Genomic DNA, 144,179 nt, shown 5'->3' on the forward strand with positions numbered 1-144,179 from the left:
GAAGGAAGCCTTTCCTGACACTGGCCTTTTTTGGTCCCTGTTCAAAGATGCTTAACCAAAACAAACCATTTGGTATACCTTAACATTTCCCCCTGCTGAAACTTGCTTATTTATCTGTTTTAGGTGGTAATGGCATATGGTCTTTCCTCTGACCCCGTGAAACAGATAAATAGGCAGAAGTGGGGTTAAATTTGGCTTCTTCAGAAAAGCATTCTGACTTTTTGACACAAATAGTCCTTTCAGTGGCTGGGAATCTCCTTCAGATGTTATGACAGATAACAGATAACAGACTCAAGGAGGTTAATATAGCCTTTGCCATACACTCAGATGGCATACACTCCCTCCAAAACTGTGAGTTCAGCTGCTCTCAAAATATATTTAGCAGATTCGATCATATACTTGTGCCTGATAACATGTATTTATCTTCTATTCTAAGCCTCATACTCCCCTGTGCATTTTTTGTGTCATTTTAGTGGCCATTTTAGTGATGTGTTAGCACCTTCCCTTTTAATTTGGAATTCATAGACATAGGAACACAGAGTGAATGTAGAATACAGGAATATAATTCTGCTTTCTATATCCTTGAAAAGAAAGAGGCTAAGGTGGAAAACAACAGAGCAGGTTGTTTGAAAGCTTAACTTCCTCTGAGTCAAAACTCAAGTAATTTTCCACTTCGTTTTAGTATTTTTTCTGTATGACACTACACACATGCTGATGATTTTCACATTTGGTGTCAGAGGGTACCATATGTTTGAGAGATTATAGCTAGCTCATTCTGCCTGGCCCTGTGCTTCTTAACTCTTGAGTCATATATCAGCTTTGAGGTGTCAGCTATCACAAATCAAGTGTCAAAAGAGTATGTTCAGGAATAAAAATGAAGATAGAAAGCAACTTTTCAGCCTGATCATATTGATGGCAAAAACTATGTCATTCCCAAAGATCCATGAGGTGGACTTGAGATAAGATCTTAAATCAATGTGCTACTGTAATATATGAATAGGGCTTCCACAAGCATACCTAGATTTCCAACAGACGTTTCTGAAATCTCTGCTGCACTTGCACATTAGCTTCAGTTATTCTCTGGAAAGGAAAGTTTTCTAATCCGGTGGCATATGTATGTTTACAAAATGCTGTCACCACCTCTGAGAAGGTGCTAAAAAGCAAAGCTATAAACTGTGGACGTACAGACAACTGTTCCATGCAGACAACTGCTTCCTGCAGTTGCCAACACCCTCCTCATCTTATGTTTGTGCTCGGTACAGACATGGTGTAGATACACTGTGGGCTACAAAGCAAATGTGAGGGAAAGGAGGTTGAGATGGCTTTTAAGGTAAGCTGAAGGTAAGCACAGCCTGGTGGGCTGCAAACCCCCAGGGGTTTTTCCTGCTGCTGTGCACGCTGCTGTTCCCACTCCCAGTCCAACCAGCAGCCAGGCAGTCCAGAGATGCAGACAGGCACCTCTGGCAACACAGACTGACGTGAAGAGGGCAGTGCCTTCACCGGCACCCACACACCCACTGCTTTGCACCAAGAGCACTCACACTGACGTGAGCACTTCAGGAGGCTGATCGTGTTCTTACTTGCCGGCTAATGAGGCTCAGAGCTTGCTAGCACATCTCACGCGTGCATGTGGGTCTCTGGCAGCTGACTCCAGTCTCCCTGCTCGATGGTCCCTAGACCTGTGAGTCCTTTTGATGCACGGCCTCTGCATGCAGGAGCACGCACTCTGACCTCTAATTTCAGTCACCAGCTAGCCTGACATGATGCTCACTGTTGGTCAGCACATTCACATGGGAAAATAGGTGGGGAGAATAGAGCTGAATAACAAGACCGACTGAGGCAATCAAGCGCAGGGCTTGGCCAGACATGCACACTGGCCAGCAGCTTGCTCACACATGACTGACCCTTTTTACCTCCCCTCCTCTCCGTTTTCCCACTCACTCCTCCCTGATCCGTCTCCATCTCTTCCTTTCTGTGTATTTGGCCTTCCTTAAACATGCCATAATAATTTTTGTTCATTCCCACAATCCCCAAAACATGCCACAATAAGTTGAACAGAACCTCATGAGTCCTCTCAAATACCCCATTAAAAGTTTTCTCTTTCCCATGATATCTATGATAATCTTGTTTCCCTCTCTCTTATCAGAGATGCAGTTCTGGCTGAACCTCCTCAAGGCTGTGCTTCAGCATCTCCTTCAGTGGCCCATCAATCTGCGACCTCAGAGTTCCTGCATTTGTAATTGTCTTATTATCTCCCCCTTCTTAGGATCTGCAGTATCAGAATGATTAATTTATTTCTTTTCTTGTCTCTTGTTCTTGCCTTTTATGCTGAGTAGCTGTTAGCCAGATATCCTCACATTCCAGATAGCCTCGTGCTGGCTGCGTGCCCTCCCTGGAGAACAATGGTCTTTTCTCAGAACACGAAATCAAATGAAATGAAATCAAATTGGCAGTCTGGGAAAAAAGAAACCCAGTCTCCATATGTTTAATTCCAATCAAGAGATAAAATGTTCTTGTTCTTCACAGACGCTCACAGAAATGTCCAAACACTCTGCTTTGAGCATAAACATTCCCAGAAACACAGATTTCAATGACTGTGTTTCAGCAGAGGAATGTTCACGTTTTCAAAACAAGCTGTGAACTCCTCAGTTAAAAAAATTGTCCTTCAAGCATTTCTTTTCTCTGTTATTCCAGCAACCTCCATGGTTTTTAAATGTGTTCATCTGCAAATTTTATTTTCTCGGGGTCTAACTTAGGGCAACAGATGTCATCCATTCAAGTGTTTGCTTTATGCATGAGCATAAATGTGGTTGTACATTTCCCTTTGAATGTTAATAGGGTACCTGTGTTACAAATCTGTTTTAAAATTCAAACAAGTTAGCTACTGATTTAATTACTTATGATCTCATAATTAGTCAAAGGGGCATTTTAACCTCTGCTAAACAGTTTTTCAGACACTACACGAATGTTACAGGAATGTGGTTTTATTTCTGGTCATTTTAGATCATTTCTCAGTTTCAGTGGCTCTACTTGGGATATGCATACACACGAGAAAATGAGCATTCAAGGATTACAGGAATAAATATAACACACTAAACCACCAGAAAGAGAAGTGCATTGTTAGATTTACTTATTAAAAAGATTATTTCAAAATTCATTGCTTTATCCAAGATACGGATCCTTTAGCTGCAAATCTATAATCCTGTTGCTGGACTGTGTACTGAGGAAAAAGGTAAGGTCAACCAAATCTTTGTGAGGCTAACATCTGCAGATGCAAGACAAAAGAGGAATTCTGTAGATTGATCTATTTAGCAATAAATGCATATAATTTTTGGTATCCACCATTCTAAGAAGGGAAGAAAAATCTAGAGGCTAATTTTGAAATCTAATGCTGTAACAGCAGAGAAGCAATATATTATTAATGAAAAAGTTTCTATCAGGAATCAGAGACCATAGAATCATAGAATCAATCCTAGAATCCTAAAATCACAGAATCACAGAATGGTTTTGGTTGGAAGGGACCTTAACGCTCATCTAATTCCAGGGATGGGGCATCCACACCTTCTCTGGGCAACCTATGCCAGTGCCTCACCACCCTCATCGTGGAGAATTTCTTCCTTCTGTCTAATCTAAATCTCCCCTATTTTAGTTTAGCCCACACCCTGACACAGAGTCCCTCCCCAGCTTTCCTACAGGCCCCCTTTAGGTACTGGAAGGCCGCTGTAAGGTCTCCCTGGAGCCTTCTCTTCTCCAGGCTGAAAAACCTCAGCTCTCTCAGCCTGTCTTCATAGGAGAGGTGCTCCAGCCCTCTGATCATCTTTGTGGCCCAGCTCTTGATTCATTCTAACACTTCCATGTCCTTCTTGTGCTGGGGGCCCCAGAGCTGAATGCAGCACTCCAGGTGGGGTCTCACAAGAGCAGAGCAGAGGGGGAGAATCACCTCTCCAGTCCTGCTGGCCACGCTGCTTTTGATGCAGCCCAGGATACAGTTGGCTTTCTGGGCTGCAAGCGCACATTGACAGCTCACGTTGAGCATCTCATCAACCAACACCCCCAGGTACTTCTCCTCAGGGCTACTTTCAATCCATTCTCTGCCCAGCTTTTATTTGTGCTTTATCTGTGAGCATGATGTAATAATGAAATAAGGATGGCTCTTTTGGAAAAAAAAAAAAAAAAGAGTTTAATCTTTAAGCAGATATGCCTGTATTCTTTATATATCTACAGTAATACCCAGCAAGAACAGAAATTACATCCTGTGTTATAGAACAAAGAATGAATGGATAACTTCTTATGACATTATCCTGTTTAAAAAAGGCATTGTTCTTTGTTGCAATGGAATCCTCTATTCCGTTTAAAAAGAATAAAACTATGTTGTGTATTAGAGGAATTAATACATTTTCACTGTGTACTGACCAGAAACATTATTCTGTAGGAACATATTCTGTAAAAAGGCCATTCAGGTCAAACTACTTTTGCGGTAAGAGATTACACAGTAATAGTTTTATTAAATTTTCAATACAATATTTTGGCATAATTGTCATGGTAATAATGAAAAACATGTTAATAGGATCCTATTTCAAAGAAATGCAAAAGTAGACAAAAAATCAGACATAACAGATTATACTCATTAAGATAACTGCAGTGCAATTAAACGACAATCTATTCCATGACAAATTATTTTCCTGATTATGATAAGCTGAAATATTAATGCCTAATTCCGTCTCTTCTGTATGTATCCACTGAAGTTCTGCAGAACATATTACTCTGTTGTGAATAGAAGCTTAAACACTGTCTCTGGAAGCACTTTTGTACAACAACAATCCCAACTAAAAGGATTATTAAAGTATTTTTCTTGAGAAAGAAAATGGACTTCCAAAGTACCAATCTTTGAATAGTTCTTTAAAACAGATTTATGTATTTTTATTTTTATTTGCCTTCACAAATTATGATACTGTTTTTATAATACAAGTTTTAAGATAAGATCTACAAAAGATGAACAGAAAAAAATTTGAAAACTTTTGTTTACTAAAAAAAACTATTAAATCTAGAGTCAGCTGAACAGGCAAAAAAAAAAAAAAAAAAAGCATAACCATACCATTACATGGAAGACCCTGTTGAAAGGCGAGAGAATTCAGGGCAATCTATTTCTAGGACATTCATGAATTTTTATGTCTCTTACGAAGCTTCTGAATCTGGCCTAGTCAGTGATAAGTAAACATTGCTATCACTCGAAAGCTAAACCTCTCAAAATGTACGTAACCTCTGTGAATTGGTTGCCTCTGTCCATTTTCCCAGAAATAAAAAATCATATCTTCTGGCACCTTTACCTGGCAGATTTTCAGAAGAGGCTAAGGCTGAGTGTGACTAGATGTGACTGGAAAGATGAGATCATTACACCGTTAATGTTTGGAATATATATTCATATATATTTGCAGGTAGGCTTTCTGGCAGGCTAACACACTCCATGCTGTTTTAAATGCTGGCCAAACCATCTATCATTTTGCTATAGTAGGTAGGTTACTGAAGATGTTTTGACATATACTACTGATGAATATGATATTTATTGTTGCAATATACAGAATAAAAAGCATTTAAGTTAAAAAGCCAGGGGCAAGCTGGCTTTGGTGAAATAATTTCCTCAGCGTTATCTGTTCACACTACTGCTCCTGATGTTGCACATTCTGTTATCTCTTATTTATCTGCTATGGGTACAATTTCTCATATTTCAATAGTGGCTCAAAAAAGTACCTTTTGCATTTGTTAGGCTTATGTTATAAATCAATTTATTTGTATAAATGATGGAATAAACTGTGCAGAAGGTTGTATAAAGCTCTCAAGTCTTCAAACCAAGTGGGAGATGGAGGAATTAATACCAGACTTCTCCCAAGATACTTTATTAAAGAATTGTAGGAACTTTTTCAGGTACAAGTGGATTTTATATTTGTGTGTGTGTGTGCTGATTAACAAAGTTGCATAAAAATAAAACAATAGCACAAAAAAAAATTAATTATTGTATTGTGAAATACTAATTCTCATGTGTTGACAAAGTCAGTGAGAAACTGGTTATCATCACTCACACATCTTACCAAAGCAGGAAGTTAGAGCTCCTCAAAGGTTTATGCAACTTCTACACAAGTCATTACTTTCCCCAAACATATGTAAAAAGTATTCCTTTTTGAAGTTAAATAAAATTTGAATGTTAAAATACACATGTTCCATTACTTGTTCACGGTCTCCCACTGGAGAGCTATACGAGTGAAAAAGCCCCCAGTAACTGTTTTAACTCTGCATATAGCCCATTTGGTTAAAGCCAGTCAAGCCACAAATTAGAAATAATAAAGCTAGAATCCCCTTGCTTCTATTTTCCTCTATCAGAAATCACAACACAGATCATATGTAAATCAGATGAGTCTAAAATCAATGGGGCTGCTCAATAGGTATTATTCTACGTCAGTATGCATGGCTGAGCGCAGCCCCAGCTGCTGCCACCGCCACTCCTCTAAGGTAATGACAAATGCTTCAGGATGTGATTTGTAAAAACCTTGTTCTGAAAGAAGCTATTCAAAAGCATTAAACTATAATCACTAGGTCATTCACCCAATCGATCAGAAGATTTATTATTCTTTGTCTAGATTTGTGGATTGTTGTCAGTTTTGTTTCTCCTCATCAATATTCAGCTTTATGATTTTTTTATTTTATTTTATTTTTTTTAAAGTGAGAATATGCAAACAGGAGAAATAGGGGCTATTTTTCTCAAAGTATTTGAAGCATGTCTTGCAGCAAGCGAGCCACAGTTCATACACAGCATCAGAATTGTGGAGGAGCGGGCACAAATGATATTCCCTCTTTGTCTATCTACGGAATACAATCATCTCATTTATTCATCAACTAACGCACAATTTAAGGTTTGTGCATGTGTAATGAACAAAGAGAAACTATGAAGTATACTCTGCAGAAGACCATGGAGTCTTTGCAATAATGACAGTCATCGGTAACTGTGCAATATATCAGAAACATGCCAGTTATAAAAGGCTGTTTATGTTTTATTCATGCAGAATAACTCAGTGCACAGGCCCTACTATCAGAAAACACATAGCGATAAAAGTACCTGTGACACACTGTGTTCAGGTATTACATGTATCTAAACATGTATCTAAAAATATTTACCATAGAATGCCATTAAAATCAGTAATTCCAAAATACAGAGGATACTTCAGAAAGGGAAAAAAAAAATGTTTCAAAAACTGAACTCTTTTAAAAATCCAAACAAATCAAATTAATACACTGGATCTTCAATATACGTATTTTTAATTCTTTACATTTAGTGCATCCACAGCCCAAAGGAGCAGTAGAGCACAGGATACAACATCAAAGGTGACTGGTATGTTGCTGATCAAATACACTGGGTGGATTTGGGTCTCAAGTCTTTCCTATTGTCCTATTATCCTGTGCCTGGAGTAAGGTCACTTCAGATTACATACAGCTAAATTTGGAATGACTGGCAGAATTCTCTCTTTTTCTGTCTGTATTTTTTTTTTTTTTTTGGCCTGGGTGTGACTTCAGCTACCCTTCAATGATGAAACCTGGCACAAGTAACCACTGCAAACACTGTATAGCTCAGTCTAGTGAATGGGACTGGGATGACTTGTGAATAAAATAGGACTGTTTCCATTTTACTGAATCAAGGGTAAAATCACTAAAAATTAGGATTGCTTTTAATTTTTACCAGGATAGCTTATACCTCTTTCCCGAGTTTCTCAAAATGAAAATCACATTATAGAGAATCACCATTTTCTCTTGGCTGTCGTTATGAGCAAGTGATAGAGAGAAGTTTAAAAAAAACATGGTCTTTACAACATGCCAGTGTAAGCATTCCTGGGGCTATTTAAGGTGGAGGAAGAAAATAATCCACATAGGCAACTGTAGCAGTTCTGCAAATGATTCTTTTCTTTATATAAACCAGTGATAATGACCAACCTGAAGTAGTTACAGGTTTTCTCAAATGCCTTCTCTTCCATCCGCAACAGGTCAGTGGCCACGATCCCCCATATTGCTACTTTATATTCTAGATTAGACAGAAATAATCATTTTTACAATCTTGTTGTTGGGTTTGGGATGTTTTGTTTGTTTGGTTGGTTAGTTGGTTTTGGTTCGGTTGATTTTTTTTTTGCTGAGGAGAAGTTTCTGGACTTGGAGATGGGTTGATGATACAAATGGGTTCCATATCTAGCTCCGCATTCAGATAGCATGCCACTCATTTTCAGCCTGGTAGGCTACATGAAAACAAGGGCTATGCAATCACTCCATAACTTTGAAGGTGATAGCCAGTTTCAGATGAGTTTGAGGGATAATAAAGTTTATACAAATTTCATAAAGATAGATAACCAGGCAGAAGAGATGAGGGATTGAACATTTACAAGTTAATACTTAATAACTTTCTATCCAGTCAGCAAATTTCTACAACTTCTGTATGTGGCCTGCATGTTACTGCCAGAACGCTCTGCAGGAGAAGATGTTAGGTCCATGTGGTCATAACAGAAATTCTTGTTATAATTCAGGTAAATAGTCTACCAAGGGGTAAAACCATAGGAGACCAGACTTCATTAGCTTCAGCGCTCACCAAACTAGTAGCTTATATTTCTGAAGGGTGAAATAAATGTGGCCAATCTGAAGTTTCTTCAGATAAATAATGCTACTGGGTTGATATTCATCACTGGGGGGAAAGAAGAACTAAATTTAATTCATCTCTGGTGTTTCTGAGGTCATGCAGGTGCACAGTGGTGCAACTGACTGCTGTTGAGATTGCTAATTCCAGCTCTTTCAAGGACCTGACTCACTTGTCATATCCCAGCCACAAAACTCAACTTGAAGCCAGATTCATCACTTTATTTCTTTACTGATGTACTATCAGAAGTATAAAATGCACCTGGTTAGTGATCTATGAGAACTAAGAGTTCTTATTACTCGCAGCTGTCCCATAACTCAGTCCAAAGGTGATGATCTCAACTTCCCTGTTTCTGCCATTTGACTGTTTCCATTTCATACCTCTCACAGTATCATTCATACCGTACGCCTATCACACATTTTTTAACTGATTAATTTCTGTGTCTGTGTTTAAGCATACAGTCCCAATCAAGTCATGGTTAGCATAATCTAATCAGTTTTATGAACTGGCAATGTTGGATGTTGTGCAGCCTGTACTTCCTTACTGTGAAATACCCTTTCCATAACCAAAGGCACACTGTCTTGATCAGTCCAAGCTCAGTGGCCCACTTCAGTACCACTTCCAAGCACCTCATCACATATCTAAGCACTTCTGGTGTACTTCTAATGCATACATCTTGTTATCAGTATACCACATACTTTGCATGTTTTTCAAGCCTGCATAGTGGGTGTGACACTTCACAGGACCTTCATATTATTGCTTATTCTCAGTTTTTATTGCATTACTTCAGCCTACAACTAGCATATGATACTTAAGATAATTATGAAGGAGCTGAAGGCACTTAATGGGTGAGCAAGATCCTTCCAGTGTTTCCGTTTCTCCTTCTTAAATTACATTTAACGCATATTCACATATTTCTAAATGAAAATAGCACAAAGCAAAGAAATATCCAGAGGTACGTTCCCTTCTATCATGAAAGCTTTAGAAGAGAGAGAAGGAAAAAATAAATAAAAGAAAAACACTTTCTGCATGTATTAAAGCTACAGAAGGAAAGGTGATGGCAAGTTGGAGATGTCTTTAATAAGAAACAGTCTCTATTGATTACAGTAACAGAGAACTATCTCAAAAGCCATGCAGATTTCAACTGTTGCAATCTATCATGGCAAGGGAAACAGTTTCCCAGGCAATGATACAACACCCTGACCTGCACTCATTTGGCTTTATGGATTAGTTTAAGTGTTGGATAAAAACTGCGACAGTCAGAGGTGCAAAAATCTGATTTGATCGAAGTCTGCATGCTACTTCAAATTCACCAGGAGTATTCCTCTTGAATAAATTTTTACTGAGAGAACTTATCAGACTGAATAATTTGAGTAGCCAGAACTTGGTGTGACCATTCCAAAAACCTTTTTGTTAGACTTTTTCTTCATGTCCCTTGTAGGATAATGATTCAGGTCAATGTGCCTGACTGCCATTATTATTTAAAACTATTCAAAAGGCAAAGACTAAGTGTTCTCACTTTCTGTTTGAACAGCTGGCAACTATGACAGTGTTTGTGCTCCTTGGGACAATATAAAGCTGAGACAGAACCAAAAGCCAAGAGCCCGTGAAGACAACAGCCAGGCCTACAAATTCACATCATTTGGCACTTGCTGCTGAACATGCTATGTTCATATATCAGCCCCGAACATGCCAAGGCTCTGTTCAAAGTTTCTTACACATTATTTTAAAGTTAGGAACCCACAAAATACCATGGTCAACCATGCTGCACTGGCAGCTTTGTGTGGGCACCTCAGAAATCTTGAACAGTGATGGGCCAAAGTCTTGGATGAAGGTCTAACAGGAGGGACAAGAACTGTGCCAGCTCTTGCCCCCTGCTTTCAGAATCTCAACCATGCCTGGCTATAGAAGTAGAGTCACCACTAAGCAGCATGCGGGCCTCTCCTTTACTTGAACTGGCAAACCAGGGGTAAGGACAATTGCTGGATGTGACCTCTTAAACTCCCAGAAGACACCAGAAAGTTCCAAGGATAAAAGGAATAAATGGAACGGCATTGGCCCAGGTCAAGAAACATGCAGACCATTTTTCTTCTGAGTCCATATTTGTGCAGGTGAGGGTTATCTTTTTGCTTATCATTTCCTGGACACAGAGCGAGGTGTGAGCTCTGCCAGAAGGGCTCACACCTGCAGCAGCTCTGGGTTGATGCTGGAGGCCATGTGTCACCTCGCTGCATCTGAAGCAGCCTGTCCTGGCTTCGTGCCCACCCCATGCTGTCATAATGACCTTGCTTCCTTATCACATCCCTTGAAACCTGCCCCATGCTTGCCCTTGGACTTTGTTATGTGGTTTCCTCCAGGCGCTCTGCTCCTCAGTGGCCTGATTCATTTCAGCAGTAGGACCACGGCTCCTGAGCTGGGCCAAGCTCCTCTGGCCCTCCATCTCCTTCGTTCCCAGCTGCGTCCCCTCTGTGCAGCCTCTTGTCCCTTGGCTGCCCTGCATCCCCCCGAGTGGTCTCCTTATGTCACCACAGACACTCGGTAACCACATCATGGACCAGATACCGACACACAAAGGACAGCAACAACCTCGCGTTCATTCAGTTTCAATATACTTTATTTATTTAGCTCTGGCAAAATGCTCAGAGCACATGTCACCGCTCATGCCCTGAATAAACACTGGTTGTGCAAGAACTTGCAAAATGTGACGTGAGCTATAAAACCAAATTGCAGCCCCTGACAGTGGCGTTGTGCCTCATTTCCTACCACCTTATTTTTTTTTTATTTTTATTTTTTTTGCTGACCTGTCGGAGCTTTCCTTGCTCAAGCTTCTAATTTCCCCAGGAGCACAGTGCGGTAACTTACTTCCACTAGAGCTGATCAAACAAGGAACAAAAAATAATGATGCTGGCTATTAAGATACCACCATGATCAGCTGGGGAAAGAAAAATAACCGTTTTTTTTTTTTTTTTTCCTGAGATGAAAGCAACGCAGAGCTTATGTGGAGGAGGGGAGATGTTCTACCGCAGGCAGGGCAGGGAACTGCTGTTGGAAGTTAGGAAACCCGTTCTGCTCTCCGCTTGGAGGAGGGACCGGGCCAGTTCCTTTTATCCTTGTCATTTATCCTCGCTTCCACTTCCAACGCTTTTCCCCCATCTTGGGTTGCTCTGGGAACAGCCCGGCCCCGCGGCGCGCCCCATTTTGTGGTGCGGCAGCAGCAGCAGGCCCGGGCGCTGCTTCGAGCAGCCCCGAGCCCCGTGAAGAAGCGATCCAGACACCCCGCCGACGAGCGGGGAGGACGAGACCCCGCAGCGCGGCCACCCCCAGACGGCAGCGGCCCCCCGCCAGCCCGGGCTCCCCCCGAGCAGGCCCGGCCCTTGCGAACAACGGCGGCGCCGCCCCCTGCGCCTGCGCTTCGGGCTCAGCGCCGGGGCCGTTGCTGCGTCGTGCCCGGAGCCCACGGCCCGGCCCGGCCCGGCCGCAGGTGGGGCCGGGGGGAGCCGCGGGGGGAGCCGGGCCGAGGGCGGCGGCGGGGCCCTGGGGGGTCGGGCCGGGGTGGGGGGGGGGGCGCGTTTGGCGGCGGGGCCGGGCTGGCCCAGCTCGGGCGGGGGTCGCCGTGGTCCTCGCCCGCTGGGGACCTCGGTGTGTTTGTGCAAACAGCTCTGTGTGTGCGTGTGGGGGTCCCTGGGGGGGAATGCGGGGGCGTCGGCAGCGTCCTGAGTTGTTTGTTGATTTGGGGAGCGCCAGCCTTCCCGGGCAGGTGGGGGGAGGTGCGTTTGTGAAGAGCAGGTTCGGGTCGCACATCGCGGGATCTTTCTGCCCCAGCGGGGCAGGTTTGGGACTGCCAGGTCATGGCTGTGCCTGCCTCCTGCCGCTGTTTTGGAGCAGCCTGCCGTGCCGGCGATCAGCCACAGCTGGCAGCCGGCAGGAGGTTGCCGGGCCTAAAAGCCATGTGTTATTTTCAGAAATGAAGTAGGTCTCTAATCTCAAGTTTATATACGTGCAAAGAAGTAAGGATGGCACCCCAGCTGTTTATTTGGAAAAGTACGGCGGTTTAGTTAAAGTCTACAAATTTTTCCCCAAGTTCATAAACAAAAAGTGGTTTTCATAAGTTTCGCGTGTGACTCAGGATGTGGTTGTTTTCTATTCTTAGCACGTTATTTGGGTTTTGTTTCATTGTGTTCTGTTGTACCGGAGTGTCAGAGCACTCTGAAGGGAGCAGCCTTAAGCAAAACTGCCTTATCACAACGTTTTCTTACAACATTTTCTTTCTCTCTAACAAACTGAATTCAAGGAAACTCTAGACGAGTTCAGGGAGACTGGAGCATGAATATCAGTTAAAAGTGAGAGGCTGGGGCAAAGCATAGCTGTTAAGAAAGTTGGGCTTGAGGTTGTGGTGTTGAGATGGAGGCTCTCAGGTACAAAGACGTTCTCAGAACTACTGCTGTTCAGCATGGAAGCACTGGGTGAAAGACCAAGGTGTTTTTAAGCATTGGTCAGCTGTAGTAGTGGTGAAGGAACATGCTGGAGGAACACATTTCTTTGGGAGGTTATCGTCTGTTTTCTCATTTGTAAACTGGGGCACATGTCTTCTAAGTTTATGAGGGTAGGAAAACACTATGAAATTCTAATTATTGAAACTCAGGTACGCTTGACATTGGGGGATACATCTGCGCTACTCTTTTAATTCAAATCAAGGGTGTGAAATGAATTTGCAGTTATCCTCACTTGCTGCACTTTGGTTCACATCACAGGGTGATCAGAAAGTGTCTGAACACTTCATTTTGGAAGAAGCTAAAACTAGAAGATGTGCCTCAGTTGCACGTGGGTGTTCAGTCTCAGCTAGAGGTGGTATGAAATAAAACCCACAAAATCAAGCATAGTGTGGATGTTGGCTCCTCAATAACTGTTTATTTCTAGAGTTGCTTTTATTGCTCTGTATTTACTTTTAATGTTGACGTAGCCTGAGTCTACCAGCAGTAGAGCAGGTAAATTGAATGTGGTTGTAATGCAACAGGGCTAGGGACTGATCCCAAAGCTTTCAGACCTGTCAATGTGATGGCTGTAGCCTAAGCTGCAAGACTTGAGTTCTGTAGCTTAAAGGCTGTAGGTAAGCTACAGGGACAACACTAAGCAAAAACCATGCGTGGAATAAATTTCAACTGCTTTTTCAGGAAACTTTTCTTCAATAGCTTCAATTTTCAATTCAGTAATTTCCATTATTGAATGACACCCAAACTGGAATGTTTTTCAAAATTGCTGTAGCAACATGAGTAGAAGTAGTTTTCCTTCCCATAAGGGTTTTATTACTTAAATGAATAAAATAACACTGTGTGTTTGCCGAAACAGTAACTGGGACTTGCCAGCAATAGTTGAATTATGTTTTCCCTCCTACATTTGCTTTGCCTTTGTGGCATTAAGATGAATAAATGTTGTGCTTGTGTTACCATCAGCATATTTCAGATCTTCCTGTTTTCTCTGGAGTGGTTGGTTTAAAATATTCTGGCTTGCATTGGTTCCTTAATCTTCCTCCTCATGCTTCCTTTCTTGGTGGCCGAGTGTGATCATTACTAGCAACCACACTTAAAAATTCCATTTACAGTAGGAAAACTGAATGAGTTTTTCATACTCATTCTCAAATCTCCCTGTTCCCTGAGAAGCTAGTGAATTGCGTGGTTAGGGCCTCTGTGGTGGGTAACTAGGACGTGTTATGGGGTTAAGCTGAACAACTGATTGCCAAGGCTCAACAGATCTTTTTTTTTCTTTTTAACTTTGAATTGTTGTTGCAATGCAGGTTTGCACCTGTTGCAAACTAGAAAGGCTGCCACTTGTATCACTTCCTTGTGGCTTTTGGTTTCCAGTGTTTCATGGTTGTTTTGGTGGCTTTGCTGAAAAGCTACGCTCATGAGAAAAATATAACATTTGCAGAGGTAACAAAAACGGTTTTGCGACTAATATTTTTAACAAGTTTTTATAACCGCTACGTGTTGCCTGCATTTACATTTAAGTAGCTCTCATTTTTTCCTAGCTTTTACTGTGAAACAATCCTCTTTTGGGTTAAAAAGAATCGTCACTTTAAACACCTCAAGTTCCGTATTTCTAGCTTGGAAATTACTAGCTGATCCTGTGTTCTCAAAACAAGTTCAGTCCAAAAAACTTAGTAGAATTGGGTCCGTAGTGTGTGCAGAATCCACTGAACATCGTGAACTTGGTTTCTAGAGCACGTTAAGTCCTGAATATTTTATGCAGAGGTCAATGTATTCTGTGCCAGTTTGTCCAGCGCTACTCGAGTGTTGCAACCTGTTGGCAGCAGCTGTGTTGTTCTGCCTTGGAAGCCTCTCGTCAGTCCTCCTTTAACCTGTGTATGTCAGAGGGCCTGAAGAGGTCTCTCTTCCAGTTAAGATTCGTAGTTGGGGACTGACTCCAGCTTGATTGGGCCTTTATGCTTTGCAAATCTTAAGGTACCTGACTAGTGACCATAGACTTACAGCTGCTTGATGTGGAGGAATAAACTGAAAGCCATATTTGTTCTCTGTGGAAAAACTTTCTTCTGCCTTTTTATTTTAGACATGGGAAAATCTCTTTCTCATCTACCGATGCATACGTGTAAGGAGGATGGCTACGATGGAGGTACAGTGTCGGATAATATGAGGAACGGGTTAGTTCACTCAGAGCTGCACAACGAGGATGGCAGATGTGGGGACGTGTCGCAATTTCCCTATGTGGAATTCACAGGAAGGGACAGTGTCACTTGTCCTACCTGCCAGGGAACAGGAAGGATTCCACGAGGTAAGCTTTCTTTGTGCTTTTTTTTTTTTTTTTAAAATCCCTAAATTTACCTCAGAAATATGTGCAGTGGTAACTGTTATAAGCCCTAGCACGTAATTCTCCTAGTGAAGATATTTTAAAATTGTTTTTAGATTTTAGCACTAAGCATTTGATTGTTATTGCACTGTATGAATGAAATGGATATTTAATCAACATTGACTGTTACCTGATAGCTCTTCTCTGTCTTTGCAATCCAGCGTGCCTTGCTTCTCAGTTTTAAAGTCACGTGTAAGCCTAGTTCTTGCAGGTGGAAGTTGCAAACCTTTTACTTTCGAGACATTTTAATACATCCTTTTTAACTACCAGTTTTTGAACCATTTGAAGCAATATGCAACTTCACAAAAATAGCAGCAAAAGTAGGCAATGTTTAATTATCCGTAGTCATGGGGAGTGAAAGAGTACAGGCCTGTGTAAATGAAAGTTGTTCGCATATTTTGACTTAGAGCTTTTTTTTAAAAGAAAAATAAAAACCACAGAATTTGTAAGGAGCACTGCCCCCTTACCCCTCCCTTGCTTCCTGGTTGTATTGGCATTAGGGAGGCAGGCCGATGGAAGTAAGAGCTTCATAACTCTTAGAGTTTTAAAGTAACAAGCACCGCTTCTGAAAACAGGTGGGTGAGTGCATAGGGAGGTGCAGATAATAGTACTCAGCTCTCCTTATTGGATCATGCTGTGGACATTGATTGTGGTTGGACGAGAATCACTTGTTTACATAAAGCTATATATTGAATACCAAATTCCAGAAATGTTTGTTTGAAAAATACAATTCTGAAACATCACGTGCTTCTGCAGAATGGCAGTATGTCTGGGATGTCCCTTGTCTTTCTGTTGCTGAAAAAGAATACTTTGAAAGTATCACACATGGATTAAAGTATACACATGGATTTTAAACAAAAATGCTGAGATGTCAGGGTTTTCAGCATTTCAGCATTTAAGCAAATGGTTTGACAGATAAACCCTGTACATGCCAAATGTCATCCAGAGCTGTAACTTACATTAAGCCACTTTTTCAGGTTATTTGGAAAAGCCATGTCTGTAGGGGGGTGGTATGCAAAGTACTGATTTTTTCTTTTTTTCTAAGGGTATGGGGAAAATTGAGAACTTGGTGTGTACCAGTGAGAATGTGTGTGTACAATTTTTTAATTATTCCTAAGTAGTTAATAATAAAAATAATGTTTGGGGTTTTTGAGGGGAGAGGGGGAAATTAAGGGTTGACTGGATGGCTGCATGACTAGTAGGGAAGACCACAACACGTGCTATGGTGTCTGAACTGTATAATAATCATAGGAAATTGCATTTTGGTGCTTGGACAGCTTTAGGTTTTCAGTATAATGGAGTTGAGATGAAACTATGTTTTAAATTGGTAGGGCTTTTTCTGAGGTTGATGTTACATACTAGTACATGCTCAGCATGCTTTGCCCAGCTTAGCAATTCAGCTTGGATTCACTTCAACATGATCGATTGGCTAAGCAATAGCACTGACCAAATTCGGCATTTGACTTAAAATGCAAACCAGACTTGCTCTTGAGGCTTCTGTGTTGTCGTGTGGGTGAATCTCAATTCCAACTGCTTGTATAGCAAATCGAAAAAGATACAAAGACAGGTGTAGTCCGTGTATTTTCAGTAGCTCCTCAGTGTTTACACTCTTCGTTTCTGCCATTAAGATATCCGCCTCCTAAAAACGCTGGCTGGTGGGGTGTCTTGTTGCTTGGAGAAATTCCAGTGGGCGCTTCTTCGGCTTCCAGGTTACTGCAGTTCAGTCCCGTGAGAAACAGTTGCATGTACCAGTGATTCCCAGAATGCAGCCCGGGTACAGCTCGTGTTGCAAAAGTCACCGAAATCCATATGTGCATGTGTTTTTAAACAAACCTGACTCCCTGACTTCCTGAGGAGGAGATGCACAACGCCTTCTGGATCAGTTCTGACTGCCTGAGCTTCTTTCTGAATGTCGAATATTACTGGAATTTGAATGTTCATCTTTATTATTTGATGCTGTAAAGTTGTGAAGGCCACTCTTTATTTGAAGTAACTTCAAAAGTAATTATTCTTTGTGTTTAAGTTCTGAAAGGGTGTTTTTATTTCTAGGACAGGAAAACCAGCTGGTAGCATTAATTCCATACAGTGATCAGAGACTGAGGCCAAGAAGAACGTAAGTTGATATTTGTGATATGTGAATCTACAGTTCTTTCTTCTCTTCTAGTTAAAATTGCTCAATTTAAATGAGATAGTGTTAAGAGGATTCAAGCAAAATCACTGGAATGTTTTCTTGCATTCAGTATTGAAGGAACCCTGCTTATGAGTAATATGAACCTTTACCTCTAACTCTTGGAGAGTTATTTATTAAGGTGTGCACGCTCCCATCATGCTGTGTCTTATAAAGTTAGTAATACTGCATGGTCACTTTGTGTAGGTAATTATCTAAATATCTACAGTAATTATGGAACCACTTATCAAGCTTTATAGCATCTTAATTGATCTAAGAAGATACACCTTCACTATTAAAGTTTAAATTAGAGTAAAGGGATTAATTTCTTTGGGCTACTGCTACAAAATAAATCACCTAGAAATTCATTTGAAAAGCTCTGAGCTGCTAGCAGAATAAATAAACTTATCACTGTGATATAGCGTATTTTTAAAATATGTATATTTTTCTAGGATCTATTCAAAGGTTTAAGTATATTGTTAAGTAATTGTTCTCACATGCATTTTCTAAATTTTTGGATGTTTCTATGATAAACAGAAATGAGTGACAGGAAAAAAAATACAACTTCACAAAATGCTATCCTAGATATCCCGGATCATAGATTTGATGTAATAGTGGTCCAGATTTGAGAAATATTCCCATAATGTTCTGATTTTGAGAAAACCGCAGCTGCCATAGAACCTTTTATTTGTATACCTTTGTTATTGAAACTCCCTTCCCTCTTTTATGTTAGGTTAATGGCATATTTGCAGTTCCTTAGCAGGGATCTAAACAAGTTCCTAACACTTTCCCAGAAAGTCTTTTATGACAAAGAATCCCATGTAAGGCATAAGCTTTATTCTTGTTTCTGGGTGTGTTGTGGTACAAGCACAATATACTGAAAAAATCCTGCACAATGTCAAAAGTTCTACTGTAAATTAATTTTAAAGACTTAAAGTGCTTATTTCTTAAAGCACGTGAATATTTTCCTCTTCCATTTACTTCTTTAAATTGTGAATGTTGGGATAACCATGTGTTTTGGAACTTGTTTTCTGATATATATATATATATGTATACAAGAGTGTCATCTCTATTTGTGACATAGACATGAAGTGCAGCACAGTCCTTCTTCCCCCTGAAACTAATGGAAGCTGGAAATAGGCTGAGTTGGTTATATTAACCAGTCATGCTTCTAATCACTTAAGCAAGAAGAGTGGTGCGTTATTTTCTTTTAATACGCTTCGACTCTGAAATGTCTTTTTTTTTTTTTTTTTTTTTTTAAATCTCCAGAAAACTCTACGTGACTGCTTCTGTTATTGTATGTCTACTTCTTTCTGGGCTGGCTGTATTCTTCTTGTTTCCTCGCTCAATTGACGTTGAATACATTGGTGTGAAGTCAGTGTATGTCACTTATGAAGAGGGTAGACGTATAATATATTTAAATATTACGGTAAGACTGTCTATCTGTTTGGGTGTTTGCAATATATGCAACAGGAGATGCTACTGCAGCAGTTTATTATATGTAGGAATTGTGGGCTAACTGGTAAGCTTAGTGTCTTAAGAAATACCAGCAGATACAAAAAGCAGTTCGAAAAATGTAGCTGGACTTGCTGTGGCTGGTTCCTGTAGCTATAGTTGTAGGCTACCATTGGATCTTCTGTTTTTATGGAAAAGGTGACTTTGGAATACTTTACATTGTTGGGGAATATGAGTGAAATGTAGAGCGTGTAGTGCGTGCAGGAATGTTATTGAATACCTGCTTAGCATAGAACTTCAAGGAGTTCTTTCCACATGCCTCTTGATTATTTTTTGGTAATGCAGTGAATACAGGATTGCCAAAAGACTTGTGAAGTTACTCATGGGTGTCTTTAAATGAAATAAAGTAGTCATGGGAGGAAAGAGTCCTGGAATAGTTAAATTTCATGAAAGGAATAACTGAGGATAGGAAGAAATGGTCAGTATTTCTAGTGGAGAGGGGTCACAAATGGAGTTGTGCAGAATTTGGTGCTGCTCAGTATATTCAAACACCCCTGAAAAAGGGGTTGAGTGGTGGTTCCCCTCCATCTCACCCCAAGAAAATCCCCAAAGGCAGGGAAGTATACTTGCATAATTTCAGGTATTTTTGTCTCAAACACAAATTTAAAAATGTATGTTCATCTAGATACACAGAATGGTTAGTTCTTAAAGGCTTTTGTTGTTTGTTTGTTTGTTTTTTCATCCAGAACACACTAAATATAACAAACAACAACTATTACTCGGTTGAAGTAGCAAACATCACAGCCCAAGTTCAGTTTTCAAAAACAGTTATTGGCAAAGCACGGCTAAACAACATCACCAACATCGGTCCTCTGGATATGAAGCAGGTAAATGGGAAAGGCTTTTGAAGTTGAATGTATGTTAATCTTCACATTTAAATCTGCTCAGTTGTTTTTTGTTGCCTTTTTTTTTAGATTGACTATATGGTGCCCACAGTCATACAGGATGAAATGAGCTACATGTTGTAAGTGTACCAGCCTCTAAATATTTGCCTGTGTCTTGGTAAAAAATAATTACGGTGCTTTTGAAAAAACAGCTGAAATACATTTGCAGAGATGGTGTGGCATTCTTTGTATGAGTTTAACAGTACTGCAAAATACTTAAACCATAATTCCTTTCAGTGGTTTCATATAGTGGCTTGCTGTACCTGGCTCTCAGCACTTTGAGTGGTGTCTGTATTCCCAACGGTTTAGGCTTTGGTAATAGCTAGGAATAGCTACTTTAGGGTGTGGAAGTGCATATGTGTTTCTTTGATACATTCCCTAATAAGTTTCCAGTAAATTTTTGTGGAGGTAGGGGAAGTTAGCCTCTAATTTGTATGGAATTAAATAGTAGCTTATATTTTTGCTCTTCGGACCATGTGTATACAGTCATAACCAGTGTTTATAGCATATACTTAAAGTCTCAGCTGTTTTGTTCATAGCTTCAGATAGTTTATTTGACCGGGGGCTCAGTATATTTTGGTAACAAAACCAAGCATTAATTCTCTTATACTCAAATTAACTCTTTCTGTTCACTCTGAACTCTTAACGCTTGAGACTTCAGGTCTGTGTGCAGTTCAAGTGGATGGCATCCCCTTTGGTGTGAGAGAGAGCCTTACAGCTTCAAGGACTTTGAATAAGTTGAGACAGGTGTGAAATAGCAAATTGGCCACTAACTTTAAATAAGTAGTGTTGTACTTCTGTCACCACTTAAAGGCATATAAGTTAGCTTTGTGTAAACAGTGAATCCCATGAATCTACTCACCCTCTGGATACCTGAAGAATAAATGTGGCTTTCATAGAACTTGTGCTGATGCTTACCTAGTTGTGTTTTTTGACTCCTGGTACAATAATGCATTGAGACTTTTTCCATGGTCTGTATTGTTGCCTCAGCTTCAGTAATGCTGTGAGAGTCTGTTGCCAACAATTGCTGAAACTTAATTTCAAGCTAGTCCTTAGATAAACCTGGGTGACTTTGGATGTGTGGAGAGATGTGGACAGGCAACAACTGTTGTGTGTGTGATCTGAACGAAATGGATTTCAGGCCATTCTGCAGCTTGACAGCTGCAACCTCAGCAATAGTGTGGAACAATGCTATGCTTGCTGCTTCAGCTGAGAGGTGAATCAGGCTGTCTTGGAGTGGAAGCAGAGAAGCTACTGTGTGTCTGTGCCTGTAATCCGTAATGTGGACTTCGCTTCCTTCAGGACAGCAGGTGTTTGTGAATGTTGCTGGAAAAGCAGACTAATACGTAACCTGCACACATAAGAAAATGCTGCTTGTTTCAGTGAAGTGGTGCTAAACATAGACTGTAACTGGTAATAAAGACCCGTAAAAGTAGGGAAGTTTGAGTCAGCTAAGGATCTAAGTACTCGTACAGGCTGATACAGTGAGGTCCTAGTACTTGTCAGTAGCAGTCATTAGCTAAGTTGTGATGTGTTTACAATGCATTAAGAGCCACACACACAATGGTTTTAGTTGTTTATTTTCTTCAGATTTTCTGCATGGTAAACACTTGGTCTTAGTTAATTGTCACCAGGTCTGGGAGGTTATTGTTGATGAGCTTCAGCTCTTTCTCTGTACTGCAAGTCTCAAAAGCCTGGATTCCCTGTTCAGAACAACCCAGGGCACAGCCAGTGAGCCTCCTTAGTTTAAGTACCAAGCCAGTGTAGTTTCAGCTGATCTTAGCAGGGTTTTGTATTTGTTATTGGTTTTTTTTTTTTTCTCTGATTCTAATATTAAACTTACCAGGAAAGGCCTGGGATAATCTTTGTACAACCTGCAATTCTCTGTATTACAGTGAATCACAATATTGTAGGCATTTTGATGTTTCTCCATCTAGTCAGTTTAGGTCTTGGGTTAGGCATAACTAAAGAGTTACTTTGATTCTAGAGAGCAGGCTTCCTGTAAAATCAGCTTAGGTCAAGTAACCTTTGAGATACTGAAGTGTTATCTGGATTCAGCAGACCTGTGTGATGAAATCATCGTCCTACAGGGTATTTCTACCCATTTATTTGGAGAAGGTTGGATTTATGCAGTTTACCTTCAATGTACTTTCCTAGCTACCGTTTTGTGCTTTGTAGTTTTGTGGTGGTAGTGTGTGTGTTTTGTTTTTTGTTTTATTTTTTTTAAAAAAGGCTTTTTCCCAAATAATCAGGGCTTAAAAAGCAGTAGGTTGGTATTATACCTCTCTGCTTGCTTGCCAATAAAATAGTGCTTGGATACCAGATGGCTTTATATTACAGAATCATAGAATAAAATCATAGAATCATTAAAGTTGGAAAAGACCTCCAAGATCATCTGGTCCAACCATCCCCCTACTACCAATGTCACCCACTAAACCATGTCCATAAGCACCAGGTCCAACGTTTCCTTAAACACCCAAGGGACTCCACCACCTCCCTGGGCAACCCGTTCCAATGTCTGACTGCTCTTTCTGAGAAGAGATGTCTCCCAGTTTCCAACCTGAAAATTTCCAGGGACCTTTTGCATGTGAGGCGAACGTGATAACCGTTATGTTACAGGTTGTCTGTATTTTGGATTAGAAAACTACATTAACTGAGAATATCTGGCAGTATGGTCCAGCTAAATCAGCTAAATCCTGTTTCAAGCCTAGCAGTAAAAAAAAAAAAAAATCAAAATATTTCTGTCATTACTGGAGATACCAATATAAAACAGCTTCTAATAAAAGAACTGTTCAGTTTGTATTTTCATATCTGTATCACCTGTGTTCATTGTTTCATATTTCATTCTATATTTATTTGTGCTGGGGAAAAGAATGACAATTGCGAGTAAATATTGTGAGTGGCTGTCATACCATCTTGTTGCACTGATCGCATGCCTTTCATTCCTGAGCTGATAAATCTGTGATCATGAGCAACTCATTGCTTTTTTGTTGGGGGGAGGGAGGGGTAGTCGCTTATGTAGCGCACTGTATAACAGGTATGTAGGTGTCTCTCAGCAAATGTAAGTCTGTAAGTTTGTCTCACAAGAAAACAATAATTGATTTTGCAATCTCTGCGGACTGGTTAAAGGTCATTTTGCATAATACAGAAGTGAATCGGTGCAAAAATACCGGGGCTTTCCTAAGTTCTTGATATTTCTGGAGCAAGCATACTAAGGCTTCTTGATAGAAATTGCTGATCTTACACAACAGGATGCTGAAGCTAGCATAACTGTGATCTTTTGTGGTAAATTTTCCTTTCTATAGTTAAATTTGATAACTCGAAGTGAAATCGCAGCAAATTATGCCTACATCCTCTTATAGTAGAATCCTTCACCAGTGAAGGAGTGTTGTGATGTAGTTCGTGAGATTAACTTCTGAAAGATGGAACAAGTGTTGTTTCACGGGATGTTTTTGTTGGGAATTGTTACATGTGAGCAAACATGTGTGTATATGCTTAATGTGAAAGCAAGTCTATATATAAATAGACTTGGACTGAGTATACACTCCTAGGCAGTTGTTTTTCAACAAGTGTTTTGGTTGCCATTATTAGCAACTCTGCAGGCTGTAAATATACAGGTAGCAGAATTTCTGGATGAAGCAACAATTCTTGCTTTTTAGATAACTGTCTAGAAAAGTTGATGCAAATCTAATAGCTCTCTTTCTTTTTTTGCAGTGACTTCTGTACTTTAGCATCTATCAAGTGCATAACATAGTAGTGATGATGCAGTAAGTATGGAAACTTCCTTTTTGTCGGAAACAACCTTAGAAGCCACGTAGTCCTCATTGAAATATTAATCAGAAGTATTTAATTGTGGTGTTTGTGCATCTTAGATAAAATGAAATCAACTTACTTTCTAGTGTAGTATCCTCATAGTTCTTGAAACTGAACTGTGTAAAGACATTTTCTTTTGACAAATTCTGGTAAAGTAATGATGCTTGAATAGTTCCAGCTATTATTACTGTATCTGCTCTGCGGTTGGGCTGTGGCCATGGAGCAACTAAGATCTCAAATATTTTGAAATGAACTTATGTGTATCAGCTGCTGTTCAAAAAGTGCTGAGAACCTTATGACCTTGAGGCAGTCACATGCTTTTGTGTGACTTTTGTGTGACTCTGCCAGAGTCCACTTTTTGTGTCAGATTGCATAAATAGCAGCCTGGCTTTTTGGGGTTGGAGGGACGGTATGTAAACCAACCATTGTGTAGCTTCTGTAATCATTTTTGTTCCCCTTCCAAAACACCGTATTAATGAGTAAACCTTGGCTTTATAATCTTTAGAAAAAAAAAGTCTTTGCTCAGGGGACTGAATTTTTCCCATGGGAATAATCTGTAGGTAGTGTAAACTGGTATTGTTTTTTTATAGTTATTTTATTTAAAACTTTGTTCTTACTGTTATGTATTTTGTCCTAAAACTAGCTCCTTAAAAACCCTAGTAACTTAAAAACACTGTTTTTTCGCATAGGGAACTTTAAAGCCTCTTACAAAACAAATGTCTCTTCTGTTTTGTGTTTTCAAGAGTGACAGTGACAACCTCTTACTTTGGCCACTCTGAGCAAATATCCCAAGAGAGATACCAGTATGTGGACTGTGGAGGAAACACAACTTACCAGCTGGGCCAGTCAGAATATTTAAATGTACTTCAGCCTCCACAGTAAAAGCACCTGTTAGTTAGTGTGGAATGACTGCTCTTGATGCTTGCAGAGATCCTTTAAATAGGACTGGTACTAAGTAAAGGTGAGAGTATGTGCATGTAACGCATAGCAAACCTGGTGGCCTGTTCACTTGAAATGCAAGGAGGGAAAAGGTGCAAAATGTATATAGATGCACTTGTTAAATGTTGTGTTTTCCCCTTCTGTTTGCTTTCTGTTACTGTAAACACTTCTGTCAAGTTGTGTGGTTGGATGGGGAGGGGAAATTACAAATTCTTGAACTGAATTGGGACCTTTCCTTACAGTGTGGTACATCAACTTAGAGTAACTGTGTGTGTTTCTGTCAGTTTAGGTGAAATGTGTCACTAATGAGCATTTTAGAAAAATTGGTACTCATAAATTTTAAGTTTATACTTTAGTTCTTGATATTTGACTCTTGAAATTTACAGTATAACTACTTAAGTAACAAGATTGCTTTGAGGTATCTGAGTGTGAAACTAGTATTAGTGGCAATAGTTCTTTGTTTTGGGATTCTACTTTTCATTTGCTATACTTGATTAGAGGTGACATGCAGTCTGTGAAAGCCAGGAAAGCACTCATGGATGACGCTATACTTGAATGTGCAACTTCCAGAATCTGGCATCTTTTCTTTCATATTTCCCCCTGCTACCTCTGCGATGTTATAAGGAGAATGTATGTTGTTAGGTTTAAAGTAAGGTTTAAAAAAAAAAAATCCCCCGAATCACTACTGACAAAGGAAAAATTCAAAACTGTGGAAAATGAAGGGGTAAGACTTTGGCAGTGTCATTCCCGTTTGTTCTTTCGATTAAACTTTTGAGTACAGCTATTAAAATCAAAATTGTGTAGTTAGGAACTAAGTGGGAAGCTGTTTGAATATGGGTTTGGGCAGCTTGATGTAAATTTTCAGCATTTTTATTGTTTTAATGTACCGTGTACTAAGCTACTTGTCAGTGTTCATACGTTGGGGTATGCGTATTTTGTGCACAGACTCAGTAAGCAGTGCAGTAGTTACCTGAATCTCCTGAGCGCTCACAGTTCACAATGGTTATATAAGTGAGGATAGAGCAACTCCTTCTGTAAGAATAAATGATGATGTAATCATGAGACTGACTTATAACAAAACTATTAAAAAATAGTTTCATTGTTAGTTTGCACAATGAGAATTTCCAGGGCTTTTACCAAACACGGTGATTCTAAATTTGAGGTCCAAAGTTGCTTGACTTCTGAAGGCCGACTATTTGAATGGTAAGGGGCAAAACTTTTTAAATTAACTAGATCAGGATTGTTTTATTTCAGTATTAAATAAGATGCAGCTGTAAGAAAGTACTATTGAGACCGTTGCGTTGTAATAAATTCTAATTTTTTTAAAATAGGTGTTGCGGTTTTTATGCTGCCTATCTCCTGGAAGTAAGCTAATTAAAATGAACTAGTAATAAACACTATGGAAAAAGGCTGCTGAGTAACTTCTTGTAACTAATGATGTTTTATGCTTCAGTAATTCAGTAAAGTTATGTGTCTATTGTCTTTCATCAGCATTCTTTAGGTGGACCTAATTAGGGGTAGAGGTGCTGGGAAACATATCAATTGAGTGAGACTGATTTAAAAGAAAATGAGTAACTGTACAAAAAATAAAAATCCTCTGAATGCTCTGAGCACTCATCCACAATGTCTTTAAAAAATGTATCTGTATTGGAACCTACACTGTCAGTTTCCTATAATTTTTGATTGATGAAGATGTTGGCTTAGGAGAACTTTGATACTGAAATAATTGATGACTTAGTTATGTTCTGAAATTTTTTCTTGTATCTGGGCACTTTAAACATTCTTTATTACAGCTTATGATCATAAGGCAAACTAATTCACAACTGGCTCTCCTAATCTTCCTAGAGCATAGATGAGGTTCTGTCTTGTGTCTGATAAAACGTGCCAAAGCTGGTCTGGTAGTCTGAAAAGATAGAGCTGATAACTCAAGACCAGGATAGTGGGGATCTGGCTAGAAGCTGGGAAGTAACATCTACTATGTTGTCTGTCATAGAAAGATTCATTTCTATTGGAGCACAGGGAAAATTCTGTTTTAAACCATGTCAGATCTGAAGTCAACCAGTAAGTGATATGATTTTTTTCCTCTATTCCCAAGTATTTAAGCCTCAGGATTGTTGTTTTGTTTTTGTTTTCATTTTTAAGTAGAAAGAACAAGAGAAGAACTGTAGGCAGATATTTTTTATACCAGTTTAAACCAGTTCAAAGGATAATAGATAATCTAAAATAACTGGAATGGCACAGTGATATAGTTATTTGGTCACACCAGTGAATGCTACTTGTACGTGTGTGTGTTTAGGGATTTTACACTTGTATGTGGTGTTGTGAGACTCCAGCTGACGTTTGAAAGACTGGCAGACATACCGAGCAAAATGTCAACTTAAGTCTGTGGATCTTCCATTGCATAACATGCTTGGTGTTGGCTACTTTAAAATCAAGAATGATGAGTGGAATTATTCTTTCTGTGTATGTGGGGGAAAAATAAAGCTCTTTTTTTTTCTTACATCTCTTTATCACCCGGGTTATCTAATGGATGTAAACTTTAACACCATTAATTTGTGGTGGGCTTACTGAATAACTAACAGCTCTTTCCTAAAAAATAGAGGCAACATAGTAAAAATCCTATTGATGAATCCTCAAATGAAGTTAGTTACAGGAGAATCAAAGGCTTACAATTCTTTGCGTGTTAGTTTGTGCTTGCAAAACATGTCAGCGTGTTATTAACCAAACAAAGCAAGAGTTTGAACTTGACTACTAATTTTAATATAACATCTCTTCAGATAAGCTGATGTGGCATCTGAGTATTCAATTTAGACTTGATTTCTGTGGCTAAGCTTGGAAATACTATGCAAAGGGAGCAAGGGAAGGCAATATTAAATTGCATAACTTTGCAAACAAACAATAAGAGTACATGCAAATGAGAGGCCTATAATAATTTTGTGTTTATTTATCTCGGTTGTGTTTTGTTTGCTTGTTTTATTAAACAAAGGCAAGCCTTTTGGTTCACTGTAGACCAATGAGTACAAAGTATAAATTCTTTCAAGAAGGTGAGCTTGAAGAGCCATTGTCTTTTCTGGTTTGCTTTCCCTGTGTGTAAGATGCTTTCTGATGGATTTTTTTTTTTCCCACCCTGAAGTATATTTCAGAAGAATATTTCATTTGTAAATTCCTCTTAATCTTAAAATACTATCAAATGCATATATAGTAGCATTGCATTATTACATTTTAAGGGATTTATTTCTGGTATAATTCCTTTCACTTGAACTCTTCATAGCAATTCCTGAAGCAAACGCTGTTGCACTTCAGAATGGAAGCTCTTAGTTATCTGTTGAAACGGTGGCACAGGCGTTGTACTGCAATGGCACAATCAACAAAACAATGTATTCTGGATACAATAACTACATAAAATGTCAAAATTGTAACAAGGTAAATTAATATGAAACACTTAAATGAGTAAAAAATGTTAGCTATGTGGCCACTCCGCCATGGAGAACAAAGTTATTTAACATTTTAAATATCATGCTTTAAAAATGAATGAATGAAGCCACCAAATGAACTCGAAGATCCAACCATCAAATACCATTTGGAGAGATTAAAAGGGAAACCTTCCTCCTAAGAGGCGTAGTACCTTGTGCTTATTCTTGAATTCCTGATGTAGGAAAGAGCCTGTAGAAGCTCATTCCTAATTTGTTTACCCATCTTGGTATTTAGGGGCCAATTGTTTGCTTCTTAATCTTATGTGAAGGCAAGCATAAGAATCTTTTCCTGTGTGGTATGGCTCTGAAGTTGTTAATGCACTTTTGGTTTTTGCATGACCTTGATATTAACGTTGTGGTATATTTTGCAGCCTTATGCTGACAGACGTAAGTACATGCTTTCTTTGACTTTGTTTCAAATTGTCCCTGAAGTTCTGCAAATGAGTTAATTTCTTCATAGTAGTACATTGCAAACAATACTATGGGCTTTTTTAGTGTGTACTGTGTAAAGCTAACCATGTAAGCGCTCAGCCTCTGAGTGCTTGGGTTGAACTTTTAGGGTCTTTAGCCATCTGACTGAAACGTTGTACCCTCGTGATGGGAAGGATGGTGCTTGAAGCAGTAGGAGAGGGCTTTCCAAATTCAGAAAATTAGTGTTATTTCTTATTCGCCATTTAAGACCTCCTTTTGGGGGGGTGGGTGGAATGTGGGGCTTAGTTGTGGTTTTGCTTTTTTCCCCTCCTCTCTCTCCCCAGTCTGTAGTGGGATATCTATCTGTTACCAGGCAGTATCTTATAAAATGGGTGAGTTGTTTCAGAGTCAGGCACCTACGTGAATCTTACTGTCAGTGGGACTGGACAGCTAGTTAAGAGATGACCAAGGCTAGCAGTAATACCTCTGAGAACTCAATTTTTCCATTGCTTCTAATAAAATTCCAAAACCCAGCAGTGCTTCCAGGCTTATTATTACTTCTGAAAGCAAAGAATAAATAATATGAGTGCAGCCAATGCCCTTCAGTAATGGACTACTGCCACCAGCAGAATGTTTGCAAGTGTTAGCCCTGATCATGCCAAAAATCTCGATTATTTTGGTGACTTTGTATAGGAGGAGGGGAAAAAAAAGGAAAGAAAAACCCAAGCCAAAACCCAACTAAAAACATGTTGGAAACAATAATTTGGATATGTCAAAAACATGTTTTGTGTACTTGAGAAGCCACCTTCTTTTCTGACCTTTAGGTGGGGTTTCTGGTAATGAAGGGGTAGATTGCAGTGCTGCCCCTATAGCTTTTGGCATGGAAACCTGATTTTCTGCCTGTAGATTGGTCTGTTGGGCAGGGACTGTTCTCCAGAAGGAATCTGTCCAGTTAAAGTCCTGCAGCATAGCGTGAGACTGTCATAAGGGTCTTGCAACATGGGTGAGTGTTTTGTTTGGATACTGAACCTGCTTTTCCTTTGTGTCAGTAGGGATGTTTAATGCCAGACATGCAAGCAGATTAGGGTGCCTAAATATTTTGAGTCTGACCATGAGTGATTTAGTCCTTTTTTGTTTTAAGGAAGCAAACGTAACCACTGTTAACATCCACTGTACAGTGTGCATATAATAGCTTGAGATATGTATAGAAATACTAATGAGTGATAACTATTTTTGTAACTTAAGAATTGTAAACTGTTGTTCTTGTAACTGTGTAGCAAACGATCTATCAACTTCAGCATGATAAATAAACACTAAGGGGTATTTGGAATGACTTGGACACAAGCTATCTTAATGCAAGTTAACTGGGACAATGGATCTTATTCTTTAGAGGTTCAAAATCTGGATTTAACTTCATTATGGATATTTGGTTCTAGACGGGATTGTTTGAGTTGAAGAATGCTATTAAATTTTCTATTAAAAAAAAAAGCTTGAGTCACGTATCTTTTTTTAACTGACTTGATAATATCTTTCTCTTTTCCTTCTTCATCTCCCTATAATTTTTCCCACAAGTGTTTATGAAGTTTCAAAGGTATCATTTCAATTTTTGTAACTGTTGGTATTCTGTGGTGTAAGAAATCTGCAATCTACCTTTTTTGATACTATTTTTTATTGTGTTAAGTGTATAATAAACTGGAGTATCTTAAAGCAAAGCACCACATGTGAATGAATTACTGTTGTATGACTTTGGACTGCTAAAGTGTCTGGCTCAAAACCCTAGGCTGCTGTGGTGCTGGTTGACTCCAGCAGGCAGATAAGCCCTTCAGCCCGGTTGCTTGTTGACTTCCACTGCACCCCACAGAGGTGAAGGAGAGAATCAGAAAGGCAAAACCAAGCCCATGGGATGAGATAAGGACAGTTTAATAGGTGATGCAAATCTGTGCGTGGAAGCAAACCAAAGCAAGGAATTTATTTCCTGTCAGTAGGCAGATGTTAACATAGGGAAGACATGCACCATAACCTCAGTTGTCCCCCTTCCTTCCCCTTTTCCTGAGCTTTTATTGCTGAGTGGGACCTTGTAAGGTATGGAATATCCCTTTGGTCAGTGGGGTCAGCTCTCCTGGCTTTGTGCACTCAGCTTCTTTCCCCCTCCCAGTCTACTTGCTGCAGGGGATGGGGGGGAAGGAGGTGGTGCGATGAAGAAGGAAACCTCAGTGCTGTGTAAGCATTAGCCAAGACTTTTGTGTTGATAACATATCAGTGTTATTAGCACTCTTAGCCACAAACCCAAAACATAACAGCCCTTATGGTGCTAGGAAGAAAATTAACTCCATCCTAGCCAGATTCAGTACCCCTATTTACAATGTTATTTTAAGAACCACCATTGCCTAAAAGCTTTAACCTTTAACAGCTGGCAACAAAGAACATGTCTGTATTTGAAGCATTCATAGCATGTTCTGATGTTACGGGTAATATGTTACAGATATTTTGGAACACTTCAGTGGTTTTCGTTTTTAAATTTGCTCAAGAAGCTTATTTATTGTATATGAATGCTACATTGGTGATCTGCTTTGACTTCTAACAGCTAACTAATGGGGTCTTAGGCTGTGGTGTTTGGGAGCTGTTTTGCTTCAGTTTGTGTATTAAAAAAATATATATATATTTTAAATTAGCTAAAATGAGAAAGGATAACAGTCATGCTTCATATTTACTATTTCCTGTAGTATTTTTCCTTCCTAGAGTTTTCCAAAGTTTCCTGTTTGGGCAAGGCATCTGCCCACTATAAATTGGGGAACAATAAACTTCAATCAGTATCTTACTATGTATAAATAAGAGGTTGAAGATCTGTGAAGAGCTGCTTCTGTCTGTGCTACCTGTCTGGGGACAGGTAGGCAAAAGTGGTGGTGGTGGTGTTTTTGTTTGGTTGTTTGTTTGTTTTAGTGAAAAGTTTTATTTGATCTAAATACTTCAAACTGTATGATTTGGATTCCTCTCCTGTTTTTTTTTCCAGCCGGAGCAGTTAGGAGAGTACAAAGGTGAGTTCTTACCATGCAAATTTCAAACATCTCTGAAGAATGTGAAGAATATACTGAAAGATGGGAATAGGTAAGCAAATATGGATTAGGACAAGTGTAAAGACCCCCAACTTGCTAGTTTAGAACAAACACTGTAGATTTGGGGGGACATAACTACTGAAAGATCTGACATCTTAAAATAACCTAGTTTGACAGTGACAGAAATCTCTGAATTATTTTGTAGGTTTCCCTGGCTGGCTGTAGATGCTTCCCTTTTATTTCTCAGAATTTGATACGTCTTTCTATATGATGGTGTAATTGATCCCATACCTGGGATGTTACTCTGCTAATATGCTCACCTGAGAGAGCTTTGGGTACACTAGCGATGAATGACACTAATTGCCTTCGAGTGTGGAAATGATGTATATCTGGCAACTTAAAGAATGTCAGACCACACGTTTAATTTTGCTGGAAGTCTCTTGATGTCAGATGAGGTAAAGATCCCTCTACATCTTTGGTTGTATTTTCTCTCTTTTTTTTTCTTTCTCCAGGAATCCCTGCCTCTTAAGCCTGAGAGCTGGGATGTTTCACTCATGTTTCCTGTGTTATGGGTATCAGGTGCCACACAGTTTAATGAGCTGTCATGGGCGCTACGGAGCTGACACTGCTCCATAATGGAGCTACTTTTTCATGAGGCAGTGAATTACTTAATACAGCAAAACTAGAACTTGATTAAGGAGCCTCAGCATTGCTGAAATGTAACATTTCACTGCCTACAGTTACGGATATCTGAAAGGTAATGATGGATAGCATTCTCAAGAGGTTTTCAGGAAGAAGTAATGCTTTTATTAGCCTTAGCCCCATAGTTGAGGTGGAGAAATAAATGTATTTGCCTTTATCACACCCTTCCTCTGACCGTCATGCGACAATACTGTTGTTTTGATAGTGGTAGTTGGTAACATCTAGTAAAACAATAGGTTAAAAACCTACTGAATATGTTTCTCATAGTTTATGGAGGCTTACAGTCTACTGGGATATGTATTATTTCTTGAATGTTAAATCTGTCTTAATAAATACTTCTGGTTTTATGAAGGTTAGTGGCTGCTACATGGTGATCCCTTTAAGTGGTTGAATTCACTCACTCAGCTTGTGACCAAATGGTACTTGTAGTGTGTTTAAAACAAGTTGACACAATCAGTGTTGTTAAAAGTTAAGAACTATTCCCACACTGACACTGAACTTGTGAATTTTTCATCAAATATGCACAGAAATATTAAAATTAACCTTAGAAGTCCAACATATTGTTGCAGAATTTAGATTCTAAAACTTGTACCATCTGCAACCGTTTGTTTGCTGCCACTCATGTCCCAGAGATTGGGCAGAGCTGCTATTTCCAAGCCACTTTTAACCTACTGTGTGACTTGACATGCCTGACTGTCTTGTGAGAAATTTATGAGCAGGAGAGGATTGTGGCTGCCTTGACATCTCTGCCACCCTGTGTGCCAGGATCCAGCCCTTCAGTAGTGGTAAATATCGTGGTGTTCAAGACTGAGGTGTTGCCTTGTAGACTTTAGGAGGGCCAGCATTGCTCATAGAGGCTCCAGTTCTTTGGTTTCTGGGAGCAAGTTGAACTGTTGTGTGGACATACCCACTGTCTTGCTCCTGCAGATGGCCAGCATAGTTGCCTTTGGTTTGTTCTCACAGAAAATGCAAAATAGTAGGACAGAATGAAGCTGAGATTTAAGGGAGAAAAAAAAAAAGGCACTAATCTTATGTTGTGTTCTGACAACTACGCTCTTTGATATGCTAATAATTGAAAAATCCTATTTAAACTGAAAGCTGGGCTTCTCGAACACAGGAGGGATTCAATTTCTGTCTCAAAAGAGCAGTAGAAATGCTGAATACAGCTCAAGGTTACTCTGTAACCTTGACGAGAGCAGCTAAACCCCAAACCGAAGCATGGGGACTGGGAAAGAATATGCAGGGTCCTTCATTTGGAAAACAGAAGGAACCTCCTGCCCCAAAGATATCCCCATTTAAAAAAAAAAAAAAAAAAAAAAAAAGCCCACTATTGTTGCCAACTTATTAATAGATATAATTGATAGCTACTTATAGTGCAGTCTGAGGCAGCCTAGTTTCCATTCTGGTGGTGTTTAATTTATTTTATTTTATTTTATTTTTTATTTTTTTTGTATATGGAAAAGTAATATGCAGACATAGGCATGCACTGCTGCCTTCCCGCAATAGGTGGTGCCATGGCCTTGCTGTATGTTCCCGTGGCTGCAGCCTGGTTAGGGAGGTGGGTGTTGTTCAGGTTATGTGAGGAGCTGAAGAGGGCTTCCTGAGGAGACGAACCTGGTTAAAAGTGCACTTCTTGCTTCCCATCCTTCTTCCACCCCCTGCCTCCTTCCACCACGAGCACTTAAATGCAACCAGATGCAAAAATTTCAGAAAGGAGTGGTGCTGCTGTTCCAGTTGAACAGTTCAGATGAAATGGAGAATTAATCTAGTAAATCCAGTATATGGCTTTCGCTCTGAATGTGTGGAATGCTCCCCTTCAGAGGTGTATTTAGGTTTATAAAACATAGGAGATCTGAATGTTTTAACTGAGCAGCAGTACGAAGATGGACTGTCAATGCTGAAAAGTTGGTTTCAGTGAATTTGAGCAACCCAGTTTATATGAATGCAGCTACATAATGCTTAAATTCACAATCCATTTTCCCTCCTCTGTCTCCTTGAGATGGCCTGGTAGCCACAGCCTACTTTAACATTCAAGCTGAATTGTAGTATTTGTTTATTTATATTGTCCAGTAGTGCTGCCTACTGCCTTTGCTCTCTACCTATATGTATCAGCAGTGAGTCAATGATGACAGTGTCTCTCAAAAGGCTAGAAAACCTCCACAGAGAAGCGTGCTGCCATGTACCTTGCAGGCTTGTGCACGCTCAGCTCGCTGCCGGCCAGCACACCAGGCCCTTTCCAGCAGAGCTGCTCCCTGGTCCCACTGCAGTGGCTGTTCTTGCCAGGTGCATGACTTTGCGCTTGGCCTTGTCAAACTTCGTTGGGTACTTGTGGTCCACCCTGATCTAGGCCGCTCTGAACACTCTAGGCCTTATCCATGAGCATATTAGCTGCCGCCTCCAGTTTGGTGTCATCTGCATGCTTGATGGAGGTGCGCTGTCACCTTCTCGAGGTCATTGGTACAGTTTGTTAAACAGCGTGGGTCCTAGGACAGACTCCTGCCACAAGAGTGCTGCCTGTTAACAGACGTCCTCTGAGACCAACCTTCTAGCCAGTTCTTAAACTCATTTAGCTGTCTACCTAGCCACAACATAGTGTCCTTACTTGGATACACGAATATTGTGGGAGATGGTCTTGAAACCCTTGCCAAAGTGGAGGTAAATGACACTTACTGCTCTCCTTTCATCCCCAAATGCAGTCACATTGGTCACGATATTCAAAAGCCATGCTGGCTGCTCCCAGTTCACCCCTCTTCCTTCCCAGAAGTATCTTCCAGGACTTGTTCTGTGTCTTTTCCCTGTGGGGCTGACTGCCATGTAGCTTCCCCTCTGGCATGTAGATCCCCTTTTGGCTTTTCCTGAAGGTGAGTACAACATTGGCCTTTCTCCTGTTGTTTTGGACCTCTCCTTATTTCAACAGTCTTTCGAAGATGACAGAGTGGCCTTTTGAGGACATTGGCCAGATCTCCAAGTACCCTGGGTGTAGAAATGTGGAGGGTGGGCCTGTGCCATTGGAACATCTGTGAGGGTCGCATGGGGTAACAAGTGGTAGGCTCTGGGCAGAAGGAAAGCTTTTGGAGAGGCTCTCCTACCCACCAGCGAGGGGGTTCCAAACCTTTTCGAGAAGAGGCAACAGGACAGGCTGGCAGTGTCTGGGACCTCTGTGTCCAGATACCGTCTGTGATACTTTTTGGCCTTTCCCATCACTAGCTGGAGGTGAGGTGTGGGACTCCAAAGTTCCCTTGGGAAGTCTGGAAGGGAGGTCTGAGCCCTCAGGCATAGGGCATGACTGTACAGATGGCTGCAAAGTTTTTCATGCTTAGCATGCACTGCTGCTGGGCAACCTCTGATCTTGCACCTGTAAGACCTGTCTGTATGGAAATGTGTTCTCTCCATGCACTCTCTAGCTTTTCGTCTAAAGTTATTCTCTTCAAGTCTTGGAAAGGGAAAGAGTCCCAGTACTTCTCCAGCCTTGTAGAAGAAAAAAGAGAATATCAGTGTGGAAGTATTTGGGATAGTTAAAATTGGTTGCCAAAGCGGTAATTGCTTTCAGGCAAAAATACTGGAATTGTACAATTGACAATTTTTAAATGACTCTAGAACTAGAGAGTGTTGCAGTGCTTTAATTCATGAGGCAAGCATTAGTTTTTATTCTGCTGAAGCTGTGGCCCTCCTAAATTCAGTAGGTTTGGATTGTTCATATACCTAGAAGTGTGTAAGTTCACTATAAACCAGTAGGAGGAAATGGTACCAACACAGCAATTAATATCACTGCTTTTATATTAATATGAACTTTGGTAGAATGGGCTAAATGTGTTTTAGACCAAGAGGTGCTTACATGAAGCACTTTTTCAGACTCCTGAACTAAAAAGCTTTGTTAAGAGAAGTTCTTGGTTAAAAACCTCAGTTGTGGACTCTGTCCAAGGGGCACTTATGCTGTTACTGAGGCCGCTCAAAGACTTCATCGCTTTGTATGTTTCCCTTAACAAGTCAGAGTAATGGCTTTAAATACGTTTTTTTTTGTGTTCCAGATTATAGAGCACTAATATGTACTGCTTGGGACTACAAAGAGAGGGAACGAATAATAGATTTCAAAGAGATGAGCAAAAAAAGTTTTGTAAATTCAGCTCTTCTAGCCACAGTGTTTTATGTGGTTCTAATCCACGATTGCTGCATACCTTTGGGAAAGATGCTGAAAACCTATTTTGCATTGTGCAAATGTGTCTATCTTGATATCAGTTTCTGACCCTGTTCTCCACTAGAGGTCTTCATTGGTACTTTAAAATACATAAAACGAATATTTAACCTTGAAAGGGACTTTTTGCTGCTATCTGGGGACTGAAATATAGAACTTAATTGCTCATACTTGAGTTTTTCCATCTGATCATCCTTAGATGGTAGTGAGTTGTTAATAGTACATTGAGAAATGTCTCCCAAATACAGTCTCTGACACGTGCCTGGACAAATCTTATTTCTCAGACATGCGTCCATATGTACTTTTTAGTGCACTCACTCATGTAATAGACCTGAAGTTTGTATCTGGTAATTTATTTTAAATAAGATGTATTGCTTAATGGCTCAGATCCAGTGTTAGAAACTGAAAAACTGTTTAAATCATTCCGTGGCTCCCACATTGTGACTTTTAAAGAGCAAAATGCCTTACCTATTTTACAAATGTGGATATTCTTACCCCTTTACTACAGAGACACTTAGTAGAATATAACATCTGCAAGATATGTAATTAAACATCACTATTAATTATTAATGCAAATCAGTTTTCTAAAAGCAATTTTCCTGTGGTATAAACAGGAGTCTATTTGAGATTTACATGTACCAGTGTATTTGGAGTTGCATCTTTTTTTCTGCAGACAATTAAATTTGTAGTAAATGAATATCTGACCAATAAAAATAGCCTGGGGTGGCTGAGTTATTAATAGCTGGGGGAGGGGAAATTCACTGAGAGAGAGCACATGGTTAATGTGACAACAAATGCAGTGAGCAGATACTGGAGTGTTTCACACCTGTGCTCCTTCATAGCTTTTAGATATCTGTAAAGCACTGAGGAACATCTCTGACATTGCAGAAGGTATTTGCAGTGACCATACAACAGAGAAAGTGGTCTGGGATTTTTTGATGAGGATGGTGTTTTGTTTGATTTTACTTTATTTTTTTTCTTTTAACCCCCTGAGCTATTTGATTAATAAGTAATATTAAAAGGTAATACTACTAAGGGTAATTATTAAGGGTAATTTTTATGGCCTTGAGCTGACAAAGTAATGCGCTCGTGATGGGCTTCACTGGATACATTCTTGAATAAAATTTATCTATTGTGTTTTGGGAAAGTGATCTGGGCAGCCTTTGTGTATTGCTACTATTGTGATACTGAACCATAAGAAGTGGGTAGAGTCTTAAATGCATTAATACGTCTGGATAATTATTTGATACCTATAGTCCAAGCAAGCACAATTAACTATTTGCAGCAATCTAGAGTTTCTTTCTTCCTAATTCTCCAGGAAATCTTGATTATATGATTGTAGTTTCACAGCTGCTATTGTGAAACCCTAGCAGTTATCGTCATATTTCTAGACAATGAGGCCATGGTCTGTGATGACTTGCTATAGTGCAGCAGTACAAGGTTTGTCATTGGCTTTGTTTGGTGTATTGTGTTTTTTTTTTCTTTTTCCCTCATGATCTGATCATTTCAACTAATAACTGGAGGGGCATTACGTACAAATGCACCCAAGTTCCTGGGTTTGAGTTCCTGTGGGACAGCAAGCCACAAATGATGTGATAGCCTTGCAGCAGCAGTGGTCACTCCGTTAGGATGGCTGATTGATAGCGGGAGCTGAGTGAAGCACAGAGGTAACTGCCAGGAGACACAAGCTGGGACGGTACAGAATCTGACCCAAATCTCATCTGAAATGTCAGGAAGAGTAATTACTTTATTATGGAGCTATATGAGATGATTGGTGATTCAGCCAGTGAGTGTGGGCGTGCACACATGCACACATTTTCCCATGTGGGCTACTGATCCATTGTGTATGTGGTCTTGTCTTTAAGCCTGTGAATTCTGTGCTGCAAAAGAGCTGTTTTGGGGTCTGTCATTCGAAGGTAGAACAATAATTTTAATTTCTCTCTGTGACTATTCATTGGTTGAAGTAAACAAATTTTGCTCTGAAGAATCAATTCAAATTTCCTAAGTATGAATCCTGATGTCATCAGGTGATTTTAGAGCTGACTGCAACTGATGGTATAGAAGGCATAGAAGATCTTTTTCTACTCATCACTGCTGGTCATGTAGTGCTTCAAATTTAACTTGATATCAATGAGTGCTTTCATTGAATAGCATGGAGTATTCCTAAAAAAAAAAAAAGTCAAATACTGGATCTTTGTCTCACTAGTGAAGCATAGCTGTACTTCATGAAAGATGTGAATATGTAAGTATGTACAATATCACTGAGACATTAAATTTTTATAAAGAAACAAAACCCTCTCTCGAATGAAAAACCAACTCATCTCAGAGCTGATGTGATATGTTGCATAATACATGTTTTGGTGAATTCTTTTTGGAAAACAAGGTATTGGTTGTAAAGATATATCTAATATCCCGATGGAAGCTACCAGGAAGAAGAACAGATGTGTTACTTCTGCTAGTACTTTACTCTGAAATGCTGAATGTATATTGGATATATTGATAAAGTGAACTGATTGAACTAATTTTTAAATATCCCATGGAAAGCTACTGAGATTTGCATCTATGTAGTACTTTACAAAATGAGGCTATTCATTTAAAAGATAAATGAATACCTCTGATCCAACTTCTGACTTAGGTGTTTTATTCTTGGGCAAGAATATTACTTATTTAACGGATTTAAATGCTCTCCTTTTCCGTTTGACAGGTGGTGATAGAAAACAGTGTGAGCTGTAGGAATTAAATTGTGCAAAGAATCAGAATCGCTGCCAATGAACTAACTTTAAAAAAAAAAAGTTAAACGAGATGCATAACAGTACTATCAACATGTAGGTGTAAGAGGGAGGAATTGTAAAGTAGATGCAAAAATCAACTTTACTGCACTGTTTAGCAAAACAACTCGTGTAATTATCAGCTCATCTTTCAGCTATGGACTCTTTTTCTTATTTTTTCCATGAAAAGAAGAATCATGTAATATATTTTTTTTGTTCTCTATTACAAATCCTCTGGTGCTTTCCTTTGTCATCTTAATCATTTAAATAGAAGTATAAAACAAATCATTTAAGTCATTTAGAAAAATTGAAGGTCCTGCTAATGAAATCTTAAATGTTCCGTGCCTAAAAAAAGCATTCAAATGCAGCAAAAAGTGTAATTAAGATAATGTAATAGAATTTCAAGTAGCTGGATAGAAAGATACACAACTCTTCCATGGTATTTAAACCTTCCATGGGTGGTTTACCTTTGGCATCCCTAATTCTATTAAAAGTAATATAAAATAATCAGGCTAAGAAGGTAGCTGTGTAATGTGTTTTGGACAGTTCAAAGCTTAAGGCACTCCCCGCCTTGTGATTTTATCTGAAAACTACTTTTGTTTTTTAAACTGGGTTCTTCCAAATGCATTTAAATGCTGTTTTATTGGTGTACTGCAAAACTAGGTCTAAAACAATTTTCCAGAGACATATCTGTTTTTTGTCACTACAATATCTTGATCTTTCTTTTATAAGCTTATTTATCCTTTATTTCTCCTTACACAGACATTTAAAGATTACTATCCAAATGCTTATGTCTTAGCATTAAGTTATCTGTGCTGGCTGAAATTTGGTATTAATGGAAATATTTACATTTTATTTGAAAACAGAAGGAAAATTAAAAATTTTCCAGGAAGCAAAATTCTGATTAAGATACATTTACATTAAGATGTAGGAGCAGGGCCGCATAGGCAGTTTCAGTTCCTGTTGTGATTCCCGAGTGGGGGACCTGGCATACAAAGAGACACCAGTGTTTCTAGGGAATTTCACAGGCATAGCAGGACCCAGGATTTCGGCGATCCCATGAAAAATATTTAAATCGGGATGACAAGCATTTGAATTTGGTAAAGGTTTCAATGTGAGATCAATCAGTATGATTGGCTTGTCTACTAAAAAAAAAAAAGAGACTAGACACTAAAGTCATGTACGTATGAAGAGCAAGGGTTCCAATGCTACTGGCATTCTGACAGTCTTCTGTAGATTTTGTTTCTCTTCAGTGAATAAAGGTGCACAGCAATTTTGACCTCAGCTTCGGTATATACATGTGCATATTGTGTACACATACGCATACATGAACACATTCTAATTACTGAGCACTGAAGGTCCATGATAGAAGATGTAGATCCATAGATAGAAGTCATTGATAATATCAGATGCTAAGAATTATTCTGTTTGATTTTTTTCCTGATGAGTAAACTATTAGGCTTTAATATTGCATTGTCTAGACTTTTTTTTTTTTCAGAAGAATTATTATGTAATGACTGTCTGTGCCTTCTTTGTAATATACTGATGGTCTTGACAGATTTTCAGGAGACATGTGGGACTCATTTGTTAACCGTCCCAGGAGGGATGTCATGATGATAAATAATGACTGAATCATCCAGCGCTCTCTCTAGAGCAATGTTCCCTCTGGAACAGGGGTGACTGGGGAAAAAATGGCTAATGGCCCCATCTGCCTTGACATACGGACTGAAGTTCTCGTGTGACAGTATACCAAGCTAAAGGCAGGTCCTGAATGTCAATATACATCACCTTTCCTCAGCAAGTTGCTGTCCAAACCATTTCCCGATTTAGTTTATTCAGCAGACTTTCCCACTTTCCTCTGGCCTTACTCCTGGCTACAAATGGTGCAGCACCCATTTGTAGCACATGTGATAGAAATGTCTGGCTTGTTGGCCGTACCTGAAAGCATATTAAGTACAAACACAATAATGCCTGGAGGCCATGACCATGGACGTGTCAGGTGGAGGATGCTGGAAATACAGTTTCTAGTTTAGCTGTCATTTGAAATGCATTGGAAGTGAATAGTGAAGTTGATGTTCATATAAATAACCCATGTATTTTCCTGGGATATCCACAACAAAACTTTCCAGCTGTCCATGTACGAAATTCATTTTACAACCGTGCAGGCCTTACACCATCATATGTAAGTAGGCTTTTTGCCTAACTGGCAAAGAGCAAGCACCTGACAGTTTCAGATGATCAGTAATGGCTATCCAGGCAGGTAGCTGGCATGCCACAGTGAAGGAGGAATAACAAGCATTAAAAATGTCTAAGTTCGGGGAATTAATTACTTGATACCTATAAAGCATGTTTATGGGCTTGAAGGAAAAAAAAAAAGATTAGAGATGTTCATTCGTAAAGGTTTCTAACCTCCTGTTCACCTCTGTGCTGGGGTGTTTTCCAACAGTGATTTCTCATGATTAGTTCCCTTACATCAAATATTTGTCATTTCCAAGGAAAATAGTTACATATTTTGCTGGCAAAAAATTACTTAAAACATTGTTTCCCATGTTGTTTATTTCCATTTATTCTCATAAAGACATATGTCTGCGCAGGTATTCAGAGTACGCAAGTTGTACACAAGATCGTGGAGGGAGCTGCAGCAACAAATATGCATAACAATGCAAAGTCAATCATATTCATTAAATATATTAGCAAAACTTATTTCTGCACCTCTGGCAATCCTAAAGCATTCAGTCAGAAACATTCTTTCGTGTCAGATTCTGCCTAGTTAAACAGTGAGTGGAGAATAAATTGTGCATTCCTGTGCTGCAAAGTAGCTATGGACTCGATCCAAGCTATGATGGGCAGAGGGCTTGCACTGAACAGGGATTTTTGAGCAGACCTTACCTGAATTGAGAAAATTATATATATATATATTTTAAGTTTGAGTGTTTTGCTTTTTTATTTTGAGTTATTTGGTCAAAATTTACTTTTCCTATTTGAATTAAAAAAAAAAAAAAAAAAAGTAGCTTTTTTCTTTTGGAGCCAAAATTTATGTTGTAGATCTTAGGTAAATCTGCCTTTTTTTTTTTTTTTCTTCACATTTTGGGGAATCTTCATCATTCTGCTAATGATTTATTTTAAAGTGATCGGGAAAGTCTGACATCACTAGAGCTGTGAAAGATAGCATTTGCTTTCTGCTCAGAAGCAGTGTGGAGCAGCTTGAACTAAAAAATGCCCAGTGGTTGTAATGTAACGTGAAGTACTGCCTGCACATTCTGACCCCTTCTGTTTGGTCATGTACGTGACGTGACCGCCCTGTTGGACAACTGGAAAATAGCCCTTAGCTTTGCTGCTGTTCGGAGGACCTTTGAGCCTGCACATCTGGTGAATTTGTCAGTCCAGGCTCACTGTGGGAAATGCGAAGCCTGGAGGACAGAGCAAGATTGATGGATTTCACAGCGCCCATTTGGTTTCAGGTGCAGGCAGCACCCATGGGGACACAGCTTGCACTGCTCCGTGGTCCTCCCCGAGTGCCCATGACTTGCAGCACACTTCCCCAGCAGGTGCTCTCGGCGTCCCTGCAGCCGCCCCACCTGCATGGCGTGGCACGAGGGACGTGCTCTCCCGCATGCCAGGCACGCATCCTGCAGGAAAGCCCCAGGAGCCTCAGCGTGACAAACTCCACTTGTCAGGTCCTGTCGGTTTTGGTATTTGATGTCTATAGACAGGAGTTGTTTATTTAATCTTAATCCGTGCCTGCATTCAAGGCAGTGACTTTGTGCGTGTGTTTACTTGCTCCTATATGCACACCCATGTCCATGTACCCTTGGGTCATTGTACATTTAGTTGGGAAAACAATGTACGTGTAATATGCTGTAAATACTTAAACTCCCCAGTAAGATTTTCACCAAGATAATGTTTAGAAAGCTGGAGAAGAGAAAAATTATTTTTTTTAGGTAAAAATCCTGAAATGACAACAGTCATAGAAGGCTTTATTTTCATTTGTTTGCAGATCCACAAGTGAATTAGGTTTCTGCACTGTTAAATACAATAAGGGAAATATAGTAGAGAACATATTCTTTGCCATGTACCTGCATCTTCATAAGTGTCAAATTTGTGGGGGCTCATACTGAAGACATAATTCCCACTCTGTTCTATATAGTTAAACAGCATATTCTTGGATGAATTAGTGTCTTATCACAAATACAAGCCTTCCAGCAAATTCTGACAAATTTTAAATGTTGCATTAAATGTTGCATTAAATCTCCCCCTAATGCAATTAGGGGGAGAAACGAAGACATTTCTTACGCTAAGAGTCTGCACAGATCTCTGGGTTCTAGCCTGCACTGGGCTTTATGCAATGCACCATCTGCAGCCAGCTTAAGTGAACCAGCTCCTGGAGTTGTTTGTATATGATTGTCAACGTTTTGTTTTGTTTTTCCCAACTCTCTTGCTGAAAAAGTTGCTTTTCTTGTTGTTATGCTTTCAATGCTGTGATTGAACTGTGAATTAATGTTACAGAAGACTTGTAGAGGTGCTGGTTCCTGGCTATACAGGTGCTCTTTGCACTCATCTAAACTGTCGAGCTGTGGAAGAGCATTATATCCGTCCATTTTTCGGGGGGGGGAAAAAAAAAAAAAGTATTGCTATGTTTAGTTGTGTGAACAAACCTGTGAAAGCACTTTAAGAGCTAACAGATGGTGAAAATGAAAGGTGAAGAGTTTCTCATGAACATGTTTGTGTGTCATGAGAGTGACAACCCTGACAGAATTTAAGATTTCCTCTTTCCTAGCCCTATCTGCAGTCCTTCAGGCCATAGATTTCTTCAGATAACCAACCCTTGGCCACAGAGCTGAGCTCGACACAAGCCAACCTTCCGCGTTTGCCCATGGGTGCGAGAAGAGTTTCCTTTACCTCGTTTCCCAAGCCCAGTGGTGGCTTCTGTAGGACTGCTGGCAGTCACACCACTGATGCTGCCAGCAGCTTTTCTCCCTATGGAAGGCGTAGCAGAGAGCTTGGCCCGTCCTTGAGGCCTCTCAGGGATGCTACCAAAGGATAACAACCAGGAAGGGCTGCGCCCAGCTCCTGAGTTTCTCCTGGTGGGACACTGTCTGGGCAGCTCTGTTTACCGTCGCACAGACAGGCATTTACCTTCAGCTCCTCTGTGCCACAACCACACTACCACCTCTTTCATCTTCCCAAAGCTGCACCCCAGAATACTACATACACTAATGGCTAAAACAGAACTGTGCGGTGCTGGTCCAAGCGTTTGTGCTTTGGTTTAAAGGATGTGGTGTTGATAAGACATCTGCTGAGCAAAAACTTTGTTTTCCCTTAATCAGCACGCTGTGCTTGTATCTTCTTAATCTCTTCTAACTTTCACAGTAAAAATAATTGAGCCTGTGATCTCAGAAACATGCTGTTATGGAATTATTTGTGGCACTGACTAATTTTGGATTTGTTTCTTAGAAGGGTGCTTGTTTTGGAAATCTAGGCACCCCTAATTTTCCTTCCTTTTAAACTTTTATAACAGTCAGAAACTTCCTTTTCCATCTCTTTTTAAAAGCAGTAATCATTCTGTCAGAAGGACAAACAAGCAATTCCCTTAGATTACATATTTAGCAATGGGCAGTTTCTATCCTTCCTACATCAGGGGTATTTTTTGGATCTTTCTGTTTTGTACAACCATCAATTTTTGCCACACAAGTAAGGATCTGATATCTCAACTGACTTCTCCCTCATTCCCATGCTTGGTGGGTGACATTCAATGGCAATAGGCAGGCTGGGACAAGACAACCAGGCCCAGCGTACACATAAGCTTTGTTTCTCCAGAACTGCGCTAAAAGCCAACAGCCCGTTTTATTCTGGCCATGCTGTATTAGCTGCCTCTCCCACAGATTTGATTAACATGATTTTAATTTGGAGAAGCTTTGTAAAGTTCCTGCAGGGCTTCTTTTGAAATAGGGAACTGCTTTACTTTGTTTCCCAGCCACAGTCCAGCCTCACAAGTCCTCTTCTCTTCTGATTCCACATGAGCTGTAGCTTGGCAGACCCACCACATCCCAAAATCGGGAAAGGATCTGCAGTGCTGAGCTTCAAACACTTGAAAAATCAGTGCAGCCGCAGAAGAGGGTGATGCACGAGTCAATGAATGAGCGCCATGTGGATGTGTGAAACTTGGCAATCTCTGCACTGTGCCCTGCAGGTGCAGGACGCGGCAAGTGAAGGGAGCGTGAATGAATGAGCTTATTCTCGAGCTACACAGGCATCTTTCATAAGAGCTCGTGCGAGTTTGACGAACCGGATTTGTATTTGTATTCAGGAACTGGCTTCACTGCTGAGTCACTGTGTGTTGGTGCTGGAGGAGGGTATGAATAAGCTCCAGCACTGGGGACCTGTGTCCTGCTCCACCAGTGACTCAGGACTAACCTCAGCAAAGCCATTTGCTCTCTTTGTGTTGAAGTCTTCCCACAGGTGAAACAGAGAGGACTAAGGATGAACTTCCCTTTCCTGGTGCCTGGACACTTGGGAAGAGCCCTATGTCAAAGCAACATGAGACTAAACCGTTATTCCATAGTGTCCTGATCAACTTGCCCCTTACGGGAACTTTCTGAACTTCATGTTGCTTCCTGTGACAACTTTTTGGAGCTACAGAGCCCAGGTGTTGTTAATGGCATCATGGAGGCAAGCACAGTCACACAAATAGGCACAATTAAAGTTAACTCCCTCTGTATTTGTCACTGTAGTGTGCAGGTATCCATGCACTGTACTGATTTCAGCTCTCAGATGAGGAGGAGGCTGGTGTTTTGCTCATCTATGGGAGAAAGGTGGAAGGCAGAGAGTTAACAACTGCTAGGAACTGAAATCTTCCTTGCTTTCGAGATGTGTGATCACCAGCAGAGACTAAGGAGAACCTGGGACGTTGAGAGGAGTATGGGTACTGTCCTTAACAAAATATTTCTTTTGGGACAGTTGCACCCTCATTGTGTTTCAGAAAAGCTCCGTCAAGATCACATGAAGTGGAAGCAATGCTGATCCTGGCAGTGCTGCTCTCCTCCAGGCTTTCTGGCAGCCTGCCACCCCCCAAAGGGCAACGTGCCATGGAGGAGCAACTGCTTTCTGCTTCACGGTGCAGCACTGTAAGGTGAACCAGAGCTGGGCGCTGGGATGGCACGTGGCTCTGCCGGTCTCCCCAGCTCCGTGGCGAGTGCCTTTCCGAAGGCGGCACGGAGAAGGATACACCTGGCCTACCGAAAGTCCAAGGGAGGAAAGAAATGGCCCACAGCTTTGGAAGTGCTCTTACATGTCAGAAATACTTTGGTGCGATGCTCCAAATGAAAAGTTTTTGTCTATATTTTCTACCATTTCTCCAGCTGTGCGACTCCAAACTAGTTCATTTGCTGACAGGCTTCACTTACGGCTTTGTAGAAGTGTGGAGTCCTAATTTCTGGTTTTATCTGGAGACCATTTCAAACACGGGCTCTTTGGGAAAAGGAAATGAAAGTGGCCTTAACAGCTCTGTCTGAATGTGCCTCCTGAACCCCTGGTTTCGGGACTCAGGAAAGCATGTTCGTGTCACAAACGGATAAAAACTACAAGGGTTCATTCAGGAATGTAACATCCATTTAACTGATCTATTCACAAATCACCAAATCAAAGACAAGATTTATTAGGCTTTGACATATGGATTGAGTATGCTCCTTTTGTTCCTAGATGACATTTTCCTCCTCTCAAACTTAGTTAAAAATGTAATAGCCCCTCAGTTCAACACAGAGTCACAAACCTCCTTTGTCCCTTCTTGGTCAACCATTGACTCTTTGTAAAGCCCAACAAGGAATCGCAGTCTCAATGGACAGTGGAATAAGAAAACTGTAGAGTAAGGAAAGAAAAAAAAAAAAGTATCATGAATTACTTATAAAGTTCACTGAGATGCAGCCACTGACAAAAAGAATAATGACTAGCTTCTGGGCTTAGCTACTCCGGTTTTTTCTTCACACAGACTTTCATTACCAAGCCACAAAGGTGTAAATGGGCTGAAAGTGCATCTTGTATTCATAGAGTGATGGAAAAGCTATCAAGTAATGTGGCAGGAGCACATTTTTCATGGCATCATGTTTTATTTTTAAGTTCAGAAATACCAGCTGCTTCAGGAGAACGAACCCATGGTCTCCTTTGAACAAGGAAGATGCTGCCTGTTTCCACCTCGCTATTCAGGTTGCAGTTGCTGGACCTGTTCTGAATCATCAAAATGAGGGGAAAAAATCAGTGGGAGAAGATTAATCAGGTTTCATCTTAATTTTAGTGTTAAGCACTAACCAGATGCCTTGGGACATGTAGGTGAGATTCAGTGCTGTGCCCTGTAAGGAGCATAATTTGCACCCCATGGGGAAGTGGGCTAAGGTAGCCTTGAGGTCTGTACATGCTTTTCCACATCTGTACCATACTAGGGGCTGAAGTGGTCAGCAGTCCCAAGCAAAGTATAACCAGGCTCCTAAAATATGCTACACTTGGGACAGTGCTATGGAATTACCAGGAGTCCCTGTTTCTGCAGTTAGGAGCTGCTGGGTGTGTTGGTAGCCATAAACTGCACAAGCCAAACCAGAGAACACAAACAAACAAGCAAAAACATTTTTTATTCCTTCTTTTAAATTCTGCTGGACATACAAAACCCCACCATTTTCCCAGTTTTCACGTGTAGAATTTTCTTGCACCTCATCTAAGATAGTTGAGTCCCCTCAGGCTACGATAGCTGTTTACATGGCTTAGGTTGAGGTACAGACCTACGGCCCATAACCCTGAGGAACCCTATGCAAAACACTCTCCCCAAGGATGCCAGAGAGCTCCTGGGGGTATTTCTAACCAGTTCTGCTCTCACTGCATGGCAGCCTCCTGTCTCCCAGCACATCTCCCTTGCGTCCGGGTAAGAGCATCCCGTGCAGCTATGTCAAAGCCTTACCAAAGCCACAGTAGTAAAATGCTAGTGACAGGCAATATAAATCCTGTTCTTCGGCAGTTAACTGTGGCAAACTTCAGTTTCCTGGTGTTGCTTTCATGTTTGCATGGCCCTTCCATTATACCATGCCCCAGGAGTATCACCGAGGACAAGGTGTGGTTATGGTCTGCACCAGCTTGCTGATAGCACTAGATAATGTGTTGAGATGCAGGAACCCTCTGCTGCCAAGGAGCTGTAGCTGTTCACAGATACTGCTGATGTTCAGCGTTAACACCCCAATTTCTGCAGGCATCCTAGACAGCGGAGAAGTGCTTTAATTATCACTCAGGGGACAGCTCTTCATCGTATCACCCTCCCCTCTCACTACTGGTCCAGTGCACAGAGGCAGTGCATTTTCCTGACTGGAAGAAAATCCATTCATTTTATTGAAGTCTGCAACAGAGCCATGCCAGGGAGTTTCCAGTTCGTGGATTATTTCATGGCCAGCTCAAACCTTTTGCTTAATTAACACTGTATCTTTTAGAAACAGGAGCAATTGTGCTCAGTTCATTGGGCCAGGTGCCCTGAATTTAAGCGCTGTATACCACTCGCATAACTATATAGGGGCTTTGCCCAGAAGTACAGTTTCTAGGTACATATCAGTATAAAATCAGATTTTGTTTGGGTTAATTTCATCTGGAAAAACGTCTCCAAAAGGCTGACAAGAATATATTTAAGACAAAAAAAAAAAATCACAGTAAAGATAAGGTACAAAATTCTACCGAGAATGTTATCATTCGCCAAGGAAAAAGCAGATTTTTTCATCCCTTGAAGCATTATAAAGTAGAACATTTTAGGGAATGGGAAAAAGTGCCATCATACCTTTAGGGTGACTTAACCTCCCCCTACTTTACTATCTGAGCCTCTTCATTTAGCTTGGTTGTAATTAGCTTCTACAAGCTTCAATTAGAGGTGCTTGCTCAGCAGCACTTACCAGCTCCTATTCCCTTGGTACCACTCAGTAGAAATGCTTGAAGCTCTTAGGCTGTCTCTGGGTGTGAGCAAGCCACCTACTGCCCCGAGATAGAAGGGTGAGTCTTGTTCTATGGCACGTACACTTTATATATGTTGAAAGTGAAGCCAAATTTTGCTGCTTTCGGAAAATTTATATGGCTTTATCCCGTGAAATAGCAAGTGCTGTTGGTGTGAGGTTTGCTGCTGCTGATGGTTGTTTTACATGGTGCCAGAGGTTACACTGGGATTTCTTTCTTTACACATAGTAAGACTGAACTCAAATTGAGGTCTAGAACACTTATTTCAACAAAATATGAAAAAGAAAGTAAGAAAACCTTTTAAAAATATATATCCATTTTGTTAACAGTTGATTTTTAAGCTGCAGGCTCCTAGGTAAAAGTATTAGCCTGTCTTTGCTTTCTGCAAGAGGCACGCTGAAGTTCTCTGGATCGGTGAACCACAGAAAGTGCAGTTAGAGCTTTACATCGATTTATGTGTGAATTGGATATATGTGTGAATCCTCAGAGGCATGCAATTTAGGGGGTCATTTACTGCCTCCAAAAGGTATCTGAATTGCTGTTGTTTTTTGTTTGTTTTCCCCTAGCTATCTTTGTTATAAAGAGTTTTCACAATATTTTTTTTTCTCATTTCTGTGTTTTTTACCTACGCTGCACCTGTTGGAGAGACAGATTTTTTTTTTCTTTTATTTAATGATTATTATCTACATCGCTGACTTGCCCCCAACAAAATGTAGGAAAAATGATTACTGTTACGAGTAGTGATTTAAGTTCTTTTGTAAAGGCTGCAATTATATCTATGTTGTTTTTATGTTAGTCTGCAGACTGTAAACCTGATTTTAGAAGCAAAGCATAAATGGAATATGCATTAGCATGAGGATGGACTGGAAACTAAACAGCTGTGATAGACAGTCCAGCAGTGCTTTCCTTCTGCCTTTATTAGCAAGTTTATATCCAGTAAATCAGAGGTACTTCATTCTCCCATATGCTAGAGGATGTTTTCTCTTTCCTAAAACATCATTCCGTAGAATCCCTCACAAAGTTGTCATCATAATAAAGAAAGTGTACTTTGAACATTTTTCCTACCATCTAATCTGAAATAGATCAAACAGAAGTAGAATATTTTTAGCTGAAAGAGTTTGAGAAGAGAATATTGCCTGCAATGGTATTGAAGAAAGCAAATATCCATGTGGATGTTACATTTAATATAAATTCTTCTAAATAGTTTTCTATTAATCTGTTCATAGCACTTTCTCTAGCTCTTCTCATCACATTAACCTTTTAAATTTAGTTTTTATTGTATACCTTGCCACCTGAATGCTGAGCAATTCTTCCTTGACAAGATAATGCAGTGTTATAGTACTTTCTGCATCTAACCCAATATCATGCCTGTGTGTTTAAGACAGAAATGCAATAATAGTATTTGACACACAATTAAATGGCTCATTGCCATTCCTCTGAACTGTAGGGCTCTTGTTGTCAGAGGTGGATCAGAACTGGGAACTTCCTCTGTTTCCAAATCCTAATATGGTGACATACTCTGTAACATTAACAGTGAACTTGCTTGGTCACAGGGCAGAGGACCCTGTGGTACATTAGGGAGTGCCAGAACTGCAGAGCTGCACCTAGACCGGGGTACTGACAGCATCCACATCTCTTTGCTGGTAAGAGACCAACAGGCATGATGTAGCCTCCCCATGTGAACTGCCTTACCCATTAAAACACCACGGCTGGACTCTAGCACTCTTAGAGCATCCTCTAATTGCACGATTTAGAAAGTGAGCATACACAACACAGTAAAGAGAAAAACAAAGTAGGCCAGGCCATGGGGCTGCATAGGATATATGATCCTGCTGCCTCCATGCTTTGACTGCTTGCTGTTCTGACTTCAGCTCTTGTCTGTTTGTTAGTGTTTTGGTTTTTGTTCCTTGCCAGAGGTTCACAGTCTCCTCAATCCTCCACTATCAAACAGCAAACTCTGGGTTAGTAGTTTATGATATTCCTAAACACATAAAAGATTCTTTCAATAACCAATCTAGTGGAGGCTGAGCAAACAAATCTGCAAAATTGTGATTTTTCTTCTTGTGAAGAGAAATAACGCAAAGATGGGTGAATTTCAGTGAGCTTTAGTTTTGGCTGAGTCCAAGCAAATCAACTTAAGCATTCCTCATTCTTTACAAAAACAAATAAAATCTGCCAGCTCTGTTTGCACCATTGCTATGCGTATGTTAACATGGAATTGTATTTCAGGATTGGACTATAATCTCAGTTGATCACAAAAAAAAAAATTAATCATAAATCTCAAGGCATGTTTCTAGGTTGTATTTTTTGTTGATATTGGATAGTGTATTACGTGCTGCTTGGATTTGGTGCTTTGAAAATACCTCTAAATTGTACTGTAGTCATTTAATGGTTACTAAGGACTTCTAGTACCTATACTGCTGGATGTGAACAAAACCTGAAGAAACTGATGAATGTACTGGCAGTGAAGAACAATCATACTTCTGGCCAGCAAATAATCTAGTAGGTTTGGGGATAAACAAGCCTCTGGGGGAAAAGGCAGCTAGCTGCCATTAGCAAATAAATGGCAGGAAGTCATACTTCACATGGCACTAGAATAACACGAATGACATAGCGAAGCAAAAGCTAATAACTGCAGCCATTCTGCTGGGGGCGAGTAATTGAGAGACATAGGAAGTAGTTTTAGGGATGCCAAAAATACATCATTATTGGCTATTTGATGGGACATGTCAAAAAGCAACAGTCGGCTGCAAACCAAGACACGTTTGAATAGATGTATCTGTTGCAGCCTGGACAATATTCCACAGATGCAGAGCTAATGACGTATGCAAGGAAGAAATTTAGGTATTTCCACTCCAGTTTAGCTCTGTTGTATCCATGAACTGTGAACAGCCTAGATCTGAGCACTCACCAAGTCCCAGGGAGACAATGGGATGTACTATATGGGCTGGCTAACTCTGTCTGTTGCAAAGCCATAATGGCCAATACTGAATGCTAGGATTGCAAAGGCGACAACAAATTCTTACGGTCTCATAATAACGCCATTCAGGCTCCTAGACTGTATTGTGCATTGACTTCTACCTCAGCATACAGATAATAGTAGTAGAGGATAAACATGTATGAATATGGTGTTATGCCATGTAGGTGTTCTTAGCAGTAGAAAATATGAAATAAAATCTTATTTTTCCAAACCATTATTAGACGATTTTTAGTCTTACTATGAAAAGGAACAAAAAAATATAACCCAGACTTTCACAGTTGTAATTTTTACAACTTTCCTTGTTTCATTTTCCTTCAAAATCAGTCTTACCTGGTTTTGACTACATACTGCTTATTTTGCTTCTGCAGTCAGTCTCATTATATTTTGTAACAAAGCAGATAACTAACAAAGATAATGTACAAAGGGATAGCCAGTAGCATGAGCCTACTACTGGCTAGAGGCTAGGTGGTAATGCTGTTTTTGCCCTGTGTAAATGTCGGTGATTTTTGTGTAAGCAAAATGATTGCTACCTGGCTTTGACCATGCTGCTCAAGAGGAACTTGTGTCTAACTGTCCACTAAGAAAAATTCATGTGGGTGTAAATAACTAAGTCTTTGACAATGTTTTTCATACCTTCTGCCTTCTTTCTGAAGAAAAATATACTTTAGAGGCTGATGTTATGCATCAGGAGTTTTTAGTTTGTGTAGGGGTGTTGATGCTGGATGGATCAGGGTGTTAAGGAGGCAGGACCCATGTATTCTTGGAGCATCAGCCTTGTGTTCTTGTGTAATGAAAACAAACAAACAAAACACTTTTAATGGTGAGTCAAACACAACTGATGCTTCATATCGATTACTGGGCATAAAGATCAGTATGAATTGTGCCTGGAACACTGGAGTGAGCTGGCCGAGGAGGGAAGCAATGGCCCTGTTTTTGTGATCTTCAGCCCATCTGATCCTCTGAGTGCCATTAAAAAGAAAGTGAAATGGAAGATTTACAACTTACAGAAAGAGCGTGACTGCTTTGTTACCATATTCCTTGCAAATACGTATTGATTTGCGTTTGCAGGGCTGGCTAATTTTAAGGTGTCAGGGCAGTAGGATACCAAGTTTAGAAGTTCTAGGAGAGAGCAGAAACAAAAGTTTTTTCCTTTACTTCATAGACCATGCAGTCTATTTTAGGTCATAAGCTAATACGGTATAAAGCATGAAAATATCAGCCCTGAAAGAATCAAGTTGATCACCTTCTAACAGTGAATTTTCTTAAAATTGCACTCCACATTAACTGGCCTGTATTATAACTTTGCAAATCAATGGTAAAATTGGCATCTCCCACTGAAGTATTTTTGTAAACTGCTATAGTCGACCAATATAGGATGTTAGAAAGAATCCCATGTTTCCAAACATGAGCAGATACACGCATACAAAAGGAATGTTACACATATTTGCATAAACAATTGATAGTTCTTGAAAGATTTTGCTGGTAAATATTGTTAACGGCATGTTTGTCACCTGCTGTTGCTGTGGTGAAATACAATGATTGATTAGAAGTAATTTTTATCATTTTGAACTGCTGCCACCAGACACAATTCTAAACAGGGGATGGAGATATGATTTTATTAATACCATCAGAGTATAATATTTACGTTGTTTTATTCCATTCTGCTGGGGAGGGGGGTGTCAGATTCCTGATGACAGTTTGACAAAAAGACAATGTTAAAATGGGGAAGGTATGTTCTAGCATTGTCTACTCTCCTCTTTTAAGGCAAAGGAGATGCTAAGTAATGCAGGACTAGACCTTGTCATCACTGAAATCAGTAAAAATGAAAGATTTCAACATTAATATTAACCATTGCGTAAGGGAAGAGGATGTCTTACAAATTGTAGAATCAAGGCTGCTTTTCAGATTTCATTTTTTTTTTAACTTTTATTATTCTCTTTTCCTAAAATATGACATAGTGCATACATCCAGTCTACCTAGAAATCTGCAGTCAGCAACAGTAAGTTTGGAAGCAAAATCATCTTACACATAAGTAGTGTGATCTAAAAGTGCTAAGCAGCTGGGCTTTTATTGGGCTTATTTTCACCAAATTTAATCAACAAATGCTATGTTTTCAGTTGTCTGAAACACTTTTTTTTGAGCTTGTTTCCAGCCAGAGTGGTGTCTGCAGGAGTCTGCACTCCTCTGCTCAGCATTATATATGTGGTACAGCATCCATTATACAGCTATAGGTGGGATCAGCATCTACAGGGTGATGTGATTGATTGCTTTGTGCCAGTGGGGTGATGCAAGGGATTGCATTAGCAATGCTTGCAGATTTGCATTAGCAAATGGGGTTTCTTGTGTTCTGGAATTTGATTCAGGATTTATTGACTGGGGCTAGGCTAGAATGTCAGGCCACCTCCATCTCTGTATTCATGTGCTTGTGTTCAGAGTTGTGCAGGCATGTACAAGGCTCCCCTGTTATAAAAAAGTGAAATTAAGGACTGCATTACCTGCCCTAGGAGCTCAAAATACAGACACAAAAAATAACAGTTTAAAAATTAAATAATATTTTTTAGAAGTTGGCAGAAATTAGGAAGCTTCAAGAAGTTTATCCGCTTGAGTTTCCTGGGATTGTATTCTTGAGCTCTTTTTCGCAGCTATTAGGAATTAGAAATGCTTTTAGAGTTGAAGCTACTCACAGGGTTCCAGAATCTGAAGACTTAGGCAAAACACACAACAAAAACAGCTGTAAAAATCCTTCACAATTGGCGGTATTGTAAATATAAAAATATCCCAGTTACTACTAAACAACAGGTAGTAAGTCTTCGCAGTACATATAGACAAAAGCATCCATCAGAGTTGGTGCCCATCAAGGGGCTCAGCTTAAATGCAGGCACAGAGATCTGAGATCAGCTATTAAGTGGGCTGCTCAAAGACAGATGGCTATAACAAAGATCATGTTTCTTTGTGTGTGTGTGTGTGTGTTAAATGTTAAAATGTCCTGTATTCCTGGATCTATTCACTTCTTCCTCCCGTTATCCACACACAAATGAGTCAGAAGGCCTGCTGTCCGCACTGGGGCCTGCCTCCCAAACAGTTCTTTCAGTGTGCCAAGTGCAGTACTTGCGGTTGTGCAGCCTGAAAATACACTAATGTTGTATTTTAGTGAAAAAGACGTGTTTTGGTTCCATAGTTTCACCAGGCTGTGGTACTAATGGTATTCATCTGGTCGTGTAGGTCTATGTTAACTAATTTTCATTGATACTAGTGGCCATTTCACTTGGTTGGTTGGCTAACATGAATTTTAATTCAGCATCAACCTGATTGCCCTGATGTTAAAGACCTCGGTTGGCAACTCTTCTCAAGTTTCTTGGGCCCAGATTCGAGACATGTGATCCTTTGGCATGATCATACCTGTGCAGGCTGGAAAGATATCTACTGTGCTTAAGATGAAGGATAGCTTTCTTTAGAAATAAACTATTACTTGACTTCTTTCTTCTTTCGCAATCATTTCCTGGCCAAGCTTTCACAGATCATATGAAATGTTTGGTGCAAGTTTCAAATCATGTCAGCACGTCTAAAACAAACAAATAATACCACATATATCCCAGCTTTGCTGTTAGTTCTAAATGGGAGTTTCCTAACAACTTTCTATTGCCTCAGCATTTGTAAAAAGGTTGTGTTATTTAACTGTCCCTCAGGAGTGCTGTGAAAATTAGCACAATCAGGCAACATCGATAATGAACTTTAAACTTGTCAAGTGCTGCTAAGATTCTAAGTATCATTTGCTATTTGTCTGAGTTACCACTTTATTTGTTCAGAGGTAGAATTAAGATACTGCGACTTAATGATATGAAAACCATGAAAACATGTATTAAACCAAATTTATTAACCATCAGCTGCCAAACTAAAGTCTTCTCTGTTTGTGGACAGTAAAGAACTGATTGTACTTTTTTTTTTTTTTTTACTTTTTTTTTTTGGTTTTTAATAAGGCAGCATTCACAGTGCTGATGTTTTGAATGAATTCCAGCATGAGTAATTACATCCTACCATATCTAAATATCAATTAGACATGGTCTTTTTTCACTCATTTCCTGTTCCACATTGCTGGGTTGTGTTGCTGAGCACTGTTGAACAGTAGGCACATTCACCCTAAAGTTGGCAGCATTTTTCTGGCAGACAAAGTGATATCTTTATGACCCGAGGATGAGTCTCTGGATACTTCCACAGACACTGGTTTTGCTCCGGGGCAGCTTGAGTGGTGTTACTTTGGCTTACATCTGCATAAGAGTGTGTAGGGATTATGGTACAATAATAGCTATATAAATACCAAATGATTAATAAAATTTGATACCTACTGTGGACAGATGATGGGTATAAAGCAGAATCCTGTAAGGCACAGATTTAACTTCTGGAACGATATAAGATTCACTGCTCAATAGTGGGGCAGGAGAAAAAACCTGTCTCAATTAGTATTTACTCTTAGGATTTTCCTCAAGTTCATCAGGAGGAATTGTGAATATGGGCTTTCCACTTCAATTAATTTACAGAACATTAGGTCCCTGGTATTTGTACTGTGTTCAGTGATGTGGTATCTAAGTTATACTCAGTAGTTACACCAAGTGCTATTCAATTATTCTTTTCATTGGATATTATGCCAAAATTTTTTGAGGGCAAAACATAAGATTCAGTGAACAAAAAAATTGTTTATTTATGAGGGACATGGTTGAGAGCCCTCAAGTAGTGAGGAAATCAAATTCTTTTCATTTGCTTGTGAGCTCACTTCAGCACCTCAGCAGAGTATATTAAAAAAGGACTATTTCCGTTTGACTTCATAAAATACTGAGCCTTTTAAACTCCACGTCAAAATTCAAGGTACTTGGCACCTTGCAATATCATGCCCTGCTGGGATGTAGGGCCTGATACCACAGTGTTGAAGACAATGGGGAGACTTCTGTGTGGCTCCAAAGGAAACTGCATGAAATGTCTAGGAGTTTCAGTTCATCTGGACTTTGATCTTTAGGAGTCATGTCCATATATGAAAGACAGATTTTGTTTCCGCTGAAGCTGATGGGTGTGTGCTTTGCTCGGCACCTTTCAGGTGGTGCTTAGGACACTTACAGAACTGGGCTGATCTTACGACCTAAACTATGAGCAGAAAATTCTTTACTACAGTGAGACTGGGCTCAGCTTTCAAAAGGAATAAAATGGGATGGTCTTTGTGTAAGCACTTGGTCCTTCCTTGTGGAAGCGACTAACCAAGGTGATGGGCAGCAGAAGATTAGGGCCTTGTTTTATAAAATTGCAACTTTGAAACAACACTTTGTGAAATCACATTAAGAGCCACTGGCCTAACTGCTTTGTAGAAATGGAAGATGTCTTAGCTTAGACATCACCAAACACCTCCACGAGATGGAATTAAATTCAACTGTAACCTTAATTCCTTGTTGGAAGTGGAGCTGTTTGCAAGGGAAAGAGACAAGCCTTGAATTTTTTGCTCAGTAAACATATAACAGGTAAAAAAATAAATTATTTTCCTGATAGGTAATTTACATCCAGAGTTCAAACAATGGAGTAGTGATGGAGTGACCTTGGCTTGCCCAAAACAGAGATTGGAAAAGTATTAAACTGTTTGTACTGAGCGTGGCTGGTCTTTTAACAATACTCATGTATTGCTCGGGGATACCCAGAGTCTCCAGGCACAAATTTATTCTTCACTATAATTGGAAATGCCTAGAAAAGGTGACAGTGTGAGAGATTTATAACTAATCACAACAATTGAAGTGTTCATTCTAAAATACCTCGCTAACAGATTACCACTTCCATGTTTCTATCTCGTAAACAATATAAATCTGTGAACAAGGATTTCAGCACACTTCAGCCTTATTATTGGTTAAACATCACATATAGCGAGTTTGCCATTACATGAAGAAAATTACTTATTCTAATAATTGTTTCAAAAGTTTCGTAAAGGGCTGGCATCCTTTGGAAGAATATATTTGTTTGAGATAAATTAGGGCTTCATATCATGAAGTGAGGTCTAGATGCACTAATGGAGATAATCTACATGCAATCCATGCAGGCCCTTAATTTTAAATGCCAGTAAGAGGTGTGCGTGCGCATGCTTGTACAAATATAACTTCTGTTCACCTAATTCATACGTGGGCATGTTTGAAAATAAATTCATATATCATTGTCTGTCTTTCAGCAGAGTTATACTGGCTTTTGTATTTATTTTTCAAATACCTCCATGGCCCAATTGCAGTGAGAGACAGACCAGTATGCCAACTGTCAACAAATAAGACTGATGTTGGTCATAAGTTGCTATTATCTGAAAGATCTGGCAGGGGTTTGAGTTGGGATACAGCTTTGAACACTGCTACTTAACTGTGTCATTACTTGATGGCTCGTCTATAAATGATAGAACGATGATCAAATTATGCTGAAAGGTACTTATACATGTGCATATTAATTGTGATGCTATACTGATATACAAAGTGCCAGCTCTGTATATCTGGATGACACGTTATTAGAAATAATTAAGTACAGCACTGAGTCCAGATGTAACAGTTCAGCTGTGATTGTGTCAGTGCTTTGAAATTGCACATACTGCACAGTGCTGGGAAAGTAGCTAGCTGTATAACACCTCCTAACACTACTTCCCACCCCAGTAAATCTACTTAATTAACAAACTAATCCTGCTTTATTATTGTGTAGCACCACAGTGCAATTACCCTCTAAAAATTCATATCCTGCTTTCTAGGCTTACCATTGTCTTACAAGTCAGTACTTTTGAGAGCAAGTTGTGCTGTACCATGGCTGGCCGACCAATAAAATGTGAAGTTCTCTGCTAATACAATGTAATAAGTCCTTGAAAATAGGCAAGAGATATGTGCGTGTTCTAGGATGGTGAGAAGTGGGGTTCTCATGGAATTGTGGGAGAGCCCAGCCTTGTACCTACCTCGCCTTACATGGAGCAGAATCCCAACTCCACATGAGTATCCTCATTCCTGCAGCATGTCGCTGAAGACCTTAGCTTGGGTTATAATGCAGGTTTGATTTCATCCCTGTATTCTCTAGACTGGAGAGCAGTGCCCCTGAAGAGGCAGTTAAATATTGCTATCTATGATGCAGGTAGACATCAAAACAGAAGGATTTAGATGCTCCTTCCTCTACTGCTTAAATAAGCAAGAGATGAGTCTCTAAATGTTGCAGTTCTAAAACTGTGAAATGTGAACTCTACTTAGCAACTTCAATAACCATCTTTTCTTTTTTTTTTTTAAATCAGATTGTGCTTCTAGGAATAAAACATGTCTGATACATGGTGACATTTCTGTTTTCAGTGAGAGCCTCTGTTAACGTGACACAAACCCTTTAAAATGCAGACATGCACTCAGCAAATTTGATAAGCCCTGAGATGAATTTAGATGCACAAAGATGGTGAAGCAACCTAATCCTTCCTACAGAAGATAATGTTTAAACAAATTTCTTTCATTCAATGAAAAACCTGGGCAAGCTTATTTAATATAATCTTTGCATTTAATTAGCTCTGCTGAAGGAGTACTTACCATATTTCAAAATACGATTTATTTTCTTTTGTATTAATTATTTTAAGATCCTCAAAGGAAACCTGGAGAGAGAGGTGGGAAAAAAAGACGGAAAAATGGAGTTGGGGGGAAGGCTCTTAATTAATCTGAGCCATCAGAAGTCATCTTTTTGGAATAGGGTAGATGGGATATGGGATTGAAAATAAATAGTACTTTAAAAGTCAGACTCCCTACATGCATAATGAAGAATACTCATTAAAACGCAAAAAGAATTCTGTGTGAATGAATTGTTGCTAGGCATTGATATAAGAAATGCACGCTTACACGCTAAACTGTCATATGGAGAAAAGTCAAAAATAGAAAAATAATTCTGTAAAGAACTCAATATGGTCAAAATTATTGGCAGAACTCAAGGAAGTGTAAAATTGTGATGTACCCAAAGAACAATATACCCCAGAGTCAATGTCTCCATTCTTTCTGTATCTTTTTGCTGTTGCGAGGTTAGCATAAACAAAGCTATTCCTTTTGGGAAGAATTTATTCCTCAATATAGTTCTAGCAAGTAATTTTACCGAGAGTGCTATAACTGCACAATCCAATTACCCTCATGCTTTCAAGAGGGAACAGTGTACAAACTGTGTACAACAGTATACAAACAGGAGACCCTGCTCTCCTCAACACAACTGGAACTGCAATATGAACAGCATTTTGACATTTTTTTATTCTAGATGTCATATTCTGTTAATTTGCTAACTTATAAACAAGCAATTAAATCACTTTTTTTTTTTTTTCCTGCAGCATCAACATTACACCAAGGGGTGTTTGCAACTTTGCACTGCACAGGATGAATGTAATTGTATGTGTATTGGTATCATCTAAAAGTTGCTATGGTTGCCTGGGTACAAGCAAGAGGAGAATTGTGCCCATTTTAGGCAGTTATTTAGTATTGTACTTACAGGCTTCTCTTGTTTAATCATTTAACATGTCACTTTGTTCCTTGAAAAGCTAAATACGGTCTTGTAAATATCATATTACACTCACCTTAATTTTTGCAAAAAGCCAGACAGTGCACTATATTAGCAACAGAATTGCCTTATATTTTAATCCTTCTAGGAACTGTATGTTCCAAGTACAGGGATGAAATCCAGTTTTCCAACAGAAACAGTATATATATTTTTTTCTTTTTATTCTATCAAGCAATTACACAAACTTTAATTTCCAATTAAAGTGAACTCACTTATTAGGCAACAAGTCATGCTGTTTTATGCCAGTCACAAAACTAGTTGGAAGTCAAATCTCACTGGTTAAGTAAAGCTTGTTTATTTTTCTCTAGTTCTACAAGATGCATGAGGTTTATTTCACTTTTCTGTACACAATTTGTATAAATGTTTTTACTATCCTTTTATTGCCATTAGTCAATAAAGCTCCCCTGAAAAAAATCCCTTGGGCTTGATCTTGGCATTGAAAGTATTTGCTTTCTCTGGGAATTACTTAAAGTGATAGGACGTGCTTATGAAAGATGGGAATAAGGAGGGGAAAAAAAACCAACTTTCTCATCATTTTTTCCCCCATGTTCTTGCAACTGAAGATAAATATTTGAAATATTGCTGTTTGATTTTTTTTTCCACAAAATTTTATCCAAACAATACATTCCCAGAGACTGCATGTTGGTTGAGGAAGTAGCTTGAAAGTCATTTTCCTTCTGTTTTTCCATCTGCAAAATGGCAGTGAGTTTAATAACTCAGCCCTCTTTCTCCTTCAAATTCCCTTTCAAATGCTGTCATAGTATCCACGTCTGATATTGACTTTCAAGATGAAAGTGAGTAGAAGCTAGGGTTTGTAGTCTAGAAGAGGCAGGATGATCAGTCATATTACAAGAGCTGCGGCTACAACTTAGAGATGACAACTTAGAGATGTCATCCTGAGAACAGGTGCAATGGTCAACAAAAGGCATGGTTCATGGTAAGATGGGCTCACCTGAACTGCACACAGCGTAGTCCACCTGGTAGCTGCTCAGTCATTAAACTCTTTATGTGGTGGCTGTGTATCTCTCTCAAAATATGGGTATATAAAGGAAGCTGTGGGGAGCTGGGGGTCAGCCTCTTCTCACAGGTAACTAGTAATAGGACTAGAGGGAATGGCCCCAAGTTGTGCTGGGGAGGTTCAGGTTGGGAATTAGGAGACGTTTCTTCTCAGAAAGAGGAGTCAGGCATTGGGATGGGTTGCCCAGGGAGGTGGAGAAATCACCATCCCTGGGGGTGTTCAAGGAAAGGTTGGACCTGGTGCTTAGGGACGTGGTTTAGTGGGTGACATTGGTAGTAGGGTGATGGTTGGACCAGATGATCTTGGAGGTCTTTTCCAACCTTAATGATTCTATGATTTAGCATTGGCCATCCAGCTTCACGAGCACTGGGTGACATTCTGCAGGCAGGTCTCCGCTTTAACAACACTCCCTGGTTTGAAAGAATTTCATCAAGCCATGGGTTTTTACACTTGTACTGTCCCAAAGAGTAGGGGTGCAAGACCTCATCCCTGCTCATTTAGGAAGTCCAGGAGGTGCCAAAGGAGCCCTGTGCTAGCGGGCCCGGCACTATTTGGGGGGTCGCTTAGCTCCCCAGCTGCGGGGCCCAGCCTCCGCCCCGCGCCCCTCACAGGCAGCCGGGGGTGTGTGAGACCGGCTCGGGTGAAAGGGTGAGGAGGAGGAGGAGAAAACTGACAGGGGGAAAAGCGAGGGGGGCGTGCATGAGCGGGGGGAGAAAGGGGAGTGAGCGGGAGCGGCGGGCGGCGGAGCGGAGCGGGCCGGCGGCGAGCTGCCGGGCCATGGCGCGGCGGGCCGGGGGCGGCGGTGGCTGCGGTGATGGCGGCGGGGGGGTCCCCCGGCGGCTGGTGCTGTGGCTGGCCCTGTGGGGGCTGTGGGGCGGCGGCGGTGCCCAGCCCGGCCGGGGGACTGCCATGCCCTGGGGCTGGGGCCCGGCGGCGGCCTGCAGCCCCCGCTGCCTGCACGGTGGGCTGTGCCTCGGCAACGGCACCTGCCTCTGCTCCAAGGGCTACGAGGGCGAGCTCTGCCAGCACGGTAACGGGATGGGGCCGGGGTGCGGGTGTGGGGATGGGGTTCGGGTGTGGGGCAGGAGGGGGCTGATGTGGGGTGGATGGAGGCAGGGTGAGGGGAACGGTGCTGAGGGCGCAGCCGGCAGTCAGCAGGTGGGTGAAGAGGCTCGCTTGGGTGTGAAATGGTGGTGCCGTCAGCGGGTCGCGCTTTATCGTCTGAAGAGCCTTTAAATACCTGTTTGTTGAATAAGCTTCCGCATCGCCTTCCCTTTGCCGTTTTCTCTGAGTGTAAACCCCCCTGGGCAAGGGGTGATGCCTTTGGAGGGCTGACGGCTGTCTGGACCTGAGCAACGTTAGGCGGTGCTTCCGGGTGGGGTGAGATGAGTGCTGAGGAAAAGGTAAAAATGTGTGTAGAAAGCAGGTTGTTTGCTGGGTCCTCCGTTTGTTCAGAGCACGCCATGCTCATAAAAATACAGGAGCTTATTTCCTAGATATAACCTTACCTACGGAGTTGCTTGCACACCCCGTTTCTGTGGTGGGTAAGTTGGGATGAACGGAAAGGTCTGTTCCTGCTGGTCTCCAAGGGGAGATGAAGTATTTCTGAAAGTGTTGCTCAATGCACAAAATGCTAGCGAGAAGAGTTTCAATTTAAACCCTGTTTAGTGTAATGTTCCCAATTTTTAATTGTTTTCTTCAAAAGTTGAACTCTAGAGTACTGTGGCTAATAATTGCTACAACTCAGTATCAGGAGAAGCTCTGTTGCCTTATGTCTTGTCCTGTAGGAAGAGGTAATGCAATTTGTACTTTATTTCTCCTAGTTCTCAGTGCACTTCATCTAAAATGTCATTCTTCTAAACTTTGAAATGGGATGCGTCAGGGAGCGTCCTGAGCCACTTCTGTGACAGGTGCTGAAAATTTCACCTCGTACTGCAGTCACTCGGGGAGCGCTGGTTTATGGAGAACCAGGGTTAGCGGGTGGTGGGTTATGGTGCCCGGTAACACACTGCGTAGTGGGGATGAGTAGCAGTGCCGTGAGAGCTTTTTCCAGACAAATGTTGGACTCTAGCCCTGCTTGGCTTTAGTGGAGGTGTGAAAGATCATCAGAGACACAGGTTTATTTATGAGCTAGAGTGGTGAACGATCTGCTATTGTTAAGGGAACCACTGCTTGCTCCGATAAGGCCATCAATGGAGAAAACAACTGTGAAGAAATGAGACCTCATCCCTTGCTCTGTCAAGAAAACCCACTGAGTTAACTTCTTATTTTCCTCTTCTTGCTCACAGAAATCATAGAAATGAAAGATGGGACATGTCCATCTGACTCTGTGTGCGTGGTGGGGTTGTGGGGTTGTGCTGTGTTTTTTATGTTAATACCATGGTCTTGAAATAGTGGGGTAAAAAAAAAAAAAAGTGCTTGTGATGTCTCTAGTCTTCCCTGACTGTTGAGAAAATACAGATGGAAAGGAGAAAATCTGTCATTTAAAAAAAAAATCCAGTGTTAGGAAAAAAAAAGTTATTTTTTCGTTGCTTTTAAATAGATGGTCTTCAAACTCTAACTGGAATTTGTGGTTGCAAGCTAAATGGATATAATAACATGCACAGATCCTTGTTCAGTATAGGCTGTGAAATAACCGAACCTGTGGAATTGCAAAACATGGACATAATAGAGGGAAAAACTTGAGCAAGACTCTTCCTAGTGCAATTCTCTCTGGTTGAGTGGATTTCTCAGAAGAAGAGTTTTACTGCTTAGCCTTCTTGCTCCACGTGGGATTGCAGTGACATGCCAGGCAAGCATGTTGTGGTGGCAGGTTCTACCTGTCCTGAGAGCTCACTGGTCACTGGGATATTGCAAAATACTTCGGGGTGTTTTTAGCATAGCTTTTATTCTAGCGAGAAGCTGCAGATCAGATTCCTCCCGTGTATTGGAGATACAGCCTTGCTTATTCTGGGAAGTCAAAGAGCAGTTGCTTATATTTTGGCAAAGTGTAAAACGAGCATAAGGAGAAGATGTGCAGTTTGTAGGCTGCAGATTTCAGGACAAAGTTCTTTCACGCTACCCCAGCTCAGTATTGAAATGCCTTCTAAAAGGTGTTTGGCTTATGGAGAGCTTTCAGCTCTATAAATTCTATAAATACACAGAAACATAGAATCACTCAGGCTGGAAAAGACCTCTAAGTTCATCTAGTCCAACCTTTAGTCCAACCATATGGGAAAGTATCTGCCTGTCCAAATGGTAATAGTTAGCAGATGAGAATAGTGGTGTAGGGTTCCAGCACTGCATAATACACAGAGCTGTGCTTTTGGGATCTCATTGCTATTCTCCTGGTTCCTTTCTGTTGCACACCAGCTCTTCCCTCTTGCTGTTTTCTTCATGTAAGTGGTGTCAGATTTAACTGTTAGGTCGTCGGGGCAAAGATGCTCTCTTGCTCTGTACGTGACTCCACAGTGGTATTCTGATACTGATGTTAGTATGGTTTTTTAGCATAAATAAAATAAGCCTTATAAAACTGGGGGAAAAAAAAAAAAAAAAAACAGAGAAATAGAATTTTCCCGAGGTGGAGATATTTTAATTTATGGCATTTCCAATGAACTGAAAGCATCTAGTAAAACAGTTAAGTGGTGCTGAGTGCTGAATGTTCTTTTCATACGTGTCTGCATCCTTTATTTGCATGCAATATTCATTGTGCAGATATTAATGTATTCTTCAGTTGGATTTTGCCCTGATGTTGCCACCAAGCAGTGTGGTGTTACTCAGTGCTTACTTTTTTCCTCTTCGTCAAGACTTCTCACTCATCCAGTCAAAAGACAAAGCAAAGTCATGCAGAGAGCTCATCTCGCACCTGTAGGTAATTCAGATCAGACTCTCTGAAACACATAGCTTCCTAAAATTTGGGTGTGAATAAATGTGTGTTTTCTCAGAAACCAGAGGTGGCTGAGGAATGATTTATGAAAATCCTAGCAAGGATTTGCAAAATTGAGCTTCTTATTCATGCCTTAAACAACACATCCAAGCTGCTGGCAATGAAAGAGTTGTGGAATCTAGGATGGCCACAGATGCTTTTCTCCCAACAAATGATTTAGTTATGACAGAAGTTACATCCATCTTGGGTGATTTCTAAATGGGCATTTCAGACAGGTCTTTGAGAGGCCAACTGAGGAAAAAAAATAAAAATAAGAGAGTGACAAAGAAGGAAGTGATGACTTATCTCTCTGTGCATGGAAACTTTTTCATCGGCAGTGTGGGATGGCAGAGCAAACGTGTCTTAGGAAATGTGAAGACAAACTGAGTACTCACAGGCTAAAATAATGCACATTTCTCATGTACTTAAGTATTAGCTTTGGTAAGCTTCACCAAGGTTTGTTTGTCTTTCTTACAGCCACGTGTTATCCAAAATGCAAAAATGGTGGGGAATGTCTGAGGCCTGGAAAATGCAGATGTCCACCCGGTTATGGGGGTAGATACTGTCATAAGGGTGAGTAAAACCCAAACAAGTGATAGCTTGGAAACACTCCAAGTTTGAAAACAGACAAAATGGATTTGGGACTTCTCAAGTGCAGGCTTAATGCTCTTTGAAATAATGACCTTAATTTCTTAGACCTCTGACTGTACTGTCAAAAAATGTACATCCTAGAGGATCTGTGTGCTTGCAGGATAATAGTGTGGAGTATATGTATTTGTTCTTGTTTGAGAATTTCTTGTGAGAAATTGAGAGAATTTTCTCCCTTGTAAGTGCATTGTTTATGTGTTTGTAAATATTTTGTGTTTTAAATGCTGTTTAGCTGTAGAGCAGACTTTTTTTTCTAATTAATTTCATCAGATGATTTGTATAGATACGTATTTCAGTGTTAGGTGTTTGAAACTTTTATGTACCTGCAAGATAGTAATGCTGAGGGCAAGCTGCTAAAGTTACAAGTAGCGTTGTGCTGCTGATAGGTAAGGGGAGATGGCAGAGATGAGGAGTAACAAAGACCAATTTTTATGGTTTTGTGAAGCCTACTGAATATATGCACAGGTTGGAAAAGGTGATCCAAGAAAACGTTGTTTTGTTATGAACTCACCAGACTACTGGTATAACTCCTGAGCTCTGCGATAAAAGGTGAAGCAAACTTCAAAACAGTTTAAAGGGAAAACAACGTAGTAGGCAGGATATCCCAACAGAGTGAAGGAAAAGAAATCTTTGTTTTTCTTTCGGCAGAAAAGGCTCTGTGTATCGCTTGAAAACTTGCCAGGAGTTCTCTATGAAGAGGTACTGTTAAGTTAGTTTGGCTGTTGTCACCATGCTAAGAACTTGCTAAGCATTCTTTCTAACTGCAGTCGGAGCAGCCAGAAGCACCTCGCTGGATTCTCTGCTTATTCTTGGTGTTTATTCCGTGGGCATTTGCTGTATTTCCTTCCTAATGTTAAATAGCTACCAGAGCTTACTTGAAACATAACCTAATGTGGACTTGGGGACGAACTTGACTGGCTTCTGCAGCTCTCTGAAGCCTTGCTGCTGTTGGGTTGTCTGTGGGGGTTTTGGTATTTCATGAAGAAAGTGTGACCTGAGCTTACCTAGCATGGTGACATCTAAGTTTACTGAACCTTAAATCATAGCTCTGGGATGTTAACTAGGTTGAATGGGAATTCAAATGCTAGTGATAACACTTTAATGTCAAAATTGTTAACGTTATAGACAAATGAGAAAGATAAGGAGCTGTCTTCTAATGAAGATCTGTATAACAGTAATGTGTAATGCATTGAGAAATTACCATTCATTTTGAGTAGATTTTACAGTATTGACAGCAATGAGGTGAAGTGGAGCATGGTCAGTTTTGTTTTCCAGCAATAGGGGGTGTGTGTGTGTGTGTATGTGTGTACATATATATTATTTCTTTAAAAACAGCTGAAAGCATATGTTGATAGGGTCTATGTGGAAGCGAAAACTTGACCTTCTCAGAAGAGTCTGAATTGGAAGCAACGTGATAGATACTACATGAACAGAAAAAGCAGAATAGGGAATTGGTTTATGTTGTTACCATAGGCTAGACTTGGATCTCTATCCAAGCAAATGTGCTGCTTGTGTTTTGTGTGTTCTCCCTGTGGGGCAAAGGATGTGCTTGTGGTCACCTGTAAGGTGCAGTATTGTGGCTTACAGAGCCTGGATGTGCAAACCTGCTGTGAAGAGCTGTGTGCTATTAAATACGTCAGCTTACACTGTGTGGTAAAGAAATACGAAAATAAGCTCTGAAGAGCTTTTCTAGCTGTGCTAGAGTAAACTTGTGGGCCCTTGCATATTCAGCCTTTGTGCCAAAAATCTGTTAGCTGAGTTCATGCTCAAAACTGGTGGTAGAAGAGGGATTTAAAGCTTTTCCTAGGAAGCATCAAGCAGGCGTCCTGACTGTCCATCATTATAATGAAAGGTAGAAGCTTTTCTCCCGTAAAGTGAAGGTGCTGTATACATTTACATTCATTCTTGTGGAAGGATGCATTTGATTGTACGGAACAGCGATTATGCCGTATTTCAGAGATGATAGTGCACTATGCAGTTGATACCAGTCATATGTCTGGCATAAATAATGCTTCATTAATTAGCCCTTCAGGGCTTTGACATGTAGAACAGTTCTGAAATGAGGAGACTTGCTTAGCTGACCTTTGGTAAAGCATCACTCAGCTGCATTATAGTCATAGGTTTATTTGTCAAAGTAATATCCCCTTCTCTTCTTGCTCTTGTTATGTGTAGGAACGCTCAGGGAAGGAAATATGTGAATTCTTGGCCACGTGTTGCTGACTTACCAGCTGTGATTTGGCTAGATCGATAACAATGTGCATGGCAGTAGTTACGGTGGTGTAGCAGCTGAACATTCGGTTCAGTTATTTGAGGGTGGGGAGGCACCGCAATTTTGTGCCATAACCATAATCGTACTTGTTAGTTGGTACTCTCAGGTTAAATGCTCAACAAGCGTTTATGCACGTGCTTAATTTTAACTGCGTGGTGGTGGATTGGCATGGTTCCGTCATCGTTGCTAACTTCTGATGGAGCTGTGCCTTGCTATGAACAGTCAAAATCTTAGTCTTTGCAGAAGTGATAAAACGAGTAGTCGATGGTAGGCCAGCTGTTTAAAGGTATCTGTTCAATTTCCTATGCTGCTCCTGAAACGTAGTGTGTATGCTGTCCTTCTGCAGTAAGCTGTGAAGGAGGCTGTCAAAATGGTGGGGAATGCATCTCTGTCAACGGGGTTGTGAAGTGCCTTTGTGCTTCTGGCTGGACAGGATCAAGATGCCAAGAGGGTGAGTATTTACACTCACACGCTTCATCTGTACCGCTTAAATGCCGACAGTCCCTAAGCCCTGTAAACAAGCCCTGATGGACTCTGATGAGAGAGCAGTAAAAACAAAAATAATTTGCTAGATACATCGTTGAAGAAGTCCCAGTTTTTTTATCACTGCATTCTCAAGAGCAGAAGCCTTACTAATTTGATTTATATTAAAAAAAACACACAACCTAAACCAAACTAAACCCTGTATTTCACCTGGGAGAAAAGTTGAAGAAACTCAGATCTCAGTTAAGATGCTTGCATTGCTTTGCTGTGAAGTAGGATGATGAGATGACGTTATCGTGGCATGGGACATACGTAGTGCGTTGTGTGTTTACATATAGAAAATGTTGATGAAAATGTAAGTGCAGTGACAAAAGCATTTTTGAAAAAATTAAGAAGCTAATAACCATGGAAATGTCATTGCACTGAAACAGAAATGAGGGACCTGCGTCGTTGGTATGTCTTCCAAAAAATAGCACGAATGATTCTGCATTAAGGTGTACATTTGTCAACATTTAAACAAAAAATCTTACACAGTGTGTTTGTATTTTTATTTATTTATTTATTTTTCATTCCCGTGGCCCTGGAAATGCCTTTAGAGTAATACCAGCTGAGCATCTGACCTGGAAGAAAATGTGTTTTGCCATTTTGATTCGTATCATCCTGAATATTTCATTCTGTCAGGATTCTTTTATATCAGTTTTATAAATCCTGCTGGCTTACCCATTCTTTCTTTCTAGCAATTTGTCCTCAAGGTTGTCGGAATAATGGAGCTTGTGTGGCTCCTGGGATTTGTAGCTGTCCAGCTGGATGGGTTGGTGGAGCATGTCACTTAGGTAAATAACTTCTGACATTTTTCTTGTATCCATTTCTCTACTTGTGTGATTTATACAATATAGTGTTTAAATCTTCAGTGCCTAACAAAGCTGCTAGAAAAGTATTTTAGAAGAGTAAATGAGAGGTTTTTCTGCATACTAGAGATCTTATGTGTATGCATAAGGAATAGGTGGCTTTTCACATTTTTCACAGAAAGACAGAGCTTTTCCACTTCAAGTAACTTCAGATTCAGTTTTGGTTGTCACCAAATTTGAAATATTTTCTGTAAACTGAAACCACGGTTTAAAGAACTAAAAATGGCCATTACAGAAATGCTAACACTACTGACATGGGCTAGAAGCTTCATTAAATTTTATGGTTGTGGAGAAGTTTAACTTGCTTGAAGTGAGCTTCAGGGATAAATTGGGAGAATCAATTCCAGGTGCTCTTTACAGCCAGCTTTCGCTCACCCTTCTATGAGGATTAGTTCTGACTGACATTCCTGCTGAACAACCACTTGCATTTTACCAAATTTTGATTCACAGAAGCAGATGAATATTGTAAAACCTTTAATCTACCTAGAGCTGCGTAGGCCTGTATGCCAGTAACAGCTCTGCCCTGATGCTAAAGGCAATAATCCCAAGATGAAAAAAGGAAAGCTTTTTGTTTGCTCTCTAGGAGACTGAGAGACAGCTCACTTAAACATTGCTTTTGATCTGGATTGGATGGGTGCAAAGTCTGTGGATTAAGTCCTCCTGCATATGAAATATTTGTGTGGCTCTGGGAGTCCAAATTGGCTAGGATTAGTTCTGCAATATGTGTATTGTCAAACAAACATTAACAAATAAATACTTCAGCGTTCCCATTTGATCAGGAAAATGCTTGTTCTTTGTATTCAATGGTGAATTGTGATAGAGCATGATATTAAAAGATAAGTACGTGACGTGCAGAGAAACTCTGAAATACTTGGTTCCACTCCCTGCACCAGGAAAAATGGTGGAAATGTTCAGGTTCTTAATGTCAGAATAATCACTGTGCCTGAACTACATAGATCTCTACCCAGTTTGACCTCTCTTGGCAAAGGCACTCATAAGCAGATTGAAGCCCTCTCATTTGTTTCCTTAACCGGTGTGTAGCTGGGGGACAACTGAAGCTGTGCCTGCTCGGTTCCCCATTGCTGTTCTTCTTTCAGAGGAGTGGGGAAACACAAGGGCAATGTGTAAGCAGCAGCAAGTATGTGGTAACTGTTTCCTCGTGGATGGGTAGATCCAAGAACTGCCTTGAAAAAAGTTTCAGCAGAAATTTTTATCGGTCCCTCACTCCCATGGAGGCATCCATCTAAAAATAGTCTGTACCTTAAAGAGCAATGGAAATGATAGTATTTTAAAAGGAGAATGGAGCATGAGTAAGACTAGCCGTACTGTGGCTGTATTCCAGTGAAGGCCACGAGGCCATAAATTGAGAGGCATTGCTTTTCGGTTCTTCCATTATGCTTTTATTTATACTGTCCCTGTGTAGTCTCCAGGGAACAATTCTGCTAGTACAGTGAGACAAAGAAGAAAAACGATCCTGTGCTGTGCAGAAGACATACTGTGTGTCTGGTGTCTCATTTCAGCTGTATGTAAACTACCTTGTCAGCATGGAGGAAAATGCATAGCTCCAAACGTGTGCAGATGTCGACTGCCCTACTCTGGTCTACAGTGTACAAAGAAAAGGAAGGAATGAAACAACTTCAGCAAAGATAAGCTGCATTTTCTTCACCATACGGAGATGAAGTCTGGGGGAGGGAGGAATTAAACATGGTAGCTAGTTGATTTCGGATAGCTTTTTGTCTTCAGTATATTAAGTGAATGCTTTTCTGTATGAAAGAGAAGTATTGCTGATTGTAACAAAGCCGTTATAAGTATCCAAGTGTGTTTAGTGTGTGGTGCACACTCCTGTGTGTAGTGTATGATTTTCTGCTGTTCTCATTTTTCTTCGTAAGCGCAAGTATTATGTCTTGGTTGATAGAGCTGACCTTTAAATAAAATTTACTCTTCAAATAAAGTGCTTCAAAATGGATCTATTCACTTCTGTTTTTTTTTTTTTTTTTCCATCTGACTAGAATTGATGTTTTAGTAGTGATGTGTTTTTAAAAAAGCACATGAAACAAAGCATCCTAATTCAGATCGTCAGAAGGGGATGTTAGTTCAAGTCTGATTTACCTTTGATAAGACGACACAGTTGCAAGAGGAAACTTGCAGAGTTTGCATGTCTGTGGAATAACAGCAAAGAGCAAAGCATTTTATTAAAACCCTGATTCTTGCTTTTTGTGTGCCTCCTGCCCCTCACCCCCAATCAGATTTGGATTTTGATCAGTTAAAGCCTTATTTAAAACAAAAAGAAAAAAAATACTTGTTCAGACAGTTCCACTGTTACCTTCTAAAAGCTTAGTCCTTACTGATACTCTGACAGAGTCCTTATCTTGACTACTTTTACTATCATGGTATCTGATTATCTCTGTACTTCCAATTTATTTCTTTTCCATATTCCAGCAATATAGGGAAATGTCTTTATCTCCATTTGGAGATGTAGATGTTGATGATTTGTTTCTTCTCAAGGTTGTGTCTTTGCAGGAGCAACGGAATGGGTGGCTACAGACTCAGAGCAAGGAAAAGCCTTATTTGCCATGAATCACCTGTGTGGAGGATGCCGAGGTTTGCCTTCGGGCCATGCTCCAGTCTGGCTTCATTTAGGTTTTGCAGTATTCTGGGAGGGCTGCAGATCTGACAGACTTCAACAGGCATTGTTCCATGGTTCAGCTGTGCTGTTTCTCGAAGGCTACAGTTGAGGAAGGTTGTGCCAAAACGTGCAAGTTGAACAAGGCAATTTTCTAAATAATGTCCAAATAAATCTTTTTTAGATTGATTTTCATTGTGTTCTAGGTGAAACGTAATTTTCAGTGTGAGAGTTTCAGCTTTGCATTATTTTGGTCTATTTGGCCATGCATTATTTTAATCCACATGATAAAATAAGATTGTATCTGTATATTCATTCTCTTATCAAAACGTACCCTTCATAGGCAGAGTGAGTTACGTGGACTTGTTTCTCCAGGGATTACAAGCTACCAAATGTTGAGCAGAAGCAGAAGAAATGGGTCATCCTCCTTTACCAAACGTAGCTAGGAGAGAGAAACAAAGCATACTGCGGGCAGAGCAAAGACTCTGTTATAGCTCACGAGGCTGCTTTTTTCTGGAACAAAGCAGTCGCTGTGCTGTGTAGGTGAGAAGCCTTTCTCTGCCTGTGGAGAGGAGCCTTTCTCTGGAGGCTGTTGTGTTTTGGTTCAGATGAAACCTGCTACTGGTCTTGTGGAGGTTTTGTTGCCGGGGATGTGGGACAGAGTAAGAGGAGTGTTTGGTTTTGTGCTGCTTTTGCTATGGTACACTGGATATTTCAGACATGCTGGTGAAAAAAATGTGGTTTTCATGCATGGAACAATGATCTCATCAGGAGTAGGATATAGGATGATGAAATGCTGTGTCTATCGCAGCTCACTACAGTAATCAGGCCCTAATTGAGAAATTCGGGAGTGAAGTTGAATACCTCAGATGAAATACTGGTTGCAGGGAAGTGAACGAAAAAAAAAAAATTTGCATCAGCCCCAAGGTTTCGCAGTAAACGAGCAGTATGTAAATGCAAGGAGGCGTATCTCAGCATTGTTCCTGAAAAGCCTGGCTTCTAATAGTAAAGTCCAAAGTGACAATAATGGCTATTAAAACCAAAAAGAGATACTAATATCATTAGGAATATAAGGTGAGGAACAGTCGGTGAAGCAGATCTTTAATTCATGTTCTGAGCTTGCCAGAACAACTGCTGATTTAAATAGTTCCCTGTTTAGAAATGACTAAAGTGAAGTAAGCAGTAATTTGCTGGAACACCCCAAATGCGATGGCATATTTTAGAAATAGCTTGAATGTAGCACCATCTGCTGGCTGAAGGAATTGCTTTTCCTTCTGTTTATAAGAAAAATCATTATTTAGATCTCCACAATATTTTAAATCGCTTTTAAAGTGAATTTCCTAGTAGTTATCTCAAAATAGAACAGAATCATAATGTATTATAAATGACATCCGTGTCCCCAGATGATTGTTTCCACAATCCCACATATAACTGCTTGAAGAGCTGTCAGTGTTCATTTTCTTTTGTTTGTTTTTCCATCCCCTCCCACTCACTGGAAGGCTGAACATGCCTACCAGTTACAGCATGCAATTTTTGGAGCTAGGCGTATCTTCCTGTGAAAAGAGAGTTATGCACACAGCTCAAAGGTCAAAAAAAATGAGACAGAACAGGTTATTTATTGGAGCTAACTACACCTTATACAGATGCTCTGATTTTCATTAAAATGACCGGGAAAATTGTAGGGGAGGTCTGCTGGTTGCATTTTTGATATTCTGTCATTTTAGAGTGTGCATGGAAGGATGAGAACTGTTTCTTTTTAATGTACTTACATTTGCAGTTTACTGTTTATATTTTCTGCCGTCAGTGTTTGTACGAAGAGTGGAATTGCTTGGTTTATCTGTGAAATATCCTTTATTGACAAAGGCTTCCAGCAAATAATTTTTCTAAACTGAGCTATGGGTGAAAGTTGAATTGAATAACCCAGCAATGCCACGTGGTATTACAAGAGAAACATCTTTAGTCTTGAAAACACTTTCTAACATAAACGTTTCTGTGTGATTCTGTTCATATACCCCAGTGTTATTTAGTGAGAATTTAAACTTTGAATTTTCCCACTTGGGCAAGTAAGTGAGTTGGATATATCCAATTTGGCAAGTAGCTTTTATTCTTATTTACGTTAGCGTTTGCACTGATTCTTCTTTGAGGGCTTGCTTTTGCTAGGTGGAAATGTTAAATCACTTTCTATTCTCAGCAATGACAAAATATAATTAACTTCTGTAAAAAGAGTAATCATGTGGACCATTTTCTTTTTTTTTTTTTTTAATTTTAGCCAATATGGATATAAATGTATGAAGGTGAGTCCTTGCTAAGATTTGTGGTATATTCTGTGATATGAGTGGCTCCTTCCTTCAGAAAATGCTCGTCATACAGCATTTTAAAGATCTTGGGTAAAATTCAATCTGTGCTTAGGAGAATTTCTGCTGGCTTGCACAGCAATTTTAGTCCAGCCAGATGCTGTACATCAGATGACGGATGATGCGCATAGGTATCTTCAGTATTTAAGGAAATAGTGCAACAGAGTTCGGTGAAGAGACCAGTATTCTTGTATGCCGTATTGATTTATTTTACCTCTTGCTTGCTCGACTTTTTCTTTACCTACTTCTGACTCCAAATCTGATGGAAAAACTCTGACATATGCAGACTATAGCAATGACTTACTTCTTCAGAAACCCTTTCCTGTTACTGCAACCTGGCTAATGTGCTAAGAATCAGCATAAAAGCTTCCATTTGGCACAAGTTACCCTTTATTCCATCTGACTGGTACTGTGGCGACTCCTGCAGTAAACTGCTCCGACACCCATTCCAAGTCCTTAAATTCTCTTTGGCCTAATTTCTGATCAGGCTATGCACTTCTAGAACAGTTTCATTAACGACTAAGCTTGTGTTATGCTGATCAATGTTACTGCATTCTGCTTTTCAAATTACAACAAACAAATTCTATTCCATGTGTATGAACAATCTAGTAACAAAAGTTTCACATACTTCAAACCTGTCTTGTAAGTATCTGTCTCTACGCATGTACTAGTAATTTTTCTGCTTCACGTGCTTATTGGAACACAGCTTAAATTTGCATGGAGCATGTAATTTTTAACCAGTGTAGCGAAAGTCTAGATGTGCTTTTGTTTGCTCAGCATGCATTTAGAAGATGTAGAAGAAAATACTATGTCTTTAGAAACATTGAAAATTAATGGGAAATATTAAACATTGTGATTTTAAAAGAACTTTATTCAGCCTGAAATCCTAGAAAGGCATCTGTATTGGGTCAGTTTCGTGAATGGAGGGTTGTACAAAGTCATTAACCAAATACTGTTCCTGACAGGTGTTACCTCAACGCTGTGGCTAAATGACACATGGAGTAGGGATTGTTACAAGATGAGCCTCTGCAATATCTTTGTGCCTACATTTTACAAATATTGTGTATTCAGGGCTTCATCCTGAGGCATCGGTTCCAAAAGCTAGTCAGGTTTTGTTCACAGAGATCACTGTGAGCTGTGGAAAAGGAAACAGTTCAGGTGAAGTAGGTTTTAAATAATAGAACAGTTCCCAGCATATCTGGCTACCAGCCACTTGGATGCTGGATTGAAAAAAAAAAAAAAAGTAAAAAAACTATTGAACCACTGAAACAGAATGCAAGTGGGAGATCAAAAATATTTTTGAAATAAACATCAAGCACTTAGAAATCCATCATTTTGGAATGATGCTGAGATTCACAAATGCCAACTTACTTTTCAAAATGGATTAAGAAGACTATCAAAAGGTGAGGAAAAATCTAGGCTCGGAACTGCTCTAACAGCTATGAATTGGCAGTTGGCTTCCCACAGTGGCACTAAATGGCAAAATGAGCTTGATTTTCTTCCCATTCAGCATTAGTGCACGTAAATGGGATATTGCTCATGAGATCAGAAAATAATGAAGCTTATTTTTTGGTAAGAAAAACAACCCACAGCCCAAAACAAGTCAAAGTGGTAAATTTAGATGGCTTAGCTAAAGGGAATTTTGTGTCCATTACCAGAACTCAGGTGCTGCAGGAATTGAAATGGCTTTCGCACCTCTAGGGGAAGGTAGAAGAAAGAAGGAAACTTGAGAAAAATGAGAATTTTATTTGTTCAAAAGTTATCTGGCTTATGGTTGGTGATAACAATTGATTGGAACAATAGGTAATGTGAAAAAAAATATCCATATGGAGTGCTTACAAACAGTTTCTGATTTGATACATACAGATGGCATGACGTGCAGCAAATGCCTACTCTTGTCAGTTCCTATTTTAAGGTTCAGCATGGGACATCTCTGAGTAAAACATTGTCATTTTTCTCTAAAAGCCTCTATTTCCTCATCTTTCCAAATGCTATTTCAAAAAAAGGAGCATAAAAGTCTTATGGACACAGCATTCATCCTGTACTCACGCATGTGTGTGTAAGTAATGAAGAAGACTTGTTACCTTGAAACCAGATTTATTCTGCTGCTGGTTGACTGTTGATGAGACATAGGGCCCTGGCTGCACTGCTGCTACTGAAGTCTTGTTTTGGGTTCCCCCTTCTTCCTCACTACCAGTAAGTCAGAGCAATGCAAATACAAGATGAAGAAAAAATAGCTCTGCTTTGTCTTCTGTATGCAGCCAAATAATATCTATGTAAACAACATTTAAAACCAGATGTACCATTCACAAGTGATTATGTGTACCCTACTGTCCTGGAGATGCTCAGCAGATACTCCAGTCTCACTCCCAAAAAGGAAAGATCATAGTCCAGCTGACTACATCAACAGACTGAAGAATTTTGTGTGTGCATGGTTCATGAAATCTGCGAGTCCAGTGAAGAATCAGAGGCTCTGAGGTAGCAAAAAAACCCAAAAAAACACGTGTTACAATTACAAGATTGTTGTACTAAGGCTCTTCAAAAATTCATGACTGTAACATGAATTTTTTAAACTAATGTTCTGGATATCCCTTTCATTTAAATAAACTCTGTGAATGCCTTCAAAACTTCTTGGTATTTTCAAGTCTCATATATCCATGCAGCATTTAATTGGTATACTTCTTTTCTTCATCCATGATGTTTTTGTACCTTGGAGGGAAAAATAAATAAATGTAAAGAGACTTTAACTGGACCTGCTTATTGAAGAAACAATTTTAATGAATCTCCGCTCTCCTGATATGCAAAGAAACAACGTCAAGATCAGTTTGTGCATATAGATTGTTCATTTGTTTGAGAAAGAAAAATTTGAGAAAAAATGTGCCATTTTCATCAAGGTGTAGCACTGTCAAACTGACCAGAAATGTATTTTCTAGATTAAAGATATACTAATGCATTGAAGGATGTATTTATGTAGACATTTAATCTAAATTATTTCATTTTAAGTCACATTTTGGAAATCCATACCACAAACATTACAGTCCTATCATCTTTATGGTGATCAATATGTGTAGTTTTCTATTTTTGAAGCGTATATGAGCAGTTATTTATTGTTCCAATTTCTTAAAAATATTTACCCCATCTCTGGCAAATTATCTGATACCTGAACACAAATGTTAATGGCATTGTATATGGTACTTGATAAAACAGAAAGAGGATCTGAACTCCCAGTAGTTTCAACTGGGAGAAATTAAAGCTTAGATGAAAGTAAACCTATTGCTATATTGCTATTATTCCCCCCCCCCCCCCTTTTTTTTTTTAAGCTTACTCCTCACTAAAAAAAATGTCTGCATATCTAGTAGTCACAGCATAGGCTTTACCTTAAAAGACAGTACATGGCAAAGGAAGGAAAGAGGGGAAGGATAGGCTACACTCTTGGCTGCAGCAGACCAAAAAGCTGAATGTTTTTTAAAAAACACAGTGGCATGTAATTAAAGATGGATGTAAAGGAATAGCACCAGCATGCAGTATGAAAACCAGGTATGTTCCAGCTCCTCCAAGTGAATTCTACCGGCATCAGAAAAATGTCTAAATATGCTGAAATTAAAAGAAGAGGAAAGTCACAGATGATGCAGAGAAATGTAGAATGCTTTCTACTTCAGATGTCACAAAATTGTAATGAAATGTTTAATTAAAAGTTATTTAATTAAGTGAAAGATAATGCCCAAGCAAAAGGAATATAACAGAAAATGACAAGACAAAGCAGAGAAATGGTCATTGTTCACTATCATGCAAGAAAGTAAAGCTAATAATAAATGTTTGCATGAAAGAGTTTGATGAAAAGAGTGACAGAGTAGTTAGTTTGTTTGTTAGTTAAAAAAAAAAAAAGAGATCAGGGCTTGACATCATACAAGCCAAGCAAGTCAGCAGTGGGATACTTTTCCCCTAAATGGGGCCAGACTCCAGAAAAGAATGAAATTCGTTATGAAAAGAGTAAATATCAAGTCATTGCCTGCAGCAGGAAAAGAGATAATCACCTTAATTAGAAACAAAGGAAATTTACTTTAAGTGTTGGGAAGAATTCTGTAAGTATGAGTATGAGAGTTCATAAAATACTGGAATAACTCAAGAATTTTAGGAAGTTACCCTGACTATAGATTGAAATGAAAAAATTAGACAAACGCTTGGTATCTTTGGTGCTGCTTCGTTGGATGAGGGCTAAATAACGACTTCCAAATTTCCACATTTGTGATGGCATTTTGACATTTACTTACCTGAATTCTCTTCCCACAGAGGACTCCAGTATAACCAGGGCGACAGGAGCATACATTAGGTGACACACACTTGCCTCCAAACAGACATTTCTGATTGCATATAGCTATACCGAGAGAGAGACGTAGCTTTAGTAATGAAAACTTAGTGAAGAAAGTGGCTACAATCTCAATATAGTTTACTAGCATAAAGGAGCTGAGAATTTGGTAGGTATTTTCACAGCAGAAAAACCCTTAGTGTAAGGAAACTTCACACTCACATGGAAGCAACAATGCTTTAATGCCTGTCCATTTATACAAAGATACAGATTTAATATGGGAACCTACTGAAAGCATAAATGTGTGGAGAGAGGGACATAAGTAAGGTGTATTTTAAAGCATCCTACTGTTTCAGGCTATTGCAATGCTCTCTTAGGCCTTTTCAGCAGTCTATGGTGTTAGCAATCCACTGCATATAGCCATGGTTCCAGGGTACGTTTGTATTCTTGAGGGCTTCAAAATGGGCACAGGAATATCTACTCTCTGTCCTGCCTTTGACACAGATTTGGGTTAAAATACAACCAAGGAATAGGACTTCTAGGCACTGGGCATTTCTGAAGCATTCTAAAATGTGCTGAAGCAGAAAGAACGATGTGGCCCATACTGTAAACTTACGTGTTTGACACTGGATTCCTTCCCACTGCGGAGGACAATGGCACGTGCTTGGTCCAATACATTCCCCTCCATTCTTACATTCCTGAAGACATATGGCTGCACAAACATCATCACAAAGTTTGGTTATATCCCAAGTTGTTACTTTTACTTATTATATACATTTCAGGTTGCCCAGTAGATGTTGAATGCTTTTCATGCACAAAAGTCACCTCCCCTTCACTGAAAACATAAGATCAACACGTTATTGAAGAGGGAACCAGAATAAAAAAGGCCCACGAAGGCACTGAGATGTTCTGATGCATCATAGACAGCTACAGAAGCCAGAAATACTGAATTAAGTCAACGCCACTAAATGTTCTTGCTTTTTTTTTTTCCAAATATACCTTTCTAAAATCCAAACCTTAGTGGAAGATCTTTTGTCTATCATGCAGTTTAATTCACAGTGAATCAACCCATGAATATTTGATCCAAAATTATTTCCTGTGACCTATGTTTTCTGCACGTTCTTTCCTGCTTATTAAGCCACAATCTAAAGCACTATTATTTCTCACTGGTTAACTGACTATTTGATGATGAAATCTCTTTTCTACAACGTCTAAGAATATCTAACCCCTGTCAATATGGGTGATTTTTTTTTTCCAATAAAACTTTCCAAGAATTAAAGAAGGAAAAACATGGGAAATGTTTTTTCTTCCATGCCATTAGAGAACTCACCGGCCACATCAATATCTGAGCCTCGGGTGGGGTACTATGACAGACATTAACGTTTTATCTATTGGATTTCTATCATCCATCCTTATGCTGATTTTCATGCAGACTCTGCTTTTATTCAAGCTGCCACATTTTATTTATGTGCCATCAATAACTTCATTAAAATACAATGTGAACCACAGCTGTGCTACCATTACAGCCCTATTTCTACCTTTCCTATAGTTTGTGGCCATTGCCTCTTCTATTCCACTTATTTCCCACTATGTTCCCAGTTTTACAGTGTTTCACTGTACTTCTCTTTCTATGATATTTGGTTCTATGACCTACAGCACAAATTGAAAGTCTTTCATTTCGTTGACTTAGCTCTTTGCAGTTGTATTTATTCAAAAATACAGATGCTTCTTATTTAGACAAGAATCAAGAAAGAAACAAATATTATATACTATGCAAGAATTAAAAAGATATTTTGGTCGCATGATTTAGCCTAAGGGCTGCATGGTATTATTAGTTCCCTATCCAAAATTTTGTTGCAAAATTATAGACCATTATTTTCCAATGTGTGTATATTTAAGAGTTCTTTAGCACTAAGTTCATATTATCTATGTGGACAGAGCGGTCCTTTAATCATATATTACATTTAAGGTGGGGTTCTCCTCTTAACTACAATACTTACGTGTGTTACATCTTTTTCCTCCCCACCCTGAAGGACAAGAGCAAACGTTTGGCCCTACACATCTTCCTCCATTCATGCATCTTGGCTCACAGATACCTTAAAGTCAAAAACATTTGCTGTTTAATACATTTAATGGTTTACAGAATAATTGATCAGTTATTTTCAGACCCTGGAAGGATTTCAACACTGGCTTACTTTTTTCACATCTTCTGCCTGTGTAGCCATCAGGACAAGCGCAGACATTGTTTCTCATGCAATGACCACCATTCTTACAAGGCGGGCTGCAAACAGCTAAAAGATACAAAAAAGAAAGGCTGTGGTTTGTGTTTTGTTTGCCTTTGTAATATACTTGTAGGAAACAAGACTGCAACACTAAAATTTTGATAATTTATACAGATCTTCAGAACTATCAGGCCTGTCTAGTAAAAATCATACTGATGGTCATCAAAAGCAAATACAGAATAAAATAAGGAGGTGTCAGGGTTGTGTGTGCATACACAAGTAACCAGACTATATAATGTACAATACAACAGGTCAACTGGTTGAACGCTGCTCAAGAGTTGAGTGCAAGACAAAGAAAGCAAATTTTAAAAAAAGAAATCTGTTTTGCACTGTTTTTCAGGTATGTGACTTGATTATGAATTCTGTGTCTTAAGCTAACAATGTTTTCTCATAGATTTAATGGCAGCTAATAGAAAAAAAAGATTACCATTCTGACACTGGGCACCAAAGAATCCATGTGGGCAGAGGCAAACATCTGGCTTAGTACAGGAGCCACCGTTAAGACACACAGGGTCACACATCGCTGCACAAACAGGGTGAGGAAGAGTGAGAAGTGTGACAACAAAATGAAGTCTGTAAGATATCTGCTTCTGTTGCAAGGATGGGGGTTAAATACCTCAGATAAGTGCAGGTTACACGGTCAACTTAAAATCTCTACGCAACCTTTGGGATCTGTACTAGATTTCCTAGAGCTGCTACTAGCAGCAGAACTAACATGCAGAGATGAGACATGCAGGAGCTCCCCAGCCGTCAGCAGCCACCCAGTGCTGCTGTCTCAGCCACATGGGTCCAAATTTCAAACGACGAAGAGAGAGTTCTGCATACACTCTCCCAGGACCGTGGAACATGCAGGAGTCCACGACGGGGACTATCCCGTGTTACCTGTACTGCATGTAGGTCCGTACCATCCAGGTTTACACTGGCAGGTGTCTGGAGCGAGACATTCACCACCATTTTCACAGTGTCTGTTGCAAACCACTGCCATCCAAGCAGACAAGGAAAACAACGTTAAAAAATATGTATATATAAAAATAAATATGCTACAGCTTTATGCTTAATTCATTTTTGAGTTCTTTCCCAGATACTATCACTGGAAATTACATACAATTCCTCAATTCCATAATTCCAGATGAATTGCTGAACAGATTGATCCAGACTCAAAGCTAGAACTAGAGGTAGATGACACATCCTTCCGTGTAATTATCCACTATCCATCTCGTTTTATTTAGTGTTAAAGAACTAAACAAATCTATGAAAAGGAAATCCAAGACTAAGATATTTTCAGATTACAATATGGATTTGATGAGCTCCAAGGAAGGTCACTCAAGTGTCCATCACTTCAGCAAGTGTGGCTGCACGGATAGAGCGACACAAGACTAACAGGCAAAGACATTAAAATATCATGGCTGTGGAAAACCATGAATCTTTTTTTTTCAGGACAACATCTCTTTAGTCTTACCTAACAAAGAGCAGATTTTTTTGTGTGTCGCAATTGAAACCAAAATAAGGAAAAGTGAGAGTGCAGAGTCCTGGGATTTGAGGAAAAGACAAACAAAACTCTTTTTCAAATAAAGGTCAATAATGCAGTAGCTCATTCAGGTGAATTATATACAAACAGCATGACTAAACTCGGAGTCTCTGAATGATATGAATTACCAGTACGAAATCTACTCTAAATCTGGGATTGCCAAATTGTAGCATGTAGAATTTAGTATATAAAAGATGATTGATGTGAGACTAATTTCAATTTTTCAGCTACAATCACAGCAAGTTCTCCAATTTTCATGACAGCTCAGAAAAGATCCCACAGCGTGCTTCTTAATTCAGTTTTCTGGTATCACAGTTTTTCTGATCTGCCATTCACTGATACTAGCTTCTGGACATATCTCAGCAATTAATCAATTTAACATTAATCATCTGTTTGTTGTGAAAGTAGGTGTCTCATGCTCCACAAGCTCAACATTTCCATGTTCATGTTCCCTAAATTAAAAAATGTTTTATAGTGCAGTATGTTTTTAAAAGTTATAGACAAGTACTGTCTACTTAATGTTCGTAAAGCCCAAGTACGGGAGCCTTCAAAGAGGCACAGTTTTACATCATTTGCTAGCATTAGACTAAGCACATCAAAAATATTAACCATAATTTGCTTTGTTGCTCCAAAAGAACAAAAGAAATGTTCTGTATTTTTCACTTAACGCTTTTTCACTTACGTGTATCACATCTTGGTCCCACAAAACCATATGGGCAGGTACAGAGGTTTCTGGCCAAGCACGTGCCTCCATTTTTACAGGGTGGTTTACAATGTGCTGCAGATACAGAATTATGCTGTTCAAGAAACTGCCTCTAAGAAGATGCATGGATTGGTTATGCTTTAGCAAAAGGGAAATGTTAATAATTGACAGTGAGGAAAGAACTAGAAATAAAGGAACATACATAATGCTTTTGACAAGAACAAACAACAAGAATTTAATTCCAACAGAGCACACAGAGTCCCAACGTCGATGGTCATCCCAAAGAAAGGAAACATAAGACAATTTCCAGACAGGACCTTAGTATTCCCACATGGAGCACGGGCAGAGAGTGACCGTGAGGGAGCTGAGGAGACGAAGCGACAGGGGCTGACCGCAGCCCCCATTCCCTGTTCCCCTGTGCTGCTCAAGGGGAGGAGGTAGAAGAGGTTGGATGGGGGGGAAGGTGTTTTTAGTTTGTTTTTAGCTTCTCACTACTCTAGTCTGTTATTAGCAATGGGCAATAAATTACATAAATCTCCATATGCTGAATCTGTTTTGTCTGTGACAGTAACTGATGGGTGATCTCCCTGCCCTTATCTGAACCCTTGAGCCCTTTTCCATCATATTTTCTCCCTCTCTTCCTTTGAGGATTGAGAGTGGTTGTCGTGGAATTTCAGCTGCCCAGCAGTGTGAAACCACCACAGGGTGTCACCATTACGTGCCATTAGGAACTCTTCCTAAGAGGATTCGGAACACTTGTACTTACAGAGAAATAAATGACAAGTAAGCAAAGTGGGTCACCACCTGAAGACAACTAGTGTTCTCTATACAGTCAGTAGAGAGAAGATAGTATTTACATGGAGGTCTTTCAAAATTGTTCTTCACTGAAGTATAAAGAATTCAGAGGGTTGTTTGAGACATCCTTTTGTATTCTTACTCTCATCCTCAAAGAGACAGAGATTTGTATGTGCCAATTTAGGGATGGCAATGCCTAAGTGAAGGTGTCTAGCACAGATTCCCAGAGAGTCCCCAGAGGGACTGGATTTTCGCCACAGGTCATTGTCTGCTAGGAATGCACATGCATGCACATGAAAATGAGGTGAGATTCAATGACCTTCGTTTTCCTAAAAGGTGCTGAAAGGGTGAAGTGGAGAAGGTAACTCTGAACAAACATCCAGGGGATAAAGCACAGTAAATCTGCTTGCTCAGAAGTGAGTGATAAATAAAAAACAACCAAACAATTTTTTTCATGATTTTTAGATTAACACTGTACTGAAGGTGCCAGAAATCAAAATATGGTATTGTGCTGTCATAACTTATTAAACATAGGAATCTCTGTTAAAGTAAAATTAACATACATCTTTCCTGTTAGAATGCACAGTTATGAAAGTCATTTACAGTACCCTTTGGGCATTTATTGATTCAAGAGTAGAAAATATTTTGTTTACCTTCCTCACAAGTGGAGCCACTGAATCCTGATAGACATTCACAGACATTGGGCTTAATGCACTTCCCATGGTTTTTGCAATCAGGTCTGCATAAAGCTGTGTGTAATCAACAACAATCTTGAAATCATTAATGTATTGATACGAGTTACCACGGGCTAAATCAAAATACCATACTCACCAGTCTGACAGTTATAACCAGCATAACCAGGCTTGCATTTGCAAATATTGGGCGCCACACACTCCATATTTTTGCCACATGTTTGTCTACATATTGCTGAAAGGCAAGTAAGAGAACAATGGAAGGAATAAGGAAACAGACAGTGGCATTTCAGCATAACTGTGTCTTGCCTAGCAAGGTAAACGTATCACATACAATCAGTTATGTCCCTTCCTGTACGTGAGGAGCCTGAGGTACATTAGAAAAATATTAAGTGCATCCATACAACTAATAGCCTGTAAGCTATGCCAATATCAATAAGCAGAAATGAGGAAATTCAATGTTATTTGCATTTCAGTGATCACACAGTAACAATGAACTTTCAGGTTAAAAGAGATCATGAGATCCTTCTTCAGAAAAAAAAACATTTGGTACAGTTATTTGCAATACCTCTGCAAGTGAAGCCATCTCCGTAATAACCATAAGGACAACGACCACACTTGACACTTCCATCCCGACTTGGCTCACAAGATACTCCAGGAAAACAGGGTAAATCAGCACAGGTGACTGCTTTAGGAACTGTGATTTCATCAGAATCTTCGGGAAGCATTTTTGGTGGGACAGTCACTTTAACAAGAACAACAGGTAAAGGACTTGCTTTATGCTTGGCTAACAGGTACTGAACCCTGTGAGCATTTCTGCCTCTGAATACTTTGTTTGGCAAAGAAAGCTCTTTGCTTTTATCTGTTGTGCTGCTAAAAGAAGCCTTCTTGTGAGTCTCAGAATAACTGTAGGGCTCACCTTGTGCCCTTGTTTTCTTCTCAGGTGATATAGCATGGCTCCTTGCTGAAGTGGTCACCACAGTGTTTACTGAGGAACTCCCTTCTGTGTTAGTAAGGTGACTGTTGGTGATGCTGAGAGCGTGAGCAACGTTTCCAGTAACAGCTGGTTGTACAGAAGCACTTCTCTGAGAATTAAATGACTTCCAAGAGGTGACTGTTTTTACTGTGGAGGCAGGTGGAGTGCTGCTACTGGCCATTTCTCGAGAAACAAATCCCTCAGGGATATCTGTAGAACTAGGAATATAGCTTGAGATGCTGAAAACCTTGTCAAAGGATGACTGTTGAAAACCTACAGAATATTAGAAATAAAGGAGAAGAAAAATACAGAAATATACCAGGGCTTATTTCTGTCAAGGGTGGGGAACTTCTTCTGAGCAGAAAAACATACAACCCATTCATTGTGTGCTTCAGGAAGCCTATCCTCCTATGGTACTACACCAGAATACAAGTACCCAGTAGAACATACCTCCTTGCTGGCAGAATCAGAGCAGATGAAGGTACTTTGGCTACCTCCTTTCCCACATTCACCATGGCCTTTTCATGGATGGAAGATAAGGAGAAAGCACCACATATATGAGGCACGCAGCTAGAGATTTTCGTGTGTTGGGGCAATAAACAGCTTTACTGTCAGAGCAAATTACCAGCACTATACATTGCTACCACCTAGATAACTGCAACAGAGAGCTTAAACAAAAGATACTGCTTGTTGTTCACCTGTGTATCTAAGTGCAGGTAATAAACCTAGAGTCTAGAAGCAGATATTTAGTCACAAAATATACGTACATACATTTATACTTACTGATGCATTATCAACAGTATTTACATGAATAATCCATCACCTTTTAGCAAAAGTATTATACATTACTTTATCAGTTTAGTTATTTCAGAGAAATCTGAGAATTCTCCAAACTTTTTTCTTCATTTTTGTAAAGGTTTTTATTACTGGGATGTTACATGTGTTTTATATGTGACAGAGATGGACTCAGCCTTCTCTTTGACAGCAGTGTAAAATGAATGAGAAGTGCCCCATGTTCTGCCCAGGAAAAGTGGGTGTTCTGGTGGATCGTGGAAAGGAATGTGGCATTGTAATTATTATAATATAATTAATTATATGGGCTTTTAGCATTATGGGTCTGAGCAGGAATTGAGCTGGAGGAGATTGTTCAACCTAACTTAAGATTTGTCCTTAACCCCATTTTGAACAGTATTAGAAAACTGTCAACAAGAAGTTAAACTTCCCCAAATCTTATAAGTGCTATTTCTCTGATTTATTTATGTATTTATTTTTATTTGCTGAAAAGCAAAATACTTTGCAGTTGATGAAGAATTATCCAGCGCTGGCAATTGAGTGAGAGAACGTTCCTCCTGCCCTGCTAACAAGTCAGTGATAAAGGGAAAAGACACCCAAGGAGAATTCCCTGTGAATAAAGCCCCAGCAGGCATAGAGCTGGAAATGCCAGCAAGAGCATTTACAGAGTTCTGGAATTAAGGACATCCGTTTGCCATATCCTTCACCTTTCTGTTGAGTTAAAGTATGAAAATGGCATTCAACATAATGCCATAAACTTTTGCTTATCTCACATAACAGATGTCCCTATCCCCATGTTACCTATTGTATGTCTGTGGTTAGTCACAAAAACAAAAGGCAACAGAAAGAATGTCATACATCACCCTGTCAATGAAATGACTTGACAGACCTAAGGGATTTGTTGATATCGACATTTCAGTGTCATTTGTAAGATCAGAAATAGGAATGCAACCCAAGTAATGAATTAAATTAAAACTGAAAAATAAAAGTGAGTAAAATAAAACTTACTAAAACCTTTAAATTACCAGCTATATTCGTATTGGTATGAATCAGAAATTTCACTGTCTTCATAAAAAAAAAAAATCACCTTTATTACCTTCAATTTCTCCTGTGGAATCCTTTCTTTCAACAGAAATGTCTTCAAAGGTTTCTAAAAACAACAGATGAGGAGGAACGGTAATAGTTGCTTTTGTTTCAACAGCAAATAAATTGAAAAGTTTTAGTACATAAAATAATTCAATTTAGAAAGCAGGTGAAGAGTAAAAATTGTTTCTTAAAGGTTTTCAGTGGAGTGTTTTAAAAATACAAGTTATTCAGGACTTGCATAATAGACAGTAAATAGATGTTTAGACACCTTATTTCGCAACTGTCTTGTTTTGAATAAACAGTTCAATGTTAAGCAGTCTAATAGGAAAGCATTTTGTCAACAATTACTGGTATTATGCAGGAAAAAAAATACATCACATGCCATTCTAGTTTTAGATAAACAATTTTGGACATTTTGTAGCTATTTTTTCTAATCACCTGAAAAAGGGTTTTACTACTATGTGACCCACTGTCTTCCAATGTTTTGAACAACTGAGATTCAATCTCAGCAGTCAGAGAAAACCAATTTTTTTTGCCAATTAGGAGTTCTAAGTTACTGTTAGAAACATATAGCACAACCAAAGATATTTTATCTGATTACAGTAAGATAATAGCATTCTTCTAAAAAATAGATCATTTTACCATAACAGGATTTCCCATCTCCATGTAGATTATTCGGGCATGGACCACAATAGTAAGAACCAAAAGTGTTGAAGCAAAATACTCCAGGAAAGCAAGGACTGGAAAGGCATTCATCTACATCATCCTGACAATTTTTACCTGCATTCAAATACAGATTTTTATAATATTGTTGTTACCAGACTTTGACAGTATGCCTATAAGTGATAAAAGCACAATGTATGCAGATGATGAACATAAAGACATGCATCTATTAAGTACATCAAAGTATTTCAGTATATCTAATTTGTACAGCTGACTAGGTTTGCTATGCATGTTTTATCATCATATGCCAAGTATCTTGCTTATTGAGGAAAACAAAGAGGATGGGCTCTGTGAACTGTTTTATCCGCAGGCATGGGAGGAACCACACTGTAACCAAACCCACCACTCCTATTTCACCACATTCACCAGAGGAAAACATGGAAAATTTGCTCTCATAATCACTTGCTCTTTCACTATAATCTACCCTTGCATCCATGCAAGAAAAATCTTGAAGTATATCATAAATCACAAGACCTTAAAATTTCTTCATAGAAACAGTAAACTATTTTCAGTCAAAAATTTAAAAATAATCAGACATGAAATTAAAAACTCCTATTAGTCACTAAGTGTGATAGATGTGTGTAAATAAAGTAGTAATTTACCTTGAAGTTCAGGTGGACATTCACAGTAATAGCTGTTTATTCCATCCACACATCTGCCAATACCACACTGGTTAAGTTTACAGTCATCAGTATTCACTTGACAGAGATCACCTTCAAATCCAGCCACACACACACAGAGGTATCTTCCACTTCCAGGTGGGAAATTAATGTTTGTCACACATGAGCCATTATTTAGGCAATCACACGATTTTACCCTGACCTACAAGACATGCCCAATAAGACAGTTTTCTCTTTTTATGAACTAGCAATGACTTTGTAATTAGGTATTGTAAACATCTTACTAGCACGTGTCTTTTTACTATAAAATTAATTACCTCTATTTCTACCTTAGTCTCCGCATTGCAGTCATCTGTCAAAGAGAATGTTAATTTATGGGGATTCTTTGACACAGCTTTCCACAAAAGGAGACCTGATGGGGAAAGACTGGCACCTTCAGGACCAGACTCCAATGTGAAAAGAATAGCAGAGCCCTCTGGATCTGAAGCCAAGAACTGATATACAAAGTCTTCTCCATAAAAAGTCTGTAGCATATCCTGAAAAGTTTCAAGCACTGGAGGTTGGTTGTCTGTAACAAAGGAGATATTTTCTCTTATAAGCAAGAGTTGCAATATACTTATAAAAACAAAAAAAGGAACATATACCTCTGTTAAGGAAGTCATATGTGATTATTTCAATAAATTCTAGTATTATTTGAATGGCACAGCAAAAACAGTAGATATTTCCATTATAAATGTGACAACATTAATTAACAATAAATTACTTTATTCAAGGGCTTGTAAAAATGCATTGCATCTACACACCAAAAGAACTGAGACTTTATTGAAATTAAACATTGTTTTAACTATGAAGAGTTACAGTTTGCAGATCAAAGTACAGAAAGCCATGAAACTCAGAGTTGATTGGCGTTTCTGTTAATAAAGGAACAGACATTGTTAAGCGCTACTTGGGAATGGGCTGAAGTTATCTTTTGTTAAGTTATGATAGATATGAAGATATGAAGTTATCTTTTGTTATCTTAACAAAACTGAGCATAGGGTGATGGAATAAATAAAGTACTCACTGTTCATTGGAAACATTTCAACCACACAGCTTACTCACTTTCCAGCTCTAAAGACACCAGGTGAAAATAAACAGGCAAAACCACCAACACCAGAACAAGGTCAGTGAAAGATCAGGAAAGGTCAGGGAAGTGAGGAGAAGCAGGAGCCCTCGGGAGAGTGTAGGTTTTGGAGCTGGGATGTAGGAAGGGGATTAAGATTGTTAAATTAAGGTTTACAGTGAAGTGACTACTCCTCCAAGCAGGAGACCATCAACTGTGGCAAAAATCCTGAAGGAAAGAATTTGTAATCAATGCCTCAGCAGTTAGACTCTTACACCCTGTTCCTGATGTCATCCAGCCTGGAGAAGAGGTTCTGTTTCTCATTTTGGGGGAATTGCATCTTCTGTTTTACATACTTCTCCAATTTCTGACTTTGGTAATATTGAATTCTATGAGTCTAGGGTCTAGGGCTCTAACGTGGAAATCCCTTGACTCCCCAGCTGCTGCAGGAGTTCATGTTTCATTCTTTTGGAACATGGATATAGCTACCTTAGCTTTCAGTATGAGTTTTCACATAAGGTAATATGAAAAGAATAGCAGCTTATATGCTGCTATTAACACCCTAAATTAATTGGTGAGTGAGTTGAACAGAACTCACAACCGACCTTTAAGCAGGAGGATGGAGTTGATAGCATCCTGAGACCCCTTCCAGTCTGAATTTTCCTGTGATGAAATTCTTCATATATAGGCTATCCAATAATTGTATATAGACTATCCACTCAAATAATGGAAAAAAATGCCTAAGAACATGTATCTGATTGTTGGAAAATATCTTTTATTCCTAAATGTTGAAGACAAACATTTGTGGACATAGCTGTTCCAAAATCAAAAGACTGTAACCTGCTAATTAGGTTTAAAGAGTTGTTAAATTTCAGCAGTTGAATAGTAGCAAAAAGGGCAAAAAACAAAACACAAATTGACAACAAGACTAGCCTAGAAAAGAAAATATCATTTTCAGAAATTAGGAGAAATGCAAGATGAAAACCAAGATCAAATCACAAGCTAAAATAGTGCTTTATCTAAAACACTTAAGTAGTTAAACTCAAAATTTCAGTACTTCCATAGATTTTGAAACTTAGTAGTTTCAAAATTTCTTGGTACTTCAAAAAATAAACAAAAACCACAGCTATTCAGAACTTACTTTCAACAACTGACCACGTTAACCTTGAGATGTCAGGTCTGCACAGTAAGCAAGGGCTGGTTGGATTTGTGTCACCTTCACCATAACAGAGTCCATCTATGTTGCATGTTTTCTCCTTTTAGAGAAATGACAATGTGATTCATTAACTGTTGTCAAACAGTAAATCACAGAAACACGGGATTTGTATTTGTATTTTTTTTTAAAGTGTCAAATAAAATCTAATCTATCTTACATTTCCACTACTCTTAGAAGTAAACAACTGACAGAATGATTTTATTTGGTATTATATAAAGAGTTTTTTTTTTTTTTTTTTAAAAATAGCTCTACCTGAGCTCTTCCTGTACTTTTTTATTTCTGTGAAAAGAAAAAAATCCTGCTGTAAACAGGGTATGATTTTTTTTTCTACCTGAAGAGATGCATATTTTCATACTAAACACAGAATAATGGCATATATACCTTTAGCGTACATAACCCAGATTCCTGTGATTCACATGTCTGACAGGCTCCATCATATATAATCATTGTTTTAGAGTTGCTATAAATGAATCCGTCATTAGAAATCTGCAAGATGTAGAGTGAAAATGGATTAACTCATACAGCTATCAACATCTCACCAGCACAGATTGCTAGCATGGGATTCAACTCACTGATAGACATTACATTTATCTGTTTAAACTCTCATAGTAGTCAGCAAAAATCTAATCAATCCTGTCAGTAAGTCAAGGCACTTAACTGACTTAACATACCTAACTGACCACAGGTAAGTGTTTACATTAGGGTAGACTGAATAATTTCTAGGTTCTGTTGACTGTATTGACTCAAGATACCTACCTCCAACAGACACTTGTGCATGCAGACTAGGCTCAACTAATTTTTTCCATAAACATGTCTGACATAATTTGATATGCACAAAAGGCTCTTGCCTTCTGCTCTTGAAGGATGTGTGCCTCTGTAGATTCCAGGTCACATCTACCCCTTTAGAGTGGACGGTTCCCTTGCAGGACTTTGCTCTCAAATGGAACTCAATGCTTAAGCTTAGGTGACAAAACTGAGACCACAAGTTAAGCAAAATGAGTTCTACCCATAGTACCATTAAAGAAATGAGAGTATCTATGGAATATATTTTTATCTTAACAGGAATATCTGTAAGTGAATATTTGAAATTTCTACAAGTACCTTTATTTGCCACCAGGCAATGGGTTTATCATCAACCAGATCCATGGCATCAGACTGCTGGCCATCATTCGGTAACTGGCAGTCGACAGTCCTGGCATTTTGGAAGGCAGCTGACATAGTTAGAGGTTCTCCAGGAATCCATTGGCTATCACTATACTAAATTTTAGGACAGAGAATCTGTTTTTCAGTGAAATGCAATATGAAAATATTTTTAATCAGAGGAAAAAAAAAAAAACATACTGCATAGCATTTCAATGTGTCTACTGTCTTTGGATTAGAATGCTGTGGGAAATGTTAAATGCCAATTTTTTTTTCTCACAAGTAGATTTCTAGCCTGTTCCTGTGGGAGAAGAGGCTGAGAAGTCTTCCCTGGTGCACGGTACTTGGCATGGCCTTACCAAGGAAGCGGAGTGCTTGCATCTGGAGATTAACGGGAGGGTTAAGCAGCAGGTGATCCTCTAGTAGCACTGATCCGATGTATCAGTGCCTTTATCCCTCTCCATTCCTGCTCCCAGGAGAGGACAAGCTTTAGTCAAATGAATTGATGAGGTTTTGGCAGGGCTCAGCTATCATTTTGGGTGCCAGGGGATACTGGCCGTTAGCCACTGAACCCCTGCACAAGCCAATGGATTACACCATTAACCCCTGTAGACTTCTCTTCTAAACTACAGCGAGGGCAAGTCATCCACATCTTGAGAGACCGAGATAACAAAATAGGGATGGTAATACTTCACTGAAGTATTGATTGCAATAGGAAGCAGGGTTAAGCATATTGAAAATAAAGTTAGGCAGACTAAGAATCAAGAGAACAGTAAGTTCAAAATCATTTTGAGCTTAACTAGGTTTTACAGTGCTGGCTACTTTTTTCAGTTATTGGAGCCAATTGAGGCATTTATTTAATCCCTATCCTGACATGAGAAGCATGGTCCTCCATTTTTACTAACAGAAAAATAGCCCCATATAAAAAATAAAAAATCTGAAAAGACATACGAACTATTTCTGTTCAAACCAATTTTTTTGTTGTTTTTCTTTCATCCTATACTGAGTTAAGAAATTCATGGCAAGGGTGACTTAAAAACAACTAAACATTTCTAAATAGGTGTTTCTGAGAACATTTAACCTTCAAAATATGATGCAGTCTATTTCTCCAGAAACCTTCTATTAGCTGGAAGCACATTCAGATAATTTTTTTCAGAAACATACTGACCATTCAAAAAAAATCAATTAAAAATCTCTACTAGAACAAGGTTCATAGAAAAATTTGCTTCTGCAATTCAACGTAAATAAGAAGAAACTAAAACTGTATTTTTGTTTTGGGGGTTTAAACGCACTCTTATCCTTTACAAAATCTAAGAAAATTCTGGATCTGTGTAATCATAGGCTCCTTGGCCATGTCCTACCCAAACCTCTACCAAGAGATGTGCACTAGTTCATCTCTGAGGTATTCCAATACAGACTTCTCTGAATCCCCTCTTTTAGCATCATGCACAAGACCTACATCCTTTCTAACATGGTAGGCCAGTCCCTGAACAATGGATTTGATTTAGTCTTTCAAAAGTGAAAATATTAAAAATGAAAATTTCAGTGTGCGTTAGCTCTAAATTCTGCCAAAATGTCTCTTCTATGAAATTTTGATCATTTAAGTTTATCTCAAAATACAAGGAGTTCCATACTGTTATGACTCCACTGGCATTTGCATAAAACCATCATTACGCGAGCCTGAAAGTTAAAAAACAAACCACCTTTCTGTGGTATTTTCAAGAAACAAAACAAAACAAAACACCTCTCAGCCTCTTCCTTAATTTTACATAATATCAATGTTGTTCACTTTCTAACCTGACTCTTGACAGTAAGATCATCAATAAAAACGATTAACTTTTAGGAGGTTTGGGTAGTTAGAAGCCAAGTATTCTACCACAAAGAGTGTTATACCCGAATATCTTGCCATGAGTTAAGACAGACATTTCAAGCTGTGACAAGCGAACTCCCAATAATTGTCTCACTGTGAGCTTGGTCTAAAAGTCTTTTAACCTAATGGAGTGTAAACGTACTCTCAACTTTCTCATTTCAAGCCAACTTGCAGATGAGTGGATACATATTGTGCTCAGGAAAAAAAAAAAAGAAATCTATAGCCCATATTACTTAATCTTTCAAAAATAACCTTAAATAACCTTAATATCCACTACCTACGCTTTTTTTTTTTGTGTGTGTGTGTGTCAGAGACAAAAGTTACCCATTGAATGTTTCTCCTTTTGCCATCCCCTTCCCCAGATCATCACATCAGTGAAATCCAGTTTTACTTGGAAGCTTTTTTATTCTCATGTCTAACATGATGTAAAAACTTGTAATTACAGATTGTTCATTTCAGGCTAACACTTGTAAACAGCTTGTAATTTTCCCTTGGGCAAATTCTAGGTCTGAGTAACAGCATTCTGTCTGTACAGACTCCTCTTACTTTACAGTGCAGTATTCTTAATCTCCTGTTCAAACCTGGGGTATAGAACCGACATATTATTAAATAGCCATGGCAGTCTACCCCAGGGAAATGGACAACACATCAAAAATGTCTTCCCCTTTTATAACAGATTTATTATGTTTTTAAACAGGGCTATTTTGAGCATTAGATTTGAGACAGAAATCTAGTAATGTCTTTAACCTTGCTGTCCTTTTTCAAAGAAGTGGTACTTTACTTCCTCTCCATAAGCACTTAAAAAAAGAAAAAAAAAAAGAAGAAAAAAAAAAGAAAAACGAACAACAATGCACTGGTTGCTACTAATAGCTCTGCCCTTGCCCTTTCCTGATGGATAGCTGCTGTATGCTGTTATCTCCCTCTTAGCTGCTGAACATTCCCATTATGTTTCCTATTTCTCTTATCATTGAGGAAATAGCAATCTTGCAAAGACTTGAGTGTCTGCTGCAAAGTATTGAGTGCCTCTGCTTTTAGTTTCTACTAAAGCATTAGGTCACAGATGATTAGTAGATGTCAGACAGTTTTTCCTCATTCGCTGAGAAGTTTAAACATAATTGTTACCATACAATGAGATCTACCTGCAACTTGGTAATTTCACACTTCAGACTTGATGACTCCCTGAAGCCACGTCCAAAAACTCTCACTGATGTGCAGTCATACTGCCGAATATCACATAGCCCAGCATTTTCCAGCTCCGTAATTTCTGGAGCCTGGTCTTCAAAGTAGAAGTTAGAAAATGAAGGTAAATATATTGAACTCATTCATACGCATTTACTTTAAGCAGTATGTTTCTTTGCCTATCTAACTTAGAAAACTATATGAACAATAAAACCTGTAAACAGCTGATGAAAGGTACAAAGAGAAACACTTTGTATTGATAAAATGAGTTTTAGCTTTAATGCTAGTCTTTTTCTCTTCTCTTGGAACTTCAGTATCATAAAGCAGAGAAAACATTCATTTGATAATAAACACTTGTGAATATATGGGCTGTTTTCTCATCTATGGTTCTCTACATAACACTTGCAGTATAAAATGTAATTGAAACAGAATCCAGTAATAAGAATTGGAAAGATTAGAATTATACAATAATTTATAATTGGAATTTTTTGTTTAAAGACCAAACGAAAACATCACAGGTAGAGGTTAGTTCATGAACTAAACTTACAAAAGTTAGAATACTCAGATTTTTTTGAAGTAAAATTAATTTATTTAATTTAAAGAGGAAGCAAATATTTATTGTTATTACCCTCTTCTTTCTTCCATTTCTTTTTAAATAGGTTACTAAAACCAAAATGCTATTGCAAAACAAAATATTGTTTTTGTTTTGAAAGGGTTTCACATTTTCTAGTACTTCTCATATTTTTATAGTGTAGCTGCTTACCTGTGTTTTCAGTCACTGTCTTTTTACTGAAAAAACCCTGCCCAGCTCTATTTGCTATACCTCTTTTCTTCACCATCAATTCTGCTTCTACCACATTTAACAGTTAGCTTACAGAGATGTAGCCACCAAAAACATCCCGCTTGCAGTTAATAAACAAGACCGCAGGAGTGTACGGCAGATCTTCCTTGAAGAAGGCAGCATGCGGAAACACGGTAATCTCTTGAGGCAGTACTCTGGATTGCAAACTGAGTGGTAATTTTTTAAAATCTGACATACCAGAAACCCACGTTTTGCCCTTGGGAAACAAGAAGGCTGAATAGAGAACAATAACAGCTGTATTAAATTGGAACTAGACTGCTGAACACAGTCCCACGATAGGGAACCCCTGCCAGTGTATAAAAAGCAGGAGAGAAAGGCAGCAAAATAAACATATGTTGCACGAATATGGAAAACGTTAAGGAAATCTCATTGTTTTTCCCACTTACCAGATAGTATGCTGCAGTCATATGAGCCATAGCCTTGAAAGCAGGCACAACCCCAGTCTGTACATTCTCCGTTACCATTACAGAGACCGGGACATTTCAGTGCAATAAGTAGGTTCTCAACAGAACCTTGAAGCTCCTGTTGGTTGTCATTTATTTCTTCTAAAACTCTCTTTTCACATTCATTCTCTAGAAGAGCTAAGGAAGCTTCTGCCCATCTGAGGTCATCTTTCAGCAGCAAATCTTTAATACACATACTGATCGCATCTTCTATTCGCCTGCCAAGAAGGCCACCGCAAGATCTTCCTATACTGGAATTGGCTATTGCTTTCTGGCACAGTCCCAAAGCTCTAGACTCAGTGAGGCCAGAAGGTGTAGGCCAAGAAGGAAGAAACTTCTGGTCTGTGTCAGTGGCATGGTCCTCTGGGAAAAAGTACCTATAGCCCTCCAAGTCTGTTTGGCTAAGACTTTGGAATAGAAATACTGGATGATATTCATAATAATTTTGGCGCTTCCCTCTACTTGTAATAGATTGACTTTCCTGAAGATTACTACTGGAACTGGAGGAAATTATTTTCATGCCTGATCTTGGAGTTTCTTCTCTTTCTGCACCAAAACTGACCTCTGAGGTTGCAGAGACATGTCTGTTTACTAGTGAAGTTTTGTGAAGTTTGGTTTGATTATCCTCCCTCTGCAGAAGTGTAGAGGAATCCATTTCATGTGCAGGTGAACGTTTCTTTAAGCCTCTGACAAGCTCAACAGGACTGAGATACTCAGCAGTGACATCCAGTCCTGGTATCAAAGAAAGAAATCTACCATTTTCACTTTCTTTGCAAGACAGAGAAAGTTCTGATTTAGAGACTGCCTCTAGTTTATTCACCGATCGATACAATCCAGCAACTTCAAGTGTGCAGTCACAGAAGGCTGTTTTCCTAGAAGATGGTAAAGAAGCCGGTATCCTGTCAAACAAGCTATCTCCTGGTGGAATTCTATAGAAGAAACAAAAAGAAGAATCTGTATCTCAACTTCCTTGTCCATTTTTTTTCCCCATAAAGAATCAGAGCTTGTTTTGCTTTTTGTTGTTTCATACTTCTACAGGATTGATTACAGAATCTGCAACATACAGCTACGATTATGGACCCCAGTTAAATCACAAAACCCATAAGAATAACTTTAAAAAAATAGATTAGGAGAACAGATCTTTTCTGATATTTTGTTCAAAACCTACTCAAACTAATCTTACATCACACTTAGTATTTAAATACTAATTTGGCACTTCAGTCTGAATTTACTCTGATTTTAAGTTAAAAAATTGGAAGGATTTGTTTTATTTCAACAAGTTTTTAAACAGCACAAAGGCAAGGCTGAACCAAAACCGATGATGTTTGATTGAAACAGAAGTGTTTTGTTACCTCCATTCCTTAATAAAAGAAAAAGGAGCATTAGAATTGTTTGGGATTTCCATCCCACTGGCAGTGTGATAGTCATTCTCTGCAATTCCGTCAAAGGTGCCACAGAGTCCCATTGTATTTCTGTAATCTGAACTGGGTGCCCTAAGTGTTATGCTCATCCCCCATTCACTCACATCAGCACGAACGAAAGCTCCAGAAGAAAACAAAACCTAAAAAGAGATTGTTGATATCATTGTGAGAAACATGACTTTTAATTTACCTAATAAAATCAGGTATGTTTGTTGCCAAGGAACAATTTGCAAAGCCAGGCATACCAAGTTATCCCATTAAATTCTGGCTCTAACATTTCTAAATCAGACAAATTTTGTTATTTCTTCTTCTGGAGAAATGCTGTAAATGCAAATCCAAAGCATCTCAGTCTTAGCAAGCAGCTAGATGGTGCTCTACAGGTCAATAAGCTTCATCCATCATTATCAGGTATACTGTAGAAGGTCAATGACAACAAAACTACAGGAAATCAAAGATCAGCTGGGCAAAGAAAAAAAGGCCACTCACTCTTCAGATGTAAAGAGATAATTCTGGTAATATGAATTGAGTTTTGGGGAGCACCTTTCTCACTTTCTTTTTGTCAGCTACATGATTCTCTGTGTTAGTAGCTGAAAACAGAATAATTTTCTACCTGCAAATGCAATCCTAAGTCTTCTAGACAGCTCAGAGTAGTCTCAAATATTCATTATTTTATTTTGCAATATGCTCGGTAATTCTTCTTGATCAGTAGAAATATTACTATCTTGAAAATAAACTGAGAATTAAAATTTTTAGTTTACTAATCTGAAGAATTAGAAAACACCATCCAGATACATTTTTACTCACAGAAAAAAAAAAAAAAGGAAAAAAAAAAGCTTATGAGTGTTGTGCCAAAGGAGAAGATGCTCTTTTCCACATAAAGGACAAAGAAACACTAATCATTCATGGGAATCCATGGAGAATTGTATGGCTGTTGTGAAGACACAAGATTTTATAACTTCCAAGTTTAAATACTGTTTCTATTATTAATGGTGCACAAACCTGAGCAAGTCACTTAATTTTTCTGTTTCTCAGTATCTTTACTTCTAAAAGGTAAGAAATTCCATTTCTCTATTGCCTAATGATGCTTTAATATTTAATATCTGAAGTGTTCAGATAACAACTAAATATTTAAAGTATTCTTATGCTAATAGCCGAATCTACTTTGAAATGGCATATCTGTTTTTATGGTTTGCTTTCCAGACCAACAGAATGATTAAGAGCAATTCAGTGTTTCATTTTAAAATTCTGCTTCATTTCAAACTCAGTGGAGTTCTAAAGCAATTCTATACAAAAGAAAAGCTACAGGGAATTATAAAAGCAAACATGAATGTTTTATCTGAGGGCCAAACTCTTTAGAGAAGCCACCTACACTTCCAATTCTGCAGATGTCACCTGGAATACTTCATTATGTGCCTACACAGCCTTCCGATATGACACTGGTGTGAGCAAACAGCACACAGAGACCCCATTTCAGAAAATTAGAACTGCTAAATAAGTGCATATTAGATCAGAAAACTGCACCATCCACACAAGGGCCATATATTGTAACTGACAACACAGTTCCAGAAAGGTGTGCACATTGATACATCCTTGTTTTTGAGGACAACATCCATCACTTACAAGCAAAACACTGGCTAAAGGACTATGATCATAAAATAAACATTATGCTATTGCTTAATTGCAGAAACTAAAGAACGTTTTAGTTCTGAAGCTGGTGTGAACTGGTAAAAATAATTGCTGTTACCTTCATAAGCAATATTTACTTACTGTTACTTTCCTTCCTAGGTAGGATTCAGTGATTCTGACATGGCTTCCTGTTGTGTCTCTACTTATTATGGATAAGTGTGGCTGTGACTCATGTAGCTGACCACTGCACATGTCAAATGCAATTATATCACTCCCTTCTTTGGCAACAAAGCCACAGTTACAGGATGCTGGATAGTGAAGACTTCCACAGTCCCACTGGCGAACATGAACTTCAAAATCTCGAGACGTACTCTTAGAGAGAACAAATGTTCCTGTTTTAAAATTGTCATAGAGTCTGGAATCAAAAGAAAAGTATGTGATGTCACTTTGGTTATAAAACAGTTGTATCACCATGTGTCAGCAACTTTACCTTAAAACAGATTTATAATATTTGATGGCCTTTGATACTGTAATTCATTTTCATGCATCAGGAAAAAAAAAGTTCAGCCCACAAACCAATGCACAACTTTGTTCTGAACAAACACCATCATATCTTCTGTGAAGCTCTAAATCAAAAATTTCAAACCTGTTCTACAGCAGAAAAAGAAGGAAGTAGAGAAGGGTCACAAGTGGAGTATATGTAGACAATGTTTGCAAATGGAAATGTAACCATAAAGCTACTTTGATTCTTTGATGCTTTTTAATTGTGCTTATGCATACTTTAACACGGAATCACAGGCGCTTCTCACCCTTTGTGTTTCTACTGCAATGCATCCAGACAGCAAGAGCAAGACGCTTAACTGTGTGTATGTGGGGGGCAGGTGTTGAAGATTGTACCAGTACCCTTGAAAAAATGATTTAGAAAGTCACATACTTTTAAAAAGGTCTGCTTTATTAAGATGGAGATGGGGAATGCGTATTCCCAAAGATTTGAAAATGATTTAAGATGAAAACCATAAATAGTCACTTCCATTTTTTCCCCTTAGGGTTAGCCATCTGTTCCCTGAAGCAAGTTTAGAATAGCCAATTTAATGATTCAGTGGTGAGAAGAGAAGAAGGAAAAAAAATAAGAAAGAAAAGGTACAACAACAAAGAAAAAAACTTTTGCGGCAAGTTTAACAGCCTCTTGGCTATAAATGGCATTTGATAGTTAATTGCAGAATGGTGATTTGCTTTCTGTTTAAAGGCCCAGCAGACAAACTGCAGATGGCCACCCTGCTGGGACTGCACGAGATTACCCGTGATTCAGTAGGGACAGCTCCCTTTCTATTTGTTTCCCCAGTTTGTAAAATAAATTAGCAACACTATTTATCACTAAAAATAAAGTTCTTTCCCAGAAGCTCCGTGCTTCCAGCAAGAACATATCACAGTAAATCACCGCTTCACAAGAAAGCTTGATCACAATGCACTGAAGGTTAAAATGCCCACTGAAGGCATCCCTATCATTTCTACTGAAGAAAGAGCTGCAAATCTGCATTACTCCTCTGACTTTATTATTAGTACTAGTCACAGTGCTATCAGAGCAGCCATTACAACCTGTCTTTTCCGTTCCTTTATCAGATTCACAAAAAGAACCATGCTGTGGGCCGAACACCCTCATTTGGAGGTAACACATCCTCTTCCTCTCACCCTGTCACTTGAAGAAATGTGCTTTTGTTGAGCAGAGAATACACAAGTCCCTCAGATGGAAGCTGTACTTGTTTTGATTCCTTCCATGCATTTGAAACACTTTGAAAGACAGAAGCACACCAAAACCATGCCAGCTGTGGCTAAGGAAGCTGTCTTCACTTTGGAAAGAAGGTTTAGTGATGTGCAAGTGACAGCAGTGAATAAATTGCTGTCAATGCCATTAATGAACCTAGCACAATGTCATACTGACAGTAGATAGCTTCTAGCAACTTGATCCTTACATGAATTCAGATACCTACACCAGAAATACGGAAACTATGCTGCAGACTGGAAACACTTTTGCATTAGAACAGTTTTGCCTAATTTTATCATTGTTCATACTTAATGATATTTCCATCTTTCATATTCAGACTGTACAGCCACCATTCCTCTCATGGCATACTCCTCTGAAAAGGGAAATAGTTCGCTTGCTTCCCCTTTTTGGCACGACCTAAATCTTATATTTTGAAATACAAATATTACAAACATACTAGAAGCTTTAACTAACTGAAGCATGTTTATTGTTACTGTCCAAGAAAGAGTATAAAACACACAGCACAATTACAGAAAACTACAGTTTGCATCACCAGCATAGATTAAAATAGAACAAAAAAATCTTGAAATTAAGAGCAACAATCCAGTGATTACCTTCCATCAAATGTAATTATATGAGGGTCAGTAAATGAGTAGCAATAGGCAGTTGGTAGATCCTTCACTGTAATCTTCAAAACAAAGAAACGCATAGTTAAGTCATGTCAGGTTAAGACATAAACAGACTCAGGCACATTACTTGTCTTATGATATTAATTTACTTTCTAATAAATAGGTTATATTATACTTTTAAACCAATCTAAGTGATTATATTAATATTCATATTTATTTAAAAAAATCCAAATGAAAATGCAGCATTTGAATAAAAATAAACCAAGGGAAAATTGACCACTTAGAAATCTTGGTGTAATCAGCATGTCACAATTGAAATAGAAACCTCATTTACATCATACTTCTGGCCTGTTGGTTTTACAGAGCTTAACATGAAGATTTTCAACCTGTATGCTTTCTGGAACATAGCCATTCCACAGAAAATTCTCACTGGATATAGGTTCAACAGCAATTCTGGTAATTCTGTCTCCATCCTGCATAAAGTCTGTCACAGCAGTGAAATAAATTATAGCTTGACTACAGATTCCATTATTGCAGGGTTTCTGGAGAAGATCCACATGACAAGAAGAAAGAGCCAAGTTTAAACCTAACTGCTCTTTACCTGTTTTAATGAAAACACATCATTAGTGAGCTTTCCTCTGAACAAGTCACATTTTTTATATTACTGTTAACATAAATACTGATTTATTTGCAAATAGCAAAGATTTTTCTGTTCATAAATGAAAATAACTATGCGTTTTCCTCGGGTTTGGTCATGCATACCCCCCTCTCTACACATTCACACAAACACAAGAAAATGGTTTTAATTTTCCACAGTGATAGACAAATTAAAATAATGGAAGTCTTGCTGATGTGACAAAAATGACTGTCTGCATGGGCAAGGCTCCTTGTGAGGTTCACAGGACTTGGGCTTGACAAAGTACTACAGAAAAAGACAATAATAGTAAAAACTGAGGACTTCATGACTGTATATACAATACTTCCAAAACAACAAGTCAAAAAAAAATAACTAAATTATAAACTTTGCAAGTACTGTGGTACTCTGACTATTCAAGTCAATGTGGCTCTGATAGCTATAGCTGCGAAAGCTACCTTCTACTTCAACAAGTAATGGATTATGGTCACATTCTTCTTTCAACAATAGAATATACACTCTGTGAATATTTTAGTATTTTAGGAAGTATTTTACAGTATTTTATGATGTACCTACTTCTCCCAAGAAGCAAACCAGAAGGAATATTTGGATAAACACAGCAAACATACAAAATGCAACACACTAAAAATCAGGATAACACTTACCTTCATCAGTAGTACTCAACGTTAGTGATATTTTACAGTCACTTTCAAGCTGGTTAAATTCAGGGCAAGGAATAGGCATTTTACTTTCTATTGCCAACCTGTATTCCTTGCCATCTTCTGATATATCATATGTTTCTGGATGTATCTATCACAGAAGAAAGTATACTTAAAATGCAAACATCCTTTGTGAACTACAGCACCACTACTGACCAGGTAGGAGGAAAGTACGAAAAACTAGACGCAGAATGGCATGGTGCATGGCTCATTCTACTTGATTAGGGTAATCTAGACAGTCTGAAGAGCAGTGGCATACTGGGAAGAAGATGAGGACACTGTAACAAGAGTCTGGAAAGTGTAAGAATAAGGGGCAAGGATAAAGTAAAGCTAGCTAAATAGGCAAGGAATTAGCAAAGCACATTAACACCACTAAAATGCATTCCCTGGGTAACTTCTGGAAATCAGTATACAAGTAATTTGCTGTATTGTCTGAGGAAAAAAACAACATACGGGCCTCACATAAAATGGTAATGCATTCAGATTTTATAGCACGTGCTACTTACTTGCACTTACATGAGATTAATCTGGCCCTGATCCTGCAGAAAGGTAAATTCTTTATGACAGGCAAATCCTCACTCAAGTCAATAGGATTACTCCCAGTATGTAATTGTGTGCAGTCTGTCCTTCTGGGATCAGGGTCCCAGCTCCTGGCCAGCAAACAGGTACATAAATCTACAGCACAAATTAAGGTTTCCTTTTGGACCTGTTCTCTGGCCACTGATCAAGTGGCATCACACAGCCTGTATCTACATAGTTAAACTTTTTCCAGTTTTCCTATCTAAACCCGAAGTCTTCTTCCCCACAGACAGCTGTGAACATGCCCTATGTCAGCCATGCTCTGGGACAGCCTGTTGTCATATCATAGGCCAAAATCAGGCCAGAGAGGGTAAAAGTAGCTAAACATAATGGACAAAAATATGCCAGGGCTCGAGTCTGAGCTATGGCCCTCCTTAGTTTACAAATACAGAGGAAGCATCAGAATCTACTCTAGTTGATGGCGGTGAAGGCTTTCACTGGATTGTTATAGCTTGCAAAAATTCTTGATTCAGTCTTCCTGCATTTCGATTATATGGGGAATACAGAAACATCTTTGACTCGTCCAGTTCACTACAGCCAACAACGTGCTTTATTAATTAACAATTAATAAATTTTGAGTACCTTCTAGTCAGAGGACTCACTGTCTGCTGTGGCTATCATGATTTACTTGCTTTTGTTCAGCATTCTACATTGTCTTATCAGATTGGGACACACAATAATTGCAGAAATATTCAAACTATCTACCCACAGTATACCCACAGAAAAAGTCCAAGTAGTTACATATCTGCTGCATTCATACTCAGAAAGACTCCCACTACAATAAAGTAAAATACTCTTTTCTTTTCAAATTACCTTAATGCCAGCAAAAAATTCCTTGCTCTCAACTGGAGAACTTTGTATACCTGGCTTCTCCACGAAAAAAGCAGAACTGCTACAGTAGACCTGTAGAACAAAATCAACATAGTAGAATACATTTTTGGTATGAAGTGGTCATGTGAATACATAACCCAGCCATAATGCCCCAGCTTGATGAACTCATCAAGCCTGCTCTTCTGTTTGCATCAGAAGTTAACAGTTGCCAGTGGTGCTGCTTGATTGATTGAACTAGACTGAATATTCTAAGATCTGTTCCTGGCATACTCCACCCGTGACTCAGACACTTCTTGAACTAAAGGCTGCATACAAATCACCATGTTTAATAAGCACCTAAATCTCCATGTATTTAACTAATCCCTTCTGGAGCATTTCTGCACCCCACAACACCTTGTGGAAATGCATTCTATACTTTCTTAAACGTTACTTACTTCTTTTTGTCTGATTTATGTTTGTTGCCTTTTCATTTTGTTGAGTACCCACTAGATCATGGATTATGTAAAAAAATCATCCCCTCTTTCTTTCTTCTCAATACAGATTTTTCCTGGTGTTATCGACCTGGATTATCTTTTTTAAACTGAGAAAGTTTGTTGTGATTTCCCTCCACTGAACCAGTTCCATGCTTCTATGCACCGTTTTTTGGTTGGTGATAGTTTGTTTTGCTGTATCCTTTTTTTTTTGAGATGCAATGACCACACATTAAATATTTGAAATCTTGAGAAAAGCAAGGATTCATCACAACAGCAGATAGTTTATAACTGTGCCTTTTCGTTTGACTGTCACTGAGCTAGCACCGTCAGGCAACTATACACAAATTCTCTGAAGGATTTTTGAGGATTAGCAATTACTATTGCCTGTAAGCCATTCAAGCAGCCTGCTTTTGGCTTGAAACCCACTGCACTATCAACATAAAACAGCTTGGGAAAACAGACTTCAATTGGGTATTAGTATATGTACACACACACACACACACAAAACGTTCTTATGTTTTTTATTTTGGCTAAGAAAGCTTAACCTCTATTTTGGTATATGCAGGTAGAAAGCCTATTGACTTTCCAGTACTTAAGCTTCTCAAAAGTTACCATATAAACCTAGATCTTCATTCTGCTACCACTGAAGTTAATGTAATTACTCACACTGCTTTTGAGAATTATACTATTTAATCTGATAACAGAGACAAAATCATCAAGCAGTGGCTCATTACTGATTCTGAAAAAAGAAATCTATCTGCTGAATAAATAGCACAGCTTCTCAAAACCGCTACCTCATATAGCCTCTCAATTAGATAGTAACATCCAGAATCTTCTTAATTTACAGTATCAAAAGAAATTGTAGTAAAGGTGAAGAAGATTCAACTTGAATAAACATTCATCTACTGCAGGCACAGTATACTGTACTGAAACAGTCTCAAAATGATAACGACACTGATAATTACTGATACATTCTGTGACATTTCCACATTCATATGGACACTGTTGATGTAAACAAGAACTAGAGGCAGTATATTTCTGCCAAGAAAAAAATATAAAGAAAGATGGTGGGACTCCATCTCTAACAACTGTTAATATTTGCTGGGCATTTATGAAATCATAAACCTTTAGACAAAACAGCTACAGAGGAGAAATAAATTTACAAAAATAAGTGATTATAATAGTTTTTAACATACTCTGTCTCCAAGTCTGACGTTTATCCCATCTAGCTCTAGAAGTGAAAATGCATGAACTGCTGTCTCGCGTTTCAGTTCTTCTTTGATACCTTCAGGAGAAAGCCTTGACCAAGTCACAACGAATCCAACCGAGCTGTTTGCAAAAGGAACGTCAAAGGTACACCTTAGGTAAATGCTGCCTTTGATCAACTCTGCTACAACCTCAGGAATGTCTGGTAGTGGTGGTGACACAGATGGAGATGATGAAGGAGCCAGCTTACCTAGTTAAACAAAAGCATGGTTTGTGCTTTTCATTCTGTGCAAAAACAGTATCGGATGAAACAACATTGACATATACTTTATCAGTTAATACACTAATAATATTTACCTTTTTTCACATGTGGAGATCTTACATAATTGCTTAGGGAATCAGAGAAAACATGTATTTTGCTTTCATTAGTTATTAAAATGAGAAAAACTGATTATATTCTATACCATACAAAGGTGCTGAAGAAGAAAAAAACCGACCGAATTAAATGCAATGAATCATTTCACCAGACAGGAGAGAGCAACATCCAAAGGAATTTGCCTACCTATAAAGAAAAAAAATAGAATGGGCTATGTAAAAAAGGAAAAGAAAAAGCAACAGTATGATTCCTTGGGAGTTAGATATAACATGAATCTGCCAATCAAAGTAATGAGTAAATTAGCATTATTAAAACTACTTTTTAATATTACGGTACTTACTCTGAACATTATGTTGAGGAACTACTTTTGCAATTGCAGTTCTGAAGTTACCTCCTAACTTCTGATTTTGCATCATATCAAGCAATACCACTGGTAAATGAACACCTTTTTTTATTTAAGAAAGTGTATAATTTAGAAAGTGTTGACATTATTGGGTCATGGATGCAAAGAAAATCTCAAAAAAAAAAAATCAAAAGAAAATACTGCAACAGATGCCTTGAATTTTCATTCCCTCGGCATCACAGGTCTGTGGCTTTGCATTTGCAACATCTATAAATTCTTCCTAACTCAGGTATCAACATGCATACGGAATATTCCTATACCAAGGAAATACCAAAGAATATTCCTATACCTTATAAATTATTGCCCCATGTTAAAAAAACAACGACAACAACAAAACAAATATCACAAGACACTAACTGATGTATAAGTTCCCAGAACAGAATAAATCTTGTAATCTGATTCATACACAATTACGGTAGTAGTCAGTACAAAAGCCGAAGACAGAGACCACAAGTTGTGTGGCTGCATCTAGGAGCAAGGGTACAGAACATTTTAGCACTTTTACATCTTTTAATACAGATGTACCTAGCAAATACCTAGAGATGTCGCTAATAATAAATAAATAAATAAATAAGGAATTAAACTATTCTCTAAAATACATCTTTTGTCTCCCAAGGTCGACATCTGAATGCTTATTTATTAGCGGTAACCTAGGACAGCCAAATTGAGTGCAGACCTGCTTTATAAAAAAAAATATCTATCTTTCCTACATGGGCCTAAGAAAACATATTCATGCACTGCTATTGTTTGCTTTGAATGTCATTAAAAACAAACACAACAACAACAACAAAATAAACCACAGCGGAATCTTGATTAAACATGAAAATAACAGCATTTTAACAGGAGTAGGAAGAGGTTATTTGCTCAAAGTTGAAAGGGCAGCAGCAAACTGAAACACTCATTCATTAGAAAGAATGAAAAGCGGATTTTGATGTTCCATGCTTCAGCAATACAACATTTGTATTCCTTAGCATGTACAGGAGTAACTGCTTGAAAAGTTGCATCAAGCATTTGCAGCTATCAAGCATTAAAGGGAAAATGCAGTACATATGGTAACCTAGATACAAAAAGCAGCACAAAAATACAAAACAGCATGAAAAAACATCACCTTAAAAAAGGGCTTTTAAACTCAAAATGTGTTTTGGACTTGGAGTATTCACCAGAGTCAACCCAGAGTTATGTTTCTTCTCCGCTTTGAAGCAGTAGAAATTTGCTAGCCTGCTGCCTACAGTTTTTATATCCTCTTTCCTCTTCATGAACCCATCATCCAAAGGAAATGCAAAGTCATATTGTGTGGGCGTTCTTTGTTGTTTCAGTCACTTGCATTCTGACATTCAGTCCCATTTCTGGCATTTTTTTCTGTCAATAAACTCTTATAGAATGACTTAACAATTGGTCCTAAAGGGATAATGATGGGCCAATAAAGCACAGTAAAAACTACCAGTAGTGTCACTGCTGAGCTTTTGCAAGCAGTCAGTAATAGAGAATATGACGTAGAGCAATACATTATTTCATGCATAAAAGTATTGCAAGTATTTTCATCAACAGTGTTTTACAGCACTAATAAAATTCTCCGACCACACTGGCATGTCACTATTTATCAATATCCATACCTGTAAGAGTTTAACAGTACTTTCCTTAAGTTATCTAAAGCATCCAGAAGGAATAATGAAATACTCAAGTTTCAGGCTGCGAACAACACAGTTCTGCAGCTCAAGGGTCCAGAACATCACAAGGCATTGCAGAAGGACTCACTTCAGTTCATTCTCACCATACTGAGAAGTGTGTATCAGTAGAGTATTTCTGTGTTGAACTTTCTCCTGGCAACAATGAATGTACTCTCCAAAAATAAGATAAAAGAGTTAGAGCAAGAAGGATACGCCTAATGAAAACAAACAATAATTGACATAAATATATTTTCATCAAGTTCTTAAACAACATTTACTCTTATACATGACTCTGTAGACATTCAGTGACAGTGATTCATACGGTATCAGTGCCAACATAGGTACTCTGAATTTTGACTTCTGGACGTGTCTCATAACCCCACCTGACTAAATGGAAAAAATAAATTCCTAAGTTTTGGGGCTTTGAACAACACTTGATTGCCAAATGAAAATTAAAAAGGGGTGGTGTGATTGCACCTTGCTATAACAAATCATTTTCTATCACATCAAAACTAAGAGTGCAGAAAACTTTTGTATATATAACTATTGCCAGGCATGCTCAGCAAAATAGCTTATAAAATATCACGTTTTCACAGAAACATCAGTTACTGTTCTCATGTTATTATTTTCAGCTATTTTTGAATAACTATAAAATAACCAAACACCAGAGAACACCTAATGAAGATATATTCTTTTTGAGAAGGTTAACATGAAAGAAATGCTGAAGAAGTGAAGAACGCTGCTGTTCAGAACATGAGAAAACTTGAAAAACACACTAATAAACATATGCTCTTAATTGAGTTAAAGCATGTACTTTCCCACCTTCTGCACAATACCCCATGCATCCTTGGGTGGGCTGCAGCAGGTAAACAAAGAAGTCTCCGCAGTTCCTCACGCTGACAGGGATTCGGAAAAGACAGCAGTCTCTTGAAGTGCTGAAGAAAAACTGCCATGTCGCACAGGCTGTTAACTGCTTGATCTCACCTGGCTGAGGCATGGATTCTGACTCCCTCAGAGATAACCAGACAGGGGCTTGAGTACCACAGTGATTCACCTGAAGCACCAGAAAAAAATGCCAGAAGATGGTTAATGCTATGTCAAATTGTTGCTGTGGTTTAAGGAGATACGTATGTATTCCATTTCCTGCATGAGCTTTTAGCAAAGTTCAGATAATGTAACTGAGGGTTTGCTTTTTTCCCCTTCAAAGTTGAATACAAGTACACACAAAAGAGACTTAAGTCCTTGTTTGGGTCTCATGAATTTGGCTTTCTAAAGACAGGATAAAATTTAGTCCCTGAACCAGGAGCCACCACACATGAGCTTTCTGCCCCAAAAAGCTACCAGTTGTGTTATGGCATAATGAGTTAACCTACAGCAACCAACTGTGTGAAGGCTCTGGCAGCAAAAAGGGTAGAACATACCTGCACCAACTATCAAAAACGGGTATTAAAGCATTTTACTGCCATTTGCTGTGGACTCAATGCCCAGTTAACCTCCTGGATTTCATCTAATCATCAGATGAAGCAAGGTTACTTGCTTGCACCCTAGCTACAGGACACCGGCTAAGCACAGTCTGTCTTTCAACTCCTCACCTCTATAAGCAGATGTGCTTGTAGCACCCCTGCACCAACCATGGTGATTTTGTAGAAACTATAAATCCTTTGGTGTTTATGAAGCAGTGGACATTACAAGGTCTGTGGTTGCACTGCCAACTCAACAGATGATTTAAGACAGCTGTAGCTTCCTCTCACCCAAACAAAAGTCTTGCTCAGTGCTTTATGCCAAGGTGTGAGGAGAGCTGTGCTGTGCAATAGTCCCTATCCTCCTGCCACCACTTTGGCTATATGAGGTCTTCAGGTCAGGGAAGCTGCCATGCAGGTCACAACAGTAATACCCCTCATAATAACCAAAACCTAAATCTCATTCAGCAGATGCTGGAGTGTAACAATGGAATACAGAAAATTAATCCTGATGAAAGGAGATGAGGGAATCTGGTTCATGGGTTACCAGAATGTGTTCAAGATCACAGCCTGTCTTGCGATGCAGAAAGCAAGCACAGGAGAAACACAGACGGACAACGGTATGTATTTTTCCTCACAAAACCTTAAAGATTTTTCTCAACTAACTAACTAGTAAACTGAAATAAACCCAAAACTTTCCATGAAAGTTCCTGAAGTATGCAAAAGCCAGGATTTGAAAAATATTTACATGATAACTATAATCTGAAATTTTAAGATTCTGAGAACCTCTTTTCCTTCATAAATTGCCTCAAATATTCTTTGACCTGATAGTGAAACGAGGTCTCAGAACATCTTGTTTTAATACCTCTTCGTCTAAAGTCTAAAGACTATTGCAGGCTCATTGTACACAAAACTCATCTCAAAAGTACATTTTTCTTTGTCTAGAGTGTCTGAGCCATCAGACTGAGTGTCATCAATCCATCAGACAGACAGAATCTATAAGAAGTAGACACAAATGGGATGGATTGTTTAACACAGTCTGAATCTTTGACAAGTATTAAGTGTAGCTGTAATAAAACTTCTCCTAAAGGGAAGGAAAGGAGGAAACTTCCAAAACAAGATATTCATTTTGGTTCAGTTTTAATGTTTTGACTTCAATGTTTCAAAATAATTGTCTTGGTTTTGTCAACACATGCAAAGAGGCAGATGTCAGTGCATAAATTTCATTTGCTGACTAAGATTCAAATCAATCTCTTGCCAACAGTAATTACCTGGGCTCTTCCCTATTTGGATGGTAGCCTGTTTTTACCATACATTTACTAAGCACTGAGAGCTTGGGTCAGATTTTTAATACTCTTCTAGATTATCAGAGTAGGTATCTTGATGGTTTAATCCAAGGCCAGGTTGGATGAGGCTTTGGGCAACCTGATCTAGTACGAGGTGCCCCTGCCCATGGCACGGGGCTTGGAAATGGGTGATCTTTAAGGTTGCTTCCAACCCAAACCATTCTGTGATTCTATGAACCTCTGTTCTGAAAAACGCTTTATTTTTTTTCCTGGTTTATCATATTGGTTCTTTTGTAGATGTGTCCATTTTGAGGAAATAAAACTATTCAGTTTCTATTAAATCTAACCGATAAAAAGTCCTTCCTTCAGGAAACAGACTTTGCTCAAGATTTTTGCAGGATAACAGCATGGATAACAACAGCCTCTGCACACAGCCCTTTAAGTCCTCGAGTCAGCTGCATATTAAAGGTATTTCAGTGGCTTTATAATGCTCTAAAGATTTAAAAAAAAAAAAAAAAGGTGCTACAAACTCAATTTAATTTTTGTAGTATTTTTAACTGTTTTGCATTCCTTTTAAAAGGGTTTTGTTTTGTTTTTAGAGACTGAACCCAGGCAATTTCAATTCAGTATAAAAATCACAGGATCACAGGTAAAATGATGCTTAATGACATTTTTTTAAAATAAGGAAATATTTTCAAATAGGAAGCTACAAAGATATATCTCCTTCAAATGTAACTATTACAAAGATGTTGAGATAGCTTCAAAATCAAGCATCGCAAGTCTAAAGTGTTAAATATTCTACGTCGTTCTTGAGTCTTAGTGGACTTGCAGATGATAAAGGAACTAACCTGCAGTTAGCTCTGTTAGTTCAATTCATTTTAGGAGTAATCTCTTCTCTCCGACATGATCACTTTTAAAAGCTCCACAATTACTGGAATTATGTGGCTGCAAGTCTTCATACTGCTTACACATAGCTTTAGGAAAAGACTGACCATCACACAGCTGCAGCTTTACAACATGATATCCCTGCTACGCTAGCATTGAGAAAAATCACCTGTTGCAGTGACTATCAATGACATTTTTTGAATGCTCTAAAAGTGATCTAATTTATCATCTTCTGCCATAGTCCATTCAGTGTAAAATTTTTCAACACATAAGACTTTATTGTTCAGTTAACATACTTTAATATGCCACACACTTAGAAAAAAAGGTGCTTTACATTCTTTCACATCAGTCTCCATAACTGTGTCATTTTTTATACCTATCTTACTGAAAAATTCATATGAAAAACACGTATATTTTTCATAAACAAATGAGGTGTAACAATACCTCCACACACTTGGTTGGCATCTCAGCAGGCTTATCAAAAATCATAAAGCGATACCAGCCTGGTGTTAGGGAATGGTCACATATTAAATCCTGAATAGCTGACTGCTGGATGTGGGATGAATCAAAATCGACACTTCGGTAAGGGCTCTGCAGGATCTGATGTCCACCAGGATGGCATTCAAGAACTGTGGGGAAAGAGCATTGAGACGAAATGTCAAACAAATACATTTAAAAAAGCTTTCAAGTATTTTTAACTGGAAGATGGTGCGGAATGGTATGAGACCACTTTTACTGAAAAACATATTGAAATCTTAGTAAAAACAACAACAACAAATAGCTATGTTAGCACTCTAAAATTTAATAGAATTCATCACATGGTAACATTCCTTTGTTTAAATGGACAATAAATGCAAATTAATAAGTATGTTAAGTATTTACTCCAGATGTTGAAAAGGTGGAAAGCTTTTATAATTTTAACAGGGTTTAGGCTTCCTCTCTGGATTTTGACTTGTCACTGATGTTTACAAAACCTAATAACCTGAAGAAAAATGGGGTGTCTGATACGTGAGAGGATCAAACTCTTACTTCTTGAGGAAAAAGGATTATCCAAAGGTTCATCTTTTGCATATAGGCTACCACTTTACAGGGGCCCTGTGTATGAAATGAAGAATTCCCTCAAATGGATGCAATAGTTGCACATAGTTTGCATGTATAAATGCAGATTATACTGTAAGTACCTATCTGTTTCCATACTTTATTACACGTTTTAAATCAATTTGCATAGCTGGCATGCTCAACTGTAATAAATACAAACATATTTTGGGACACTTAAGTGACCTTATGGCCTCAAAATAATCTCTAAATTACTGCTAGGTAAAATTAGGATTCAGAATCTGAAAAAGTCTTAGCAACAGTTTTAAAAATGCAAACTCATTCAGAAATAAAACAAAACACCAGAATTTCTGAGACCACTCTTTGGAATCAGAGATGACTCATGTCAAAGGCAGTGAGAGTAAAAGTTCTGGCTTGTGCTGTTTTTATCTGCAATATAATGAATGGCCATTCTTGCTCAGCAAAGTGCTTGGGAAGTTAAAGTAGGGAAAAATAAAGAAAGAGGATGTCAAAATGGGATATATGTCTTGCTTTTAAAAATGGATACCAAATGATGCTGACTGTGAATGGAATTTCAGTCTATACTGGATGATAAAGTTAATCTCAATTCTTGCCTCTAACATGAATTAAAAAATACAGCTGTAAGCAAAGCTCCATAATATTATATATTGAGTATTATTAGTTTGATCTCTCAGTTCTCACGTACAGATTGTTTGTTTTTTATATTTGCCCCATATTTTGCTTGGTCTAATTGTGTCACAGATTGCAAAAACATTTTTGGTTCAAACTGCAATAATGCAGTATCTAGCATAGTCTTTCAAATCATTGTTCAGATAACCACAATTATAAGACAGTTCCCAAATCAGTGAATTCCCACCCTTTAAATGGAGAAGATGCGCTAGTGAAACAGACCTCTTCTCTTTCAAGCACGGTGTGAGAATCCTATAGTCTTACAAAGACTAAAGATTTAATCTGATATAGCTTTAGGCTACCCAAGCAGGTAACAATAGCTTTATCTTCTATCCTCTAAGGGCAGATGGAAGTCAATGTGATTGACTGTGCCACCACTGTGCTTCTGAGTTGCCTGTCGTAGCCTGTAGGCTATTCATGTCCATACAAGTTGACCTTATCGAGAACTTATCCCTCGATGGAATTTGAAGAAAAGCCCTTGAAGAATCAAAGGTCAGTCATGTGTGTTATTGAAATGTTTCCCAAGCAAGCGTCAGCACAAGTAGTTTATGAGCCATGGTGAAAGTTTCTTCCCGTCTTCTATTTTTTATTGGAATTCTACCTTTCTTACAGCACCCTCATTAGTTTTCTTTCCTGTAATTGCAACACTCCTGAAACAATTAATATCCGTTATGTTTTCCATTAATAAATCAAGCTAGACACGAGACAAGTCTTTATTTTTTTCCTCTACAGTTTAATTAGATCATCGTTTGATAGATCTCTAAAACAGCTGACTGTACTCACTTGTAATAGGGTTATAAATCCTACTAAAGATCAAGTTATATGTTTCTTATTATTATGCACATCACTTTAAAATGTCACCCAGCTCTTCATATATTCTCTCTTCCTTTCTCAAAGTATGCTAGTATTTCCAGAGCTATTCCTTAGAAATCTCATGTTGTCTAACACTGCTTGATTTCTTTTCCTTTCCTATCTCCTCACCCACTCTGCAAAACAACTGAAAATAATGTCCATAGTCAGTAACACAGATTAAACTATTCTCATCTGCGTGTAACTGCTGTGCTGCCTACCTCCAGCAACAGCAGAAACAAGTACAACTGCTGTACTGATGGACACACACACAATGTTGGGTTCACTGTGAGAAAGTTACCGCTGCAGACCAGACCTGCTCAAATCACAGACGTTTTAGGGGAGATGGCTGAATTTTCCACTGAAAATCTTTTTTTCCTTATTCAGGACTTGTAAGAAGTAATCTTGATATAAGCAGTTCTTTCAACTTCATTCTCAGAATGACTAACACCAATTCTGCAGTAATGCTCCGGAAAAGCTATGCCTATATCTAACCCCCAGCAACTTTCAGCCCAATGAGTCAAGTCTGACAAAATAGTAAGGAACTGAAAACAGCGTCTGATACTCAAAGTGTTAAGGAAACTTACTTACAGGGTAAGCTTATCTACCAGCTCTGTCTAGTATAGGATGTACATTAAAAGTATGGCAAGACTTATGTGCCTACTGTTGACTTACAGCATCTACAGTCACAAAATATCCTGACATATTCTGACACAAAATGAAAAACTCGTGTTAGTTTGCTTTAACAAAATGTATTGTTTAAGAATGATCATTCTTAAATAAAATCTTACTACATACATGGGAATATTCCCTTTATTTCTTTTAGGACCTTTAAACATATTAGTGATTTATATATTTAGTAACTTTAATTTTTAATTTTTGCTTTAGAACAGTGAAGCCAAACTTCGAATTAATTACAAAATACACAAATAAATACTTAAGAATCGAGATTGAAATTCAGCCTCGTTTGTAGATTGTGCACTATTGGTTTAACTTAACCTAGGGGCAACACAAACTAACTACGAGGAGATGCTTACTTCTAGGAAGTCAAACTCTCCCATTGTGTTTGGAGGTCTAGATACGACATGCTGTCTGCTGAAAAAGCAGTCTATCTTCAGAAAAATGTGTAACTGTTTCCCTAGAATTTGAGTTTATTTATCATTTTCAGTCCTTTTTTTCCACAAACACCCTGTATACTGTCTCATAGCTCTCTGTTGCTTGTTAACAGAGGTCTCTGCCTGCCAGGAAGAATTTGATTCCCTATTTACTGTTTGCTGACTATAGTCAGGATTAATACAGCGAGCTTTCCCTGGATCCCTCCCAGACCTACTGGTCCTGCCAGATACTGAGAAATGTGACCCTAATCCAGAAAATAATTTAACTTTTGCAAGAACTTAAATACAAGGATAGCATTGTGCTGGAGATGAGCAATAGGAAGTGCTCTGCTTGATCAAGGCTATTGCTCTCAATTAAAAGACTGAGGCCTCATTATTAAATCCAGTCCTGAGCTTACATGATGAAAACTTCCTTAAGCAGTACAAATAGCTCAGCTCAGGATTAATAAATCATTTTGGTTAATACATCTCTGCTCTGTTTGCTCCCATGCTTCATGGTATCTATTTGTTATGTCAGGTTATTCTGAGACCTGTTTTCCTGGTTGCTTTCTATATTGGGCAGATTTTTCCAGTTCTCTATCTGAACAGATTAAAATGCAAAAACTAAAAATAAAATAAAATATTTGGATTAGGCCTTTTTGGGAGACACAGAGATGAAATTTCCAAAGTGACAATGGCAATTGTTTCTGGAGGATTGTCTTCTGAGAGGCATGGCTACTTAAGCTCATCCAGACAAAAAAATTAAACTATTTTAGGCAGATCATTAGGCTGAGTGTCAGGGAACTGCACTCTTGCACTTGCTGCCAACACACTGGGGTTTGTACGGTGACGGTGTCAGGTAACATGTACCCTGAACACCACCAAGTTAATAAAAAGTCAAAGAGGTTCTTGAAAAAACACAGGAGCCCATTTTCCACAAAGAGATGTTAAACAGCTTCCCAATGACCACCTCCAAGGCGCTCAAATGTAAAAAATAGTTTTAGAAAGGAAAGATATTTGAATTCCCCCTTTGCATCTGCAGGGAAGGGCTGATACATGGTCTCCACCTGCTCTTGGGCAAGGTCCAGGCTAAGGAGCTGTCAGGGAGTGCTGGGCACAGGCCAGAGAGGGGAATGGTCCCCAGGGAGCAGTGGTCCAGGCACTGACTGGCAGCACAGCTCCTCAGGTGCGGATAGCCCAGCAGTTTATATCACCTGCTCTCCGTGGGCCAGGATCTGGCCAGTGACTGTAAGTGAACAAACATGAGCATCAGTATATGCCAATCTCATCTTGTGTCCTTTTTCTTGCTTCGACTGACTGCAAAGGACGCTGCATATCCGCATCCCACGGCACTAATTGGAGCTAGGACTGCTTCAACAGAGGGGAGCTCAGACGGATTTGTGGATTTAAACTCCAGCAAAACACCAGAATAGAAAGAAGGTGACTTTTTGAAAGAAGTTATCCTGAAATGATTATTTAGAGAAACACTTTTTTTAAGCAAAATATAAAAATAAATGTAACTATTCACCTGAAAGATACCCTTTGCTTGAATGAGAAGCATAAAACCCCACAATTATAAATATTGTAGCAGTTACAATGTTGCAAGGCAGAGAAACAAGAAGATGAATGCTATACAATAAACAACGAAGCACGTACAACCAGCATGCACACGTTAATACATCCTTACAGAAAGCACTACTTTATGGGGTGTTAAAACACTTTCCACCACTCACGTCCACTTCTGAGGGGATACTTTGAAAAGTTAGTAAAAAAAAATACACGTAAGTATATGCTTATAGACTGTTTTCTAGTAGTTTCCCGTACAGCATGCTGCCCTGAAGTGGACTTTTCTCCCAGAAATATTAAGCAACACAGACACGGACCGGGGCATTTCCCTGCCGGGGGCGCTGCCATGCCGCCCCCCGGCGCCTCCCCGCTGCCCTGATGGCGGCCGTGCCCCCCCCCCGGCCCCGCTCACCTGGGCGGCGGGCGGTGGAGGCGGCCAGGCAGCCCAGCACGGCCGCGCACAGCCAGAGGCCGCCCCCCGCCATGGCCCGGCCCCGCTCCCCTCCGCAGCCACCGTGGTTGTGGCGGCTCCCGGCGCCCACCCCCTTAATGCCTTAATGCCGCCCCTCCCGAGGGGGCCGCGGCGGGGCCGGCCCTCAGACCGCCCCCGGCCCCGGTACCGCCGTGAGGGCGGTGAGGGTGAGGGCCGGGCCGCCCCTCGGGGCCTGCTGGAGGTGCTCGGCGGGGTGCTACCTCTGTTTCTTCCCTAAGGTGTGGTAAAGTGCTGGGAAAGAGCCCGTTTCAGGTTGCTGGATGTGAATGCTGCGGTCCTTTCCTTAAATCACCAGAGGTGTTTGGTAATTGTGCTTTAATAACCACAAACTCCTGCGCTGGACACCATTAATGCAGGGCGTGTTACAGCAAGTAGCTGGTGGTTTCAAGCACTTGGTGCTTCAAGGCTTGGTGGGAGACGCACCTCTTTGGAAATGGGAGGACAGAGGACAGAGAAGTGGCCCAGTGTTTTAAGATTTTGTAAACTTATTTGTTATTTTTCTTTCTAGGCTCCCAGCCCATGCAGACACTGAAGTATTTCACACACACACGGGTATACAGCGGGCCACAGAAATGCGTCACGCTCTCTTTAGGATGCATAGACCTACCTGGAACACGTAGCTGCTGCTGTCACAGGTGAGTCTCCAAGCCCTGCACACCAAAACGCTGCATCCTGCCACCTACTAAACCTCTGCAAGGGGAAACGCTGGGCGAGGGCTGCCTCGAGGAGGTGCTGGTGTTGGTGACCCCTTGCAGAGCAGGTGTGCCTGCGGCAGGTCCCAGGGCAGGAGCGGAGGCAGAGGCATGGCACCCTGGTGTCTGCAGCCTCCATCTTCCGTGCACACACCCTGAGTCTCTTCACTGGAAGAAGCAGTTCTGCTCCATCAGACCAGCAAGTTTTTAAAAGGTATCACTGGCACAACCTGAGTATTGAATTCAGTCTTTCATTTCTCTCAGTTCTCTAAAGCATGGAAGTTTCTTCTAAGCATTCAGGAAATTTTTATGAGGAGTTTCCATAATTCTCTAGATAACTTTCTGGTTTGTTACCAAATATAATAAACTTATCCTATAAAGCTGCATGGCTGAAATTACAATTTGTTTTTCCCAAAGCTTGTATTTGTAAAGAAGACAACAGGAAAGAAAGAGGTATTTTACCAAACAAGTTACAAAATAAAGAACTGGAAATAGAGACGCTCTGGATCTCTGACAAAATTTAAACATTAAGGTACTTCTTTGACCCCTGCTAATCATGATGGAGTGGTATTTATAGGAGGATTAACACCTTTCATCATGGATCATGCAGGAGACCAAAAGAGGTGACAATAACAGCTGCTGGAGTAAAGAAACCTTTCATCTTTTCTTCCCTGGTTTTCCTCTACCAGCTCCTTCTGCTGCTATCAGCCTTGCAGTCTCTTACAGCAACAGGAGAGCAAGAGCATAGTATGGTTGAAAGAGCTGACAACTGGCCAAATGTAGTTCTCGGCTCTCGTGGGGACAGAGTTGTGTCAGTAGATTTATGAAAAAATAAGTAATTCTAGGGCAGGTTTATGGCAGTATAGGTCTTTCCAGCAGGTTGCAATTTCAAAAAAAAAGAAAAAAAGAGTTTTAGACAGTAGTTTATTGACATTGTTTTATTAAAGCATACCATAGACTATGTAAAACAGGTTTGCACTATGCAAAGCACCCTTCACTCATGATGTAATATGAAATCATGCTACAATTTTGCAGCATACTATTAAGTAGCAGGATGTTTGGGAGGAAAAAAAAAACAAGGCTGTAGAGTAGAGGACAAATTTAAGATAGTGTACATGATTATGTAGTGCAAGACATCACTGTTGTAAACATTTTGAAGCTTTCCTGAAAACACAGCATAGGGAGCAACAGTATCAACGCTAAGGAGCATTTAGACATTGCGGCACAGAGAAGCATTTCCCAAAAATGGATTGTATGAAGAAATATGAAGAAAGAGAGAGGTAAGGTTAGCTCTGAAAATCATCCCAGGACTAACTTCCAGTTTAGCAATGTAAGTCTTCTCAGTGAAGCTTTTAAATACATATTTAATTTAAGGTGGACTCCTATGTCCCATCTATAAATGAACTTCACTCTTTGCTTAGCACGAAGCCTGAGCAGAAGTGCTTTTGCTGACTTATTAAGGAGGGAATAGGATAGTGATAAACTGGAGAAAACAGCCGTGTTGGATGACAAGGAGCAGGGACTTAGGCAATGTTGAAAGTAGAGTTATTGCAGATGTTTAAAATTTCAGATAAAAAAGAAGGCTCTGCTGATACTAAGTCTTAGGCATTGCAGCTAGGTTGGACCGATTTAATGGTTATCTGCATAAGTACGTGACTGCAGCTCCAATATGTGTGTACGTGTATCAGGAATCCTTGAGAAAACATGAAAAAAGGATCAGTCTTTCTCATAAATACAGCCAGCATTATTGACAACATGCTAGTGATCTCTGTAACAGTGCACCTTAGATCATTCATATATGCAAAATGCATGTCTTATACAGTATTTAACAAGATTATATTATCTCCACTTGCCTTTGGGGGAGCAGGCCAGAGTAGGCAGCAGGCAAGTGACTATGGATAAAGGAGTACTAGCCTTAAACATTTTAGGTAAATAGGTCAGGAAAACTAACCAGCAGTGTTTGCCAATACATGTACATTCCCAAATATGTGCACATAGATGTTCAGGTGTGAACTGGAAATGAGAAATCACCTGTGAGTCTTAAAAGTATTTAGCTCCAGACTAAGCCATGAATGCTATTTGTAGTTATATCCAAGCCGTAAATTCCAAAGTAAATAAGGGGATCATCTAGAACAAAGGCAGTGCTTGTGGCAGGCTAGGTGGATGAACTAGTGATTAGTGTGCGTGCTGGTGCACAGGAGCAGGGAAGCAGGGGTTGAGAGCTGAGGGCAGCACTTGGGTAGGTGGTTGTTGTCTTGAGAGGTGAATCCCCAGCTCTGACACTTAGAGTCTCTCAGAGATATTTTGTAAATAAAGGTGAACAATTAGAGAAGAATCCAATTAAGTTTAAGCTAAAACTGCCCACTGTATGTGATTTATTATAAGCCTTTTCTTTCAAATTGTGGGCATGAATGGAAGTCTGTCTTCAGTGAATCCCCAGTGCTATACCATTAATCCTGTCTGCTGTTGTAGGCAAAGTAAATTTGAATAAGCCCTTTAAGCCTATGTTGCTGCACTTGTTATCTGTGCAGAGATAGAACATAGATGGTAACTCCAAATAAAACTGTGAGCAGAAATTGGAAGCTGGGGGAGATTTCCCTGCAAAGCTTCAAAGGGTCATTGTAGTAATGCCAAATGCAGAATGTCTGGGAAGAGTTGCCTTCAACAGATAACATCCCTCCTGTAAGGAGCAGATGGCTGAGAGATAGCCCACAGCTCTGAGCAAATCCAAAAGCATCTGAGAGTGTTGAGTTTTCTTGCCCTTTCGTGTTTTTGGTTCTTTCTGTTTGTAAAAATAATTTATTTTTCAGTTGTGCCAGGTTGTATATGAGAATGGTAAGCGAACTTGTCCATTCTGAAACAATAAATTGCTAACATTCTTTGTCTAATCTAATCAATTCTGTCCTTAAAGTCAAATTCCAATCTTCGCTTCAAATTGTGGGTTGTGTGACATTTAACTTAGCTAAGGTTCATTGGATTTCAAAACATGGTCTAACAGCTTTGAAGCTAATGTCCTGAAACGTCCCTAGGACACACTAAGACACGCTGGTAGTTCCAGTTCAGAGTGAGACATTTGATTCTGTCTCCCATTTCTATCTTCGACACCAAATAAATAGAAACAGAGAATCAGTAACGGTCATATGCATTTATTTATTTTGATTATTCTTTGGCAAACTTTACATCATTACAAGAGGTTAAACTTGCTCATGTTTATTCTGCTGGCGGCTTTTTCTGAAAACTGCATGGCTGTTGAGTGGCATTTGTTTTTCAAAACGCTTTTAAAATTTGTGGAGAAGATTTTTAAAACTGCCCTGTAAATGTGCTCAGGGTTGACAGTCTGTTTAACTTTCAGAAGTAATGACATCTTCAGTATGTTTTAGCTCCTAATTCTCTTTCATATTTGACCTTTTGTATATACTACATTTGACTTATGCAGTAAAGGACTTCAGTGTAAAAATCTAATGTAATTTGGTTTGGATAAGCAGTACAAGGTTTAGTATAAATCGGAGGAAATCCATTTCCAGTACTTAAAGGGGTTATTGAGAGCCAAATAAAATCAGTGGTAGGTTTTAATTAGCTTCAATTGTTTTGGATCAGCCCCGTACTCTTTTATGTTTCTCAAGTACTTTTGTATTGTTTATTACATAATGGCTTGAAACTTAACTCAAAGGTCTATCAGCTGTATTTTTGCAGAATGTGCTGAATGTTCTGAAGTCTGGGAAGTACTTTGGCTGATGGAATATTAATGGAATAATCTTTGTTTTACCCATACTGAACTGTAGCAGTGACATGTAATTATATTGATTGCTTAGGTATGATGCAACTCAACTATTATTTCATCTCTTTCTATCTCCAATGATATTTGTGTGCATAAAATGGAATAAGCTGTAATTTTTAAAAAGTAGAGAAACATAGAATTAATTCTTTAGCCTGTATAGACTATGTACACAACCATGTACACTACTTGAATAAGGTCCAAAGCATTGGTCTTGTAGGTAGCCATAAACTTCATATTCTTCACCTTACTGACTGTAGTGTGTTTCTATTTGAACTACTACGTTTGATTTTTGTCAAATAAAAATTAACATTACCGGATAAAAGTCTTGACTAAATTATGCGCTGTACTAAAATGCAAGTGAGAAAAATATTCTTGATAGATATAACCTTTTCATATGATAAACAACTAATGAAATACTTTTCTCAAATTTTCTGATTACCTTTGTTAGTATCAAAACCTTTTGTCCTACAAAGACTAAAATGTGTTTTGGTGAAATCCTTCAAGAAGAAGGGGGATTTAAAATCAAACCTCCCAGACTGCAGTGGTAACAGCTCTGTTCTTTCTTTCTGGGCCTACATTTCTCGTCCGAGTTTTTACCTCGTAAATGGGACTGGCTTACTTGGTTGGGAGTCTCACTGAGTAGCCAACTCCAGCTGTAGCCAAACACGGACATGGCTACACTGGTAGCAGAACATCCTAACTTGTGGTTAACTAATAACACTAAATATACAAATAAATAAAGTGTGGCTAGCTCGGCAAGGAAAAGACACATTCACCAAAGCCGAAAAAGCACATTCTTTGGCTTTGTATTATGAAAACGTCTGGTTCCAGGACAGGGGAGATAGTTTGCAGCTGAGGATCATGAAAGGTAGCACACGAGTGAGGTTTCCTCTGCTTCTGCTGCTATGCTGTTAGCCCAGCTATATGGCTGGAAATGGAAATAAATGAGTATTTTCCAGGTTATAGTGAAACTCATACGTTTCTCATAGAAATCACAGTTTCAGCACAACAGTATATCCTGATTTTTGAAAAATGGTTTTGGAAAACTTCTCAGCAATTCTACTGAGTGTATGTCATATGTGAAGCCAGTGGCATTACATGTATACAACAAGGAATGGGAGGGTAACAACAAATGCACCCTAGAGGAGCAGAACAGATCATCAACTCTTTAGCTGGCTAGAGTTGCACTGATTTAAGCTTGATGAGGATTCACTCAGAATTGCTGTTTTCACGTCTCTTCAAACAGTAACGAGAAACTGAGAAATAACAAGTCCTCACAGACAGAAGCAGTTTTCCACTGGACTTTGCTGAGGCTTTAAGCAAGTATTTAGAGGAACAGATTCTCCCTACTACACACTAATGGGAAATATGTTTCCTGTCTGTTGCCCAGATAGATCTATATATTTTTCTTGGAGAGGGCTAAGATATCTGACTGCGGATAGCACTTTCTTGGCACAGCAAATTATGAAAACGTTTCTTAATCATGTGTAGTTTGAAGAAACTGGAAGCACAATCTCTGGTGCCCTCTTAACTTCCCTCTCTGATGGTTTGGCCATCTGAATTTTTAGGTTAACACCCTTGTTTTTTAAAATGCTTAAAAGAGCAGAGCGTGACTAGAACTGACAGAAATCTATTGACACAGGAACAAAGCACAGGCTTCATTTTGAAATTGTAATAAACAAAATGTTCAAAAACTATTTTGCAGAGTTGTACAAATACTGTGTTAATGTCAGTAGTAGAGCATCCTATTTCCATTGATAATCTAAATACACTTCTTTATGAGCCTGAAAATCTCAAATTAAATAAATTTATCTTATTTCTAATAATTGCCTGTTAGGCTAGTGTTCAGTTTTATGTTTCAGAGACCACCCATGGACTTAAAGAATGCCTTCATCAAGTTATTGCAGAAACTGTCAGATGAAATCATCATAAAAGATACCAAAAAAACTGTAAAAAGCAGAGACAAATTGTGCTATTAAACTACAGCATTGTCCGAATGCAAGTTGAGAAAAGAAAGTGAGGAGAAAGGTTGAGGAGAATGGTGAATGCTGGGTGTTGTCAGAGCCCCAGTTACACTGGTGTGGTCCCACTGAACTGTGTGGCTTGGTGCTGATAGAAATTGGTCATAGGGTGGGATTGACAGGATTTTAATACAGTTGCAGCAATTAGGAAAAGAAGACTTCACATTTAAGTGGGGTTTCTTTCAGTCTTGCCTGTGTGTTTTTAATTCTCCTTTGCATATAATACTTTGTTAATGATCTACTGTCATGAATTCCAAATACAATCCACAGATATAAAATCAAGACAGGATCTAATGAAAAACACTGGATAATAAAACTTCCCATATCTCCCAACAGTCCTCAAACACCTGTTAAATTTTTGTTGTGTAGCCTGCCCTGACATGCGATGGAGATTAATGCTTATGAGTCCCTTGTCAGAATATAAAATATCACGGTTTATAGCATCATGTACAGGTCAACAGAGTGCATATATCTCAAATGCATCCGCTACGTCCCACTAAGACTATTCCTAGCTGATGCCATCTGCATTCAGATGAGAAGAATAAGTGCCCTGGTCAATGCTGTACTTTAACTATCTGGAAGCAAATGTGATCTGATTATTTACTAACCTAAAGTCACTGTTGCTCGAAACTGAAGATATTTAGAATTAAAGTGATCAATACAATGAAACGCTTTCTAGTTGCTGTATTTAGATGTGTGACAAAGGAACAGGCTGTTTAAGATCTGTTCATTTTTGTCTACATAGTAATACAGACTTGTTGACAGGAAAAGGGGCTCTCAGTCAAGAAGAATGACAATACTGTAGGAGAGGCAGAGAGATAAATATTTGTCCCTCTTGTATGTAACTACAGTCTCCAAACTAAAAGTATCTTCTTAAGCCAGAGATGTTCCCTGTAGCATTTTTTCCCTACCAGTCCTTGATTTTTTTTGTCTTCTCCAAGTAAACCCACATGCATAGAAGCCAGCTCATCTGTATTTTGAGGATTTCAAATTGCACTACCCATTAAGAGCAGGCTCACTGCAGTTAAAATATCCAATCTCTGAACCCTCTGGAAAGGCAATATAATCAGACAGTCCTTATTTGTCATCTTTTCCCTTTGATGATTCAGATTTAGGCTATACATATTACTTGCATTTGCTGGTTTGTAAAACTAGGAATTCCCTTCTATAGATCTATAACTTAGTGATGCTCTTACCTATCTGTTTTCTGACTTGCTGCTGTGTTAAGAACAGATATCCTGCTGTTCAGCTGGACCCTTAGCATTGTGTATTTGAAGATAATCCCTAGACCACCGTATTTTCAGCATCCGTGGCCATAAAGGTTATAACAGTTGCCCCTTCAGAATGTAATTTTAGGTTTTACAAGAATTCTGCTAGAAGATTTTCAAGCTGTGATTCTCTCTTCCCGCTTTGTGTGCTATTGCTAAGGAAAAAAGGTACTAAAAGTTTTAAAAGCAATACATTCTGTAGTGTTTTAAGACCTCAAATTTGCAACTAAATTATGTACTTAGCTTTACACACTTGACTTCTTCAGACTATTAACAGCTTACACTGCAGCACGTTTAAGTGTTTGCAGGATTAAGATCCACATCCTCTCTGAACCATTAAACGTTTTGGAATTGAAGAGCGGTCAGATTCCCCGAGGGGTTGTCTTTTATGTATAAATGGAGAACATCCATGGCTTGCATCTGGGATTTCTCATCTTGTTTGAGTGATCTAATCTCCTTAGCGTGTATGTGTGTACTCATGCACTTAAATATGTAGACATGGTAATGACCAGAATAGGCTGGGGGGAGGAGGGAGAAAGCAGGAGAAGGAAACATCAAATAACATTTAAAACATTTTCACCTATTTTCTGTACATTTTAAAACATTTTGTCTTCTGGCCAGCTCTACAAATTACCCACCGCTTCCCTGCACTCCGCTTAGCAGAGGTCAGGGCAATTTTGAATATTCCAAACCATTGACTACCGTTTAGTGTACAAACCAGAAAATAGTTAAACCCCAGGAATTTTCCTTTTCCTTTTTTTCTCCTCATATTAAATTTTATCTCCAGTTCTCTGAGCCCCCCCCCAATACTGGTTTGAAGCACTTCTTTATAACTTTTTTGTGTGTATATATATAAATATATATATACACACACGTGAATTATATATATATATATTTAAGTGTGTGTGTGTGCCTTTCACATATAAAGCATACGTAATGATTTCCAGGATGGAAATGGTTTCCAGGATGATTGGCTTCATTGCCTTTTCTGGGGTCAAAGGGAGGCTGACCAGCCTGTAGTTCCCAGGTCATCCTTCTTGCACTTCTTACGGACAGGAGAGACACTTTCTTCCCATCCTCAGGACTCTCCACTGGTGGCCACCACTTCTCAAAGATACCTGAGACACTGGCCAAATCCCTCAGCACACGTGACTGCGTCCCACCAGGTCCCATAGATTTGTGTATGTCCAGTCTGTTTAAATTTTCCCAAACCTGGTCTTGTTCTACCACAGAGTTAATTCCAAATCAATTAACTATTTACTTGGGTTCATTTGTTAGATTTTGAAAATTTAGCATCTTCAATGCTTTCTACAATCGTTTCTGGACCTTTCAGTATCTCAAGTAAAGGATGATCAGTTATTGCAAAACAATCTGACTAATATTCTAAAAAGATCCGAAGTTTCAAATACTGCAAATGTATTGCCCACTGGGAATAAAAGCAGTACATCTTCTGATCCAGAGATCATTTCGTTCAGCTGTAATTTCACTCTGGAGCTATTCTCTGTACAGTAAATGTTAAGGCTGCATCTCCAACCTGTGGAAATTTATCTAAGTAAAACCAAAACATAACTAACACGATATGGTCAGTCTAATGGAGCATATTAGTGAATTAAATTTGTGAAAAATGTTGCTGTGTGTAAATAGAATAATTAACCTTCACATATGAGACCTTGCGCCTTGCTCCATGGCAAAATTCACATCTTTTAATGAATGCAACTGCTTACAGTTTACTCCAAGCTTAATGTACAAGTGAAAATTCAGTAGTTTTAGCAGAATTTATAAATTTGATTGATTTTTTGTATGGCTTGCAGAATAGAAATAGCTGTCTAGACATACCTCCGTGAATGAAGACAAAGTACTGGAATATGTCTGCAAAATGCTTGCTTTTAAAGAATCCCATCATAAATCATCAGATAGGTTTTGCAGATTTTCACTAATATTCTAACAAAGAATATAGCATTTTTCTTTTTCATGACATTTTTGTAAATGTTTGTAACCCATAGGCTCAAGAGGAGTCAACTGACTAATAGCAATTGTCAAAACTGTTTAGAGGTGCATTTCTCAGCTGCTTGGGAAGGGTGTGTTTTGTCAGCAGCTCAGGACGAAGACGTGCTCTCCGAACCTTGGCTCTGTGTCACCCTTCCGCTCGGTGGCACCGCCATTTGGAACCGAGAATGTGATTGAAGGCATTCCTCGATAGAAGCCTATGGAATTGAGAGGGCTGCACATGCATGCATGTGTGTTTGTGGTTATTTCCGTGGTAGGTTATTTCTACAGGTAGTTTTCAGTTAAAAAGTTCTATTAAAAGGTTAATGTATAAATGTTATAGCCATTACAAAAACACTAGATGGGATAGCTGCAAGCCACTAAGACCCAGTTGTACTAGAAAATAAAAACATCTGTTTATTTTTTTTTTTACAAAGCTCTGCTATTGTGGCTTTTTCAAACACACACTCCAGAAAATCAAAACAAAACAATACAAACCAAGAAACTGGAAGCATGCCATTGCTCATAGCAGTATGATAACAAAATAAGCTACATTCTTGTTATTGATAGGATTAGGTTTTCCTCCTGTTAAAATGTTGGTCTGCTGTATATTCTGTTGTAAAAATGCAGAAGATTAGAGAACCTTTCAGACAGAAAGGTTTGTTGCCTCTAGGAGTTAGTGTAAATACCTTAAGGACAAGTTCTGTTTTGTTTTCTCAATCAGACAGAGTGCTTTGGGCCAAAATTCTACAAAAATGTAAGAATAAACATTTTTCTCATAAACTTTCTAATCCATGTAAATCATGCATACAGAGCTACAGCAGCATCCTGCCATGAAATAATTCTTCCTCCCTTCTAAACACTTTCTCCTGGAGGTAATTCAGACTCTTTAAAGACCTGCTGCACAGCTGGAACTGTATCAACATATTCTGCCCCCTCCCCCCCCCCGGTATTTACATTATTTCCATATAACCTATTATGGAGGAAAGTACAATAATCATTCAAAGAATAGGATATTTGGAAGAATCCTGAAGACTGTGAATCCCATTGAACAGAAGTCACACATGAAATATGAGACAACACTTTATTTTAATTTTACAATTCATTTTGAAGACATTTTTTATGTCACTCATACAAGACTGCTTTTTTTTGTTGTTTGTTTCTATAGGAATATCTCTTATTTTATGCAACTTTCTAAGCCAGATATAGCTGAAAGCAGTAACTGGGCAAGGAGGTGACTGTATGTGATGATTTAATTTTCCTAGAAGGGAAAAACCTAATGTGCTGAATTGCTACAGTTGGAATTGACTTTAATAAAAGTCCAAATACTCTGCAAATATGAGAAACATTCCTTACATATTTATAGCATTCTTTTACTTAGATATCAGTATTGAACCAGTTCAGGACTTTATCCTTAAAGGGAATCAAAGCTCTATGACAGCATTTCACATATCTCAAAAATTCTTTCTCAATAGGACTAAGTAGAAATGCAGAAGGCATGAAGAATGCCATAAAGATTTAGAGCACAGTAGCTTCTTGTGAAGGATGTCATTAAAAAAATAGCTTTAATGATGATCTTCAGACAATAATGATGACTTTGAAACCAGCTTTTCTTGACCAAGTCAAATGCAGAATGTTACTCCAGGGTAAGTGTTTCGCTGGTCATCTTTTCTTTCTGCTGTGAGAATGGACTGACTGAGGGATATTTTGCTTCTGGTGATGACGAAAAACAGCTCATTGATGAAGATTTCTAACACAAGGCTCTACAAATGGATGAACCTATTCGCTGAATTAAGCAATGTGATATTTCACATCTTATTTTGCTATGCGGCTGTTGTTACTCAAAAGGAAGTGCATGTCCGCATTACTACTTTTCCTTATGACTGTACTGTCAGGAATTGAATTTACTGGGGACAGAATCAGTCTCCTATGCCCCTGTAAAGGGATTCTACATATTGTAGGGATCTTGGGTTCCATATAAAAGATTTCTATCCTGTTGTGCCACTTACAGATGTGATAGGTTTAATTTGAATATTTCAGCAAATATAAAGTTAGAAACATCAATGGGCAAGTTAAATCCTTCATCTGCTATATATGAGTGTAAAAAATCTTTTGCTTATTTATATGAGAAAAGGTACAAGCACATAAACACGTACATATAAAAAAGGCAGAGCTGCACAAAATACATCTTCATATTTCTTATATGTGTAAAAACTGGCTTTGGACAGAAACTGGAAATAGCTGCAGGGCTCACTGTCCTCTTGGACTTTGTACTGATTTTCACACAGTATGGACTCTTGGCTAGACTCTTAAAATTTTGAATCTCTAGCTGAATATAAACACCTTGCTGTTCATTCAGAGTTAAATAGCTTTTGAGGATGTTAGCATCTCATTTATTTGTTGATGTCTTTAGCATCTGGTCCTACGTGGCTCTTAGAACTGGGATGTTAAGATTGTTGTATTCTTATCTTAAAACAGAATCAGTCCCACTTGAATTCCACTGAAGGCAGTGGTGCTTATCTAACTTGTAGTTAATTGGCCCATAGGGTTGGTCCTTAAAGGTTCTTTTAGTTTCCTGAATTAGGGATTATTGCACCAGTTGTAGGCGTGTTCTAAATTCTTTTATTAGGGACAAATTCATGGAATTTTTAAAGCTTGTTTTATTTAAAAAAATGAAGTTTATGCAGGCTATATTTGTGCCTGTCTTTTAGTCTCTGTCCACTCCAGAGACTTGTTAACCAAATTTCAAGCAAATCTGGCAGAGGAGTAGAGACATCAGCAATTTTGAGAAGAGACCCTAGCTATTACCTTACTGTAATCTAGGTGGTCATTATTCAATTTCATATCCATTTTGAGAGTAGTAGCCAGCTGTGCAATTAGTGTTTGCACAGTGGCTGGGCAGCCTGCAGGTGGAAAACTCCGTATCAGCCACAGAAGCATTGGCAATTGCCTGGGGTGAGCAGCCAACAATATGGGAAGAGCTGGTGGGTGATGAAGTTACTTTGCTTCCTCACACACCAGCTTGGCTTCTCACTCTCTTATAATTATATAAGACAGCACATTACACAAGCAATCAGGCTCAGGGGAACTCCTCTTATTTATTATCCGAATAAAGTACATTGACATTAAATAACTGTCATGAAGAAGTAAGTCATTGTCTCCCATAGGGAAGCTGTTCTTTTATCTTGTCTTGGAGATTGATAATTTCAGAGCCACAGACAGGTCTCATCTTCTTTTCCATGTTTTTCCATTTACATATGCTAATGGCTATTCTGGCTGTGGAAGGTACTAGTTTCCTAAAGCCATTGTTACAGAAAATTAAATTTCTCAAAATTGATTGATGACACAGTTAAAATTTTAACGTAATTAAAAAGTATAATTAGTGGCATGCGAGCTAACCTTGACATTAAAAATACAACATAAGGAGTAGACTTAAACAAGTACTATTGCAAAAATAACTTAATATAATACACAGAACAGTGTTTATTATAACCCCTCAGATCCCATACCAGATAAACGGAACAGCTATTGTGTCCCCGGAAACAGTACCAGAGTTATTCTCCGTAAGAAAAATCAAATATCAAAAAGTCATAGATGCCAATGCAGTTCATGTGGTTGAATGAGGAGGAAAGAAACGTACTATACAGTACAATAACTCCTTCACTACTGTGTAATTTAATGTGTCTATTTTCTGTGGAAGGTGCCTTGCATTTGGGCTTCGTTTTCTCATGTACACGGCAAAGGGGAAGGGAAGAAGAGAAAAGTAAGGCCTTGCTCTTGCAAGGAACTGCCTATGCATACAGCTCAATCTTTTACTGAAGCTCACATGCACGTACTTGAATTTGCAGAGTCTCAAGGAGGTGTTGGCATGGAGAAGACAAAGTGGCTTCATTGGCTCTACCACTTTTCATCCTGTGATAATTTCTTCTCTACAGTTCTTACATCGAAGCTCTCCTGTTGCCCAGCCCTAGAATTGAGAAGAGAAGGGGTCAGTAAAAGGTTGAACAAAGATTCCTTGTGGGCTTTGTCCTGATTGCCAGCTCAGTGACAAACTCCAATCTTATTTTATTTATGTACAAAGCTTAGGTTGCATTTAGAAACAAGCTACCAAATCAGTAGCTCAGACACAGGAAAGAAGAGGTGTCCACTTGAACTAGGTAACACTGTGTACCATGTCTTCAGCGTGATTAGGAGGAAAAGGGGACAGATTTTAACTTATGCCTATGGCCCGTACCAACGTAACATCAGATTTACATGGAAATGGCATAAATACATTTGATTTAATCTCCCTGACAAGTTTCTTTACAAGCCTGTCTCCTTAGTCCAAAGGAGCATGTCTGGGTTTTGCTACAGCCATGTGCCTTCTTTTTGTACAAATAATGGACACAACGTATTAATTCTCTGTGTTTGAAGACATTAAAACATTTTTTATGGACTTGAAATGAGGACATTACTTCATCTGAGGTCTCAACAAATACATTTGAGTTCCACTTGATTATGACCTACTGACTTGCAGGATTTAGGTCACATAGGCTTGAGCGCTCACAGAGTAGGCTCCTTTCTTTAGAACAGCGTTTTATAGACTCACAGAATATCCCAAGTTGGAAGGGACCCACGAGGATCATTAAGTCCAACTCCTGGCTCCACACAGGACCACGCAAAAATCAGACCATGTGTCTGAGGGTGTTGTCCTAACCCTTCTTGAATTCCAGCAGGCTCAGTGCTGTGACCACTGCCCTGGGGAGCCTGTTCCAGTGCCCCAGTTTCCTTATGGGCTGAATTACTGCAGGGAACACATGACAATTATTTCTTTAGGTTGCCAAACTAGAAATAAAACAGCTCCTTATTTAAGTTGAAAATTCAGCCGTCTCCCTAGAAACTACAGTCTTGGAGTTTTTCTTCATTGCTAATTTAACCTAGCTCTTATTGAATTCACAGATCTTACGGTCACCTTCCTCATCTTATTAAAGACAACATTTCTAACATTTCTCCTCTGCGTCTAGGTCTTCAAGTGCATTGTGCATCTTGCTAAAAAAGATCAGTACTTTCATTTCCTGTGTGAAGAACCTAGGGATAAATAGTTAACCCTCGGGGGCTGAGGCTTAGAGTCTAATCTCACAGATGATGTAGACAAGCTGTTAAATGAGACATTTGGAGGGGACAAATTCTAACAGCACTTCTAGAAAACCTGATTTTTCTCAGCAGCTTTCCTTGTGCAATGTGAGATAATTAAAGCTCCCACACTTCAATGTACAACAAATTTCCTTTTGGCTATAGTGAAGCAGGGACATTGGGGTATTTTCTGGTCACTGTGTCTTTGTTTTGTTTTATTTTTTTCCCTTGGTGCAGCTGTTTGGCTTTCAATAATGAAGCAGCGTTCATTCAACCCTTCATCTCTGCTGTGATTTCCTTCAGAGTGATCCTATAAAAGCAATGAATGTAAAATTGGACCTATGTAGTATGAATCTAACTTGAGAGTAAATTTTAGGGTACAGTGACAGTCAAAGGTAGGAGGAAACTTGGACAGGGCCCACTGACATACTGATATTCTGTGAGAAACTCATGCTATGTGTCAATAGGTAAAATGTCTTAGAAACTTAAGGTGCCTTTTTGTTGTTTTTGTTTGTTTGTTTATATTGCCTTTATTTTTCTTACTGGCATATCTGCAGTAGCAGGAGCATAAAGGGACACTAGCTTTTAGAATAGCTTTTCAGAGGTGTATTTTTGTATTGTTTTCTTCAAAGATTTTTGAAAATGGGTGTTAAAAGCAGGAGTGCAAGTGGCATTGGTCAAATAAATTGAGCCAAAACACTTGGAAACAATGAGTTAAAGTTGTTCATCTGCACCCTAGTATGCCTTAAGACAATAAGCACATTTCAAGTTAAAGTACCTAAGACATACAATTTTACATCAGCATGCTTGTGTATATATTCAAAAGTCTGTATGCTTTCACAGTCTGAATGCTGCCGTGTCAATTGGATAACCATCTCGATGTGCAACAAATAGTTTCCCAGATCTAAACAATTAAGATGGCCAATAACTTGGCTACGCCAGAATGGGTCCCCACATTTCGTAGCCATGTTGAAAACTGTGAAAATAATAGTTTATAGGGAACGCTATAGTTTTTCTCCCTTCTGGTGATGGTGATACAATTCAAGTTGAGTGTTGTCAGTAAAAGAAGTTCAATTATTTTGCTGCATTGTAGTCATATGGTAAATTTTTATAGCTATAACTACTCTTGTTTTATTTGCAGTCCCAGCAGGGCATGGCTGAGATAGAATAATATTGCACAGCAGGGCTGTCTTATTTCACAAAACATTTCATTGAGGGTTTTGAGCTCTCTCCTACTAATCAGATTTCTCACCAAGGTGCCCACCCACCCAAATCAAGTGTGGTCAGTGGACCTGGCAGGTTACCACGTTCCAAGCAGTTTAAGGAATATCTACCCATTTAATTTTGCTTAAGACGAATCAGCAGGGTGGCTACACAGGGTGGGATTATTGCTTCTGCATCCTGTTGTTCTTGACTGTGGGTTTAATTCCTGCTTCTGCGATGTAAGTTGGTAATTGTAATCCGAGACAGTACATCTGATCTTGCTGCTTCTGGCAATGGAATCCCATCGAGCCACGTATTCCAAAACAATGTGGGGGGGTTTCTTGTAAACCTAAATATTGCCTGACATAAAATAACATATCTAGCCATGGAGCAACAGCTGGCGTGCTGGGGATATATTCATTTGCAACCTTCTGCATTGCCTCAAGCAGATATTGCTATACATAAAAGAATTGGAAGATGACATAAAAAATATTATTTGTATAGAGGATATTTGTTTCCACAGCTGTTTTCAGTCCTCTTTCCTTATTCCTAACATTTTGCTGGTTCCTTCCTATTCTTGTTTCTCTGGTGGTACCTGTGATGCATTTTTGAAACTCTAATATAAAATATTCTTTGCAGAATCTTCCACTTGGGGTTGTCATTTATTTTATAACTGTTACGATATAGATCATTACTTACTTCTTAGGCATATTTTCAGACAGCTTTTAAGTCCAAAGGATTAAAAAATTAAACCAAAAGCAGATGAAAACAGAATAGCAGACTACGTGGATATCCATTATTTTGCTCTCTAGTTTATGCCTTATGTTACAAGGCAGCCCAGAATCCAGTGTCAACTCTCCATATAATTTTTTTTTTTTTTGATAGCTTTGCTCCAGCTTTATCATTAGGGACTTAATTCTGCAGTCATTTATGAACAAAAATCACATTTCAGTTCCTGAATATGCATTCAGATTACAGAAAGGAAAAAATAATCTGTAGAAATATCACTGCAAATGCAGCTATAAACAAGTGGGCTGCTAAAAGTGTTGCACAAAAGAAGATACTTAGTGTGCAGGTTTTCATCTAATCACAGGTTCCCATAATAAAATAAGAAAGATATAGCTGTCTGGAAGATAGTTACATTTTCTATAAAATGAAGTGAAGCTCTAAGACAGAAAATGAAAGATTGGTATTTTTGTGTGTTTGTTTCTTTTTTCCTTTCCCCCAGTCTGTATGGCTCAATTACATTTCTTTCCACTCTGCCTCTTATTGTGGGACTTGTTACTTTGCAAACATAACTCACAGGGATTCCTTAACACGTTGTCTTGTGAAGAAAAAGTTTGCTTTGTTTGTGGCTAAATTATCATATAAATGTTTTCAGTGTGACTGTCCTGTGACATGGTCTTGGACTTTTCAGAGAGGAGGATGGGTTTGAACACAGATCAGTCAAAATATAAAAAAAAAAAAAAAAAAAAAAAGATGTTGATGAGATACTATTTTAGAAACTGCAGAGCTGCACTAGACCTTTATTTTCTAATTGCCACAAGCAGCCTTAAAGCCGTGATGCTACATGGAGAACAAATCTATAAATTACACATGGATAAGATCTGCCTGAGCATCACCTCCAGGCTAACCAGTCCCAGCTCTTTCAGCCTTTTCTCCTACCAAAGATGCCCCGGTCCCTTAGTCATCTTTGTGGCCCTTCACTGGACTTGCACCAGTGTGTCCACCTCTCCTTTACTGGGGAGTTCAGAAGGTTGGACACGCTGCTGGACACATTGCTGTACCATTAGTAACTGGAAGGCAGATAGGAAAGGCAATATAGCAGAAACTCCAAAGTAACATTCTAAAACTATCATATATGACCACCAGAATTAATGTACCAGACCTGTGGATTTCAACGGCTGCAGAAGCTACACAAAAGTGACTGGTAGAAAGCAAGAAATAACTGCTTTCTTTAAGAGAAATCCATGTAAACTAGAAATGAGAATTGGGCATTTTGGATCACCTTTGCAACAGAAATTAGACTATTGTGCTGCAACACATTAGACTATTGTGCTGCTGCAAAAGGTATTTTAATCAATCTTTTTACTCAAGATTTTCCCTTTTCCAGATGCAGTGGCTGGGGGCGGGAGAAGACAATGGCTTGCCTACTGTACTCCAGGAAGAAAAACCTGAGAGAGGAATAAAATGGAGTTATTGAACTCGTTAATGAGTATGCTGAAAGCATCTGTCTTCTCAGTCTGTTTATAATTTTTCAAAAGAATGCTAATATATTTTGACATGACAGAATGAATGAATAGGAAAAACAACAACACTAGAGCACTGGAAAAAAAAAAAAAGGAAACCAAAGTCTCAAGAGGAATGGGAAATGAGAAAATTTCATGTTCTTCCATAAAGAGAATCACTCTTTATCTAAATTCCTAAACCCCAGGTTGAAAAGCATAAAGTAATGCATTTAATTTCCTGGCACTAGGTAGTCACTTATAACAGATCATCTTGGGGTATATTTCCTGTTAATGTAAATGCTGAGCTTCTGGAATAAATCAATCTTTTGTCCCCCCCTCCCAGGACCATTTTCAAAGGACACTATTGAGAGATGCTGTCAAATCTGAATGTTTGGTTTCTCAGCACTTAGAAATGAAACTCTTTATAACTGCGTATATCATCATCAGGGGGTTAAAAATACTGTATGCCTACTTTTTTTCCCCCTTTCTTTGCTTAACAAGTAAGATTGAATCTTTCCTAAGTCTGGAAGCTCTACATCTATATGCTGAATGTTCTGTTCAGCATCAAGGCAAATCCCAAGTTAAGCTATCAGAGCTGAAAAACAACAATACCGTCGCCTTATCTAAAGCCTTCCTTCAGAGGATTCAGAAACATTCGGTAAACATTAGCAAATTTAAGTAATTCTCTGTGAAGCAGATAGTCAGAATTCAAAAGCCTGTAAGTGCCAGGAAATCCATTAGCTCTCTGTTATCAAAGGGCATCCCAAAGAGTAAGCCAATGAAAAATAGAGTATGTTAGAAGAAAGTCAGTCACAGATTACACAGACTCTTACTGTCAAAAGTGTATAACTTTAGAAAGAGCTGATGTATGATGTTAGTTTCCTTTCCTTTCAGGTTCTGATTAAATGTTTGTTAGACTTGATAGGAAGCCTCTCTTATTTTCATGGGACTCGACTCCCAGAATCAGGATTCTGAAATTTGGTCTGACTATTACAATAAAAGCATCTGAAATGGAATATATTTATTTTTGAATGTAGGACCGCAATCTCATCCTTGGTCATGTAAAGGGGAGTAATGACTGTGAGGTGAGAGCCACACAAAATGTTGAGAATTCTGGATCACATGCCAAGCCCCTGCTGGACTCTACCCCATGATCAGATACTGGTTAAGAGAGATTCTAGATCAAACATCCATCAAATCTCATTGCTTCTATAAAATAAATAATCAGCTTTTTAGTGGCAATAAGCCTGGAAACTGAACTAAGTCTCAAGTCTTATAATGCATTGTTCTTACTCTACACCTCCTTGGTGGGTGGCTATTGAAATTCATCATCTGAAATCTTTTGGCACAGCATAAATAACCTCTCTAGTGAGTTGTCATTAGACATATTGGTTTTACTCCTTCTCTATACCTGGTTGGTATAAAATAACACCATCAATCTTCTAAAAAGAACCCCTTGTTTTGCTCCTCCAGCCCAGTTACCACCGCTGTCTCTCCATAAGTCATGAATACTCCTAGCACAGCAGGAACACATTAATGATTTATTTTTTCTTGGGAATACCCTTATTACAAATGATTTTGTTACCTTGCTGGGTACTCTCACTGCAGGACGTTGTTGCTAATAGATCCCCTTGAGCATTTGCAGTCTACATTCCTCATTTAACTGGATCCCAGGTGCTATGCATGTTAAATACCTCATCTGTAATCTCTTTAAGCATGAGATTTCTGTCACAGTATCTTTTGTTGGCTAGGCAATTTCTTGTAGCAACAGTAAAAGCAGCACAAGGCTTTTCTAAAATTCATGGGAGAAGTTGCAAGTTGTAGTTATTCACAGCTGTCTGCAGCAACAGGCTCATATTTTGGGAGAACATCAGTTCCAGCACCCCTTATCTCTGCCACTATCTATGACTTCTCAATTTTATGAAATTCTTGATCAATTTCAGACTATCCTGTTATTTTCTTATACGCCTCTCAAACTATGTCACAGAAGTTTGTGAGCATTAAAGCCCAAGCGAGTTTTACCATAGACTGCAGTGGGAGCAGAACTGAGTGCCAGGCCTGAATGCTTTCAAAAATCTTACTCTTCATGCCTCCTGTGAGATTTTATTAGTAGAGCCCTACTAACACAGAGAAGTCCTTAAACCTGAGGGAAAGGTTTTAGAGGTAAAAGGACGTTGAAAACAGCTGCCTGGCTGGTAGGTCTTGCATTAACATGGTCTTACAAACATGGGATGTGCTGGGCTAGGCAAGCAATGGTGGCTGTCTGTGCTATGGAGGGGAAAGACTGAAAAGCTGTGAGATGTCGTTTGGCTGGGGAGGAATCAGCCAGGAGGAGTGGTTCTAGATCATCCAAAGAGAGGTCTGTCTAGTGGGCTCGTTTTATCTTTTGTTGGTTATAGAGCTGCTGTGAAGAGAATATCTAACCTGAGAGGATATCTGAGTTGGAGTGACCATTTAGCATGTATCTGGGGCATGCAAGCCCCTTGGGCTGCACCTCATATGGACTGCAAACCTAGAGGACGGTGATGTTGAGAAAGGCTTGTGCATTGTGTCATTATCTTTTAGTAAATACACGTAGATCAGATTTTATTTGGAGATACTGAATACTTTATAATTTTTCCTGAAGTGTTTCTTTCTTGTGCATATTCTTGTGTGCTGTTGCACATACTCCTTGTAACTGTAATTGTAGCTTATGCTCATGTGGGATTAATCAGTCACAAAGAGCTAAGTTCTGCTATTTTTCTTACGTACTTTCTTCCAAAATAAGATCTTACCAAATCTAAGTAAAAGTGTTTGAAAATGAATATTGCTCCCTAGGTACAACATTTTGCACCTTTTATTCCTCTTTACAAAGAATGAGAAAATATAATGGTAAGATTAATTCAAGACACTTATGGGAGAGAGACACGTGGAAACAAAGAAATACAGATTGACACTACACTGGCACAATTTATAAACATAAACTGAATAATAAGCCTTCTGTTTTTCCAAGTAAATGTTAATTCATCTAAGTGACCTACTGTAGTGTTTAAACTATGGTAACACATCTGTTCATATGTGGAGAATAAAACACAGAGTACCATATTTCATCTACAGTACAAACATGAAACGTTATAAAGAAGCCTCCTCAGCTTTACAGTTTCCACTGAGAAATTGCTTGCAAAGTTGTCTGGACGTTTTAGTCGGATTCTGAAGTGCTTGTACACTTAGAAGATTTGCCTTGAAAAGAAACAGGAAAAAAAAAATTTAAATGGATTGTGGAACCGTGGAAAGCTGCCTAGGAGGAAGTAATTTGTTTGTGTGCGTAGTTGATAGTTTTTATGCATTCCTTTGAACATATCTGTAGACTACAGGGCAGATGGGCCTCCCATGTCCTGCTAAGCATTTTCCTTCACTTACCACCCTTACAGATAACACGTGTGGGATGGCCAGCAAGGGAACGCACTGCTCAGCCAGGCAGCTCACAGGCATGCAGCCAGGGCTGGCGGAGCAGTGTGTCAGCCACAGGGGCTGCTCGCTGCACGGCGCTGTGCCTGCCTGCTGCCTGGCGCAGACCTCAGGGCCAGGCCTCTCTAGGTGCAGGGATAAAGGACAGTCAGGTTGCTGCTGCCAGGAAGGGAGGCAGGGGACGTTGTATGCTGTTGGAGAGAAAGGTAGGTGACAAGGTGGCAGAGTGGTGGCTGGAGACATGGGAAAGAGACCCACCAAATTGCTGCATCAGGTCACTGCTGACCCGTGGGCTGTTCTGACTTCCAAACAGCAGCTGGTCAGGGCCTGTTGCTCACGAAGTCCTTGTCCAAGTCAGCAACACTTAAGCTACAACAGTTGCTGGATTTCAGAAGCTATTCATTGTCCAGCTTGCTTTTCCAACAGACAATATTTTCCTATAGTTAATTAATTTGCAATATATTTACTTGGTACATCCTTGGTACTTCCTAATGTACATCCTAATTTACCATTTGTAAATCGCAGTTTCCCAAATGCAACATAATCCCATAACTTCACAAGCTGTAACCACAGAGAAGCTATAATGTCATTTATATGTCACCTTTACAAACACTGAGCTACATTCTGGATAAAGACGTGGCACTGACTGTAGCAGCCATGGGAATCACAGTAATTCATACATAGTACTAAGCCATCTGAGATATTTGCAGCCTTCCCTCTCCAGAGGGAAGAACTATACCACAGGCCTCTTCTCCAGTGTGCTTGTCAGCCAGAACAGAGCAGCACCTTCTCTTCCACCACTGGGGAGACAAAATACACATTTTTTCCTCTCACTGGGACCTTGGTAGGTTGAACAAATGTACTGGTTCCCTCCTAGACTCACAGTACCTAATCTTTAAATCTTTGTTGGTTTGGGACTGAGCTATATATTCTCTAAAGCTTCTGTAATATTGATTAGTTCTCCCATATTTAACAAAAAATGATATACAAACTACATATATTTTCTACAAATTGAAGAGTTTCAATAATGCCTCAGGTGTATAGCACAGCTTGGCTCCCCAGCTCCAGTGGAGTTTAGTTGGAAGAACTGTGCTGAAATAAGATGAAGAATAAGTTTATTTTCTGAGCTGCCAAATACATTTGCCTTATTGAAAACATTTCTGAAATTCTGCACTTAGAGTTATGGCTAACATCTAATCTTTATTTAGTGAAAACACCTATTGACACCAATGGCAGGAAGGAACGTGATAGAGTAGGAATGTTTGGTTTGGATTAAGGTGTTTTTTTCTTTTTATAGCCTCTCTCCCAAAGAAAAGGGTCATTGAATGAATGGTGTTTGCTGGGACAAAATCACTGTCTTTGCTTGAAGACAAAAGGATGAGGGATTAGCAAAGTAGATGGACCCCACGGTTTGCAGATAATTGATCTGTTTTACCACAACACTTTACAAGAGGAATCTACATCCTGTTAGACAGCCAGTGTTTGTTCCACTGAACCAGGCTCCTCCAATGCAAAATGTAAACCTTTGGAATGGAAATGTGATTTTTATTTTTATTTTTTTTTACATTATTTTGAACATTTAATGAAAAGCAGCCCCTTGAAACTCTGACAAACTCTGTCCCTCATCTGTCCCTCATCACTTCAGTATTGGTTTCATGTTTCATTTAATGGGATGCCAGCAGGAGAGCAAACTTGTGGCTGGGAATATCTCCTCTTCCACCAAAAACATTTCCCTTTCTTAATGGAATACAGGTAGAAGGTATACGCTGAGCTGCTGGAAAACAGTGGAATAGCATAACCCTGAAACATTGCTGAATACAGTGCTGACTATGGAACGGTGCCTAAAATGCCTAAAAGCAAAATTGACGTGTTGACTCTTCTGCATGGGAGTTCAGAGATGCTGAGAAACACTGAAAAGAGGACTTTGAAAAATCTTATGAGTCTAGGGATTAGGTCCAAACCTGGGTTTACAGGCTATGTTATGAGCACTGGCTTGAAACTGCCTAGTCCTTGCCCTAGACTTTGCACTATATTTTGTCTGGTGACATACCTATAATCAAATATTCATCAAATAAAAAGTGCTAGAATATTTTCATCTTTTCCTTTGATCACATGCTAAAGGAAAGTGGAAAATACTACTGAATTTTGCAGGGAACCATACCATAGGAGCATTATGGGGCAGGTGGGAGAGTATCCAGCAGATAAAGTCCAGCAGTAGCCCACCACAATGGTTCTGTGTTTCTACACTCTGATTTGGAGGTGATTTGGATGCTCCTTTTCATTTCCAAAAGGACTGGGAAAATGCTAAGGCATAATTTTGTAGGCTCGTTGCTGTGTGAAATTTCTCAGGCACTGAGAAGTACGTGGCAATTGAAGCTGAGAGTGAGGTTCTTGTGATTGATGTTCTGGTCTTAGCTCCAGATGGTCCTGCAGAAATGGAGTTGTTGTGGGATAATAACTGTTTAAAATACTTGAAAAAACGTTGGGCAGAAATGATTAGTTATTGTAAGAGGGAGAGGTTATCACAGAGAAAAACTGAAATCTGCACCTGTGCTATTCAATATAGGCATAAATGAGCTGGGCAAAAAATTGTAGGAAGCTGAGAATTTGCTCAAGATCCAAATTCAGGGTAGTCAAAATGAAATGGGCCATAAAGAGGTATAGGGAATGGCTGGGTGGTAAACTGGCAGATGAGATTTTGCTTTGATAAATGCAAATAATAAACATAGGACAAGGCAATAATCTTAACTATACATGAAGGGCTCTTATTAGTTATTGCCACTCAGAAAAGATAACTTGTTATTGTAGATGGTTCTCTGAAAACATAATTTTAACGCTCGTCTGCAGTCACAAAGCAGCAAGCAGAATGGTTAGCTTTATTGGGAAAGGAACAGAAAACATTGCTGTGACCCTACAGGAGTCTGTGGGGTGCCCCACATGTCTCAGAGTCTGTGTGTATTCATGTAAAGAGAAGGGTGGTGAAGGCACTCATAGTAAGGAATTGCTTCCATATCAGGGAAGAGTCCCTATAAAGCTAGGAGTCTTTTGCTTGGAAAAAAACGTAGCACACACAAGGAATGTGATTAGGGTTTATCAAACCTGAGTGGGAGGAGGAAAACAAAAAGGAAAAAAAAATATGTCTTGTAACACAAGGAGTAGTGAGCATTTGGCCAAATAATCAAAAATTTCAGTTAATTTTTTTTTTAAACTGTATAGACAAAATGAATGTTTGGGATGTGTGGAATGTTTGGAAATGAATGTTTGCTTAA

The 144,179-nt window shown here is 39.0% G+C and overlaps 3 protein-coding genes across 7 annotated transcripts; 2 read left to right on the plus strand and 1 right to left on the minus strand.

Annotated features, from left to right (window-relative positions):
- Window positions 1-11,669: 11,669 nt before the first annotated feature.
- TMEM106B (transmembrane protein 106B) lies at window positions 11,670-30,216 on the plus strand. The gene is given in 9 exon segments (XM_040546253.1): window positions 11,670-12,146; window positions 15,230-15,451; window positions 17,576-17,639; window positions 18,963-19,122; window positions 19,895-20,035; window positions 20,123-20,172; window positions 23,807-23,832; window positions 23,835-23,859; window positions 24,649-30,216. Coding segments are annotated over 8 exon segments (825 nt in total). The 5' UTR covers window positions 11,670-12,146; window positions 15,230-15,231; the 3' UTR covers window positions 24,788-30,216.
- A 32,527-nt stretch (window positions 30,217-62,743) lies between these two features.
- On the plus strand, window positions 62,744-72,122 carry LOC121064575 (von Willebrand factor D and EGF domain-containing protein-like). Its single transcript, XM_040546254.1, has 5 exons — window positions 62,744-62,996; window positions 66,348-66,443; window positions 69,134-69,238; window positions 70,008-70,103; window positions 71,699-72,122. Exons 1-5 carry the CDS (start codon window positions 62,744-62,746, stop codon window positions 71,806-71,808), a joined length of 660 nt encoding a protein of 219 aa, XP_040402188.1. The 3' UTR covers window positions 71,809-72,122.
- Window positions 72,123-75,909: 3,787 nt separating this feature from the next.
- Window positions 75,910-119,202, minus strand: VWDE (von Willebrand factor D and EGF domains). 5 transcript variants are annotated; one of them, XM_040546255.1, is made up of 30 exons: window positions 119,095-119,202; window positions 113,872-114,056; window positions 110,619-110,850; window positions 107,341-107,600; window positions 105,654-105,743; window positions 104,208-104,352; window positions 103,295-103,509; window positions 102,894-102,967; window positions 100,659-100,932; window positions 98,823-99,031; window positions 97,414-98,399; window positions 96,126-96,262; window positions 93,078-93,233; window positions 92,358-92,462; window positions 91,902-92,016; window positions 89,976-90,226; window positions 89,641-89,860; window positions 88,958-89,095; window positions 88,326-88,379; window positions 86,030-86,710; window positions 85,601-85,696; window positions 85,423-85,518; window positions 83,954-84,049; window positions 82,626-82,721; window positions 82,171-82,266; window positions 81,657-81,752; window positions 81,462-81,557; window positions 80,078-80,173; window positions 79,427-79,530; window positions 75,910-77,864 (listed from the first exon to the last, which is right to left on the minus strand). In XM_040546255.1, exons 1-30 carry the CDS (start codon window positions 119,165-119,167, stop codon window positions 77,844-77,846), a joined length of 5,493 nt encoding a protein of 1,830 aa, XP_040402189.1. In that variant the 5' UTR covers window positions 119,168-119,202; the 3' UTR covers window positions 75,910-77,843. The 5 variants fall into 5 exon arrangements, with proteins under 5 accessions (XP_040402189.1, XP_040402191.1, XP_040402194.1 ...); XM_040546257.1 differs by lacking the exon at window positions 119,095-119,202 and having other exon boundaries at window positions 107,341-107,473; window positions 113,872-114,010; XM_040546256.1 differs by lacking the exons at window positions 75,910-77,864; window positions 79,427-79,530; window positions 80,078-80,173 and having other exon boundaries at window positions 81,468-81,577.
- Window positions 119,203-144,179: the final 24,977 nt, after the last annotated feature.

This window comes from Cygnus olor, chromosome 2, assembly GCF_009769625.2.
Source record: "Cygnus olor isolate bCygOlo1 chromosome 2, bCygOlo1.pri.v2, whole genome shotgun sequence".
Taxonomy (NCBI): domain Eukaryota; kingdom Metazoa; phylum Chordata; class Aves; order Anseriformes; family Anatidae; genus Cygnus; species Cygnus olor.

Bases quoted from the DNA above. Each gene is read 5' to 3' on its own strand.
- LOC121064575 (XM_040546254.1), top strand. From the start codon at position 62,744: ATGGCGCGGCGGGCCGGGGGCGGCGGTGGCTGCGGTGATGGCGGCGGG. The intron at 62,997-66,347 runs GTAACGGGATGG...TCTTTCTTACAG, and splicing joins GGGCGAGCTCTGCCAGCACG to CCACGTGTTATCCAAAATGC. The intron at 70,104-71,698 runs GTAAATAACTTC...GTCTCATTTCAG, and splicing joins TGGTGGAGCATGTCACTTAG to CTGTATGTAAACTACCTTGT.
- VWDE (XM_040546255.1), bottom strand. From the start codon at position 119,167: ATGGCGGGGGGCGGCCTCTGGCTGTGCGCGGCCGTGCTGGGCTGCCTG. The intron at 102,968-103,294 runs GTTGAAAATCTT...TTTGTTTTGAAG, and splicing joins ATGTTCCAGAAAGCATACAG to ATTACAGTGAAGGATCTACC. The intron at 98,400-98,822 runs GTAACAAAACAC...TTTCTTCTATAG, and splicing joins TCTTTTATTAAGGAATGGAG to AATTCCACCAGGAGATAGCT.